The following is a 143,323-nucleotide window of genomic DNA, read 5'->3' on the forward strand; positions in this document are numbered from 1 at the left end:
ATTGAGCTTTCTTTTTTATTTTTTTCCAGTTACACATAGAAAGAATTTTTGACAATTGTTTTCTGATATTTTAACACTCAGATTTTCTCCCTCCCTCTCTCCCTCCACCCTCCCTTCCCCAAGGTGGTAAATAATATGATATAGGTTATACCAGTGCTTTCATGCAATACATATTTCCCTATTGGTCATATCAAGATAGAAGACACATATTCCACATAGAATTACAAACTCATGAAGGAAACAGTGGAAGATAACTTGTTTCGATCTATAATCGGACTCCAATAATTCCTTCTTTGGCTTAAAGAGCATTTTTCATTATACTTTGCTCTTCTGGTTCTGCTTACTTCACTTTATATCAGTTCCTGTAAATCTTTCCAGGTTTTTCTGAACTCATCCTTTTTTCCTTATGGTACAATATGGTACAAACATCTGTTATTCCTTATGGTACAATACTTTTCCATTACAACTACATACCACAACATGTTTCTAATTCTTTGCCACTACAAAAAGAGTTGCTAAAAGTATTTTTGTATCCTAGGGTCTTTTTCCTTATCTCTGATCTCTTTCGGATACAGACTCAGTAGTGGTATTGCTGGGTTAAAGGATATGCATTGTTTTGGTTTTGTGGCCTCCTGAGCCTTGTTCCATATTGCTCTCCAGAATAGTTGTATCAGTTAACAATTCTACTAGCAGTGCATTAATGTCCCAACTTTCCCACATCCCATCCAACATTTAAAATTTTCCTTTTTGGTCATGTTAGCCAAACTGATAGGTATGAATGGGTACCTCAGAGTTGTTTTAATTTGCATTTCTCTAATCAGTAGGGATTTGGAGCATTTAATTTCTTCCTCTGAGAATGATTTGTTCATATCTTTTGACCATTTTTCAATTGGGGAAGGCTTTATGTCTGAGAATGTCAGAATACTTACTAAATTTTTTTTCTCCAAATTTGTTGTTTCTCTTCTAAACTTGGTTGCATTGTGTGAATCTTGAAATTTCTCAGACTTGTGAATGTTAAAAGATTCTCAGACTCTACCTTAGAACATTTGGTTAAGACCATTCCCCATTTTAAAGAGTGAAGCTACTTAGATCTAAAATGTGAGAACTCTACTTAGATCAGAAATGGGAAGACCTCTACTCCACCATACTTAAGACTGCTTTAGGGGAGAAAACTCCTTGCTGAACAATGAGAAATGCTTACACCCATACTTAAGCCATGCCTATTTTTAGAATTAATATAAAGGGGTGCTAAGTACCTATTAAAGGTCAGGCAACTTGTAAACTTTCCAGGACAAAGAGGTGAGAAACTTACTCAAAGATTCTAGCCTACTCAGATATGGATTACTAAAAGGATTAACCTACTCAGGTGTGAATTCAGAATGGGCAGTCCTTTGGAAAACGTCTACTGTGATTGGTAGATGTAAGGACTTAGGGGAGGTGACATAGGAGAAATTGCCCTTTGAATAGGAGCTCAGATAGGAGCTCAAGGGACTCATTCTGAAACAGTCAGCTGGGAAAGGCTGCCTTGAAGGGTCTCGAGTCTCGGGGACATTTCAGATTCAGGATTGAGCTGGTGAAGTCAGCTGAGATGGAGCTGGCCTGGTGTCACTAGAATCCTTGCTTGGACAGATCTTGTGGTGAGTGATTAAGGACTGACTGATCTTTTCTCTTAGGGCTTAGGCCTGGGTTGAGGCTCCTACTCTTTTAAATGTAACAATTGATTTTGTTTTGTTTTTATTACTGAATGAGTGAGAGTGGACTTACCTCACTCTATTGGCCCCTACAATAAATCCAACTTCAAATCCTATCTAGCCATCTTCCTTGCCACTGCTATGTGATATGATATTCTTTCTTCCTCTCTTTCCATTTCCAGCTCTGGACACAGTAATCAAATCAAAGGGATGTTAGGCAATTTATATGCTGTCTTTGACCTGTAGGTGAGTTAGAGGGGTGGCTGTCTGCCCCAGACATATAAAGACTTACTCATGAGGAATGGAAAAATGAGAACAATTTGTTCCAATGGCCATGAAGGTGGCAGAACCAGGTTCCATGGAGTGCCAAGAGCTTGATTAGATATTAAAGAAGTCAAGGTTATCCACTGTATCCCCAGCCATCACCAGACATCCTGATTTTTGTCTTGCCATTGGACTTGGATGACTCTGGAAGAGAGAAACCAAAGGACTTGTGCAACTCTGCCTAATTTAAATCTAATTCACTCAAGGGTCAAGACATCACCTTAAGATGTCACTGGCACTTCTTGAAAACAAAGGCAAATGACATGTTATATATCTGCCTTATGGATCAAGTCCCTACACTTGCCTTCTGTCCCTCTACACTCTAATAAAATGAAAACATGGATCAGCTAGGTGGTTTAGTGGATAGAGAATCATGGCTGGAGGCAGGAGGTCCTGGGTTCAAATATGACCTCATACACTTCTAGTTGTGTGACTCCAGGCAAATCACTTACTCCCCCATTGCTGAGCCCTTACCACTCTTCTGCTTTGGAATCAATAGATTCTAAGTTAGAATGTAAGGGTTTAGAAAAACATGCTAACAACAACAACAAAAAAAAACCCAAACAGGAGAATGTAAACTCATTGAAGATATCTAGTACCTCCTTCCTTTCCATCTTTCTTTCCTTCTTTCCTTCTTTCCTTCCTTCCTTCCTTCCTTCCTTCCTTCCTTCCTTCCTTCCTTCCTTCCTTCCTCCTTTCCTGTCGGAGATAAGGGATCAGAGGAGGGCAATTTTCAATCTCCCACTGACAAAGACAGGTGTGCTGTATAGAGGGCTAAATGAAGAGTAAGGAAAACATGGATCCAAATACAACCTTAGACACTTTCTAGCTTTGTGATTCTGGGAAGTTCACTTAACTTTTCTGGGCTTTAGTTTCCTCATCTGTAAAATAGGGATAATTATAGGTCCTATCTGAGAAAACCTATGTAAACTTTGCAAACTTTAAAGCCCTAAACAAATGTCATTATCCACTCACAGATACAGAAATTTCCTGTGGCACAGATTCACAGAATCTCAGGGTTGGAAGGGCCACTGTTAGAGACCATCTAGTCCAACCTGGACAGGAGTCTCAACTGATACAAACCTGGCAGATAAGCCTACAAGCCTCTACCTTTTTTTTTTTTTTAATCCTTACCTTCTATCTTAGAATCAATACCATGTATTGGTTCCAAGGCAAAAGAGCAGTAAGGGCTGGACAATGGAGGTTAAGTGACTTGTCCAGGGTCACATAGCTAGTAGGTGCCTGAGATCATATTTGAACCCAGAACTTCCCATTTCTAGGCCTGGCTCTTAATCCACTGAGACACCCAGCTGTTCCATTTTTCTTTTTTTCTTAAACCCTTACCTTCCAATTTAGAATCAAGATTGTAAGGCAGAAAAGCAGTAAGAACTCAGCAGTTGGGGTTAAATGAATTTTTTCCCAGGGTCACACAGATAGGAAGTGTCCTGAGGTTAGATTTGAACTCAGGACCTCTCACTCCTCAGTCTGGCTCTCAATCCACTGAGCCACCTAGCTGCCCCCCAGGGCCCTACTCTTTATGGTTTAAAAAGTTTTCCTTGAAGCAGCTTTATAAGATTAGCACTGGACTCTCAGGCCACTAGTGGTGGTATAGTAGATGAAACACTGGATCTTGATTCAGGAAGACCTGAGTTCAAATTGCACTTCAGACATTTAAATTGTGCGACCCTGAGCAAATCACTTGATCACTGCCTCAGTTTCCCCCATTGTAAAATGGAGATGATAATAACACCTACCTCCCAGGATGGTTGTGAGGATCAAGAGATGATGTAGTAGTTGCTACATAAATGCTTATTTTCTTCTTTGCCACCATGCTTACCTTGGAAGACCCTTTTGGTGAGTTCTTCCCACAAATCTCCATTTGAGGAATCACCCATGCCAATCAAGTACAGGCTCCCTTCAAACTCCTCCTAGCCCAAGCATGGCTCCTGGCTGGGGAGTGAAGAGGGATCTTCCTTCCTCTCCTTCCCCCCACTCCCTCTTTCAGTTCCCTTTGTCTTTCCCCATTTACAATGGAATTTCCTTAAGGACAAGAACTATGTTTCTGCTTGTATTTATATTCTTAGCACTTTGCCCAGGGCCTGGCACAGAGCAGTGCTTATGGACTCCAGGTATGTGGTACAAGTATTATCATCCTCATTTTATGAAAGGGAAGACGTAAAAGGAAAAATAACCTAGTAGGAGGGTAGATTTCGAGCTGGAAGGGACTGCAGAGACCATTTAGTCCAACTCCTTCATTTTTTAGGGGAGGAAACTGAGGCTAAGAAGGATTAACTGTCTTGCCCAGGGCGACATAGCTGAAGTGTCTAAGGAAGGGTGAACATTCTGGTCCACAGAACCTCCTAGCCATCTCTGGGTCACCTAGGAAACTGAAATGGAGTGAGGCTCTAGGATTGATTCGTGTAGATTCAAGCCAGAATTTGAACCCAGGTCTTGGAATCTCAAGTCCAGTGTTTGTTTCTTCTGCTAGATCATGGCAGGGATAGACTTCTTCTCTTTGCCCCTATGTGGAATGGGCACATAGGTGTTTTCACCTGGTTAACTCAGGTGAGGCCTCCTGACCTTCCTTTCTGTTGTTATAACCTTCTCCTGGCGGTTCAGCATCTCCCGGGCTGGCATTTCCTGGTCTCGGTGCCTCAGGGCTGGGAGGGCTGCCACAAAGGCTTGGGGTTTGCTTCCTTCCTTGGTTTGCTTCCTTCCCTGGCCAGTACCCAAAGAATGGAAGAGAGCGGGGTTAAAACAGGGAAGACCCTTAGGAGATCGGCCAAGAAGAACTTGAGCCTAAGAAAAAACCCTGACCTAGCTCTAAGAAAATTCTTCTTGGGACCCTGTGTTCTGCTATTTTTTATTATCTATTGATTTTTATTAAAAAAAAACAAAATTCTTCCCTTTTATCTTAGAATCAATACTAAGTATCAGTTCCAAGGCAAAAGAGCAATAAGGGCTAGGCAGTTGGGGTTAAGTGATTTGCCCAGGGTCACACAGTTAGGAAGTGACTGAGGTCAGATTTGCACCCAGGACCGGCACTCTTGTTTTGGGTCCTGAACCCATTGGGTCTCCCCATCCTCTCCTGCCACCTCCTACTAGTGGATGATTCATAGATTTGACAGACATAAGTACAGTGGATTTGGAGTCAGAAAACCTGAGTTGGAATCTTAGCTTTGACATTTATTCTGTAGGAAACTATATGAACGCAGTGAAGAGGTCAACCCTGATGGTCTCTAGTTAGATCAAGGGACTCTCTATTTCCTGCCAGCTGCAATCTTTGGACTTGATTCTACCAGGAGGAAACCCAGTAATCCTCAGTGCCAGGAAGCTCCTCATCCTGCCTTGGAGCTTTGGTACTCATGCCCACCTCTTCAGCATTCAGTGCCCCTTGGGCTGGAGGTCTGGAGGGTGACTGTCCCCCCATTCCTGGAGTGTTCAATCCCCTCACCTCTGCCTCTCACTTTCCCTGCAGTCCTTTAAGACTAGGCTCAAATTCTGCCTTCCATCTTAGACCCTGACATTATGTAATAAATATATATAAATACATACAAAATACATAGTATATACTAATCACTTTCATGTTTGTTTCTTCCATTGGAATTCAGGTCCCAGGGGGATAGCTACGTGGCTCAGTGGATTGAGAGCCAGGCCTAGAGATGGAAGGTCCTAGGTTCAAATCTGGCTTCAAACACTTCCTAGCTATGTGACCCTGGGCAAGTCATTTAACCCCCATTGCCTAACCTTTACCACTCTTCTACCTTGGAATTTGTATACAGCATTGATTCTAAAGTAGAAGGTAAGGGCTTAAAAAAAAAAAGAATCAATACAAGTATCCCTTTCAAAGATGAAGAGTGGTAAGGGCTAGGCAAAGGGGATTAAGTGACTTGCCTAGGGTCATACAGCTAGGAAGTGTCTCAGGCCAGATTTGAATCCTCTAGCCACTGAGCTACTTAGCTGCCTTTTTAGATCATTTTCTATTAGAAAAATGCAAATTAAAGTAACTCTGAGATATGGCATTATACTTATTAGATTGGTTAACATGATAGAAAAGAAAAATGATAAATGCTTGAGGGGATGGAAAAATTGGGACACTAATGCACTGTTGGAATTGTGGACTGATCTAGCCATTCAGGAGAGCAATTTGGAACTAAAGATGCTATAAATCTATACTGACTCAGCAATACCACTACAAGATTGGTGTCCCAAAGATATTTTTTCCTTTTTTTTTTTAAGTGGTAAATCATATATTTTCATCTGCATTTCTACTTCAACAGTACTTTCTGTAGAGGTGGATAACATTCTTTTTCATAAATCCCTCAGAATTGTCCTAGATCTTTGTATTGCTGTTAGTAGCAAAGTCTATTTGATCATCCCACAATATTGCTGTTACTTTGTATAATGTTCTCCTGGTTCTGCTTATTTCACTCTGCATCAGTTCACCTAAGTCTTTTCAAGTTTTTCTGAAATCATTCTGTTCATCATCCCTTATAGCACATTCGTATTCCATCACCATCATATACCACAATTTGTTCAGCCCTTCCCCAAGATATTTTTTTCCTATGCACAAAAATATTTATAGCAGCTCTTTTTACTGTGTCAAAGAGATATAAATGATTATGATGAAATACTATTGTGGTATAAGAAATGATGAGGGGGATGGTTTCAGGAAAAACCTGGGAAGACTTCTATGAACTGATACAAAGTGAAATGAGCAGAATCAGGAAAACATATTACATAGCATCAGTAATATAATGTTGACCAACTATGATCAAATCTATGAAATAGTTATATATAACAGATCAAATCTTTGAAAAACTTAGTTACTATGATCAAAACAATGATCCAAGACCATTCTGAAGAACTCATGATGAAAGATTCTCTCCATCTTGAGAGAGAGAATTGATGAACTCTGAATGAAGAATGAAGTATATTTTTTTCACTTTATTTTTCTTGCTTTTTTTCAAATATGGCTAATTTGGTAATATCTTTTGTATGATTTCACATGCATAATTGATATCTCATTGCTTGCCTTCTCAATGAATATGAGAAGGAATTTAGGAAGAATTTGGAATTAAAAAAAATTTTTAAACAAATATAAAAAATAATACATTTATTTCAAGAAATAAATATTGGGATACATGTAAAACCCAGTTGAATTGCCCACTGGCTAGGGGAGGGGAGAAGTAGGAGAGGGAAAGAATGTGAATCATGAAACCATGGAAAAATATTCTAAGTTAAATAAATAAATAAAAAGGGTTTAAAAAGAAATAAACATTGGAGGGAATATTAAATTTTAGTTAGAGGCTTATGAAAATCAAAATGTAATTTTTTTTCTGTCCAAGTTTTCAGACTCCTTGAAATTTATCCATGGATTCTAGGTTAAAGTAGAAAGGGTTCTGGAACTGGAATCAAAACACTGGCCTGAATTTGGAGCATGACATTACTGTGTGATTTGGGGCAAGTCAGTTAACTTTCTCTTTGCCTGAGTTTCCCCATCTGAAAAATAAGAGGGCTGAATTAGAGCATCTCTGAGCTCCTTTGCAATTCTAGATCTATGAACGAAAAACTGCTCCTCTGATTACACACTCAGCCTTCTTTCCTCCAAACCCCTGTCTTAGACCTCACTTCCCTGCCCTTAACTCCTCAAGGGATCTCCTTACGCCTTCCATCCAATTTACAGGGCGTTTCTTTGAAGAAACTGAGTTATAGAGCAGTAGTGATGGACTCCAGGGCTAGCGTGTCCTGGCCCTAACGTCCCGAGTCTACACTTGCAGGGGAATGATCAGGGGCAAGCAAGAGCAACCGACCCCACGGGAGCCAGTTGTTGTCAGCCTCCACACACTTCCCCAACTTGCCGCTAAGAGGCGCTGTAGCATGGAGGGTACCATTGGTGTTTCTCTAGCCCGCCACGCCGGCAGCTCTGTGTTACGTATAAAAGGCGACGCCGGGTGGCGGGTGGGCTTAGTTCTCTTCTGCGGGAGCCGGATTTAAAGCTGTAGGGGACCAGCAGGAGCCGCAGGGCCGGGGGAAAGCCGAGCTGGGGCCCAGGAGCCGGTTGCCGCGGACTTTCTCAGCCCTCTGGAGGCACCCCCTGCGGCCAAGGCCCTTTAACCGCCTCGGGCCGCCTCCGCACCCCACACCCCGCCCTTTACCGGGGAACCTCACCCCGGCTAGACTGGTCCCCGGCTTCTTCCCCTTCCCTGCCAGGAGTCCCAGCCTCCTTTTCGCATCCTCAGCTGCGGGGTCCCTTCCTCCCCTGCTCTCTCCATCTGCGGGGTCCCGGCCTCCTCTTCCCCTCCCCAGCTGCAGGGTCTCGGCCCCCCTCTCCGCAGTTACTAGGTCCCAGCCTCTCCTCCCTTCCTTTCCCAGCTGCGGAGGCTCCGCCTTTGCCCCTTTCCCCAAACTGCGGCTTCACTTCTCTGCCTCCTTCCCAAGCTGTGGGTCCCATCCTCCCTTTGTCCTCCCCAATTTCTCTTCTTTCACCGGGCTATCTCCTTCCTAGCTGGCCTCCTCACTTCCCCTCCCTCCTTCCCTCCCAGCTTCTCTATCCTCTTCCCGCCAGTCCCCTCTCCGGTGGAGGGAAGACTTAGCTCTCTTTTCTTGTCCACTGCTGGGAATCCCAGCCCTCCCACTTCTCCCCTCGCCTCTCCCCAGCCCTGGGATTTCCAGCGTCTCCTCATCTTTCTTTTCCTTTCCTCTCTCATATGGAAATCCTGGTGGTCTCTCTCCTTCGCCTCCCCCCTAGTTGGTGGTCTGTGGGCATCCCTTCCCACCTGGCCCTGTAGCTCTCTTCCCTCTAACAAGAGCACTTCTGTAATCTTTTAAAGCATGAGCTTTTCTTAGGGATTGCTGTTTAATTTTGTCCCCCCTCCCCCCACCTCCAGTTCATTTCCATTCTTTGAGCTGTTGCTTGGCGTGCCTCTCCCTAGACTGTGCAGCCTATGCCCCAGACCCTGCTTTTCCCCTGTTGAGGTTGGAGGGATCCTTCCCGCCAGAGAGAAGCAGAAGAAGATGCCGGGGCCTGGCTTCTGTGGCCTGTCCCCACTCCGGGTGTTCCCCTCCGTGTTTGTGGTGGCTGCCCTGCTGGGGTTGCTTCCAGTTCTCAGGAGCCATGGGCTACAGAATACAGTGACATCGAAGGTGTCCACCATGGGGTTGTACATAGGTCCTGGGGAAGGGGATGTCACCTCCGCGCCACCAGAAGTCAGCCATGAAGTCCACTCGGTGACCAACCACTCGGACTCCAACCATGAGAAGACTCGCAAGGTTTTCCCTGTCCTGGGCCTTGACTATCATCATGTGCAGACCCCCTTCGAGATCTCCCTCTGGATCCTGCTAGCCTGTCTTATGAAGCTGGGTATGTTGTGGGACTTCTGTCTGGGCCAGGGAGGGGAGGGGGTGTGCTGTGTTGCAGAATCACCGTAGTGGCTTGCAGGGAACTCCTACTCCCCTTTGCCTGGGGTTTTTGAGCCCAGCTGTCCGAGCCCAAATTCTTTCAGCGGGGCTGTGGAAGGTCAGAGTTTCCAGGTGAAAATTCTTGGAATCCAAAGTATCTGTCAGTTTTAGGGAAACGCTGCCCTTACTCTGCATGAGCAGGCCCACGAGACGGATTTGGTTGTGCCTTCTGTGTGTGCATTAAGGCTAGTTGAGAGAGAAAGAGAGAGGGGCTTTCCCTGGGGTCCATATTGATGGTGAGGAATGTGATGTTGTGGTGGTGGTGGTGGACACCTTCCATTCGTCCAATGGCAGAGATCTTTGGGATTGAAGCCTGGGGTGGGTTGTATATCCTCTCTGGCTTGCTTGAGACCCAGGTGGACTCCATGCTTAGGCTGGGAAGAGACTGTCGGTAGTTTTTCCTCTCTCCGTAATCCTCTACCTACTTTGGGAACCCTAAGACGTCTCAGCCCCTGCGGCTTGAGGAATTCAGAGGTTCCCTCAGGAATGCAGATATTTCTGTGTCCATGATCTGCTTCCCAAGATTTAGCAGGCAGCTTTGTTTCCTGGCCAGGTCAGGAATAGCCTGGAGTCGATTTGTGTGTCTGTAAGGCTCTCCTGTCTTGTGGGGCTCATGGGGCTGAGTAGACCTTGGACATCTCTGGGCTAGATCTGTGCTTTGGGAGGGAGGAGTCTGGTTTTGGCTGCACACCAGATCATTCTCAGGTTTGTACTGAGCTGTCTCTTAAAACTAAGGCCATGATGCTGGCCTGGGAGCTGCTGGAGCCATGGCTGAAGGTCCTTAGGGCTATGAATGAAGCATCCTGATTTGAGAGGTGAAGGTGTTGACTTGGGGAGGGTGCTGAGGGTGCCAGGAACCATCAGTACCTGACAAGTGGCTCCTCCCTGGAGAAGCCCAGGTGGACTGAACCATTGTCACATGGGTAATTGATGGACCACTCTGTCTGGACCCTGTGATGGCCTGCAGTCCCGCTTGCCTGACTGGTTTTGCATCAGGGAAGCCTTCGGAGCCGGTTTGGCTCCTGGCCAGCCATGGGAATTTTGGTGACCCGGTATTAGAGGGACTTGGTGATGGAGAACCTTACAACCTTCCCAAGGACAAGCAGGAGTGATGTCAGACTGTTGTGATGCAGAAAAGTAGTACTGCCCTCTCTGATTCACTGTTTAGTTTATTTGGTAAAGGGATAAAACCTGGCCATTTGGCATGAGACCCCGGTGCTAGCTTATGCTGCTGGTGCCCCTGCTGCAGCTAAACTTCCTGCAAGCAGCAGGACCCACTTACGAGGCATTAGTCTGGGGGCAGACACCCTCATCTTCTGATTCTAATTTGGTCCTGTAACCTTTTTGTTCTTTTTCAGCCATGACTGACTCTCCATGACTCCATTTGGGGTTTTCTTGGCAGAGACACAAGTGGCTTACCATGCCTTTGCCTTGCTCATTTTACAGATGAGGAAACTGAGGCAAATAGGGTGAAGTGCCTTGCCCAAAGTCACCCAGATAGTAAGTTTCTGAGGCTGGATTTGAACTCAGGTGTTCCTCACTGCTGACCCAGCATTCCATCCCTCAGGAGGAGATAGGGTGCATGAGCCGATGCTTTTAGGAACCTAGGGATCCCAGGAGGCCTACATTAGGAGGGGAGTGCCACACAGATTTGTAATGCCTTACTGGCCACATTGACATGGAAGCACCTCTGGGCCTAGCATCATAGAAATGTATGATTTGGGGCTGGAAAGGGACTCGATTCCCCAACTGTGATTTTTATAGAGGAGGCCACTGGGCCCCAGGGAGAGTGAGGTGCCTAGGGGCCCACAGAGTTGAGACTGAAACAGAACTTCTCACCCTTGAGCTTGTATTTTTTCCATCATATTGTGGGGGAGTAGGTTAGCCAAAAGATCCAGGGGACCCTACTGAGACAGTAGGACATGAGACAGCTCTCCATTTCTATCTTCGCTTGCTTCCTATCTTATAAATAGGTAGTCCTAAAGACCCCAGGGTCTTCGGGTTTTAAATCTCTCACCCTGGAGAATCTTGTCGAGCTGGTTTGGGGGTGTGGCCCATGGACTTTGTCCCTTTCTGTGGATTCCAGAGCGGAGGTCCAGGGACATAATAGAGAGGGGTGAGTGGATACCCCTTGGACTGCTAAGGCTGGGCTTCCCTGATTACAAGCAGATACCCAAGAGATCTAGTGGGTTATTTTGGGACCTTACTTATTCTCTTGCAACCCTAATGTAGGCAGGAACTGTGCCCTGAGCCCTGATTCTGTCATCTAAGGCAGCTGTTTCCCTGGCAAGGCCCCCTTCCTTTAAGAATAGAAAGTGCTGCATGTGATTCTCCTTTTTATCCCAAAGCTTCAGATCAGCAAACCACACCTTGGGTGGTTATTGTCAGAGGAGGTGCTTAGAATCATAAAATGTGAACCGAAAAGGACCTGAGAACCTGAGATGTCAGAGCTGGAGGAGGCCTTTGAACAGAGAATATCAGCTTTGGGAGGGACCTCACATAGGTGTTAATGCACATCCAGAAGGGACCTTAGAAATCATCTAATTCTAAGCCCCCTTTTTATATAGCTTCCCTGATGGAGAATAAAGGTTCCTGAGTTCTCTTCCAAATGTACTACTGACTCACTGTATGGCACTGGGAAAGCTATTTCCCTTCTCTTGGCCTTATTTTTCTGGGAAGAAAAAGGAGGAAATAGACATTTATTAAGTCCCTGCTTTTCAAATATTATTTCATTTGATCCTCTGGACAACTCTGGGGGAAAGGTGCTATTATCATCTCCACTTTACAGTTGAGGAAATGGAGGCAAATGGACTCGCCCAGGGTCATGTAGCTAGTAAAGTATCTTGAACTCATGTCTTCCTGTCTCCATCCACTATGCCCCCTAGTGGCCTCTAGAGACAGGAATATCTGCCATGTCCTTTGGTGTAGGTACCAGGTTAATATATATATATATATATATATATATATATATATATATATATATATATATATATATATATATATATATATATATATATATGAAAATTACAAATAGTCCCAAGACTTCAAACGCATGGGTAGAGCAGGTCCCCTCTGGTCTTAGTTTCCACTTGTTTAAAAGGGTAGAATTGGACTAATTGGCCTCTCAGGTCCCTTCCAATTGACATTCAGAGAGTCTGTGGACCTGAGAGAAACTAGGTGCTCAGGGTAGGTAGTTATGAGGCCTCCAACATAGTTTGCAGTATTAGAAACGAACTTTCGGCCCTTGCAATTCTCCTTGTGCCTGCAGTGGCACCGCGTACACAGCGTTTCCTTGGGGATCTGCCGGCTGGTGGCAAATGTGTTCCTGGAAGTCCTGGATTGATCTATTAGCCAGTACTGTGAACAGTAGGGGACTTGGAGGTATTTGGATCCAGTGAAGGCAGCTGGCTGTGTGAATGAACTGAGACTCCACTCCATGTAATCATAGACGTGTCCGAGCCCGAGGGAGCCCTAGGAGAGAGGATGTCAGTAGGAAGCGTTCTTAGACAAGCTCAGAGACCTTAGAGCGGGAAATGGCCCAGAGCGAAGGGGCCCTGGCACAGGGCATGTTGGAGGAAGGGATTTTAGAACACAGACTCTCTGCGCTGGAAGGAACTTTAGAACAGGGAATGCCGGATTTGGGGATTCTTACAAGGTGTCTGTCAGCATCATTTGTTAGTACGAAGGATAGTGGAGTTAGGAGAGACCTTAGAACTCTGTAGAATGTTGGTTCTGAAAGAACCCATAAAAGTGGTCTAGGTTAATCCCATGGTCATGCCAGGATCATATGGCGAATTAGTGGCAAAGCCAACACAGAAGCCAAGTCTCTCAACTCGTACACCATTTTCCCTCTTAGCTCTGCATGATAACAGCCTGGTTTTATCCTCCAGGATCTATGGGAACATGTGGGACACTGTCCATTTGAAGCCTAGTAGGTAATAAAGGTACTCACCTTATCCTCTGACTAGTGCTAAAGAACTTCCTGTATACCCTGTCTTCTCTCTTCCTTCTCCTACCTTTTTTTCAGGTGCATTTGCACATGGCCTCATTGTATTTGTATAACAAGCCCTTGAGGCAGGGCTGGTCCAGTATTGTTCCACAGGTAAAGACACTGAGGCCCAGATGCAGTCCCTCCAGGACCTGACCCAAGTCATGCACGCAATGTGTAAGGCTGGTTTCTCACTCTAATGGCCTGAAACAGCCTCCTCGCCTCTACCTTGGAGGAAGAACACTGAGAGCTTGTATTATACATGATTTACTATGTGGCCTCCGGCAAGTTCCTCCTGAGCCTCAATTTTCTTATCTATAAAATGGAGGTAATGGCTGCCTCAACTCCCTCACAAAGATCTAATCATAAATTGAGAAGTTCTTTGGAACTTGTAAAAGGTTTATAAGTGGAAGAGGGTGGTATCATTTTTCTCTCCGGAAATCCATGCAGAGGGGCCTTTGTGCAAGACTCTGCATGGAGGTGGTCATTAAGCACAAGCTTGATTGGTAGTGGCCTGTTGACTCCCCACAGCAGTTGTGGGGAATTATAGGTGGATAGGATGACAGGTCATTTCTAGTTCTTAGAGAAAAGAATGCTAAAATTGTAGAAATGTTCGACCTGGGTGGGACCTGAAAATACACAATTCTAGAGCTGGAAGAGACTTTGAGACAGAAAATATTAGAATATAGACTGTCTGGGCCAGAAAGGACCAGAGAGATGGTTCTTTTCAAACCCACCTTCCTCCACTCCCCAATTGAAGCAGCTTGCCCAAGGTCACATGACCAATAAATAGAAGAACTTGGACTCTGGTCTTTTGGCTCCAAATTTAGCCCTCTTTCCACTCAACTAGAAGATGGACTGGCTGGGCTTGGGGAGTTCCAGAGTGAGCTGGCCTTAGAAAGCCTGAGGACAATTTCAGGTTTGTCTGCTTTGTGCCTATTTAGGCATGGCCCAATCCCAATGGACAGGATGGCAGAATTCTACTGCTGGTCCCTATTCGGAAATGGCAACTCCTTCTGCCCCACCTATCTCCCTTGCAAGGCTCTTTCAAAGAACTCTGAGTCAGAGTATGAACCCCAGAGGAAGGAGGGATAAAAACAATTGAATACAAAAGACACAAATGGAAAAAACACATAACATATTTTCATGTAGTTTCAAGAAACTACAGACAAAGAGCCAGTATCAATGTTAAACATATATGCACCAAATAGTGTAGCTTCTAAATTCATAAAGGAAAATTTAACTAACTTGCAAAAGAACATAATAGGAGGCTTCAGTGCCCCTCTCTCAGAGCTAAATCTATTTAACAAACAAAATTTAAGACAAGATTCATGGCATCGTATGAATGAGGGCCCTAAGGAATATATACACATTTCTCAAAGCACCATGTGGCACCTTTACAAAAATAGAATACATATTAGAGCCCAGAGAAATTGCAAATACAGGTATTAAACACATCCTTTCCAGACCACAAAACAATACCAATAGCAATCAATTCAGAGAGTACTAGCAAACGATGCAGACTCAAAAGGAGACTTGATAATGAAATCTAACTCAACAAAAAGGTCAACAAAGTAAAAAAACCCATATAATCATGTGAAAGACAATAATGACAATGAGATAACATTCCAGAATTTCTGGGACACTGTGAAAGTAATCCTCAAAGGAAAAATTATGCCCTTAGAAACATACATTATTAGCAAAATAGAAAAAAAGAGAGAATTTATGCAGTTTTAAGCCATCTGGCAACCCAAAAATAAATATAAAAGGGGAAATAGTGAGAATTAGAGGAGAAATTGATAAATTGGAAATCAAGAAGGCTATAGAACTGAGATAAAAATCCTAGGGAATTAATTACAATTTTTTTCTTTCCTTATTACCTGGGCCCTCCTCCAAGGATAACCCCTTTGGCTTAGGAATAATCAGGGATTCAGGAGTTGAAAAGCTGCTGCTGGCAGGAGAGTACGTTTATACAGTGAGCCATGTTGTTGGCCTTTTGGAGAGGGAAGAGGGTTTGGGTTACCTTCTTTTATCCCTGGTCTAGGAAATCATTGGGATTCCTTGAGATTAGGAGCAGCTGGCACAGGTGAATTACTTGGAGCAGAAAAACAATCTCCCTTCCCCTGATGGCAATGAAGAAATATATACTTGAGGCTCTCTTGGGGGTGCCCTTGCTTTTAGAAGGTAGGAGCTATATGCTTAGAGAATATGGCTACTATTAGCATTCCAGAGTGAGAAGTTGTTGTTTGGATAGATACTACCACAATTTGTGATGTGACCTACAGGAAGTCTTAGAAGTTGGTACTGCTTGGTCTGAGTTGAGTTTTGGTGGAAATGCCAGTTTTAACTTCCTTTGTAGTGGAAAGGAGGAGGAGGAAGGGGGCAATGTGTCTTTTCCAATAGACAGTTCTGGCAGATACTGAATAGTTGTGGAAGAAGTCTGTAGGGGAAAATCTGAAGAGGAACAATACTAAAACCAACCTTTCCATGTAAATAGCATGGCTAAATTGGCTTCATCATTTCATTCTCTCCCCCTCCTTCCTCTTCATGATACAGTCCATGAAAATAACCTATAATAAAGGGGGAGACAGGGGAATGGTGGCTAGAGCCCTGTTGAGCCTGGGCCTTCCTATGTTACCTCTCTCAAGGCAAGTCTAAAGAATGAAAACAATTACTACAAGGAGCTCTTGTGTTGACAGAGCTGGCTCTGTTCCACAACCTTGTTATATGACCTTAGACAAGTCATCCTTAGTTTCTGGATCTGTAAAATGAAAGAGTTGAACTCGATTTTCTCAAAGGCCAATTTAGACCTGGACATTCTACATATGAACATCTTTGCCAGCTCTGGCACTGTCTTCAGTGGTTTCTATTTTAGCTCCGACACTGTTGTAACATCTATGTTAGAAAGTCCCTTCCAGCTGTAATATTTAACAATTGTATGTTTGAGGGAACCGAGAAGTTTTCTCTTTCTTTCCTACTCTTTTTCTTTTTCTCCTTCCTTCCTACTTCCCTCCCTCTTGTATTTAAAGCTTCTTTGGCTATTGGCAGAAATTAAGATTCATTTGCTCTGTCCCAGAGTTGCCCTTCAGAAACTTAAGGCTCAAAGCTGCCACCCCAGAGGTGGCTTAGCTTCAGCAGGATACCACAAAAAGAGAAGACCTAAAAATATGGTGGGTCCCTTGATCCCCCTAGGAATGGAGATGGCAACTCACTCTGGGATGGCTTCCCCTCTTTGAACCTCCCACCCTATCTGGTCTGAAGCTGGGCCCAGTGGAGTGGCTGCGGCTCTGGAGTCCTGGAGCCCGGGTTATTACTGAGTCATTTCCCATTTGTGATTCCCCTTGCAGCACTCCTCTCTGCAACCATCTGAGTCAGGCCTGTCTAATGAAGGTTGTCTGCATAGGCTATGCTGGGCCAAACCATCCCTTTAGTTGCTGATAAACATCAAGTAATACTTTAAGATAGTCCAAGATTATATTTAGGTATCTTTAATCTTATAGATCTAATTTTAACTGAATTAAACCACCTGACTGGGCCTGGAGCTGTGGGCTCCCCTCATCCCTTAACCCAGTACCAAGCTGTTTGCTCTTATCCTCTAGACCTTGCCCAGCAGGTTGCAGGCTGGGTTTTTCAGGCAGAGTCAGTTTCTAGGGTCCATCAGGCCAGCCTGGGGCTGGAGTTATTTTAATACTTCTTTGCTTGCTGGAATTGAGCACAGGCTTGTTCCCCAAATTATAGTAACAATCCATTTCCCAAGAAATTGCTTCTTTCAGCAGGGTCAAGGGGAGAAGCTATAATCATCTGCTACTGCCCATGATTTTGGAGAAAAACAGCATCTTTCACCCCTTTTCCCCTTCAGTGCTGCCCTAGCTATTCCCTGACTGTTTCTTGGGGGAATGCACCATTGTAAAGGTGAAAAAAATGAAGTCAGCCTGACCCTCTGCGAAGTGACATCCTCGGTGAAAATGGATGGAGACCACAGGCTGGCCCTGGCCTTGTTAGGATTGATTGTGTGTGGTTGTCAGGGGGTCACCTGGGGTGTGCAGGCTTAGGAAGATGGGCTGATCAGTATCTCTTCAAACCAGGGTCAAGAAGACATGCCCAGTGGAAATCATCCAGTGTTTATTGAGCACCTACTACGTGCTATTCTCTGTGCCAGACACTAGGGATGCAAAGGAATGGAAGACTTGACTCTTCGCCCTATAGGAGACTGTACATGGACCTGACCTTTAAAGTCCTTTCTAGTTCCTCTGAGCTGAGTCATTTGAAGATAGGAGAACATAAACATAGTTTGTTAAGGGCTGCAAAAATGAAATGTCTCTGGAATTTCAGAGGAAGGACAGGATGCATTCGAGGGCTTCCTTGAAGAGATGGGCCTAGGAATGAGCATTAGAGACTTCACTTTTAAAATTAAATGTTGTATTAAAAAACTGTTTAAATAACTGTACTTAATAACTTACTTTTTCAATTAATTCTGGAACATAAAATGTTACAACCTGTGTTCATTTTCTCTCTCTAAGGCCCTGCCAGGATCCTTGGCCCATTCATTCTTATTCACAGGTTTTCTCTGACATGATTATACGATTGCAGTCAGTGTGCACTCCATTCTTCTGCTTTCCATCCTGCTTCTTCCTCTTTACTGCTTTATAGCGTTCTCCATTACATAAATGTATCACAGTCTGTTTAGCCATTCCCATTGCTCTCTTGAACATGTTGGTTGTTTTTGTTTGTTTTTCCAGTTATATGTCATGTTGTGAAAAAAATCTTTGGGCAGATCAGCCTTTTAAACTTGAGCTAAACAGAGCTGGAGGAGAGAGTGCCACTGGCCTCCTTACCGTCACTTGAGATTTTATTTTTTTCATTTTGTAAAAACCCCTATCTTCTGTCTTAGAATAGATACTAAATATTGCTTCTAAGTCAGAAGATCTACAAGGGCTAGACAATGGGGGATAAGTGACTTGCCCAGGATCCCACAGCTAAGAAGTGTCCAAGGTCAGATTTGAACACAGGACCTCCAATCTCGAGGCCTGAATCTCTATCCACTGAACCATCTAACTTCCCCTTTATGGTCTCTTAAACAAGGCACTCCCATCTTTGAAAAATTTCCCTGGCTTCCTTCAAGTCCCAGCTCTAATCCCACCTTCTGCAGAAAGCTTTTCCTAGCCCCTCTTAATTCCAGGGCCTTCCCTCTGTTGATTATTTTCCTATTTACCCTGTGTCTAGCTTGTTTGTAGCGTTGTTTGCATGTTGCCTTCTGCATTCGTTTGTGAGCTTCTCAAAGGCAGGGACTGTCTTCTGCTTCTCTTTGTACCTTCAGCACTTAGCTCAGTGCCTGGCACATGGTCTGTAGTGGACTGACTGAATGAGGGTATTCCAAGTACTCTGAAGCTGGCTTGAATGTGTGTTTTTGGAGGAACTCTTCCTGCAAGGATTGTCCCCATCTGCAGAATGGGGCTAGGTGATCTACCTCATGGAGACAGGGGGAAGAAAGTGGCTCTGGGAGATCTGTGTTTCCTGTCACCATCTGACTGGAGCAGGAAGTTGATACAAAGACATAGTGAGGAGTGTGTGGTGCCAGGTAGCAGAAGGCCTTGAATGCCAGGTAGAGGCATTTTATTTTGCTCCTACAAGCAGGATAGAACCACTGAAAGTTTCTTCACTCAGGAGACAACTGATCTGCAGGAAGTCATGCTCTCTGAGCCCCGAGGCAGGAACTGGAGAATTTCTCTGAAAGGTCCCTTCCCTGGCCCAAGGGAGAAACAAAGGCTTTTTACAAACTTCTCTCTTCCTCAGTAAAAATGTTCTGAGGCATAATGATGGCTGACATTTACCTGGTGCTTTCAAACCATAAACAGCCCTGGGAGGTGGGAGCCTTAGGTGGTGCCATGTGACACAACAGCAAAGCCTGGCTACCGGGAGGCTGTGGTTTGACCAAGGACACAAAAGCCAATAAGTTTTCAGAGAAGAGATTTGAACCAGGTTCATCCTGACTCAGTGTACCACCTGCTGGGCCCTGTTGCTTCCCTACAAGCCCCACAGTCAGGATTTGAACCCACACCCCTGGCTTCAGAGCTAGTGGTTTTTCCATTCTAGCATGTGGCAGCATCAAGGAGCAGCAAGAGACTTGGACAAAGTCAAGAGCCCTTGGTGCTGGTCTTGTCTGAAGTCTCAGGCAGTCATTTGTCCTCTTGCATTGTCACTTGCCCCCAAGGGGCTGCCTCAGGGCTAGCCCTGAGAGTGGCTTGGTCAGAGGGGGCTGATGCAGAGCGGGCCAAGAATGCACATCCTTGTCTGCTCTGCCCTCTGCCACTGCCAGTCAAAACAAGGAACCAGAGCTTCCCCCAGAGAGCTGCCGGAAGGAGCCCTCATGGCATTCGGCCCTTCCTTTTTTTCTTTTTACATGTTTTACTGATGCTCTTTTCTGTTCTTACATCATGGTTTCTTCCCAGGAACTCCCTCCCTTGGAACAGCAAGTGCAGTCGTGCCAGCCAGATCAGCCTTGGCCCGTGGCCCCCTCCTCACCTGGCGTCACCCACATGCCGGGAGGCAGGAGGCGGCTTCACCGCAGGCCTTGGAAGGCACAGCAGGACGCTGTGTTGATCCGTGCTGGTCTTTCGCGGTTTCCCTTTCATCCTTATGGCTGTCCTCCTGCTCCTGGTTTTCCAGGTTTGGATCTGTTCGGATTAGATCCTAGCCGTCTTCACAAGTTTCCCAGAGCCCCTCTTCCGGGTCATTCTCACCGTCTGGTGATGTTCGTCACCTCCTGGACCCAGCCGTCAGGCCCCACGTCTTTGCTATGAGGGAGGCGCTACTCCAAATACTCCAAGTGTGTGTCGGCGACCTTTTCCTCTGTCTGTGACTGGGGACCAGGGCCCGGCAGAGATGCTGCCTGCTGGACTCAGGCCATTCCCAGAGGCTCAGCGCAGCAGGTAGCTATGAACTAAGACCAATGGGCAACAAACCATTTAACCCCAAGACTTGATACTTCACTCTCTGTACAGATTTATATGTACCTAAGGAGGGTGGAGAGGAGGTGAAATTCCAGCATGGAAGCACCTTGCTATTGAAGGAGACGATTTGAATGTTAAACAATTCCCAGCGTGTGTAATGGGAATGGCACTTGACTTGGAGCTTAGCCCACTCAGCCAGGAAACCTCTCTGTGCGCACCTAGAACAGAACAAGCAGTTTGTAGTGCCTACTGTGTGCCAGGCACTATGCTTTACAGGTACCTCATTTGAACCTCACTACACCGTGGGAGGTTGGTGCTATTATTATCCCTATTTTACAGCGGAGGAAACGGAGACAAATGAAGTTATGTCATTTGTCCAGAATCACACAACTAGTAAGTGTCTGAGGCTAGATTTGATCCCAGGTCTTTCTGACCCCAGGCCTAGATCTCTTAAAAAAAAAATCAATAAATATTTCCCAATTACATGTAAAATTGTTTCTGTCATTTAAAAAATGTTCAGTTCCAAATTCTTTCCCTTCTACCCCTCCTCCCTCCTTGAGAAGGCAAACAATGGAATGTTGATTATATATGAGGTTATAAAAATATATTTCCATATTAGTCAAGTTGAAAAAGAAAATACTAACAAAGGAAAGCAAAAAAAAGTATGCTTCAGTCTTTCAGAATTCTCTAGAGGTGGATAACATTTTTCATCACAAGTTCTTCTGAACTGTCTTGCTTTCATTGTATTAATCAGAGTAGCAAAGTCTTTAACAGTTGGTGATCCTTACAATATTATTGATACTGTGTACAATGTTCTCCTGGTTCTGCTTATTTCATTCTGTATCAGTTCATGTAGTTTTTTTTCCAGCCCTTTTTGAACTCATCCTGTTCTTCATTTCTGATAGATTAGTATTCTATCACTATCATATATCACGTTTTGTTTAGCCATTCCCAAATTGATGGGCAACTCCTCAATTTCCATTTTTTTTTGCCACCACAAAAAGAGCTGCTGTAAATATTTTTGCACAAATAAGTCCTTTTCCCTTTTCTTTGATCTCTTTGGGGTACAGACCTAGTAGTGGTACTATTAATGGGTTAAAGGGTATGCACAGTTTTATAGCCCTCTAGGCATAGGTCCAAATTGTTCTCCAGAATTTGGCATTCACAACTCCAATAACAATAATTAGTGTCTATTTTTCCACATCCCCCAACAACATTGGTCATTTTTCTTTTCTGTCATATTAGCTAATCTGATGGTAGTGAAGTAGTAACTCAGAGTTGTTTTAATTTGCATCTTCCACATGACTTGATTTCTTCTGAAAACTGATTTCATGTCCTTTGACCATTATCAACTGAAGAATGGCTCCTATTTTTATAAATTTGGCTCAATTCCCTATGTATTTGAGAAATATGGCATTTACCAACGAAACTTGCTTTAAAGCATTTTTTTCCTAGTTTCCGGTTTTCCTTCTAATTTTAGCTAGGTTAACTTTGTTCAAAAGCTTTTTAATTTCATGTAATCAAAATTATCCATTTTACTTCTCATAATCCTTTCTATCTCGTTAGATCATATAATACTCTTCCCTTATCCATAGATGTCAGGTACGTTTTTCCATGCTCCCTTAATTTACCCTTGATATTACCCTTTATTGTCTAAATCATTTATCCATTTTGACTTTAACTTGATATATGGTGTGAGATGTTCGTCTGTGCCTAGTTCTTGCCAGACAACTTTTCAGTTTTCCCAGTAATTTTTTTTCAGATGTTGCAATTCCAAAAGCTTGGATCTTTGGGTTTATAAAAACTAGATTGGGGGCAGCTAGCTAGCATAGTGGATTGAGCACCAGGCCTGAATTGATATTAAGTCAGAAGGTAAGGGTTTTTAAAAAAAAAGTCTAGATTACTGTGGTCAAATTTGATGTCTGGAACTGCTAGGCCTCCTTCCTTAATATTTTTTTCATTGATTCCCTTGATATTCTTGACCTTTTGCTCTTCCAGATGAATTTTATTACTATTTTATTCTAGCTCTATAGAACAATTCTTGGTAGTTTGATTGGCATGGCACTAAATAAGTAAATTAACTCAGATAGAATTTTCATCTTATTGTATTGGGTTGGCTCTAGTTGTTTAGATCTCTTTTTGTGTGTGTGTGTAAAGTATTTTGTTCATATAATTGTGTTCATCTAATCATCTTGGCAGGTAGACTCTCAAGTATTTTATATTGTCTGCAGTGATTTCAAATGGAATTTCTTTCTTCCTCTTTCTGATGGGTTTTGTTGGTAGTATATGGAATGATGATGATTTATGTTGGCTTATTTTACATCCTGTAACTTTGCTGAAGTTGTTGATTGTTTCAGCTAGTTTTAGTTGATTCTCTAGAATTCTCTAAGTATACTATCATTATCTTCAGAGTAATAGTTTTGTTTCTTTATTGCCTATTTTTATTCTTTCAATTCCTTTTTCTTGTCTTATTACTATAGCAAGCTTTTCTAGTGAGAAGATTAAAATTGGTATAATATTGAATAATTTTAATTATTGGTGTTAATGGGCATCCTTGCTTCAATTCTCATCTTACTGGGAAAGCTTCCAGTTTATTCCATGACAGATAATGCTTGAGTTTGGTTTTAGATAAGTACTGCTTATCATTTTAAGAAAGACTCTATTGATTCCTGTTTTCTAGTGTTATTTTTAATAGGAATGGGTATTGTATTTTGTCAGGCATTTTCTGTATCTATTGACACAATCATATGAATATTGTTATTGATGGGGTCAGTTATACTGATAGTTTTCCTAATATTGAAACAATCCTGCCTTCCTGGTATAAATCACATATAGTCATTTATGGTTTTTGTGATATATTGCTGTAATTGCTAACATTTTAAGCTTTTGCACCAGTATTCATTAAGGAAATTGTCTGTAGTTTTCTTTCTGTTTTTGCTCTCCCTGGTTTAGTTATCAAAACTATTAGTCTTAAAAGGGATTTGGTGTAGGACTCCTTCTTTACTTATTTTTTCCAAATAATTTATGTAGTAGTGGGATTAATTGTTCTTTAAATGTTTGGTAGAATTAACTCATAAATCCATTTTGATTCTGGAAATTTTTTCTTAGGAAGCTCATTAATGGCTTGTTTGATTTTTTTTTTAGATAGATTTATTTAAATTTTCTCTTTCCTCTTCTGTTGATCTAGGCAGTTTATATTTTTGTAAATATTCATCCATTTAATTTAGATTGTCAGTTTTACTGGCATTTATAATTAGACAAAGTAACTTAATAATTGCTTTAATTTCATCTTCATTGGTGGTGCTTTTATCCTTTTTCCTTTTAATACTAGTAATTTGTTTTTTTAATCTAATTAACTAATGATTTACTTCATTTATTTTTCATAAAATCAACTCATATCTATTAGTTCCAATATTGGCACTATGCAAGTAGCTTTGTGTTTCTTTGGCAATGTGCAATGGCCCTCTTTGTATTCCCTTCTCCTCGAATCAGACAGAATCATTAAGCAAAGTCTAATAAATTTATTTTTAAACATTTAATCAATGGCATGATTTTTATAGTCTAAAGCTTTTTTGGGTATGCATTGACATCAGGGCAAATGTATTTTAAACTTATATTACTGCAAAATCAAAAAAGTTAAAGAAAAATCTCAATACTGTTGACATGTGCTTCAAATACAAAAAGAAGAGAAAAAATAAAACTGAAATAGTATATTGCACATGCAAGCAAAACAATAATAAAAAAGTTTTAAAAATAAAAAATATATAGCTTATAGTCATTGACACATTGTGTCAGCTAGGGAAAGGTAGAATACAAAAGTTTCTCACCCAAAAATGAGATCCATTTCCTTTTTAAACCTGGCCATGATCCATTGTTTACAGTGTAACAGTTTTTATAAAGAACAGTAATACAACAGGTAATGCACATTCAAAAAGTATCAATCTCCCCAAAGTAATAATAGCCTATTTAATGAAAATAGCAAACAAACCCATTATAATTAAGATTCACATGAGTCTGCAGTATGACATTTAAAACTAATGGGTACTTGTCATAAGTTTTTCAGGTGTAACAACCTTGACTTGAGATTTTTTTAAAAAATCTATTACTGCCATCATTACAAAAATGTGGCAGAGAAGTCTAGGGGGAAAAAAACAAACCAAACCTCTGTACTGTTTATGTTGGGTCTAAAAATGTCATCAAGAATCTAAATCATTCTAGTGGAAGGGTAGAGTGAGCCAAAGAAATACAAATGAGAGATGTTCCCTCTTGGGAGCCATCCAGGGGTATCATGCCCTGGGATCAACCTCCCAGCTCCTTTGGTATGAGACTGTTATGTCCCATCCATTCACATTTTTACAAATGCAGGAGGTGGGGATTATAATTGTACTTTACTTCAGCTACTAAAATGGACCCTTTACCTCTTGTTACAAATAATTCAGAGGTAGGCAAAACGATCAGTCAGAGTTGTTGAAAAAAAAAATCTAAAAATCATGTCTAAAGACCCATTAAAATCAATTTGAGATATTTAGCTCATTAACTTTTCCAGAGGTTGTTAAACAATTGTAACCAGTTTTGATGAAATCCATCCATCATCTATGTGACAATTTACAGAGCCAAAATGGAAGAAAAGGCTGTTTTTTTTAATGGGCTTATTCAATAATATTTGTTCAGTGTAGTTATAGGGGAAAGGTAACGGAATATAACAGTAGTTAAAATACAGTAGATTAAACTGATTCAGTGTAACAAAATTGTATTGAATACATTAATATATGAACTTAAAACAACAAAATTAAATCTTAAAGCAGACAATCAGCAAAATAGAATAAAATACAGAGACTTCCATAAAACAATGTAGTCTGAAAAGGCTTAAAAATTTCACCTCCAGTCTCTGTAAAGTTCCTTCTCTGGGATCTCCCATAGTGAGGGAGAACATGGGTTTGAAGAATCTCAAACTAGATGAATCTTAGAGACTGGGCAGGCCCAAATGGCAAAGGGTTTTGGGAAACGAATTTCTCCCCTGAGTCTCAGGCAAGATAATTGAAAGGACTGGAATCCTCATGAATGGTAGAAGCTGTTTGAAATATGCACGGTATTGCTCTTTCATAGAGTACACCATGCTTGTAATTTACTTCCTGTTTGGAATAGTAACTTCCTTCTTCCCTTCCCTCCTGAGGTAAAATGCTAGTTTCCCCAGCTACATGGAGAGGAAGTTAGGAGGCTAATTATTGCCTAAGGAAAATACACCCCAGTTTTTAACAGTTGCCCTGAGAGGTATGCTCCAAGTTTGTGAGTTCCAAAGATACAGTGGCAGCTACAAGCAGGAATGAAGTTGGGGCTGGAGCCAAAGCCAAAGCAGGAGCAGGAGCAGGACTAAGAGCATGCAGGATAGGCAGCAGCAACCAAAGGCAGCAGCGAGGGATGAGGAACATGAACACGGGCTCAAGCAGATGGGCAAGAGTCCTCAAACTGAAAACAGCCAGGCCCATAGGGAGGGCAACCAGGCAAAAAATAGGGACTAAAGAAGTAAGGCAGCAGCTTCAGAATTCTCTTGAAGTTTGCAAGGGTAGGTAGGTGGGTGGGGTGGGTAAAAAGCCTTGGCAGGAGAAACGTGGCTTAAAAATTTATCTTTAAAAAAATGGAGAGTTTTTCTCATCCCTTCTGGTTGCCAAAAACTTTAAAAATGAAAATTAGTTTCAATAATAAAAGTATTATTTTTAGGAGATTTATTAATGATCTTTAGAAATAAAGGAATAAAGAGTATACAAAATAAAGACCATGTGCTCATGGCTAATCAACCCATTTAAAATCCCCGTGCTCGATGTCATCATGCCAAAGAGAGTGGGGCAGGACGGCCCACTTAATATTTATCCCCTGTCTATAGGAAGTATGTAATGACAGGAAGTCAGTGGGCTCCCGGGAAATGTAGTTCTTTTTTAGGATAACAGATTTTCAATTATACACCTTGCAGGCTTCGTTTTATGTAAGATGATTTCTCTCATTTTCCTCTTCCTTCTTCCAGTGTACCCCTCTTCTTACCTATCCATTTTTTTCCCCATTATTCCAAAATAATGTACTCACTCCTTCATCCTATTTCCATGTGGAATCCTAAATGCCTAAATAATAATAAAATTCTTAGAAGATACATACCATATCATCTTCCCATACAGAAAGGTAAACAGTTTAATGTTATTGAATCCCTTGTGATTTCTCTTCCATGTTTTCCTTTTTATGACTCTCTTGAGCCTTGTATTTGAACATAAAGATTTTCTATTCAGCTCTGGTCATTTTACCAGGAATACATGAAAATCCTCAATTTCACTAAATATTAATTTTTTTCCCTTGAAGGAAAAAAATATATATATTTCCATTGTGCTGGGTAGCTTATTCTTGGTCATAATCTTAGTTCCTTTGTCTTCTAGAATTTTCTATTCTAAGTCCTCTATTCTTTTAATGTGATGGCTGCTAAATCTTATGTGATCTTTAGAATCTTATGGAATCTTAAGGAAGAACCTTAGCCCTAGGGAAGTGATTGGTCTTCAGTCAAAAAAGCTAGCTAGCAACAGAATTAGAATTAGACCCTCCATCTTTTGACTTCACATTTCTAGTGCTCTTTGTGCAATTGGCCTATTTTTTCAACCAATTTAAGGCTTTTCTTGTCTTGGGAACCTAGTTGCAAAGTTGAAGTCTTTTTAGCTTACATTTATATGACACTTACTTTCTTTTCAATAATGCTGTAATAAAGATAATATAACTAGTGACCTATTTCACAGACTTAGAAACTAAAGTTCTTGCCCAGGGTTACCTGTGTGACTTTTTTTAGTTTAAAAGTTTAAATAAAGATATTTTATTTTCACAGTTACATGTAATAATAATTTTCCACATAAGTTTTCTGGAGTTAGAAGATACAAATTTCCCTTCCTCCCTTCCCTTCTCCCCTCCTGGAAAAGGCAAGCAATCTGATCTGAGCTCTACATGTCTATGTAACTCTTTGATGCAGAGTATAGAAATGGAAATGATTAAAACTGTACCTAGAACTTGAGCCTCCAAGATGAGTCAGTGTTTTTTCCTCTTCCTCGCTTGACTGAAAATTCCTTGTTGTATAGGAAATGGTTTTTGCACTTTTTAAAAAAGAATCTCTAGTCCTTAGCAGAGTGCTTAGAACATAGTAGGCTTCTTGACTGAGTATACTACACAGCCCCTTGCCCCTTGTTTGTAATAATTTATTTTGTGTCAGGACTACTGATTCTTCTAGTGGACTTTCATACCTGAGGTTAAAGCACCTGCCTGCTGGAACTTTTACAGACTTCCTGTTGACCTACTGGGATACCTGTGTGCCCCTCAGAAGGAAGTCCAAAAAATTTCTAGAATGTACCTTCCAGGGGGAGGGGTTATCATATTGACCACCCTCTGCCCCCCAGTCAGATGAGAGCAGAACCGAGTAAAAGACAAGGATTTTTCAGACTTCAGCCTCTAAATTCCTGAAACTTTTTAAGCCTTTTTTGAGAACAAATGTTGAATCAGGTCCTGAGTTTTTATAGCATCTTCTAACATCAATTTGTCTCTCTCTCTCTCCCTCCCTCCTTCCCTTCCCCTCTCTCTCTCTCTCTCTCTCTCTCTCTCTCTCTCTCTCTCTCTCTCTCTCTCTCTCTCTCTCTCTCTCTCTCTCTCTCTCTCTCTCTCTCTCTCTCTCTCTCTCTCTCTCTCTCTCTCTCTCCCTCCCTCTCTCTCTCCCTCTCTCTCGTGTTTGTGTACACTGGGGACCAGGCCTGAAGGAATTTGGGTACCCCATTGAGATAGGCTTTCTGCCCATCTGAAGAAGTGCCATCCACCCCTGACTGAGCCCAGCTATAACTGGGTGGACCCTTTACTCAAGTTACATTCAGGTTTTTGGCTTTTTAGTAGATGGGTACCTCACAGTGCCTTCTATCCTAGGTATCTTAAGGCCATCTTCTTTATTATGTTGGAGGGAACATGTTACCCTGATGCCAGAACCCATGAGGGGCAGGGTGTGCCAGCTTGGCACCTCACCTCTGGACATGGAAGAGCCTTCTACCAGGCAGTTCTGAGCCAGTATAGTGCCCTCCTTGGTGGTTTGTGTATCTATCTGGGGACACCCCATGATTTCTGTTCCATCTGTGATCCCATACCCCATCTGCATTATGCTGGGGGTGCAGAGTTGTTCACTTTATATCCGCCCTTTCCTGTTTGTAGGACATCCATATAAGATGTTAAATAGCAAACTTGAGTTTCTTTTTAGATAATTTCATTATGTACTTACCTTCTTATCCTCATTGTAAAGAGGCGGAAACTGAGGCCCAGAGATGTGAATTGACTTGCTTACCCAAGATCACATAGCTAGTGAGTAATGGAGTGAGAATGAGAGCCTCAATCTCAGCCATTTCCAAGTTTGTTTGGTTCTCTTTCCACAGAACCTTGCATGATTGTTCCTAGTTTCCAGATTATCCATTGATACCTCTCTGCTTTGCCCCAATGTGAAGGTAACCTAAGGACCCTCTCAAGGTTGTGACCACATAACACAAGCTCTGGCGGGACCTCCCAATAGACCATTTATCATTTAAGGGACCAACCAACAAACGTGCTGGGAGACTCTGAGTCAAGGGCCTGGTCCCCAAAGAAATTGGGGCAGGGGCTGAGAGAAAATACACAGCAGCTCATGAACATCAACTCCCACATCTGTAAACCTTAAAATTCCTTAGACTTATAAATGTTGGAAATTTCACCATTGGGAAATTTCATACTTGAAAAATTTCCTGTTGATAGTGGGTCTTGTCTATTGGAATGTGAACCCCATTGGCATGGGAGGTTCCTCCTCCTCCCTTCTTAAGATTACTTTAGGACAGAAACCTTTTGCTGAACAATGGAAAGGACTTTGACCTATGCTTAAGCATAGAACAGGAATTTCTTTGAGTCATGATTGATTTTAGAATTGATACAATGGAGATACTTGGAATCAATCTCCACCCTACTCAGTCCTAACAGGATTGAGGAAGGGCTGCAGCATAGATCAAAATTTAATTATTCCAATCTCTACCCTACTCAGGTTAACAGGATTTAGGAAGGGCTGTAGCAAAGGATCAAAGATTTAATTATTTGAAAATATGACCTTCAACAGACATGTGCAAAGCCAGAGACCTCTGGGTGGTCCTGGGTTAAGCTAGAGCCTCCATTGGCACAGGGAAATTGATGGACAGTGATTGGTAGATATGAGAACTGAGGGGAGGGAACTTGGATGGTTTCCTTAAAGAGAGAGGGGTCTGAAGACTCAGGGGTGGTGGTTGAGGAGTTTGTCTGAGTGGTTGGAGTGTGCTCTGAGAAGCTTGCTCTGAAGGAAGCTGAAGGTGGGGGCCTCTGAGACTGTTTCTCCATTTTGGTCACGTGAGTAATAGGGACTGATCTCTTTTCTTTGCCCCAGCTATCTAAGGGCTTGGGCCTTTTGGCCCAGCCTAAACAGAAGGGGTATTTAAGCCCTATTCCCTTCTCTCCCTTTTCTCTCTCTCTATCTCTAATTCCTTTCTTCCTCCTGTTGTAATTAAACTCCATAAAAGGTTGACTGCTGACTTGAGTTTTCATTTAGGAATTACATAGCTGAATTCCTTGGCGACCTTAAATTAATATATATCAGTCTTTTAAAGTGATTTCCTTGTCACACATCTTAGTAATCTCCACCAGTGGGGCTTCAGGCCAAACTGAAGTGTCAGAGTTATCTGGGCATTCCATCCTTCTGTGCCCCTTCCTCCTATGGGTACAAAGAATGGAGAGGGAACAAGAGAACTCTCTCAGGAGAGTCAGTGTCTAACACTATTACCTCTTTGCCTCTTGCCATAATGCTTGGCTCTGTGCACAGGTCACCTGTGGTTCTAGAGAAACAATGAGGGGTGTCCTAGCAATTCTTAGAGCTTTTAGTTCTTCCAACTACAGAAATGTGCCCATCCATTCATTATAAGACCTGGGGTTAGCTCCAGGATGCATTATCCTGGGCTCGTCCAGCTATATACAGTGCTCTGACGTAATAAGTGCTCCATAAATGTTCCAATCGAATTGAATCTTAGAGCTAAAAGGAACATGAGTGAACATTGGGTTAGCAAACTCTCTGTCACACTCAGAATATTGGGTTCAGTTCTGGGCTCCACCTTTTAGGACCAACATTGATAAGGTAGAGAGTGGCCAGAGGAGGACAGCTGGGGTGATGAAAGGTCATATGAGGATTGGTGAAGGAAATGGAGATTTTTAGTTCAAAAAAAGCCCAGCTTTTCTACCTTGTTAGAGTTCCCGGACTATAGTGCATTCTTTCCTTTTTTGCTGGAGCTTTGTAGCTATCTGTTACGAGGAGGCCACTGGATTCGGGACACTGACCTGGGTACTTTCTGGGGTACCTAACTAAATTAGTCATCCTGGAACATTCTCATAGAGAGATAGATCTAGCCTCCCACTCCCAGATTAATTATAGGCAAAGGTCCTGGATCCGTAGGCAGAAGCCCTGGGTTCAGGTCTCAGCACTGCTACTTACTATTTTGCTGACTGGATAAGCCAATTATCAATTATCTGATAACATAAAATCACAGTTGTAGAAGTTGAGAGTTAGAAGGGGCTTCAGCTCCAACTGAGAGGTCTTCTCTGTAAGGTATGCAACCAGTAGTTAATCACCATCCACTTGAAGTTATCCAGGGAGGGAGAGAGTGCAGGTCCCAGCAAGGTTTTTTTCCTTAAACCCTTACCTTCTGTTCTAGAATCGATAGTGAGAAAGGCAAGGCAGTTGGGGTTAAGTAACTTGCCCAGGGTCACACTGCAAATGTTTGAGGTCAGATTTGAACCTAGGACCTCCTTCCTCCAGGCCTGGCTCTCTATCCATTGTGCTTCCCAGCTGCCCCATCAAAGAGGTTCTGTGAGATCATAAATCATAAGAAAGGAATCTTAGAGACCATCTATCCCAGCCACCTTTTTTTACACATGAGGAGGCTGTGGTCTATATTGCCCAACAGCATATAGATGATTAAGCGTCAGAGTTTGGATTTGAACCAAGTTATCTGACTCCAAAGACAGTGGAAACTTTTTATTCATATCTAAACATCTCAGAACCACAGAATTTGAGATGTGGAAGTGGCCTTAGGAGGTTTCTAGTCCAACTGATTCTGTATCCCCATTCTAATATACCCAAGTAGTGATTTAACTTCAGTGTAGCCTGCCAAGGATAGGGAACTCATGCCTTTCTGGGAAGCCCATTCCTTTTTGGGGCAGCTCTCTTGGATAGGAAATTTTTCTTGACATCCATCCTAAATTAACCTCTTATATAACTTTCCCCATTTTTCCTGGTTCTGCTTTCTGGCTCCAGTTAGAGGAAGTCTAATCCCTCCTTCATTTGAACACAGCTATCCTTTCTTCCCCTGTCTTTTTTTTCCAGTTGTAGGCATAACTTCTTCAACTCATGTGTCATGAACTTAAGTCTCTTCTCCATCCCCCATGCCTTCTTCTAGACATTCTTCAGTTCATCACTGTCCTCCTTAAACCATGACTCCCAGAACTTCCAATGAGATCTGTCCAGAGCAGAGGACAGTAGGACCATCTATCACTATTGCTTTCCTATTCCAAAGCCATGTCTCTGTATTAAGTAGGCCAAGATTCCATTAGCTGACTTATTGAGCTCCAAACTCCTTTTCAGAACTTTTCTCTATCCATGCTTCCCTCACTTATACTTGTAAAGTTGGTTTTTTGTTTCCAAAAGGAAATTTCCTTTTATCTCCATTTAATTTACTCTTATTAGCCCAGTGCTCTGTCTAGCCTGTTATAAGATCCTTTTGTATCCTGACCCTGTCAACCACCGCATCAGCTATCTGTGCCTCTCAGCTTTGTGTCTGTAAATTAACCTCCAATTAGATGAATGCCTTTATCCAAATCATTGATAAAAAAATGTTCAGTGTTCACTACCCCAGTGCAGAAGATACCTGGGATACTCCACTGGAGACCCTTCTGTGCTACTGACGTGGGACTGTTGGCAACTCACAACCTTTTGGGCCTGGCCCTTATACCATTCTGATCATCTTGGTTTCTAATTTCTATTTTATCTTGTTTATAGGAATAACAGAAGACAGTCATTCAATTACCCAGCTTGACAGTTTATCCCTTTTAGTTCCCAATCTATGACTCCATGGCTGTTCAAAATATCTTGAAGGCAATTAACAGTCAAATTCAGTGGACACTTTTGTATATATAGTTTGGATTAAGTGGCCATCAAGATCCTTCCCAACTCTGAAATTCTGTGATTAAATGCCTGTTGATTCAGAATTTCAGTAATAATAAAAGCTGGCATTAATACAATGCTTTTAAGTTTGAAAAACACTTTACAAATATCTCGTGATCCTCACAACAGTCCTGGGAGGGAGGTGACTGTTTTAATCCCCATTTTACAGATGAGGAAACTGAGGCTAAGAGAGTTGAGGGGACTTGCATGAAGTCACAGAGCTGTTAAGTGTCTGAAGAAGGTTTTGAACTCAAGTCTTCCTGACTCCAGGTCTAAACACAAACTTCCCTTCACTTAGTTTAGTGTGGTTTGCTAAGAGGAACACAAAGATGAAATGAGACACTAATTCCTGACTTCCTCATGGAACTGATAGTAAGAGACAATGCTACAAAGGGATATAAAGACAAAAGTATGAAATGGTCCCTAATATAATACTTTTTTTTTAAACCACTTGGCAGACGACCCTCCAATTTTTCTGTGGCCAAAAACCTCATCATTTTGTAGCCAACCTGGTGAGGAGCCTCTCTAAACACTGCTGAGTGGGTCCTTGGCAACAGACATGACCCATCACTAGGCCACCTAAAGCCCTTCTGGCCTATGAAGACATTGAGGATTCTGCTCCACTGGGGTCACCTCTGAGAACCCACAATCAGTGGATTCCCCCATTAGGACATCAACAAATATTTATTGAGCACCTCATGTGTGCTAGACATATGTGTGGCTCTAAAGATAACCTCAGCCCTCTGGGACCTTACTTAGGGGATTGGAAGAGATACAACTGTGTATGCCATGATGAGATATGGGTGGAGAGCATCCAGATACCTAGAATACCACATGATGACACCTCCACCTCACCAAGTTGGCTGAAAGATGAAGATGTCTTTCCTCCCTAGATCTAGACCATCAGCTAAATCTTACAATTGCCTCTAGTTTAAAGAGTGTTCCTAGTGAGGAAATTATAGATATTTCAAGTACTGGTATACAATGTCCTGGTAAAAACCCTTGAGAAGGGCATATAAGTGATTTAAAGTCAAAGTGAAGAAAGTTATTACTGATTTGGGATGAAGGCAGTCTGAGAAGGCTTCCTGGAAGAGGCAGATTGAGTAATTCACACTGATGAGTAGAGGCAGGAATAATCCCCAAACCACTGCCCTTTGGCTTTGGAATATGGTCACAGGTAGAAGATAAAAAGGCTTGTTCAGGCATTTTCTCTTCCCTTATCCGTTACCTTGGTTCAACTGCTTGACCAGGCAGGTTAGGTTGGAGATAGCTGGAAGTCCTTGGGCATTTTTGAACAAAGGAATGATACTTGGAAAGCCTTTCCAAATAGTAATGGCACATCCCATGTGTAGCCCTGAGATGTGTATCAGAGAGACGCCTCAGCAAGGGCACAGCCCCTATTCTTGCTCTCTAGAGGAGGCACTATGGAAGAATCCCTTTTTCCTTATTCAGCCAGAATTAAGGATATATCCTATGGGCCCAGTCTTGCTTTATGGACTATGTGGGGCTTTTCAGGAGATTCAGAAGAAATCTTTCCCATCCATCATATAGGGAGAAAGACAGACATGAAGCACCCAGAGAATATGGAGCCCTGCAGAATTATGAGACCTCGGGTCTGGGGAGGGCAGAAGGTCACTGAAGGAACCGGTCATTGAGTGCAGCCTCCTCACCTTCCAGGGAAGGGCTCTGATGCCCACAAAAGTACTGGTGCTGACCTGCTCAGGGTTCCAGGGAGGAGTGTAAGGAAACAGAAAAGCTCGGCCTAGGCCTGAGTCTAGGGCCTCCCATTCCTCAAGCAGCCTGGGCTCTTTGGGTTTCCCTCTGCCTCTCTGTGGTCATGGCCAGGTGGGAGACAGCATCTTGAAGTGGGGGAAGATCCCCAGCTAGAGAATGAGGGGGCTTATGCTTTAGGCAGGTCCACACCATGGCCTTGACAGTTTGGATGGGCACATGTGGTAGGAACTCAGCATAATTATAGAAAGAGTACTTTGTTTTCCTCAAGCTTGTCATCTGGCCCTAATGAGTTTTTCACCTTGAAAGACCTGGCAGCTACCTGTCATCTTTGACAGAGCCAGGGAGACCGGGGGGTGCCACAGGATTGGAGATGGGCAAATGGAATGAAGTTAGAAATGAGAAGATTGGGCCACCTGCACATTATAGACCAGTGAGCTTGACTTTGGTTTGTATTTGAATTCTGGAAGGAATGGTTAGTGAATGTTTAGAAAAGGTAACAGTGATGCTAAAAGAGCCGGCATATTTCTTTCATCAAGGACAGGTCATTTGGGTACAGTTGAGAATGGAGGATTTTGAGTCAGAGGTCCTGGATTCAAATTCCAAGTCTGCTCCTTTATCCCTTTGGCAAGTCATTAACTTCTGTGCACACCCTTTTTCAGCTTTAAATGAGAAGACTGAACCATCGACCTCTGAAGTCCCTCTAGCTAAATTTCTCATCCGGTGGCTAACATCATTTTTCCTCTTTGACACGGTCACTACTAGCAGGCCAGTCAAACAGCAGGTATTTAGGAAGTGCTTCCCCATGTGTCTTGTGCCATATTAAAGCACATAAGATACAAGAACAAAGAATAAAACAATCCTTGCTCCCAAAGAGCTTACATCCCAGTGGGAGATATATACAGCAGAAATACAGATGCGGTTATTTTCAGGATTGTTTGGGATGGAGGGCACTAGCATTGGGGTGAATTAGATGGCCCTTGAACTGCTTCTTTAAGGAGGAGAGGGACTATGTAAGGTGGAGGTAGGAAGGGAGGGCATTGAGGGCATGGTGATGGGAAATGGAATATCCTAAGTGAGGAACAGAGAGGAGGTCAGTTTGACTGAACAGCAGAGAGCAGGAGGAGGGTCATGCTACATCCAGTGAGGCTGGCAGGATAGGTCGGGGCCAGGTGTGGGAATTTCTATTTGGTCCTAGAAGCAGTTGGGAGCCCCTGGAGTTGATGAGTAGGGGAGTCACGTGGTCAAATCTGTACTTTAGGGGGAAAATGCAGCAGGTATAGAGTGGACTGGAGTCGAGAGAGGCTTGAAGCAGCGAGAGCCATGAGGAGCTTGCTGTAAAAATGTAGGTAAGTGAAAACAAAGGGCTGGACCGAGGTGGTAGCTATGTGAGTGGAGGAGAAAAGGGGTTGGATGGTTGAAATGTTGTGATGGTAGAATTATAAGATTTGATTGGATGTGTAGGGTAAGGGAGAATGAAGCAGCCAGGAGAGTGCAGAGCTTTCAAAACTTGGAGCCTGGAAGGATGGAGGCAACTTTGGACAAGAATAGGGACCTTTAGAGGCAGGGATTTGGTAGATTAAATTTACCTACATTTCAGGGGAGCTTTGAAATGAAATCTCACATGCTCTCATGACAAGACACAGGGAGCTGGTTTAGTGACAGGAGTGACTAGATCCAGAGTAGTTACTCTTAGCTTCCCCCCTAAAACCCTTACCTTCTTGGTATCAATTCTAAGACAGAAGAACACTAAGGGCTAAGCAATTGGAGTAATGGCTTGTCTGGGGTCACACAGCTAAGTGTTTGAAGCCATATTTGAATTCAGGTCTTTCCCAATAGCAGGCATGGCACTGTGCTCCCTAGCTGCCCCTGTTTAACATTTTAAATATATTATGTTTATCAGATTTATAGACATCACAAATTGGAGAGGAATTACAGGGTCCTGGAAGATCCAGACAGGCTAAATGTTGGACCAAATCTAATAAGAAATTTAATAGAGATAAATAGAAAATCCTAAACTTGGCATCCAAAAACAACTTTCCATTGCCTACCCCATCATGTCAGGAATGTGATCTAGAGGACCGAGACTTCAGATGGGTGTTTAAAAGGAAGAGGGACTAGAGATGGGAGTTCCTAGGTTCAAATCTGGCCTCAGCCACTTCCCAGCTGTGTGACCCTGGGCAAGTCACTTGACCCCCATTGCCTAGCCCTTACCACTCTTCTGCCTTGGAGCCAATACACAGTATTGATTCCAAGATGGAAGGTAAGGGTTTGAAAAAAATAAAATAAAAGGAAGAGGGAGAGAGGTGCCAGCACGGTCCCCTGCCCCTGGTTAAATCATGTCTGAGGTATTGTGTTCCAGGCTGGGTATCCCTTAGTAGGGACATTGACAGGCTGGAGGGGACCTTCTGACCCTGGTTCTCGATGAAGGAACCAGGGATGTTTAGCTTAGAGATGAAGAAATTTGCATGGGGTGGGGGAGGATCCATGGACATTTTCTACTTGGCACAGAGAACAAAGCCAGGAGTCCTGGGTAGAAGCAGCAAAGGGACAGATTTAGACCCATTGTAAAGAAAAACATTTTTAACTGTCATAGCTATCCAAAAAAAGGAATGGGCACTGCTGCACCCTCGTAGGGGCTTCTTGATCATTCAAGGCCTTCTAGAGGACTGCTCTGGAGGGGATTCATAGGTTCCACAAGAAGTGTTGAATGTCAGCCTCGGGTGTCCCTGTCTCTATGTGCCAGACCATATAGGAGTCGACTCCTAGTTGACCTCTGGTTATCTGGAATGGAGACTGGTGGTTTCTTTAGGGAGCCTTAGCGATCCAGGGAACCTCCCAGTGGTAGCATTGGGAGTATTGTGGGGTAGGAGAGAGGAGCCTTGGGCCAGGAATCTGGTGTCCTGGGGGGCACATCTTAGTTCTGCTGTTAAACTTGCCAAGTGACCTTGAGCAAGTCCTTCCCAGTGTGCTATAGTGAAGATCGAGCTCTGAATTCTGAGTCAGAAGGTCCAGCCTCAAATCCTGACCTGGCTACTTCCCTGGGTGGCTTTGAGTAAGTCATTTCCTTACTTCTCTGGGCCATAGTTTTCTCCTCTGAAATGTGTCTGTGGTTCCTGTGGGGCCTCAAGTACACGGTTGAGGATACTTCAGCCTTGTTAGGAATCCTTACCTCCCTGTTAAGTGTTCTGTTTCGCTCCTTCTCTCTCCCCTCTGAGGAGACTTAGCTTGGTCTCACCTGGAGAGGGATGTATGAAATGATGACTGGCCTCTCCCAGCAGAGAGCCTACCTAAAGACTTCTCCAGGCTGCTCTGAATTGTCTGGCCTGGGCAGGAGAGCCTAGGAAGCAACGAGGAGGCAGGAACGAAGTAGTCAGTCATGCCCTGTGTCTGGAGAACCAAAGGGCAAGATGGGGTCCAAGCAAACACATTTGTAGGCTGGATGCCAGGCTCCTGAACAGTGGCATCCAGCCAGGAACCTTGGTTCTGCCAGTACCTAAGACTGAGACCCAAGACCACCAGGAAGTAGGGGCTACTGTAGCAGAAGAAGCAGAAGAGAAAGTGCGAGATTGAGCCAGTTCCATGTCTTGGGAGATGGATCCTGGGGGCGGGGGTGGGGTGGGGATGTTACTTCCCACTGCTAGTGCAGAGCTTCCCAAATGAGGCAGCAGTCACCAGATGTGTCATGTGGAAGGTGTGGTGGGGCGGTCTGGACATTGCATTGCCTGACATGAACTCTCATTTTGGTAGCCTGAGGAATTTCTCAGGAAAGGGAAGAGTCAGACCAAGAATCCTCAGGAAGGATTCTTCCCAATCTAGGCCAGCTCCTTTTCTTTATAAGCAGAAAAACTGAGGCTTAGAGAGATGAGATAATTTTCCCTGAGGCTACACAGCCAGTTGTTCGTAATTCAGATTTATTCAGCTCTATAACATTCCTCAAACTTGCTTTATTGCTTTGAAAGGCAAAGGTGGGTATATCAGCATCTTTGGTTTTTTTTCATTTTCAAAAATAAATGTAATTGTATAAAATAATGTATTGATATTTCTGTCACCTGCATTTCCTAATGTCTTCCTTTTCTTCCCAGAGAAGTTTTTTTTATAAGAGAATACAAAAGGGGGCAAAGAAGCCACTTCAGCAAATCCCAAAGGCCTGGCATTATCAATATTCCATACCCATATTCACCCATGTCCACAGAGAAGGGGGCAGCTGGGAGATAAGAAATATTAGTAGGTGGAATGGGCCACCTGGGGAAGTGGTGGGCTCCTCCTCCTTTTCCAGGGATGAGTAGGGCCATGTGGTCAATGAGGTTCCTCCTCACCCCGTAGTTCTTTGCCTTGGGCCAGAGCCCCAACTTTACCTCTTCATATCAGAGGGCCTTTGGTCAATCACTTTCCCTCCCAGGACCTTAGTAACTTCATCTGTAAAATGAAGTGCCAGCACGAAATGGTCTCTGAGGTCCCTTTTAGCTCTAAATCCTGCAGTCACCTGAAAGTGCTTGATGAGCTGTGGTATACAGTAGAAATGTGAGCTGCTCTTCTGCCGATGCCTGTCCCCTCCCTCTCCCTTGGGCCTCAGAGAGGACCACAGGCCTTCTGTCATCCCAGAGCACCCCCACTGGCTTTGCAGTCAGCTGCCCTGCTCTTCCCAGGACAACTGGAAAATGCCAGGCTTAGGCAAGGGCCTTTGGCCTCTGGCCTAAGGAAGCAGGAGCACTGGCTGGTACTGAGCTGAATTGATGTCTAGCCTGGGGAAGCCTTGCTTCCCCCATCCAGCAAGAATTAGGTTTTGAGGGTTAAGGTGGTGGCTATGATCTAGGGCCCAACTTCCAGAGCCTGCTGATCTAACTTCCTTGCCCCTTTAAACAGACATTTTGTTTTTTGTTGTTAAATGCCACTTTGCTTTATTTTCAGTTCTGCATTCTCACTCTCTCCCTCCCCAAGCCTTTCTCCTGGGGAGAAAACAAAAAACCTAAACCTGTTTTAAACATGTATAGTAATGTAAAACAAATTCCTACACTGGCCTCATCTCACAAATGCCTCAGTCTGCACTGAGTTTATGCATGTTTCATCATGGGTCTTCTGAAATTGTGATTTGAAGGGTTTCAGTAAATGACGAATCGTGAAGATATTAAAGATGGATTCAAAAACTGACTCTAATGAGCAAAGTGTGCATGGAACAGACCTATGGATATATTTCTAATATTTCATGTGGTTGATATATACTGGATCCTTAAATTGGACTGGGGTTATACAAATCTGTGGAACTTTAAAATTAGGCTTCAGCTGAAGTCTGCAGCTGGCAGACAGGCTGAAAGAATTTTTGAATCTCCAAGGATTACATTCAACATCTGAATAAGTTTGGACCAGGATTCCGGGAAGAAGATTCGACTTTAGTCTGAAAGGACAGTCAAATGAGCTTTTTTCCTGGCCACCTGGCTGAACTCGGGCTGCCGCCCGTTTCTTTATCTTTGTAATTGGACACTAATATTATGTAAAATAATTTGTTTGAAGGATGCCCTACAATCCCCAGTGTTGAAAAAGTTATAATAAACTGGGCAGTCTGAGAGGCAAATATACTCACTCTCAGTCCTCACTGACACCACTCTGTAACCTTCTCTGTCTCTTGTCTGTTATTTGCTATATGTATCTCCTTCCTTCATCCTAAAACCCCTAGCCCATTGTTTTCCTGGTCTTTGGCTTCCCGCCATAGGTGACTAGGACACATGCATGTATTTTTGGAGAGGCTGGACCTCTTCAGTGATTCATCGTTTTATTGATCAGAAGAGTTCTGAAGTCTTTCAAAGTCTAAACAGACCTTTTTTACTTGGCCCTCTCAGGATTTGCAGAGTATTAGGCTGTTGGCTTCACTTAGTAAAGTGGTCTGACCACAACAGCCCATGATTAGGCCACTTAGGAGTTCGTGGCTTCCCATCTCTGGGCCTTGGAGCCCAGCCTGCCACTCAGGATTGGTTCCCATTTGTTTTACAGGGAATTATTCTCCTGCAAGTGCCCTCGAGACTTCATATAGCTAGGTTTGGTCCAGGCTCTCTCTGTCATCATCACTGTGTCCTCAGTCTCAGGTACCCGACCCTTCTAGGAAGCATAGCACAGTAGCAAGAATATCAGCCTTGGAGGTTGCAGGAGACATGAGTTCAGAGCCCAGCTTTGCTATTAATTAACTGGATGATTTTGTCCAAGGCCCCTCTTTGGACCTGTTTCCTTCCGTATATGATGGAGTTGGAGGATTAGATGCTTGAGATCCCTTCTAGTTCTTAAAATTCCATGAAACTTGTTACTTCCTACCATGGTTAGACAATTGGCTGTTAAAAATCAGAAAAGTGAATTTTTATCTTTGTTCCATCCCTTGTAAACCTCTCTGGTTACTTTGCCAAGGAGAAAGTGCTTTTGGGATTCAGTCTTCAATAGGGACTCTGTTCGGTCCTGGATGCCTCCCAGGCCTTTCCCCAACCTTCACCTTGTAAAAGTCACTGGGGATCTCTCAAACACCAGGAAGTCACTGGTTGGTGTTGGTCTCAAGAACTGTTAGAAGTGGAAGGGGCCTTAGAAAAAATCAGTCTCTAGTCCAGTCTCCTCATTTCACTGACAATGGAGACTGAGGCCCAGAAGAAATTCCTGGCATTGGTCAGAGGGTCCCGTCTCCTGTGACACTCTGCCATGAAGAGTGACTTAATGAATGATGGTTATGCCTAGTTCTAGACCTCCTGACAGGAAATGTAGAGAAAGACTTGATCTCCCAACAAAACTTGGGTTCAAATGGGGGAGCTGATACACACTACTTGTGTGACTCTGGGCACGACACTTCTCTCTGGGTCTCCGTTTTCCTGTCTATAAAATGAAAGGGATTGATCCCTAAGGTTTTTTTCCCTCTAAATCTTTGGGGTCTTGGGTCTTTTGGTTTTGGCTCAGGATGGGGCAAAGACTAATCTTGTTCTTTTTCATGATGGATTCCTTTGCTTTAAAATCTGTGCTGTTGTTAACAGTTGCCTAGGCACACCCAACCCCCTTCTCCAGGGATATTGCCTGTGGGTTGTTTAGTCACCCAAGCAGTACCAGGTAGAATGGAGAAATTCTCTGAAGCACCTGAATCTTGTTCAGAATTGCCCCCACTTAAAAAAAAAACCCTGATACTGATAATGGAGAGAATTGGGGAGAGTCAGGGGAGTGCCATGTTGGCCTAGGGCGGTGGGGCAAGGCCTGGCTCTAGCTGTGAGCTGAGAGATAGGAGTGATTGCAGTTACTAGGGGCATAGTTCAGGGGCAGGGCTGGGCATAGTTGATAGAGGCCGGCTGGTGCACTGCACTGAGAAGGTTTAGACCCTCCCTGCTACCTTTTAGGAGCTTGAGACCCACTTCTGTTGAGGGGGCTAGTTCACTTCTGCTTCTTAACCTGAAAGATGAGCCCCTGGCCATCTCCCTCACAGGCTGGGGCAGAAATGGGCTAGTTTGAGCCCTCAAACACAAACCCTGACTCCTATGCAGGGAGAAATCTCTTAGCCATGAGGGCCTCAGCTTCCTCATCTGTAAAATGAAGATAATGCTGGCACTGCCCTCCTGAGGAGAAAAAGGTTCCAACTGTGATTGCCATGCCAGCAGCTCTAAGTATGAAGTAGGGAGGCTCTGCCCCTCCATGTCCCTCCTCCCCCAGCAGCACATCCCTTCATGGCTGGCCCCCAAAGGGGAGCATGTGCGCTCCACCAGTTGTGCCTCTTCTGAGTTCACCCCTTCTGCAGGAGCCACACAAAGAGCTTGCAAGGCCAAGGCGGAAGTTCTGACTTGACAAAGGCCCTCTTATCTCCTTCCTGAATACTGGGGCTGGCCAGCTCCATGGAAGCTGTGGCAGAGGCCCTAGGCTCACAGGGTTGGCAGTGAACTCGGGCCATCTCCTCATATATTTTGCTGGACTGGGGACAGAGAATGGCCGAGCTGGTAGCACAGTGTCTGATTAATACATGTTTGTTGAATTAAAGCTAGACCAGGGCCCTCATTAGGCGGGTGAGGATGCTGAGGCTCAGGGAGGGAGGGAGAGAGGTGACCTTTGCCAAACTATACGATTAGTTCATGACAATTTGGGGACTAGAACCCAGGTCCTTGGATTCTTTATCCACTAGCCTTCTCATGAGAGTAGGGGGACTCCACTTTTGATCATTAGCAGCTTAGTTCAAATTCCAGAAGCACAAGTGCCCAAGATTTTCTTTCTAGACAACTGATTTAATGCTGAACTTGGCACCCCCCTCCTCTCTTTCTCCAAGAACCCTAAGGTACTCTGCTGCCATATCAGTGTGCCCTGTGTGCCCCATCCCTCCAAGTTCAGTAACTGGATGGGAACCTAGGAGCAGCTTCTGACAGTGGATCTGATTCAGTAATGTTGGTGGCCTCTGTATCTCCTCGGTGCTCTAGCCTGGCTGGCAGTCATTGTCCCTGTCACTGGCCCTTTGCGGTATTGTTGATGGAAGGTGCGGGGTGTCCTGCATTTGTCCCTACAGAAAGGAACAGGGTCCAGTTCTTGGTGCAATCGTGCCTCTGCCCTCTCCTGCTCCCCCCACTCCCCACCTGTTCCTTTCTCCCCTTCTCTACTCCTTCCCATCCATTCCCAAAGCTGAAGATTGCAGCTGGCTGGCTCCCTGGGGCTTCCCTCTGCAGTGTCCTTCTAAAGGGCGGCCCTGCTGAGCATGCTCAGCTTTCCCGTGTGCTAATCATAATCAGGCTTCCAGCTCTCTATGCCTTCTAGTCTGCAAGGCAGGGATATGTTTGTCTAGGATGGAAGAAGGAGGAAGCCTGGGGTCTCTGAAGTCCCGTACCCCTTTGGCCTGCCTTGACTGCCTGGCCACAGATTTAGCAAGAGGGTCAGACTCAGTTTACTGTCTTTTATTAGAACTTCCTTCCCCCAAGAGCCTGCTTAGTAAACGAGTTTATCAGCAAACATCTACTAAGTGCCTGCTATGTGCCAGGGACTGTGCTAATCAGTGGAGATAAAAGCCCAAAAGCCAAGCCCTCAAGAAGTTTATGTTCTAATGAGGTTTACACACGCCCCTCCAGAAACACACATAAAACATGTGAAGTGAAGCAAGGGAGTGTGGGAAGGGAGAACACTGGCCGCTCAAGTGACTTGGAAGCCCAGCTCATAGACCGGAGCAAGAAGCCAGTTGGGAAGAGCTCAAAATGCCCAATGAAGGGTTTATATGTTTGTACATGATCCTGGAGATAATAGGGAATTGGAAAGAAGGCCCAGACATGGTCAGACCTGCATTTTAAGAAAATCCCTTTGGGTAGCGGTTTGAGCTGAGGCAGGGAGACCAATTAGGTGATTATTGAAATGATTTGGGCAAGAGGTGATGTGGGCCCTAACTAGGGCGGGAGCTGTGTGAGAGGAGAGAGTTTGGAAAGACAGATCACGAGACCATCAACTAATTGGATATATTAGATGTGGGGTGACTGAGAGAGAGGAATGGAGAATGACCCTCAAGAGAGGATAGTGATGCCCTGAACAGTAACAGGGATGATCAGAAGACCTTTGGGTTTAGGAGGAGAGATAATGAGGCCTATTTTGGATGTGGTGAATTGCAAGTGCCCTCAGCACATTCAGTTCAGGATGCTGAGGAGACCTAAGATGCTGTGGGATCGGGGCTCAGGAGAGACTGAGGAATGGAAAGAGCTCTGACACCAGCCAGCTCCTCATTCCTTCTCCCATAACCCTGATTATCTTGCAGCAGTGGGTAGGGACTTGGGCTAACAGAACAAGTCTGACCACTTTCTCTGAGTATTTGATAGGAGAAAAAGTGCTGAGTTTGGAATCAGACCCAGGTTAGAAAATTTTGGCTCCCCACTTAGGCAGTTCCCTTAACCTCTCTGAGGCTCACTTTCATCTGTCAAATGAGCTGGTTGGGCTTTGCTGACCTGGAAGGCCATTCCTAGCTTTTAATTTGTGACCATGTACTCCCTGAGCCCCATATCTCTCAGCCTGCTTTGGGCAAAAGTAGGTACTAAATTGGAATGGGATCCCAAAGACCCAGGTTCTAGTCCTGACTTTTTGTTCTTTTGAGGAATGATTTCCCATTCATTAAAACCCAACTCATGCTTCTTGCCCTGTGATGTCCTCTGACCCTTTCCTTAGGTCTCTCTTCCCTAGAATTCATTCTCTCCTAGATAGCTTAGCAAGGGAGGGCAGCATGAGAAGGCTCACCACTTCTCTCAGACACAGTTTCTTCCTCGGTAAAGTAAGAGGCTTGGTGATCTCTCAGGCACTCTCAGCTCAAATTCCATGAGCCTCATCCCTTCTGCCACTTCAGCCCAGCTGTACTCACCATCATCTGAACATGCCCTTGAATTGCCTTTGTTGTGCTGCTCAAGCCATGAATGTCCCCATCACACTCCTGACTCCTGTTGAATTTCTGCCCATCCTTTAATATCTACTTCAAATGCCACTTCCTCTAGGAAGCCTTCATTTGCTCGGTGCCCTCAGTTATCTCCTTGCCTTTCAGACACATCTCACGTGGCACCTCTCAGTGCAGGGATATGTGTCTGAACCCTTCCTGGATCCTAAACTAGAGGTACTTGTCTTTAACCAGGCCTGTGGTTGTAGCCCTAGCACACTGCTCTGCCCACGGCAGGGCTCGCTGAAGGTTTGTGGAATGAGGTGTTCTATTGCAACTTCCTGCCACATCCCTCCCCTTCCTGGTGGGTGCCAACCTTACCCCACTTCCTACCATCTTCTCCAGCACCAGGGGCCCCCTGGCAGTCATCTGCCCACCCAGCTCTACTTCTTTATGCCCAGAGCCTGGAAAAGCAATGGGAGACCTCTGAGTCAGGAGGCCAGGGGAGAACTACAGGGCGTAATGCAGTGGAAAGAGGAATCAGTTCAGCTGGTATTAAGTGCACACACTGTACCAGGCACCATATTGACCCTGCCCACCAGAAGCTCACATTGAAGTGGGACCTGGGTTCAAATCCCAGCTCTGCCCCTTGCCTTGGGCAAGTCAGGATCCTCAAATCTCACTCCCCATTGGAGCGGGGAAGCAGGGGTTTGGGAACAAGCAATGCTGGGCATTGTAAGTCCATTCAATCCATGAAGTTCAAGGCTGAGGGTTAAGTACTCCTCCTTCATGGCTGGAGAAGGACTGGAGCCATCCCAGGCCCAACTTGGAGGCCAAAGAGCAGCTTTACTACATGGGGCTTTCCTATACTTCCAGGTTTCCTTCCAAAGAGCCTTCAGTTTTATAGGGCAGGGGTTCTTAACTGATTTTATCACAGGTCCCTCTAGCTAGCTAGTCTGGTAATCTGCCTCCTCAGAACTGGTTTTTTTTTCTTTTTATAAATTCGTTATTAAAGGGAATGCTAAATTTTATTTAGAGGTTAGTGAATATAAGCAGGTGGTGTCCCCCCCCCCATTATGTTCATGAAGCACTTGTTATTTATCCCAGGTTAAGAGATCCTGCTTTAGGTAAGGCTACCAGCTCCTGTCAGCTCCTCTTATTTTGGGGCCCCCTGATTGTCCCGAATATAATGTTACATATATTGGTTTTGTTCAGAATTTCTAAAAAAATAAACATTTTCATTTAATAAATGCCAAATAAAATTAATATTTCCCTCTAGAAAACAGAACAAAACAAATTGTAATGAAACTATGAGCCTTTACCGCATTCTGCTTGTTTGTAATTTTACATCTACAATTCACATAATGCATAACTTTCAAAACTACCCATTTCGTGTTTCTGGCCTGTGTATCTTGAAAAAACGAGTTTTATGGACCTGCTTTTAATTTTTATTTTCTCTTTCCTTTTTTATTCTTTTCATCTCTTTCACTAGGCCTCTTTTCTCTCTCTCTCACTGCTTCATTTCCCATTAACAAATATTCCACCCCGCCCCAACCCCAGCTGTGATGAGAAGAAACAAAACCCTGGTAACCAATATACATACATGATCTTGAAAAGCAACTCCTACTGGCAATGACCAAAAACATGTCTCATTCTATACCTTGAGTCGGAAGGTAGCCAGCGGATAGAATTGTTATCATCATGCTCCTGAAATCATAGTGGGCTGCTGTGATGGACGGTTCTAGCAAGTTGTTCTGCTGGTTCTTCTCACTTCTTTCTGTATCAGTTGGTACATGTGTCCTCAGGTTTCTCTGAAACTTTCCATTTTGTCATTTCCAGTTTGATCATATTCCATAATTCAGCCATTTTCTAATCATTAGGCACCCTCCCCCCCCCATTTTCCATTTCTTTGCTACAACAGAAAGATCTACTACAATTAATGTACATAAAATCCTTTTCCTTCCTTTGAGCTCTTTGGGACATAGGCCTAACAGTGCTATTATGGCTAGATCAGTTTTGGCCCATTTCATTAACTTTTGTTCTTAATTGCTTTCTAGAATGGCTTGGACCAATACATAGCTCCACCAACAATGTAAGTGTGTCTGTTTTCTGGCAGCACCTCCAACAATTGCTGTTTTCCTTTTTGGTCCTCTTTGCTAATCTGGTAGTTTTAAGGCAGAACCTCAATTGTTTGAATGTGCATTTCCCTAGTTAATGAGTGCTTTGGACCATTTACTTTTATAAGATCATTGATAGCTTGGATTTCTTCACTTGAGAAATACCTGACCATATCCTGTTTGTCTGTTCTTATATATTTGAATCAGTTCCTTATGTATCTTTGATATGAAACCTTTATCATCTTGCCAGGGAGAGTCAGTACCAGTTCTCTATTGCCCTTGGCTTCTGTAGTGATAACCTTGTCTCTCCTCTGCCCAAAGCAGAGTGACTCCTCCTTCTGGCAAAAACTAGGGCCAATGGGTCATATTTGTAGGGAGCTAGATCTCAACTCACCTAAGAAAATCACTGACTCTTAGGGCTATCCAGCTATCTTTCCTCCAGAATGACTTTCCTCCAGTAGAGGCTAGCTGACCACTTCTTGGTTGTCAGGGAGGCCCTTGTTCAAGTGGTGGTTACATGAAGTCACTTCAGAGGCCCCTCCCAGCTTTTGAAAACCTGTGGGTTCCATGTAGAGGCCAAAATAAGGGATGGAAATTCATGCCTTGGTTCTTTCATTGAACCCCATGGCCTTAGGGAGTTTGTCTCTTCTCTGTACCTCAGTTTCTATATCTGCAAATTGAGGGGGAGCCAGTGTGGGAGTTGAGCTTTTGAATGAGATGATCTCCAATCTAGATGATCTTTTAACCCTGATATTTTGTGATTTATTCTAGTATTCAGAGGTCCTATCTTAGCCAGTTTTTTCTTCTCATTCTTTCCAACTCAATAGGTAATTAAAAGAATGTCTGTCTTGTCTTAAATTCAGATGTAGTCCATGCTTTTGCACTTAAATTAACTATAAACATGGGGATGCTACTAATACTTGTGCTGCCTTCCATAGTTTTCAGAGAGCTATGAAAGCCTTTGTGGTGAAGAGAGGGGTGTGAATGTAAGCAACTATGATAGTGAGAGTCCTGGAGGCCTTGTCTTCTGAGGATGATTTGAAGAAAGTTGTCTGTTTTTAGCTTGGGCAAGAGAGGATAATCCCTGTCTAAAAGGATTTATTTGAAGGGTAGCTAGGTGGTTCAGTGGATAGAGTGTTACACCTGGAGACTGGAGGTCCAGGGTTCAAATGTAAACTCAAAGACACTCCCTAGCCATGTGGCCCTGGGTAAATCACTTAACCCCACTTGCTTAACTTTTAACGCTCTTATGCCTTGGAACTGATACCTAGTATCTATTCTAGTAAAGGTTTAAAAAAAGATTTATTTGAAGAACTGTTATATGGAAGAGCGAAAATAGCTTGTCCAACTTGGTGCCAGAGGATGTCAAGTCAACAATCGTTTATTAAACATCTGCTGTGTTCCAGGCAGTGCTAAGTGCTGGAAATACAGGTAGGAAGACAGCTTTTTCCCTTAAGGGGCTTAAATTCTAATGGGGAAAGATAATACTGACTGGGAGCTATATAGGTGAGGTGGGGAGGGTAAGACTAGTTAGAGGCAGCCCAGAGTCCCGGAGAGGGGGAGCTGGGAGCAGTGAATGGAATGGGGTGGGGAGGAGGGGGGGTGTCAGTACCAGAGAAAGGCTTCTGTGTCCCCTGAGACCTTCCCTAGGGGCCACTTGATCGCTGCTCAAGGTGTGATGGAGAGTCCTGGTACCAGACTGGGATGGACTAGAATCAAGGGTCCTTAACTCATCTGTGGTCCAGGAACTATTCTTGCTATTTTTATATCTTGGTAATATGAATTTCAGTAGAAGTAATCCTGGGTAACCTACATTAGGCATTTAAAAGCACAGTTCTGAGCAGTGGTCCAGAGACCTCTCACCAAGCTGCACAAAGGTCCCATAACATGGGAGAGGCCACAAGCCTCCCTGTACAGACAGATGGTCCTGGAAGTTGTTTGCAGCTTGGAGATGTCTGCAGTTTTGCCTACATTCAAGCTGTCTCCCCTCTGCTTTGCCTCATTGCAGCCTGAGCCACCCTCTTCTGCTCTGCCCCTTGGCTCACCATACCTGCAAGACTTGTCTCTACCTTTATAAATCCGTGCTCTGTGGTCATCCAACCCCCTTTTCTGAAGCAGGGCACTCTTGAGTCCCCCCTTCCAGAAAGCCTTCTCAGACTACTTAGAGGCCAAACTTGAACCCAAGACCTCAGACTTCAACGTCCTCTCTGTGTGCACTGAACCTCTCCAGTTAGGACATGTCTGTGGAGAATTTTCACAGTATATAAGCTCCCTGAGTGCAGAACTTGTCTTCACCCACCCCACCACTCCCACGTTTAAGAGACTTTTAGACTCCTAGCAGACTAACATTTGAACTTCATGAGCTCTTGGAGACTATCTGATTGGTCTGCTTGGCTCCCCATTCACAGCATTCCATTTCTTTCCTGCCCCTCTGTATTGATGAATTCCCCTGTACCTCTCGTGTTCTCCCACCTCCCCTTTAGCTCTTGGAGTACCTAACTCCATTCAGCACAGCTCGTGCCGCCTTCTACTTGAGGCTCTCCTGCTCTCCTGATTTCCTCCATTTGTTAGTGCTTCCCTGTCCTAAAATTCTATTTTACTGGGGTAGCTAGGTGGCTCAGTGGATTGAGAATGAGGCCTAGAGACGGGAGGTCCTGAGTTCAAATTTGGCTTTAGATACTTCCCAGCAGTGTGACTGACCCTGGGCACATCACTTAATCCGAGTTGCCTAGCCTTTACTCTCTTCTGTCTAGGAACCAATACTTAGTATTGATTCTAAGATGGAAGGTAAGGGTTTTGTTTTTAATTACATTGAATTAATTTTGTTTTTTCTTCTCTCTGTACCTGAGAAAGCAAGCTCCTTATTATCAGGGGCTCGGTGGGTTTTGGACTTCAACCCCCATTCCAGGCCCAGGGCTTTGAAGAAAAAGAACAGGTGCTGAATCTCTGCTAGTTGAATTACATTGAGTCCAGATAGTGGCAGAGACCTGAAAACTGAGGGGATAGATGCCCATCACCAAGGGAAGGGAGAATGAAAGATCATTGGTGGGTGTGTGTGTGTGTGTGTGTGTGAGAGAGAGAGAGAGAGAGAGAGATTGTGAGTGGGACTAGAAATGGTGAAGGGGATGACTTCAGAGAAACTCTGGAAAGACTTGTATGACCTGATGCAGAAGGAAGTGATCAAAGCCAGGAGAACCATTTTGTACTGTATTGTAAAGACAATTTTCAAAGATTTAGGAACTCTGTGGCCCATGGTCCTAGAAGAGAGGACTCCCACCCTCTGAAAGAGAGAGGGGATGGGCTCAGAATGCACATTGAAGCCTATTTTTTTTCCCTTCTTTGTTGCTGATTAAAAAAAAATCAAGTTGATGCAGGAATTTGTTTTGCATGTCTATACTAATTTGTAATGGTTTTGTTTTTATCTTCTCTATCCTGGAAGGAAGGAGGGAAGTATTTGGAATTAAAAATAAAATAACATTGAATTTTAAAACTATATCTCTTGGACCCTCCCCCCAATAAGTGAATTTGAATCCAGACAAGCATTCTCCGCCATTTCATAAAAGGAAACTAAGTTGAGGGGGGAGGGTATGTAGTAAACTGGAGATCTAGGATTGGACCTGGGCTTTCTAACTCCAAATCTAGTGCCCTGGCCATCAGGCCTCTCAGCCCTGATTGCTGGATTTATTAGGATTGGAGAAATCCCATTTATGAAGTACTTTCCAGTTAGATGAGATGAGGCGATGTATTGATGTCACCTGTCTCAGTGGAGCTTCACCACAGTCTCCTGAGAGGTAGTTAGAAATTCATCTCCAGAGTGCTTGTGTGATTGTCTAGGAAGTGGCAGGACCCCTACCCAGGACTACAGATTTAAAGTGTAGTCGGCTGGGCCCTGCTGGGCCTTGCTGGGCCTGACCTTGTTGGGCTGGGTTTTCTCTCCCCATCATCCTTCACTCTGAAACACTCCTCTCCCCCCTCCCCTTCCTTTCTGCAGAGCAGCTTGGAGGAGGCTCTGTGTCCTGGTAATTGCTTCAGGGGTCTCTGTCCCCTCCCCCCAACTGTGTTATCAGTAGCAAAGTGAGTTAGATTGGACACAGCTTTCTGTTACTAACCTCCCCAAATGATCTAAGAGCAGTGAAGTTGCTTACAAACACAAACCCATGGAAACCTCCCATGTCTCTTCCCCCCAAAATTCTGCCCCCTCCCCTAACCAGGTTTAATACCAAGGCTTCACCATTTCTAGAAATGTTGCCTCAGCTTTCCTGCCCCCAGCCCAGTCCCCCTGCATTATGCAAGCTCCCCCTGGTCCGTCCTGGGTTTCAGGGAGCTGGCCAGGCTGGCTCTTCCCAGGCCTTTCAGATTCTTCATTACTACCTTGGCAGCTTCCTCACCCATAACCCACTCTGCCCTACTTGTTCGAAAGTAGAAATGGTTGGTGGTGGCAGCTAGTGGAGTGGCTGGGTTAGATAAGGCAGCAGGGCAGGGCTTCTAAGCTCAGAAACCCTTTCCCCATTTCCCCTGAGCCTTAGCATAGAGGGCATGGGGATTGGGAAACCCACTGGAGACCCAAGAGATCCTTCCAAGAAAGGGCTGGGCAGCTCTCCCTGTTACTTTTGCTAAAGTAGGACTCTAATGAAAATGTTGGCTGTAGGCAGGAACAGGAATGTGGGGACATAAGCAAACCCCTCCCCAAGGGAGCCAGCTAAGAGGCCAGATCCACCATTTCCTCCCACTGGAAGATCTCAAAGCACTTAAAGTACTTGATGACCTTGAGAGAGATCTAGGATTCTGTGGTAAATGCAGTCTTGCTGACTTGTTCTGGGTCCTGGCAGCTGAAGGTCAGGGTAGAAAGGTACTTGACCCAAGGGTCTTCTTTAGTCTTGTTCTGCACTTAATTGGAACAGACCTAGAGCCTCAAGTGACCCCTGCCAATTCCCCTGTTGGCCAACTTCCCTTCCTTCCCCAACCGACCCCAAGCCGATTTCCTAACTCTTGCCCAAAGTGGGAGGAGGGAATTTTCCTCCTTGCTTCTCTGCTTCTAAGGTGGGGTCCCAGCTTTAAAGGCGGATTGCTAGCCAGGAATTCTCCCTTCCCTCATTAACACACATAAGCTGTTTACTTTCCTGCTGAAGCCTGTTCCCAACATGAGTCATGAGTCAGACACAGCATTAACCCTTCAAGAACCACATTGCACAGCTTAGGACTTTTTTCCTCTTGGCAGTTTGGGGTCCTGGGGTGCAGGTGGGGATGATCTGCTACCAGGCATGATTGGGTCATAGGAATTATAACAGAAAGGAACCCTAGGATCTTGTCCAACCCCTTTGTTTTACAGATGAAGAAACAAACCCAGCTAACTCTTGAGGAGCAGAACTGGGGTTCAATCTAGGGGTCCTGATACCTCCCTCTCTGCTCTAGGCCTCTAGGAGAACAGGAGAGGTGTATTCTTGAGACCTGGAAGTGAGGGAATCTGGGAAAGGTGAAGTACAAGGAGACTGTGGTGCTGAGGAAGTGATGCCAAGCCAAAGCCAAAGGCAGGCGTCTTAGAGGCATCTGAAGAAGGGAGAAGAATTATTTAACATGCTGCAGAAGGGTAATAGAAGGAAATGAAATTGTAGCTATTCCCTCTTTCCTACAAGATCTTATTCTGGAATTCAAGGCCCCAAATTGTCTTAGCCTACATATTTAACCCTATCTCCTCCTGACTCCGATATGCCTATTCCCATTTTACAGACTCAGTTAAGTGACTTGCTGAGCAATCAGCTAGTAATCATCAGAGTTATCAGTCTGGACTCAACACAGGCCCTCTGACAGAAGATTCCCCTCACCCTGCATTCCACCCCCTGCCCTCATTTCTGAGTCACATCCTTCCAGGCCCACCTCCAGTTTCTGCTCCCCTGGGCCTCCCTCCATCCTGAATTCCATTTGCAATTACTGGATTAAACAAACACCTGCTACTCCAAAGTGCTAGGAGGGAGGGAAGGGGATAGAGACAGACTGACAGAGAATGTGAATCTGTTTGGGGAATTTAACACTTTCATTCTAATCTGTATTATATTGATTTGTGTATGTGCCTAAAAGAGGTATAAACAGTATGTTGTACTTTTAAATCAGATGTGGAATGACCCTTTTGAGCTGGGGAGATCTGGGAAAGAAGGATTAGATTTCAACAGGTGGGGAAAGATCTGGAAAGTGCATGGAGACAGAAAAGTATAACACTCTTAGAAGGAACCTAGGAAGTCATCTAATTCAATAACCCAATTTACAAATGAAAGGAAATTGAGGCCCAGGAAAGTAAAGCAACTAAGTGGTAGTCCTAGAGCCAGGAAATAGCAGAACCAGGATTCTTACCTAGATGCTTTGACCCTAAAGTCAATGACTTGGCTATATTATCTCCAGCTGACTCCTTTTTGGCTAGTGGCTTTGTCCTGGGCCTTGCCACAAGGGTTGGCTGGTGCTGAGCCCTCCAGGCAGTAGTGGCACCATTTGGTTTCAAGGTCCAGTGGTCCCTCTGAAGGTCTGGGCTTACTCCGTCCAGGTAGTGACAATCCAGTTGAATAATGGAGGTGAGAAGCACTATGTGCTCAGTCCTACATGCGTAGGCATCACATAGCATTCTGCCTTCGCACAGAGGCTCGTTTATTATATAGGTTTGTGATTACATACTTATTTGGCACAGTCAATTTTCTACATACATGGTCTTCTACATTTAATAAGATATGTCACACATTAATAAATCACTTAATCAACAATCTTGTGATGTTACTACAACAAAAGAAACTTTGTGATGGAGATGAATAACATGGATAGGGTAGTTTGGAGGTTAGTACCCCGACCTTCTGGGAGAATCATTGTGCTTTTGATCAGCTTTCACAATCAATCACAATTACTTAGGAGATGAATAACAAAACATTTTGTATCTAAGTACAGGGTTGAAAAGGTAAAATAAAGCAGACTGGATTTGGGGTTTTCCTCAATTTACAAGTTCTGTTTTTCTTGTGTTACTTTAAAGCACCTGGCAATATTGCCTGGTTTCCATCAACAAATTCATTGGAGTATGGTAACTGTAAGGAAAGATTTATTATGGTGCTCAACCATTTTGGCCAGTGTTGCTTGTGGGGCCTTGAAGCATATCTGTGCTTGAGAGAGAAAGGAGGGGTAATGGGTAGTGATCTTTATCTTTTAATTCTGTGAATGCAATCTTTTTAGGGTAATCTAGTTAAATAATCTAATTAAAGTGGGATATATGTGTTTTAACCCTATAAGTATTTGCTCTCATATTATTTCTCCTGTATTAGGGAGGGAACAATAATCATAACAAGTCCATTAGTAAGGGAAGTTGGAGAGAGAGAGAGAAGTCACAGAAGGGGATCAGTGGGAGCTTCATTAGCCCCCATCTCCCAAACTGTGACTTTGTCAACCAGTGAGGATTTGTTGATTTCCTGCAATTTAAGAGATGGAAAGCCTGCATCAGGAGGCTGGGATGCCAGGCCCTAGGCCTACTCTTTTGGATTCTGGTCCTTTTTGTATCTCTATTGCAGCTGTGTCTGGGCTATGGGATTGCTCCAGTCCCCTTCCAAGTCTCTTGGCCTTAGTAGGAGGGTCCTCCTACCAGGTCAAGTTTGGACTTTGGAAAGATCTTTTTAGAACTTATGAGGAAAAGAAGAAAAATACCCAACCTCCTTTACATGCTACAAAATTGTAAAGCCACAAGACACAATCACTTTATCCTAAGAGACCCTTAATGGAGTAGCCATTGGCTCTGGCTAAAATAGCCCCCCTTTCCCATCTTGGCTTGTGCCAGACTTGACTTGTAGCCATCTAGCTTTGATTCATTGAAATTCAAAAAGCAGATCAGGCACCTGCTGTGAGTGTGTAAAGTGTGCCCAGCCCCAGGGGAGATACAGAGCCTAGGGACTGCTCAGTTTAGTACTGAAAGAAGAGGGAGAATAGGATTCCTCAGGTCAGAAGACCATATCCAGATCCGCTACTTGTGACTTGTGTGCTTGGGCCTCAGTTTCTTTGTCTGTAAAATAAAGTTTCTAGTCTATCTTCCTCAGCCACCAAGTAACTTTCCTCACTTAGGACTGATGATATCATCTCACCTGTTCAACAGAATCCAGTAGCTCCACATTGTCTTTGGGATTTAACATAAATGCCTTTGTTTTGCAATTGAAAGTGCATTACAAGGGGCAGCTGGGTGGCTCTGTGGATTGAGAGTCAGGTCTAGAGATGGGAGGTCCTGGGTTCAAATTTGACCTCAAACACTTCCCAGCTGTGTGACCCTGGGCAAGTCATTTAACCCCCATTGCCTAGCCCTTACTGTTCTGCCTTGGAACCAATGCACAGTATTGACTTGGCTCAAATGTCTCCTTCTACATAAAGCTTTTCCTGGTTTTTCCCAAGTTGAAGCCACCCTCCCTCCACTAACCACTGTGCATTCATTTTGTATATATTATGGGTAAATTCTTTTTTTTAAGTATTTTTCCATGATTACCTGATTTATGTTGTGTCTCCCCTCATCTTTCTCCTCTCCTGGAGCTGAAAAGCAATTCCCCTGGGTTATACATAGATTATCACTCAAATCCTATTTCCATATTATTCATTTCTATAATAGAATCGTCTTGTAAAACCAAAACCCCAAATCTTATACTAAGGATAACTTCTATGTGTATGTTGTTTCTCCTGTTGGAGTACTTACCCTAGTGTCTGGAATGTAACGTTCGTTCTGTGTTTGTGGGTATATGTTATTGTTGTTTTTTTAACCCTAACCCTTTTTTAACCCTAACCCTAACAATAAAGGCCTAGCAATTGGGGTTAATTGACTTGCAGGTTCACATAGTTCGGATGTAGTCCAAGACCACATTTGAACCCAGGACCTCCAATCCCTATGCCTGGCTCTCTATCCACTAAGCCACCTAGCTGCCCCTTCCCCCTTCCCCCCAGCAAATGCTTTTAATAAACCAAATGAGTGGTGTTGGACTTGATGACCTCTAGCCCCTTCCATGTCAAAACCTGTGGTTCTGGCAAGGTAGAGAACATAGGAGCTGCAGGTTTCATTCAGTCTTTTCCCCTGGAAGCTGTCTGGAGCCAGTCATTCCATTTCCATAGAGCATGTTCAAAACGGCAAGAAATTCTTTGGTTTAGGGAATTCCTCAGCCAAACTAAGAAACTCCTACCAATGAAGGCCAGCAGCTTGCACCCAGGGTTGCATGTAATTGCCACATGTCAGAGGTAAGACTTGAACTCAGGTCTTCCTGGTTTCTCTCTCCGTAACACATGCTACCTCTCATGATAAATGGTACTCTCCCACTGTATCTGGCAGCCAAGTCAGTTCCTGGTGGTCCCCTTCCCTCTCCATAGCTTCCTGTGGAAAGAATGCTCCATCCCTGGCATGGAGATGGGAGCCCAGAGAAACATGGTTCCTGTCAATTAGAGAATAAGGGGTGCTTTTTCATACCAGCTGAATAGCCAGAGAGGTGGTGACAAGCCTCACTGACCCATGAGAGAGAACCGAAATCTCAGCCTTGTTAACCACAGTAGCTGGTCCAGCCAGGACACCTTACAGAGCCGGTCCACAGCTTTGGGGCAGGGCCCGTTCATTGGTGGGGGAAATGGCAAAGTTACTCATTCAACAAATATTGGAATGCTTACTATTTACAAAGCCCGGAGTGGGTGGGGTGAGATATGGTATGGGGGGAGAAGCAGCATGGTACAATGGAAGGGTGCTAGGTCTGGAGTCAGAGGGCTGGATTCCAATCTTGGTTCTGCCATTTTTAATTATGGGATTAGGCCTCCGTTTCCTCCTCTGTTCAATGGAAGAACTAGACCTATTGAGGCATCCGCCACTTAGACCCTCACTTTCTGTCTTAGAATTGATACTATGTATTGGTCCCAATGCATTAGCGGCAAGGGTTAATGGGGACCAAGTGACTTGCCCAGGGTCACACAGTTAGGAAGTGGCTGAGGCCACATTTGAACCTAGGACCTCCTGGCTCTTGGCCTGGCTCTCAATCCACTGAGCCACCCAGCTGCCCCCTGGATTTGTGATTCTGTGGGAAATACTTTCCTTGGCCCTGAATTTCATGGTTTTTCCAGTGTAGCATACTCTGACTGTGAGATTGTGAGCTTCATGAGGAGAGAGTTCTGTCTTATCTGGACTCTTTATCTCCCCCAGTGCCTGGCTCTGAACTCTGCACACAGTAAGTGCTTAGTCATCATTTGCTGAATCAAGGTAGTCTGGGAGCTCAGTCTTGTCAGCCTACATCTGTATCACAGCAGAATTTGACCCATGCCATGGGAATTCAGAGGAGAGAATTAATGATTACTACTTTTTTTTTTTAACTCTGACCTTCCGTCTTGGAATCAGTACTGTGTATTGGCTCCAAGGCAGAAGAGCAGTAAGGGCTAGGCAATGGGGGTCAAGTGACTTGCCCAGGGTCACACAGCTGGGAAGTGTCTGAGGCCAGATTTTAATCTAGGACCTCCCGTCTCTAGGCCTGGCTCTCCATCCACTGAGCCTCCCAGCTGCCCCCTAGTGATTCCTGAGTGATCTAAGGTGGCTTCCCAGAGGTGGCAGCATCTGAACTGGACCTAGAATCAGTAGGATTTTTATTGTCTAGTAAATAGGCCCAGTATCTGGAGGTAGAATACAGGCTGGCCAAAGGTGGAAGGATTGTTAGTCCAAAGAATTCTCTGACCCTCTAGGTTTAGTTTGGTTCATTTCATGTTTCGTTCAGTCCTTCTCCCCCCCCCCCCCCTCCCCACCTTGAAACTGACTTTTATTACAGTCTTTGGGCCAACATAGCCCTGAATTACCCTGCTGGCTCTCCCCTTACCATCATCCCTCACCCCCCACCACCCAGGCACTTCTCTTCTTCCAGTATACTCACATTCCTCCATTCAGCTGCCTTGTTTCTGGGGTCGTCAAGGAGAGAAAGAAATGAAATTATTGTGTAGTGAAGGAGTCTCTGAGGCCTAGCTGAAACTAAGAGTTCCCAGAGTGAGCCTGAAGCTTGGACCCAGAGCTGAGACTCCAGAACCCCCCCCCCCCCCAGGGCCCACCTCCAGGCAAGCCTGCTGGCTCATACTGGGCCTGGGCCTGGGCCACAGTCCCTCACCCCCTCCCTCCTATGTCAGGGAGGAGGAATGGAAAACAGTCACAGAGCAGTGTCTGGTCCCCCTAGCAACAGAGGCAGTGACGTGAGGGTGGCCCAGGCTGGAGCGTCTTGCTCGTCTCAGCAGATGGAGCCGGGAAGGAGATGTAAATAAACCCTCCTTACTGAGTGGGAGAAGCTGCGGGGGCCAGGTTCCGGGGAGATAGTATTTTGGTGAAGTCTGTTCATCATGGCCAGTTAATGATTTCTTTTCATCACCACATGTTGGTCAGAACAGGAGGGAAAGCATCCTACTTTTCCATAGCCAAGGTCCAAACCTCTGGTAGCCAACCCTGAGGGGGAACTGATCCTGCTGGCCTCTTTAACACCCGTTAAACCACCTGAGCTAAATTTGGCCTTGGCCTTCCCTCTAACTCCACCTCCCCTTCCCAGCCAGCACAGCGTCACTGGTGTCACCTACTGTCCTAAGGGTCTGGCCACACCTCTGGGCAGAGGTTTGGAGGGTCTTGAAAGATGTGGCATGGGATACCCAAGAGCCAGGGTCCTAGCTTGACCCCCTAAGGCCCGGCCAGGCACTAGGCACGGTCCAAGCAATATGTCAGTCAGGCCTGGCCAAGAATTCTAGGCACCCTCTCAGAGGCCCCTCAGGGACAAGGAGTCGTCCAACTGGCAAAATTGCCAGACCTCAGAAGACATCCAGCTAAACTGCCCTCGTTGATAAATGGGACAGCGGAGTCACAGAATAAGTAAATTATTGCTCACTGCCGTGATTGAAACACAGGTCTTCTATGCTAACAACCACTGCTTTTCCTGCTACACTAAGGATGACCTGCCTGCTTTCTCACCCTGCCAAACAGCAGGGCCTTGGACTTGTCCGGTTCTCCTGTGTTGAAGGACAGGTGTAGAGGCTGGGCTTTCAGAACTCCATTTCAAGAAGGCGAGGAGGATCCTGCATGTGCAGTATGACAGAAGGAATCCTGGATAGGAAATGGGAGGAGGGGGTGTTGTAAAAAATAGACTCGAATACAGGACTACAATCCCCATAAGCCTTTGCTTCACTTCCCCAAAATGCTTCGTAATCTCATGGGAATTCTGAGGTGGGCCGAGATAGAGGAAGGATTTAAGCTGGTGGCAAAGGTTTTTGGGTCTTCTTTTGGACTTCCGTTTTGGAGCAGATGCGTCTCTTCCCGTATCTTTCTGCAACAGTTCATTCTCTGGATATAAAAGTTTCAAGCTTCTTTCTTGAAGATCTTTTCTCGAACAAAATCAAAATCTTGAATTTTTATAAAAGTACAATCTTAAACAAAAAATCAAAATTCTTGGATTTTTATAAAAATACAATCTCGAACAAAAAATTCAAAATTCGAAAATTCTTAGATTTTAAATCAAAATACAATCCCCCCTGAAGTAGGTGTTAAAAAACATTCAGTTCAACTCAGAATGCAATGTTGAGTTATGGGTGTGTGTGAGTCAATTATCAAAAGAAGAGAAAAATAATCAAAAATATAAGGAAAAATTCAAAATAGGCCCTTGTATAGGTCCAATATAAAGTAATTTCTATCCCACAAATCTGTAGGACAGAATGCAATAATATGTCATTTAGCCATTTGCAGCCAAGACTACAGGAAGTTGCCATAATATAAGAAGAAAAGAATTAGAATTCTATTTTGATAGGGAAGCATCATTCCCTCGTCTGATTTTTTTTGTCATTCTCAGGGATATAGGGAGCCAGCATGATAGTCAAACTTTGTACTTGTATGAGTACTTCACAGAGAGTGTAAATACAAGGAAGCCCTACGACTTAACGTATGTCAAGCATCGCAACCTCGAGTCTCACATTAGTATTTCATGTGTGCTCTTTTTGGCACCTTTCAGGTTAAGTCTGTGCTCCTTGTTTTTTATCCCATTTTATGGAATCAGATACAAACATTAATCACAGTCCTATATTTTATCAATAAATGGCAGGTTCCCATAGTTTAAAGCTTTTAGATATATATTGATATTATAGCAAGAATATATATTAGCTTCTATTACTGCAGAAAAAAATATTAATATTAATTATGTGTACCTTCAGTACAAAAATGAGAAAAAATCAAATATTCTAATCAAAATAAAGAAAAGAAATAATAAAAATAAGGAAAAAATCAGTAATTCAATGTGTTCTCAAAAAAAAGCAGCATCCACTTGTCTAAGGATTATTATCTCCAATGCATGTGATAGGTTTCAGTCAATCAGTCTCAGCAGAAGATGTTTTCTTCACATGTGAGCAGTGAATCCAAGAGTCCTTTTCTCCAATCTTTATGGATGTTGGAGTAGTTAACAATATTTGGAACGGTCCTTCCCACGAAGGCTGAGTTGCTCCAGTACGCTTGAAATTCTTAATATAAACTTTATCTCCTGGATTCAGGTCATGCAGAGAAAAGTCTAGGTCCAGCTTGTACTGCAGCTCCGGATTCATGAAGTTCACGTAGTTTGTGCTGTAACTCCTATATATAGGAAGCAATAGTAATATCTCCCCCTAATAGTGAGGTATATGCCGGGGAGAAAGGCTTAGCCTGTATAGGCGGATGTCCAAAAAGCATCTCAAATGGTGAAATATGTTAAGTCTCCTCTAGGCCTGCTTCTAAGATAAAATAGGGCCAGAGGGTGAATTTCAGGCCATTTTACAGTGTGGTACCTTTCTGTAGTCCTGGCTATTGACTGGGTAAATGCATCATTGCTTAGATCATTTTGATTGGGCCCTGATTCAAGGACCTGTTATAGATTTATTTTTCTTTTACTTGGAATTTTTACACATAAGACTTTGATAGTCTATATTTTCATCCAGAAATTTTTCTTTTTTTATTTCAATTTTTCTGATGTCTTTTAATATCTCTTGCCAATTGATTCATATACCTCATCCCTCAGCCATGCATCCCTAAGTGATCCTGTATTTGTCAATCACCCTCTTAACGGGGGGAATGTAAAAAATATCATTATTTAAATTGCAACGTTTAAATTCCTTTTGAGAAGAATTTTAGGTAAAGAAGATGCTACCTCTCTGAATCCAGAACTGAACTGTTGGAGAAGCCATCATGAAGAAGCCTCCAGACCACAAGTTGCACAAAATTGAACTTTGGGTATGGTTGATTGAACATTTATCTATATGTAAACTTTTATGCCAAAGGGGACTGCCCCCAACTGGCTTTCTGTCAATGCGTCCAGTAATTATTGGTTTTGTTCTTTTTTTTCTTATCCTCAAATTATTGAAATCTTTAAATTGATCATGTTTTTATGATCCTTTGGGGAAGGACTTCTTCCCAGAGGATCAAACGGGGGTATGTAAAAAATAGACTCGAATACAGGACTACAATCCCCACAAGCCTTTGCTTCACTTCCCCAAAATGCTTTGTAATCTCACAGGAATTCTGAGGTGGGCCGAGATCAAGGAAGGATTTAAGCTGGTGGCAAAGGTTTTTGGGTCTTCTTTTGGACTTCTGTTTTGGAGCAGATGCGTCTCTTCCGTGATGTGAGGTTATCTGGCCTAGGCTTTCTTATTCTGTATTAATCTCTAAAAAAATATAATACTCCTTGCAGAGAGAAACTAATTTCTACCTGCCTCAGTCTCCCTATATTCCTAAATTTTAACTGTTACAGAGTATAGGGGCTAGTTTTTCCAAGGAAGAGCTGTGTGACCCTGAGCAAGTCACTGCTAGCTCTCAGTTTCTTCTTATGAAAAATATGGGTGAACTAGATGGTTTGTAAGCTGTTCTCCAAACAAAATCATTTCAGCCCAGCAAGCCTCAATTAAATTCCCACTATATGTAACAGCTTGAGGCAGGTCCTGGGACAACTCAGACAAAGGCAGTCCTTGCCTTCGAGAAGCTAATATTTTGGATGGGGCAAGAAAGGAGGGAAGGAGTCGGGTGAGGAGACACAGGTACGAGGGGAAGGCAAGAGAAAATGGGACAGGATAGAGACAAAGCGAGGGATCCAGGCTGGTTGGAACAATTGAAGAGGGGAAGGAGTGAGAGAGGTGGTGAACAGTGGATGCAGAATGAGGCACGCAGCCAGTGCTGTGGTTTGCTTGGCTTGTTTGTGCTTCTTGATTACTTTAAGGGAGATTACAGGGACTGGGAGAGTCATGGGAAAATGACAGTTACATTAAAAAGCTTAAATAAGACATTTAAAAAGAAAAAAAATAGACTAGAGCTGTAAGGTTTGTTAGTAGTCATGTAGATAGGTGAGAGGCCCAGAAAAGTGAAGAGACCTGCACAAGGTCACACTTAGAGTGTTTAGTGACAGTCAAAATGTGGCTCCCTATTATCCTCCTTCCATACACCTCACTGCTCCAGTGTCTGGGAGCAATTCTCTTGTATTTGCTCTGTCTCTGTCTCTATCTCATCACTTATGTTGCTGTTGGTCAGTCATATCTAACTCATCCAGAATTTTTGACAGATACTGGAGTAGTTGCCATTTCCTTCTCCAGCTCATTTTACAGATGAGGAAACCGAGGCAAACAGGGTTAAGTGACTTTCCTGGAGTCACCCCATTATTAAATGTCTAAAGTCAGATTCGAATTCAGGCCTTCCTGACTTCAGGCCCAGCCCTCTATCTACTGTACCCCCATCTGTCCTTTTCTATAGATAGCACTTTACAAATATAGGCTCATTTTATCTTCAAAATAGCCTTGAGGTAAGTGTTATCATCATCCCAGTTTACAAATCTGTGACCTCTGTGGATCCCTCTATCTAGAAATCTTGGGTCTTCTGTATTACTTCCCCATAGCCTCCAAGTCTGAGGCCCAGTAATTCTGACTCCCCCGTCCCCTCTCCAGAGCAGCAGGAAATAGAAGTGGTTCAGAGTCTGAGTGGGATTGTCTTCAGTCACTCAAGCAGCAAGGATTTATTACATTAAGTGCCTGCTGTATATCTGGCACTATGCCAAGGGAAATCAGCATCCCCATCAGTCTTCACAAATGAATGGAGGAGTATGTATGTATGTGGGGTGGGGTTTTAGGCAGAGTTGGAGTGTTGAGGCTGCTACAAAAACCTGGATTCCAAACCTAATAGAAACTCTAATTTATGCCCCTGGGCAAAGGGCTTAACTCTCTAGGCCAAGTTCTTCTAGGAAATGGGGATGACTAACAGTGATGCCTGCCTTCACCAACCATTAGGTGCCATACGAATATGACCAGTTAGTGTTCTCGAGCTAAATCTCGCCTGGAGGTGTGCATCAGTGGAAAGATGGCCACATTCAGTCAGAAGGTCTGGATTTGAATCCAGCAGGCCAGGTGACCTGGCACCTCTGATGAGGCCTGTGCTGTGTAAACCTTAAAATTTCTTAGACTTATAAATGTTGGAAATTTCACCATTGGGAAATTTCATACTTGAAAAATTTCCTATTGATAGTGGGAACTCTATTGGAATGTGAACCCCATTGGCATGGGAGGTTCCTCCTCCTCCCTTCTTAAGATTACTTTAGGACATAAACCATTTGCTGAACAATGGAAAGGGCTTTGACCTATGCTTAAGCATAGAACAGGAAGTTCTTTGAGTCATGATTGATTTTAGACAGAACCAGGTCTTGGAAAATACAATTTCCACCCCACTCAGTCCTAACAGGATTTAGGAAGGGCTGCAGCAAAGGATCAAGATTTAATTATTTGAGAATATGACCTTCAACAGACATGTGCAAGGCCACAGACCTCTGGGCGGTCCTGGGTTAAGCTAGAGCCACCATTGGCACAGGGAAGACATGGACAGTGATTGGTAGATGTGAGAACTGAGGGGAGGGAACTTGGATGGTTTCCTTAAAGATAGAGGGGTCTGAGGACTGAGGGGTGGTTGGTTGGAGAGGTTTTTGCTCTGAGAGGTGGTGCTTTGAGAAGTTTGCTCTGAAGGAAGCTGGAGGTGGAGGCCCCTGAGACTGTTTCTCCATTTGGTCACGTGAGTGATAGGGACTGATCTCTTTTCTTTGCCTCAGCTATCTAAGGGCTTGGGCCTTTTGGCCCAGCCTAAACAGAAGGGGTATTTAAGCCCTATTCCCTTCTCTCCCCTTTCTTTCTCTCTCTCTCTCTCTCTCCCTCTCTCTATCTCTAATACCTTTCTTCCTCCTGTTTGTAATTAAAACACCATAAAAAAGGTTGGCAGCTGACTTGAGTTTTCATTTAGGAATTACATAGCTGAATTCCTTGGCGACCTTAAATTAATATATATCAGTCTTTTAAAGTGATTTCCTTGTCACAGCTGTCTCTTCTATCCCTTAGGGCTCTTGTGAGTCTCAGGCCATGGTTTCCCAGAAGCCCACGAGTGGGATGGGCCACTGTGATAAGGTAGAGGCTAGATGGCTACTTCCTGGAGATGTGTTTCCTGGTTGGGAGTCTAGGCTGATTGAGTACCACCTGAAGTTGAAGTCCTTTCCAGCTCTAATTTGGGGAGTAGCTTTCCTCCTCTCTGAACTGTTGCTCTTCCTTGCTTCCTGAGGCTCATTTGGTCTGCCTGGCCCTTTGGGGGTGGCTCCTGTGGCTGCCATGCCTTATCCCAGGACTAGACTAACAGCTCTGTTTTCCCTACAGCCCTGGGTCCTGTATATAGTAACAGGTGCTTAGTAAATGACTGTCTCTTGACTGGAATGAATGAAAGAAGGTATGAGTGAGTGAATGAAAGGAGATAACAAATGGGAAAGTGTTTCATAAAGTCCAAACTGGTACACAAAGTTATGTGAGGTATGCATGATAGAAAGAGGGTAGGGCTAAATAGCAGGAGACCAAATTCTGGCTGGGTTATCTTGGGCAAATCACTTCCCTTCCCAGGACCTCAGCTTACTCATTTGTAAAATGAAGAGAGTTGGACTAATCTTTAAGGTCCATTCCAGCAATAAATTCTAGGATAAAAAAATCAAAATAAAATGCTCTGAAATTAGAATTTTCATGCTTGGCTCCCAGAGAGATATATGAGAAAGCACTTCCTTCCAAATCTTTTTCAGGAGTGTGCCCTTTGCATGGAATATCAGATTTGTTTTGCTGGACTAAGGTTTCTTTCCTTGTTGAAAGGGATGACTTTTTAGGAGGGAAAATGTATTTGGAAATTAAGGTGATAATTTGAAGAGATGGAGACTTCTTTTCTTTAAATCCTCTGTCCCTATGGCATTGTGGACAGGATGTTCACAGCTTTGACAGGGACTCATGTGGTCCAGTGGAAGGCATGTTTGACTTGGTGACAGAGGACATGGGTTCAAATTCTGTTTCTGCTCCTGACTATGTATAGATGCAACCTTGGAGAAATCACAACTCTCCAAGCCCCAATTTCCTCATCCTCATGTTGAGGAGTTGGGACTAGATGACAGGTCTAGGAAGATGTTATATGGTTTCTCCAGCTCTTATTGTACCAGGACCACCACTTGTGATTTCCTCCACTCCCCCAAGAGGAGAGAGGGTGCTGAGAAGCAAGGCAGCTGGAAGGATTCTTTTCTGCAGCAAGAAGAATTTGGTCTAGACATTTAAAAAGACTTCCCGGTATAGAAGTTAGAAAAACACAGACACAATGCCAGAGAAACTTTGGAGACTCATCAGCAAAAGTGATACCTTTGCTTTGGGCTGATTAGGAGGCAAGGGAGTGGGTGCCTTGACCTTGAAGATCCCTTCCTATTTAGAAGCTGATTTGGCTATGGGATTCTATGGGGAGATGGATTAAAAAGGGGTATTCTTCTTCCACTTGAATGAAGAAAGGGTATTGGAGGGATCGAAGGGTTTCAGACAGCTCCCTGTGACCTTTGGCCTTAAGAGATAGGGATATAGCTCTTGGCCTCCTCAATGGAAAATGACTCATCAGCTAAACTGACTGACCCCTACAAATGACAGCATCAGGACACATAGGCTGGCTGCTGGACTGCTTTAGGGGAACATACCAGAAGACCTTGTTCTTTTTCTTCCACCTTCCCTTTTGTTCTCTAGTCCTGAGCAAAGGGACCAGGTTCCCACAAGGCCTTTGGAGCCCTGATCTGAATTTGACTTTCTGGGGATGCTCCCTGTGTAGTGTTTTCTCCCATCCAGGAGTAACTTGGTACTGAATGTACCAGTTCATAATGCTTCAAATGCTGCCTCAGACCTTTATTAGCATTTTCTCCCCATGGATAACCTGTGTCTGACTCAGTTTGCTCATCTGTAAAATGAAGAGGTTGGACTTTATCTCCTTTGAAGACCCTAAATCTAGGATCCTTTGATCTCAGCAATCTCATATCTGTGCTTGACCTGTGACAGTTGCCAAGTCTCTGAGCCTCAGTTTCCTTGAATGTATTTGTGTTGGTGTCCTAGCTCCCTATTTGATTGCAAGCTCTTTTAGGGGAAGGAGTCTCTCGTCCAGGTTGTATTTCTCCAGTGCTTAGTCCAGAGGTCTACCTAACAAGCTTGGAATTCATTTCTGTTCTCTTATATAATGTCTCCAGGGTGTCTTCCATCCAACATCTCTTCGTGTTTAGCTAGGACCATGAGTGAATCAGTCATTTATTTGTCATTTGGGAATAGAATCATCAGATTCGCTTTAGTCCAACCCCTAAACTTTATAGATGAGACCTAAAGAGGAGAAAGGACTTTGCCAAGGTCACATGGGAGTGGATAACAGAGCCATTATTTGAACTTAAGTTCCTTCTGACTCCCAGCTCAGAACGAGAGGAGACGTTCTCTCCACTCCCTTCTGCAGTCTCATTTAGGGCATTCATGCCTGTCGTCCCCTACCTCCCGGGGCCATTGTGAGAAAGGAAACATGAGTTCCTGTTGTTATCCTCCTGCAGGTTTCCATGTGCTACCCACCCTCTCCAACATCGTCCCTGAGAGCTGCCTGCTGATCGTGGTGGGGCTGCTGGTGGGGGGCCTCATCAAAGGAGTTGGGGAGAGCCCACCGTTACTGAAGTCGGAAATCTTTTTCCTTTTCCTTCTGCCCCCCATCATCTTGGATGCTGGCTACTTCCTACCCCTGCGCCCATTCTCAGAGAACCTGGGCACCATCCTGATATTCGCCGTTGTGGGCACACTGTGGAATGCCTTCTTCATTGGTGGGCTCTTGTATGCTGTGTGCAAGGTTGGAGGCTCCGAAATCAATGAGATCGGCCTCCTGGAAAACCTACTGTTTGGCAGCATCATCTCTGCTGTAGACCCTGTGGCAGTGCTGGCCGTGTTTGAGGAGATCCACATCAATGAGCTGCTGCACATCCTTGTGTTTGGGGAGTCCCTGCTCAATGATGCTGTCACTGTCGTAAGTAGGGAGGGGGAGGAGGCTCAAAAGCCAGACCAGATTCAGACATGGACTGCAAGGCTCTGTGTTTGCTTGATGGTGGAGGCACAGAGAGAGAGGAGGCACCAACTCTCGTCTCAAGGACCTGATGGTCTAATGGGAAAGGACAGGCCTAGAAGCAGTTAGCCTCCAAGAGAGATCTGCCTTGGGGGGATGGGGGCCACACTGGGTCTGAAAGGAAATTTAAAAAGATCTGGCCGTGGTCGGGGGGGGGGGGGTGTAAAAGCTATTAAATGGGAGAAGGCAGGAAGACGAGAACCAGTGGAGAAGAATAATTCACTTTGGCCAGAGCATCCCGTGGGGTGTATTGGCGAGATCAGGCTGCCCGGGGTAGTCTTGCTGCCACCATCAGAGTATCATACTTTACAGAGTGGGCAGTGAAGAGTGACAGGATCTGGACAGTGGAGGAAAGGACTTCAAGGCCAGAGGCTGTCTAGGATCCCTTGTAGTAGGCCAGGAGGAAAGACGGCCCAAGCTAAACTGGAAGAGCAGCTGAAGGAGTAGAAAAGAGGGGAGGAGGGATTAAGAGAGGTTTGGGAAGTAACACAGACAGGGTTTGGGCACTGACTGACGGACAGGGACATGCCCCCTCCCACGCCCTGCACAGTGCTGCTGCCAGTATTTCAGTCTTCACAGAGGCCCCCAAGCTTGCAGGGTTAGCTAATGAGTTGGAATATAAGACCCAAATCCCTAAAAGAGCTCAACAGGCTAGGATGCTTGACCAAATCAACTGAGCCAGAAGAATGGGCAGGGGAAGAGAGCAGAGACCCCAGTCTTTTTTGTCTTCAACCCGATTCCGACTATCATTGTCCTGGATGGGTGCTGCTCTCCAGGGAAGATACTCAAAAGAGCTAGGGTGATACTGCAACGGAAGCTGGCTAGGGGAAGAATTTGGGGGAATTTGACCCCCCCAAAAGGAGAATATTTCATGCAATTGCCCTTCAAGTCTCTGAGCAGTTCTGGATCATTAAAATCTAAGGTTCAACCAAGACATGACTTGACTGGCCCATGATTAGAGCTCCTGTAGGAGAAAGAGAGCCACAATTGGAGGGAAAGCTTCCCCCTGGGAACACAGGATTTTGCCCAGAAGAAATGAGAGAGTGGTGTAGAAAGAGAGAAAAGTGGGGAGGACTTAGCCGAGGAGCTCGGTGCCCTTTAGGAAGGGGCAGCAGGAATTCTGAGAGCTCATTCCTCTCTTCTCTCCCCCGGAAGCCACTGGGCCAGTGACCAGAAGGGGCATAAAGAGACAAGAATGTATTTGGCCGAGAGACTTCCAGGCAAAGCTCTGCCTAGTTTAGGGGGAAAAAACCCCACCTTGCTGATTTCTCCGTATTGGATTGGAATTGGCAGATCTTAGCAGATCATTTCTGCTAAGCCCCTGGTTTGTTCTGGGACTTCCCTAAGCTACCTGGTCCTCATCTGTTAAATGGGTGTCATCATCAGTGTTCCAATAGAGAGAAGGCCCGCCTCCCCCACCCTTCCCTTGCCCCCAATAGTCAGGGTCCTTGTGTTACATCTTAGTTGTGTGTCCTGAGAGTCATTTCCTCTGGACCTCAGTGTCCTCATCTGTAAAATGAACTTGGACTCGAGGCCTGAAATGCTGGCGGGACTCTGGCCCCGTGTACTAGGAATCTGGCCTCTGTGCCTCAGAGATGGGGCTGGGTTCATCCCACCCTGCCCCAGCAGAGCCTGAGCTTTTCAGAGCCGTAGAGACACGCTGGGCCTACACAGGCAGGTGAATCAGAAGCACCTTCCAGAGGCCCCGGGTTCAGACCCTGAAATGTGCTCACACAAGTCACGACTAGACTCCTATTTGAAAAAAGACTGAGCCCATGAAACTGGGGAAATAAATCACTGTCCATGTCCGGCCACTCCCAAGCCCCAGAATTTCAGTCTCCTCAGTATGTCTTAGCAGCTACTAGGAGGATTTGGATCTCTATTTTGAGCAACTGATCCTAACCAAGAGACAAGAAATACTCTTAACAGGGGAAAGACACATTTTTAGGTTGTGCTCTGTTCACAGGAACTGCAGAGCAAGCAGCCTAGGTGGTTCCCTCTTAATTTATTTTAAAAAAATCCTTACCTTCTAGCTTAGAATCAACACTTAGTACTGGTTCCAAGGCAAAAGAGCAGTAAAGGTTAGGCAATACCGGTTAAGTGATTTGCCCAGAGTCACACCACTGGGACGTGTCTAAGTTCAGATTTGAACCCAGTGCCCTTTTAAAATATTGCCAAAGGAGGACAGACACAATTTGTTAGACTTTTCACTAATTTCCTTTAATTTTTTTTTAAGGTGCAAACCAGCCAGAAATAAATGTATGATTAAAACATTGGGGAAACTGGGGTTAGCAAGATGATCTCTAAAGGGCTTTCCAGAGCTTATAGCGTGCTCAGCCTACTCCTGCCTGTGGAGTACACGGGATTATCTTAGTAGGACTGTGTACCTACAGTAAGGCAGGTGTGAAATCCTTCTGGATCCCTGTAGGTCCTGAGAATCACAGGACTTTTCGGGAAGAAATCTAGAGACCATCCAGTATAGCTGACCCCTTCCTTTGGTCATTTTAGAGATGAGGAACCTTAAACCTCAAAGAATGGCAATTCCATGTCTAAGGTCACTAGTGGGGCCTCTGTTTCAGCTCTGGTCCTCAAATTCTAAATTTATCTCCTTTTAACCTGTACCACTCTGCCTCAGAATTAGAAAGTGCTGAATGGTTGATGTGTGGAGGAATGGGCTCTATTACTGCTGTTGATTGTTTTTTCAGCTAGTGGCACAGTGGATAGAGCATTGGGTCTGGAGTCAGGATGACCTGGGTTCAAATGTGACCTCAGACCTTGGGGGAGTCACTTAACCACTATTTTTGCCTCAGTTTCCTCAACTGTAAAATTGGGTTAATAATAGTTTCTTCCTCCCAGGGTTGTTACAAGGATCAAATGAAATAATGTTTGTAAAGTGCTTAACACTATGCCTAGAACGTAGGAGGTGCTCTATTAATATTTATTCCCTTCCCCCTTCCCTTACTAGGACCAGGAACCTATGCCAGAGGCCACCTAGAAAGAGAATGTCTGACTATCAGAGCTGGAACATAGAATGTTTAAGTAAACGAAGTGTTCAGTCTGGTTGACCTCAGAGGGGCCATTCCAGCTCTAAATCTAGAGAATTTGAGAGCTGTAAGAGACCTTAGAAAATAGAGTTGTTAGCCCCGAGAGGGCCCAGAACCCAGTGTGTCAGAGCGGGCAGGGCCCTTAGGACACAGGAAGTCAGAACTAGGAAGATCTTAGAAGAGCGAATGGCAGAGCTGGGAGGGGGGTTGGAACGCGGGGTTATCAGAGCCAGAAGTAAACCAGCGGAGCTGCCCAAAACCCAGGAGAAAGCGATTTAACCGGTTAGTGGCAGAGGCCGGACTAGTGCCCAGCTCGTGGCCGTGACTCCCCCCTCCCCCCGCCAGAGCAGGCACACTTGCTCACCTGGCTGAGCTGTCACCCTGGCCTCCCCAGGTGCTGTACCATCTCTTTGAGGAGTTTTCCGGCTTCTCCCAAGTGACCGTGCGGGACATTGTCCTGGGCTTCCTGAGCTTCTTCGTGGTCTCGCTGGGGGGGCTGTTTGTGGGGGTGATCTATGGCATCATCGCGGCCTTCACCTCCCGCTTCACATCTCACATCCGGGTCATCGAGCCGCTCTTCGTCTTCCTCTACAGCTATATGGCTTACCTGTCATCCGAAATCTTTCACCTGTCTGGCATCATGGCGTAAGTCCCTGGGCCTGGGGCTCCCTCTCACCTGCTTTGGGGGGGCTGCCCACTTCCCAAGTGCTTAGCACCACCAGTAGGAGCCTTGTGACCACAGCCTCTAGTGGCCGCGGGTCAACACGCGAGCATCACGCAGTGGTCCGTGTTCCCCAAGGCCAGGGGGACGGGTCCCCAGCTCCTCCAGGGGCTGCTTCCCTTGACCCTCATGGGCCCAGTGTGAGCAAATGCCACAGGCCTCGGAGTTGGTTCCGCCCCTCAGAGTCTTCAGTACAGCCCCTCGAGACTGTCTGGACGGAGAAGCACGCTGGCCCTAAGTAGCAGAGCCCGAAGCCAAGCTCGCTGACTTCACATCTACACTAAAGGACCAGGATGTATTTAGGGAGACGTGGATGTTTGGACATAGGAATAATAATAACTAGCATTTAGATGTGTTTTAAGATTTGCCAAGCACTTTGTATCTATCTCATTTGCTCCTCCCAACCCTAGAAGGCATTTTATAGATAAGGAAACTGCCTAGCTGCTCTGCAGCAGGATTTGAATTCAGATCTTTCTGACATGGAATCCCATATTCTCCCCACTCTAAATACAATGTGATTCCAGAGGGGTGAGGGGAGGGGCTCCTGCCCTGAAGCCCCCTGGGCTTCTATGAGGCATCGGTGCAGAAGAAGAGCCAATCCAGGGACAGGGAAGCACTTGGGCAAAGGTATAGCGGTTGATGGTGGGATGTGCACAGGAAACAGAGCTGTGATCCAAGTGGCCTGCAATGGAGGGAGAGTGTATGTGAAGGGGAGACCTACAAATGGGGCTGTAGTGATAGGTGGGAGCCAGATTCTGGTGCACGTTTGGTGCCAGGGGGAGAACTTTGGAGGTTTTTCAGGTGGGGGCATGTGACATGACCCCATCTCTGAGAGATGAGGAGAGCCTAAACCTAAAAAAAGACTTGCTGGCTCTGGAATCAAAGGATCTGGGTTCAGGTTCTGGCTCTGTGACTTACTCATCTATGTGACCTTGGGCAAGTCACTTTCTTTTCTCTGCACCTTAGTTTTCTCATCTGTAAAATATAGTGCTTGGCTTTGCTAGATCACTAAAGATCTGTCCGGCTTTCATCCTGGGATTCCAGGGCAGTGGCTGTGTGTGAGTAGAGAGAGCATTGAGCCTTGGTAACTGAGGGCTAGAGGGATAGATTGTGGGAGAAGCATCAGAGCCGGTGCCAAGCTTGCAAACCTGAGGGTGCTCTTGGGATGAGACAATAGAGCGTTTTGGGCAGCATTTGAGGCAGAGCCTTCCGCTGATCACTATAGAAAGCCAGTGTCAGAGAACTTAAGGTCTGAGGGAGGAGACTCAGCCTTCTCCTGAGAGGGGCAGCAGACCCCCACATGGGAGTCCCTAGTCCCAGGAAAGAGATCAGAATGAACAGAACCAGTAGGGGTCATCTGAGAAGGCTCCTCTGGGCTCCCTCGTAGACTAGGATCTCATTTCATCCTCCATCAGTCCTTGGAGGTAGCTGCTGTTAGCCTCATCTTACCGAGCGGAAGCGTCTCAATGGCAGCAACGACTCCTCGTGCGCCATAGGCTGGTACATGGCACATTAATAAATGCTTGTTGAATTAGACCAGATTTGAGCAGGATTGGGAAGCGAGGGCAGAGGACAAGGCCAGTGCTGATTGTGTAGTGGCTGGGAGCCTGGAGTGGGAGATGGGGCCCCCTTCTTCACTCTCTTCTTCTTCCAGACTCATCTCCTGTGGGGTGATAATGCGCCCCTACATGGAGGCCAACATCTCCCACAAATCTCACACCACCATCAAGTACTTCCTGAAAATGTGGAGCAGCGTCAGCGAGACTCTCATCTTCATCTTCTTGGGGGTCTCCACCGTGGCGGGCTCCCACCACTGGAACTGGACCTTCGTCATCAGCACGCTGATCTTCTGCCTCATCGCCCGAGTCCTGGGTGAGCTCCCTGACAGGCCATGGGGGTTGGGAGGTGGTGGAAGAATCACGAGGGGCCCTCAGAACTCAGTCTCACACTCGACACAACATTGAAGCCAATAGAGTACAAACCAAATGAGGTGTTACAACACAAGAAGGGCCTGACCTGGCCGTCAGGAGAGCCGAGTTCTGATGCCCTGCACCTACCTCCTTGGGTCTTCAGTCTCGGTTTCTTCATCTATGAAAGGAAGAGCTTAGAGCAGATGTTACCCCGAAGACCCCTCAACTCTGACACTGTGTCCTCGGGCCCTCCTGGGTCAGACAGTCTGGCTTCTAAGGCCCTCCCAGCTATGACATCCTGTGACTCTCAGTACTTTGCATGACAGACCCTGGGGGGACCGGCAAATGAGTGATTTGGGTAGAAAGATTAGTCATGGAAGGCTCCATAGGGAGGAGAGGTACAAGGTCAGCACTTGAGCAGGAAAGGGGAAGAAGCATCAATTGCCATGTAAGGAAGAAACGTGGCGTGGCCTATACTGATTTTACTGTTTATCTTCTCCTTCTCTTCTTCTCCAGGAGTGCTGGTCCTCACATGGTTCATTAATAAGTTTCGCATCGTGAAGCTGACCCCCAAGGACCAATTCATCATCGCCTATGGTGGCCTTCGTGGGGCCATTGCCTTCTCCCTGGGCTACCTCCTGAACATAAAACACTTCCCGATGAGGGACCTGTTCCTCACAGCCATCATCACTGTCATCTTCTTCACTGTCTTTGTGCAGGTTCCTGGAGCCAGGGCTGGTGGAGGAAGGGTGGGAAGTGGGAAGGACGAGCCCCTGGTATCTCCCCTCTTAAACAGGTCCTCATTTAGACCTTCCTGCTTTCTAAGGCATCAAGAGGCAAATCATGTCTCTCCATACCTGTGAAATGGGGAGAATAATCTCAGCCCCTTCTCTTCTCACAGGTTCTTAAGTCTTCATGAGTCACCAAAAGCTTTGAGATCTCAGGAAAGATTCCCCAGCCCTGAGCATCAGCAGCCTTAGGCTCCAGTCTGGCTCTCAAACTCATTAGCTGTGTGTGTTGAGCAAGTCCCTTCACTTCCCTGAGCCTCATATTTTTCTTCTGTATAATAATATAATACTACTTAGAGACCACCTCCTAGGGTGGTAGTGAGGCATTTCAAATTATTATTTTACATATTCATAAAAAAAAAAAACTTTTAGCAAAAATGATATCAATACAGAGAAACCAAACCAGAAATTCATTTTATTTAACCAAGAAATGCTCAGGTCATCAGTAGAGGCTCCACAACCCAATGCATGGGACTCATTGAATGTGAATAAATTATCCTTCGCTCAGTGGCTGATGCTCCCTGTAAAGAACGCTGGAACCGGCCAGCTCCTGGGAGATATGCACACTGTTAGTAAGAGTACTCTGGGTGAAGGAAGTGGCTTTGCGGTCAGCCCTTCCTCCTTCCCTCCCTTTGGAAAGGGTTGTCTTCTCTCGGTCTCATCCCATTGAACTCTTGCCCAGGCCCCATGTATTAGGGGTTAACCCTCCTTTTGCAGGTAAGGAACAGACCCAGAGAGGGAAAGCCAGGGTCTCTTGACTCTCCACACCTGAGCTAGTGTCATCCTTATGTAAATCATTTGAATTTGTTTATTCCTCTGTCCTTCCCGAGGCCCATCTGGGGCCAGAGAAAGAAGAATGAGTTGTGTGTCTTTATGTGCTAAGGAGAACTCGAAATCTCCCTCCATTATGTAGGGTTAGGGGTCCCTCCTCCCCAGGAAAATGTAGCCTTTGAAGTACCCGCAGCAGGGCCCTGTGTGCAGGCTACGGCCATAATGGGTTTCTGCAGAGAGAATCCAACTCCTGGGCGCCTCCCTTTGAGTGGGTTTAGCTCTGGGCTGCTGGGAGGCCTAACCCCCAGAGCTGACTCTCCCTCTTTCTGGCCTCCAGGGCATGACTATCCGGCCTTTGGTGGACCTGCTGGCTGTGAAGAAGAAGCAGGAGAGCAAGCGATCCATCAGTGAGGAGATCCACACCCAGGTGGGGACAAGCCGGGCCTTGGAATGGAGGGGGATAGATAGACAGGCTGAGTGCAGGGCCAGGATGACAAAGCTCTGCAGTCAGGGCTGGCCCAGAGTAGGAAGGCTAGCCCTTCTTCTCTGGGATGGCCGGTGTCGGGGCCTGGAGGTGGAGGCCAGTCTGCCAGCCACTCTGGATTAGAGAGACCTCCGAGGCCCCTGCCAGGTCTTAGATTAGGTCACGAGATGGACCCTGGAAGGCCAGGGAGAGCCTTCCCTGGCTTTGGTAGTAAAGTGCCTTGGCCAGCCTGAGAAGATGGTAGCCAGGACTTGTGGATTTACTACCAATCCATAGCATCTCCTTCCATGCTGGCCCCATTGCCTAGCTCCTAGCTGCACACTGCTCTGCTGAGACGACTCCCCTTCAGGACCACCTAGCGGCTCATTTTCCCGTGAATAAGTATGGGGGAGAGAGGGATGTTCCCTGAGCTCAGGGACCAAATTTGGAAGCACAGACGGGATTTGGAGAGAGGGGGCTCATGGGATGCATGTCCCTGCCTCCAGGAAAGTTGGTTGTGCTCTCCTTTTAGGCTCTCCCCCGGAGGGCCCAGGATGTGTGCTCCAAATGGAGTTTGGAAGATGGAGGAGTGAGAATCCCCTAGTCTCAGGCTTTGGAGCTAGGCTGGGCTGGGCGAGGCGAGGCAAGGCAAGGCTCTGCTGCCATCTTGTGTCCATTCGTGGAACTCTTGTGCAAGTCCATAGAAGATGAGTTGGTGCCTGGACTCCTTGAGCCCAGAGCAGGAGATGGATATCCATGGTTCTGGGAGGGGCTGGGAGGCTTGAGCCCTTGGGGTCTTGCTTCAATTTCAGTTCCTGGATCACCTTCTGACGGGCATTGAGGACATCTGTGGCCACTATGGCCACCACCACTGGAAGGACAAGTAAGCAGGGTTTGGGGTGCAGCCCGCCACCCATGGGCCTGGAGGGCTGGACATCCAGGGAGATGGAATCTGCACACCAGATGCCTGCATACGGTCTGCTTTCCCCCCTCAGAATTAATCGGTTCAACAAGAAGTATATAAAGAAGTGTCTGATTGCTGGAGAACGCTCCAATGAACCCCAGCTTGTTGCCTTCTACCACAAGATGGAGAGGAAGCAGGCCATTGAGCTGGTAGAGACAGGGGCCATGGCCAAGATGCCTTCCCCTGTCTCCATACAGTGAGTGCAGATGCTCCCTCCTGGCTGTACCCTGGGTGGATGGGCAGGCAGGCCCCTTGACCCTGAATGCTGTAGGGGCCGGAGAGAAAGCTGGAATTTTTATTGGAATGCCTGACCCCGAGGCTTGACATTCCTGGGGTCTTGAGGAAGACTTCCAGGGTTTATGGCCTCAGTGGTTAGAGAACCAGGAAGGCTTCAGAGACTGAAGGGGGAGGGGGAAGAAGTCATGCCTCCTGGTCCAGATGCCATTTCCTCCGGGCTCCCCCTAAGTCACAGAAGAGAGATCCAGGCTTTGTCCCCCTCCATCTCCGAACCAGCCCAGACTCCCACAGTTTTGACAAAAATTAGTTTTACTAACCTGGACATCTGATTGTCCCCAGAAACATTCATCCCAAGACCACAGATCGAATTATGCCAAAACTGTCTAAGGATAAAGAGGAAGAGATTAGAAATATTCTCCGCAACAACCTACAGAAGACGAGACAACGAGTAAGAGTCCGGCCCTGTCACACTTACCCCATATTCCTCTCTGCACCCCGAACGGGAATTTCATTCTTGCCCCACATTCCTGGAACCTCCCTCTGCCCAACTCATCCAAAACTGCCCTCAGTCCTCACCTTTTTGTTCAGGAGTCTCCCCTTGTTTGTGTGCCCCCCAGCCCCCACCCACCATGGTAGAATTTTCCTCATGTCCTCTAATGGACCCCCGCCTTCTCTCCCTTGCCACTTTCTGGGTGCCCCCTCCCCCCATATTGGGGTCTTCCTCTATCGACACTTCCTCTTGGCTTGTCTGGCACCTCCCTGTGTGCCCACCCACTGATCTCCCCTGGTCCCTTGGCAGTTGAAATCCTACAACCGACACACATTGGTGGCTGATCCTTACGAGGAAGCCTGGAACCAGATGCTGCTGAGGAGACAGAGGGCTCTGCAAATGGAACAAAAGGTACACAAGGAGGGTCTGAGGAGCCATTCTGGCCAGGGCCCTGACAGCTCCCACCCCACTCCATTCTAGGCCTGCCTGCCCTGAACCTACCTTTTGTCTATTGCTGGGGTCCAACCTCTGTGCTCTCCCCTCTGTTTGGGGCTGGGGGATTTGGGGGGGGAGCTTCAGCCTTTACCCCCTCCCCCAGCCTGTCAGAGGAAAAGGCTCTTTGAGACCATACAGCTCATTGGAATGATGATTGCTGGGTCCTAACCAGAGTGGGTGACGGAGGATTAGAAGGGGGTTGCCCAGTTCTCTTTCTGTGGCACCATACTGCTCTCTGCTCACCCCCTGCATGTTTCTTCTGGTTCTTTTCCTTCCTCAGATCAATACCTTCCTGACGGTGCCACCCCAAACACCAGGATCTCCTACCCTGAACAGGGCTCGAATTAGCTCAGGTATAGCATCCAGGGGCCTGCTCTAGCATAGGGGCTCCCAGCCCAGCGAGGAGTTTGTCCTTAGGATCTTGGGGAAAAAAGTAGGGGGCAAGAGGGATCTGGGCTCCCACCCTCACCCACGGGACTGGCACACACCAATGATGTGTGCCAATGACCAAGATTCAATGGAGAAGTCAGTAAAATTTACTTTCACCCAAAAGAAAGATCTCACATTGAGGAAACAGTCAGAGATGGACAAAAAGGAGTATAAGAAATAAAAGAGCATTTTTTTGAGAGACTTGAGTTGGGAGGGTCCATCCCATCCTTCCACTCTCTTGGCCCACAGGATGAGGAGAGGGGCTCAGAAGCAGCTACCTGGAAGAGGTGAGGGTGGGAATTATGCCATCAGGCCACTGAATCCTGTCCTGTTGCTGCAGCGTTAGGCCCAGAGATCCATCCCATTGCCCAGGGTGAAGGAGGAGACGTAGGCCATGCTTTTACAAGGCTGCACTCTTTGAGGAGGCAACTGTCTGGCCCTAATGGGCAGGTGTCCCGAGAAGAGGCCATGTGTGCATGGCGGACGGGGCATCAGGCTGAGTAGAATAAGGCTTTGCTTGGAAGGGACAGATTGGCTGGTGCTTAGAAGGGCCTCAGCCCTTCTTCCCTTCCCCCCACCCCCTGACTTTCCCTGTTGACCCACAGATCCTCTACCCTATGAGCCAAAGTCTGCTTCTGGGAACCTGCCCACCATCACTGTTGATCCTGCATCGCCCCAGTCCCCAGAGTCTGTGGACCTGGTGAATGAAGAACTGAAGGGCAAAATCTTGCCAGATGATAAGGATGCAGGCCTTGTGATGCAATCCCAGAGGCCCTCCTCCCCGGGCACAGACGACGTCTTCACCCCGGAGCCGAGTGATAGCCCAGGCTCCCAGCGATTACTCCGATGCCTCAGTGACCCAGGGCCCCACCCGGAGCCAGGAGAGGGGGAGCCCTTCATCCCCAAGGGCCAATAGCACATGGGCCACACTGCCCCTGCCCTCCCTTTGCTTGGTGTGCCCCCTCTTCCCCAGCAGGGGCCAGGAGCCACTCCCCTTCCTTACAGCATGGCAGCTGGGCTCCAGCACGGCTTCTCACCCCCACCGGGCAGTGCCCACCCCTCAGAAGGAGGCACCGTGGATGCCACTGAAAAGCTTTATTCCTCTCCCACCCTGTGCCCTTTCCCTCCTGAGGACAGTATGCACATCTCTCCTTGGGGACAAGCAATTGGCATCAAGAGCATCTCCCTCTCTGAATTTTCCATCACCTTCAAAAGCTGGATCTTCAGCATCTTGGCCAAGACTCGGGGCTCTCCCTACTGGCTCTTAATTGTTGGACCAGCCTCTCATTACCCAGCGGACAAGACCTTCCTCCCCTGCCTACTTCCAATAGGCTTTTGTTCTCCTTAAGACCTATTGGTGACTCTAACCAAAGAACCATCCCTCTCCCAGGCAGGCGCTACCTGCCCAGCTGGCCTCTGATCCTGCTCTGGCTGGGGGTGTGGAATCTCAAAGCAATGCAGCTGTTTGCCCCTGCCTGCCCCCAGCCCCTCTTTCAAGTCAAACAACCAATATCTAGTGAGGACCCACCGGATTGCAACAGCAAACCAACGGGAGAAGGGAGTCCATCCCTGCCTGCCTTCAGCACGAGTGGAGAAGCCAGAGTGGCCCAAGGGATGCCAGGAGAGTGGAGATCCTGGAAGGCTCCTTCAGAACAGTGGCGCAGGGGCTGAGCATGGCGGGAGTCCTGCCAACCCTAGAGCACATTCACTGAGCCCTTGGAAACCAGTCTAGGTGGAGTGGAGCTTCATTCAGCTGCCCCAGAATCCAGAGTTCTCAGTCGTGGCCCTCTTGCTCAAAGGTGGGCCCTATCCCCACTGCCCCCAGGGACTCTGCTTATAGAAATGCTGATCCCTGGTGGTATCCTGGTCTCCCCACATTTTCCATTGCCTGAGGATCTCTGGGACTAAGCCAATGACACCCAAGCAATTTCCCTAGGGGAGCCCCTTCCCACAAACCTTTCTGTTCTGTGCCTCCTTGTCAGTCCCAAAATTTTAATCAAGGACTTCCTTCCCCCCAGTATATGATAGCATATCCCTAGGGTTCCTGGTTGGGAGTATATGGCCTCAAGGCAACCTCCCCTCACCAGGGTCCATAGAAGCAACCCCCATTGGGCCCCCAACCGTCCCCTACACACACAACCCTACCTTCACTTTCTGTCTCAGTGTCTGTGATCCCAGAGGAGCCCAGGAGGTCAGGGACTGTTTAGGAACCCCAAGGAGAGGGTCTGAGGCTCCTGCCATCCCCCCACTGTGATTGTGCAATAATATTGTGTCCCCTCTACACACATACACCCCGGCCTGGCTGCCCCTCACCACCATCCTCCCTCGCCCAGGTGAGCTTGCTGCCCCTGACAGAAATCTCTTAGCCATGAGGAGGCTCCTAAGGCATTGGGCAGTGCTCACCCTCGCCCCCTCTCCTTCCCTTTCCTCCCTGTGTATAAAATGAAACAAATCTTTTTCATATTCTAATAAATTAATGTAAATTTTTAATGTTGAGGGTTATTCCTGGGAAATGGAGCCGAGCTGGGAGGGATGCCTGAGGGGTACCGGCAAGGGACCCCAGGATAGGCAGGGTGCAGGGTGGTGTGATGTCCCCAGGGGGCAGAGCAGGCCTTGATAGCACTCCTGGAGCTACTCTGGTGACTGGGAGGGAAGGGAAGGAGAGGGGGAGCTGTTCCCAGGCCTCCCTGTGTAAGGGGTAAAAATTATGGTTGGACTGAATATTTTCAGGTTGGTCACCAGGGATTTAAGTTACTAAATCCCAATGAATTATTCAAGTCAGATTGGCTTTTATGGTAGTTTATTTACAATAGAGGGAAGAAATTAAGGAAATGAGAGAGAAAGAAAAAGAGAGAGAGCCGCTCTAGTCTGGTCTGAACCAGGCAGGAATTCAGAGGCCCCAGCAAAAAAAGGGAGGGGAGGGGCAGAGAATTAAATTTAACACCGCTTCCAGCCATGAGGCCTCCTCCAAGATGAGGGGTCTCTCCAGAGGCTGGTGCCTCCAGAAAAAGTCAAGGAAAGGGAGTCAGCCTTTTCACTATCCACATAGAAGTCCAGGGGGAAGCAGTCTGAGATCTCAAGCCCAATTTCCTCCATGGTTCAGTTCCAAGGCGATGACCTCACAGGAAGTGAAATTTATTATTTATTTATTTAGGTTTATTTAGTCAATTTAGAACATTATTCCTTGGTTACAAGAATCATATTCTTTCCCTCCCTCCACTCCCCCCACCCCTTCCCATAGCTCATGCACAATTCCATTGGGTTTTACATGTGTCCTTGATCAGAACCTATTTCCATGTTGTTGATGTTTGCATTAGGATGATCAATTAGAATCTATATCCCCAGTCATATCCCCTTGACCCATGTAATCAAGCAATTCTTTTTCTTTGGTGTTTCTACTCCCACAGTTTTCCCTCTGAATGTGGATAGTGTTCTTGTAAATCAGTCTGAGTTGTTCTGGATCACTGCATTGCCACTAATGGAGAAGTCCATTACATTCAGTTGTGCCACAGTATATCAGTCTCGTGTATAATGTACTCCTGGTTCTTCTCCTTTCACTCTGCATCAGCTCCTGGAGGTCCTCCAAGTAATTATTCCTTTGAACACAATAGTATTCCATCACCAACATATACCACAATTTGTTCAGCCATGCCCCAATCAGAGGGCATCCTCTCATTTTCCAATTTTTTTGCCACCACAAAGAACATAGCTATGAATATTCTTATACATGTCTTTTTCCCTATGATCTCTTTGGGGTATAAACCCAGCAGTGCTATGGCTGGATCAAAGGGCAGACAGTCTTTTATTGCCCTTTGGGCATAGTTCCAAATTGTCCTCCAGAATGGTTGGATCAATTCACAACTCCACCAGCAATGCATTAATGTCCCAACTTTGCCACCTCCCCTCCAGCATTCATTACTTCCCTTTGCTGCTGTTAGGCAATCTGCTAGGTGTGAGGTTGTACCTCAGAGTTCTTTTGATTTGCATCTCACTGAACTTTTTCATGTGCTTATTAATAGTTTTGATTTATTTATCTGAAAATTGCCTATTCATGTCCCTTGCCCATTTATCAATTGGAGAATGGCATGACTAGAATTTTAAGGCAGTTCTTTGCATCACTTCCTGTGTCTTACATGTACCAATGGTGGCTTAAACTTGGCTTTGGACCGCCCAGGAGGGCAGTCAGTTGTTTCTGATTTGTTGCTTGCTAGCACATGTAGGTCATAGACCTTCCTTCCCCACACTTAATCCTTAAGTGGGGGTGTACACATTCCTGGTGGCTAAAATTCTAAAGAATAAGTAGGGTGGGGGACAGCTGGGTAGCTCAGTAGATTGAGAGCCAGGCCTAGAGACAGGAGGTCCTAGGTTCAAATCTGGCCTCAAACACTTCCCAGCTGTGTGACCCTGGGCAAGTCATTTAACCCCCATTGCCTAGCCCTTACCACTCTTCTGCCTTGGAACCAATACATAGTATTGATTCCAAGAAGGAAGGTAAGGGTTTAAAAGAAATTAAAATTTAAAAAAGAATAAGTAGGGTGGAATAAATCTCAATTTCACAATCCCCCTGATGGTGATTGGGAGACTAATCTCCCCAATTGATTACTTAGCATAATCATCTTGTACCACTAAATCTTCTAACTACAGGTGCATACAAAATTTTACCTTCTAAAAGGAAACTATAATAGAGATAAGGAACTAGAAGAGAGAGAAAGCAAAACCAATATTTTGCTGGGCACATTGACAAAAACCAATTAAGGGGCAGGCCCCTTTTGGCATAAGAGTGTACATTCAAAATAAATGTTCAATCAACCTTCAGTTCAATCAACTACACTCCAAAGTTCATTCTGGATCTTCTTGATGCAGTGTAGGTTTTGCAGTCATCTTTCTGCAAACAGTGATCATTCTCTGGATTTTAGGAGTTAGCAAGCTTCTTTCCTTGAATATTTTTTCTCGAACAAAATTTTAAATCTTGGATTTTTATGAAAATACATTCCCCCTTAAAGAGGGTGTTGAGAAACACCCAGTTCAGCTTAGGATGCATGGTTGAGTTATGGGGTGTATGAATCAATTATCAAAAGAAAACCAAAAACATAAAAAAAATCAAATGGAAGAAAAGATAAACTTTTGGGAGAAAGAAAAATTCAAAATCAGAATCAAATTATGAAAAATCTATGTACATAAAATTTTGAGTAAACAAGAATAAATTCATAATAGGACCTTGTATTAGGGTCCAATTAAAGTAATTTCTATCCCACAAGTCTATAGGACAAAATGCAGTAATATTTTACTTACCCATTTGCAGCCAAGACTATAGGAAGTTGCCATACTATAAGAGAAAAAAGGACTGATTTTTATGTGATAGGGAAGTGTCATTCCCTGCTCTGATTTTACCTTCACTCTCAGGGATAGGGGGAGTGAAGATGATAGCCAAACATCAGTACTTGTCTGTGAGTATTTCACAAAGATTGTGGTATAAGGTGTCTTACGTCTTAACATATGTCAAGCGTTGCAACCTCAAGTCTCACACTAGGTTCAAGTCCTTTTGTACTGGCTTATAAGTTCATCAGTCCTACCTGGATTGGTTTGGTCCTTTTTTCACCTTGTGCTCCTTGGCACTGTGTAATGGCTCTTTTGTCCCCTTCTCCTGGAATCAGACACAATCATTAATCACAGTCCTGTAACATTTATCAACAAATGACAGGTTTCCATAATCTAAAGCTTTTTGGTATGTATTAATATTATAGCAAATATGTATTTTGACTTATTTTATTATGGAATAAAAAAATTAATATTGATTGTATGCACTTTAAGTTCAAGAAATGAGAAAAGAAAAATGAGAAAAATCAAATATTCTAATCAAAATAAAGAAAAGCAATAATAAAATAAAAATTCAGGAATTCAATGTGTTCCCAAAAATAGTATCTACTTGTCTATGGACTCTTGTCTCCAATGCATGTGGTTAGGATACAGTCAATCAGTTTCAATAGAAGATGCTCTCTTTACATGGGAGCAATGAATCCAAGAGTCCTTCTCTCCAATTTTTATAGATGTTGGAGTGGTTAGCAATATTTAGAATGGCCCTTCCCAGGAAGGCTGGGTTGCTCCAGTGTGCTGGAAGTTCTTTATATATACCTTGCCTCCCTGGTTCCAGTCATGAAGTGAAAAGTCTAGTGGTCCTGCAAGTAGTGTAGCTCTGGATATCTGGAGTTCACGCAGTTTGTGCTGTAATTCCTGTATATAGGAAGCAATAGAAGTATCTCCCCCTAATAATGATGTATATGCAGTGGGAAAAGGCTTAGCCTGTATAGGTGGATGTCCAAAAAGCATCTCAAATGGTAAGATGTGTAGGTCTCCCCTGAGCCTGCTTCTAAGGTAAAATAGGGCCAGAGGGAGAATTTCAGGCCATTTAAATGTGTCTCAGTGCATAATTTGCAATAGTTTAAAATTCTCTGTTCATTCTTTCAACTTGGCCTGAGCTCTGAGGATAATATGGTACATGAAATTTGGGAGTTATCCCCAAACAAGAATATATCTGAGATAAAACAGAATCGGTAAAATGACTTTCCCTGTCTGAATCAACACATGCTGGCAGACCAAAGTGAGGAATAATCTCTTTTAAAAGCACCTTGGCAACAAAAGCCACTGTGGCTCAGGCTGTAGGAAATGCTTCCGGCCATCTGGTCAGTTGATCTACTATGACTAGACAAAATTTATATTGTCCAGCCTTTGGCATTGTTATGAAATCTATCTGCAGGTGCTCAAAAGGTGTGTAAGCCAGACGACACCCACCAAAAGCCTTGCCACAAAAGGCATGTTGGTTATATTCTTGGCAGGTAGAGCAGGCTATCCAGACTCTAGATACTATAGTAGTTATACCAGGATCTATCCATACTCTTTTAACAGAGTCCACAATGCCCTGGGTACCAAAGTGACCATTTTTTCAGTTTTTCTTTTAATATTTCAATTTCTTTAAGTTCTCCACTGATTTATTGTTTTTCCTCACACCTTTTTGCATGGCCCTTATAAATGCAGACTGCTACTCTCCTCAATTCCTCCAGGTCCATAGAGTCCCAATTTGGGCAGCTAGTTTTAAAGTAGTCTTTTACCACTGAACAACAATTCTTAATGAATTGTCTATGTATTTTTCTAATATCCCTTTCTCTGGACAAATCAAAGTCCATGTATGTCCATTTCCCACATTAATAAGTCTGTCTATAAACTGAGAGGGAGTTTCATCGATTTCTTGTTGGGTGCTTTCGAATTTTGACCATGAATCAGGCTTGTTGGAGCAAGCTCTCATGGCTATCAATAATATTTCTCTGGCCTGGTTTAGTTTTGTGCAATCTGGTTCAACATTGGGGTTCCAGTGTGGATTTTCAGTTGGTGAATAATTTGCTCCCTTACCTCGCTTCTGATTAGCAAGAGAGATGATTGTATTTTTCTGTCAGAAATTTTTCTAATAAATTTTCAACATCTATCCAAGTGGGGTCAAAGTTTTGAATATGTTCTCCAATTTTTTTCTGATTAATATCAGTTTGTCCTCAAACAAGGGAATATCTTCTTTGAATTTATTTAAAATCTTTGAGATTGAAAGGTATATGGTGTCTTATAGACCCTAGGTCCCCACTTTTATTAAAGATGTGTACTTCTCTTAAAGGGAATAAGATTTTATCTGAATTATCTTGTGTTCCTGTCTCTAGGCTCCTTGCTCTGTTTTCAATGGGGTAGGTAAAAGGAGGAGAAGGAGTGGGTAAACTGAGGGGGAGGGGTTGTGGGCCCGGAGTGTCAGAAGGATGAGAGGTAAGAGCAGTATGAGAAATGAATTGGGCAGGGTAGGAAGGGACTGTGGCAAAGGAAGAAGGGGCAGGGGCTGGGAGGGGGATCAGGCAGCATGGTTGAGGGGAAGGGTGTGTTGAGTAGAAGGGGGAGGGGATAAGAGGGGGTGGGGCAAGAGGCATGGGCAGGGGGAGGGGTTACAGGCAGCATGGGTGGCGGAAGGACTAGGGCAGAGGGAGCAGAGCAGGAGGCCTGGGCAGAGGGAGGAGTGGGTTGGGTAAAGGAGGAGATAGTTTGAGAACTAGAAGCGGAATTGTGTAGGGCAGAGTGGGACAGATTCTGATAATGAAGTATGGAGAGATAAATCTCTCCTACCCTAGGGTGTTTTTAAGTTCTTTCAATAGTTTTTATAAAAGCCATGATCTCCCCTAAACTCTCCTCCATATTTTCCAGTTGACTTGAGTTATACTCAAGCTGAGTTTTTAGTTCCACATTTTGTTGAGTAGTAGAAGGAACAATTGGTCGATTTGAGCTGGAAATGTGTTGTACAGGAGGAGACTGACATAAGTCTCTTATTTGATTCTCTAGCACACTTAGTTTATTTGACAGGTCTCTCCTAGAGAGAAAGAGATACAACACTCCACATCCAACAATTACAATCACACCTGAGAACAGTGCTGAGTATAACCATTGCAATATGTTCTCTGGAATGAGCCAATTCCAATAGAATAAGAACAATGCTTCTCCAAATTTGGTTATGATATTGAAAGGCCAGTTGCAAAGTAGGCTGTGTACTGGCCCTAACCAATATTTTCTTAAATCCAATTATTAAGTTGTCTGTAATTTTGCTTTTTTTTTTGTCAGTAGATGGCACTATTTCCCAGAATTTTCGTTTGTTTTAATTTTTCTTTTGGCTAGGGTTGGGGTGTGGTCCTTTTTCCCTCAAAACCTTAATCCAATTAACTCTTCTGGGTGAAGGGCAGACAGAAAAACAAAGCCTTTTGCCTGAGGCTGAGTTTTTTTAGAGAGGCTAAATTTAGGAGAGGCTACAAGAGGCAGCCCAAGCTTATACATCTAGTAGTTCAATAACAAGGTTTTTCAGAAAGTTTTTTTGTTTTCTCCTTCCCCTTCAGGCCAAAACCACCAGAACCAAGTGCTTCCCTCTTTGGGCAAAGCCCCCATTTTTCCTAGCTGGCCTCACCAGGTTTGTTTGTTTGGTTTTTTTTACTTCTCACTTAAATTTTAAAAACTTAGAGACATGTGGGGCTTGGGAAGTAGGAAAGTAGACTTCCAGGAGCAGAACAAGGCTAAAACTTTAATACAATCATTCTCTCTGAGGAACTCGATGAGCTGACTCACTACCTTTACTCCAGTGGTCTAGATTGTTTTTGTTGGGAAAGATTTTGTGTTTTTTTTTTTGGCTGTGGGATGGAATTCTGTCAGGGCAGAGCAGGGCTCCTTTCCCCAGGTTTTCCTCACAGCTAGTTAAGAACAAACCAGCCAGCTAGTACTGTCAGCCAAGTAGCTGAAAGATAGAATTCCCCCCAGGTGAAAACCTGAGGGTTGGCTAATTGGGTTGTTTGTTCCCCAAAGCAAGGGAGATTTGGAAACATCTTCCCCAGCTAAGACCTTAGGGCCCTGCCCTAGTGACTCCAGAAAGCCAAGGGAAAAGGAGTCCCAAGACGATGGATCTCTCTAGAGGCTGGTGCCTTCAGAAAAAGCCAAGGAAAGGGAGTCGGCCTTTTCACTCACCATGTGACAGTCCAGGGGAAAGCAGTCTGAGATCTCAAGCCCAATCTCCTCCACAGTTCAGTTCCAAGGCAAAGACCTCCTCACAAGAAGTGACTTCTAAATTTAAAGACAGTTCTTTGCATCACTTCCTGTCTTATGTGTACCAATGGTGTCTTAAACTTGGCTTTGGACTGCCCAGGAGGGCAGTCAGTTGTTTCTGATTTGTTACTTGCTAGCACACGTGGGTCATAGACCTTCCTCCCTCACACTTAATCCTTAAGTGGGGGTGTATACATTCCTGGTGGCTAAAATTCTAAAGAATAAGTAGGGTGGAATAAATCTCAATTTTATACCTGGTCTGACCCACTTAGCCCCAGTGCCTTGGGGCAAGGCCCAAGCCTTCCTATGGCTTCTCTGTCTAACTGCATTTCAATAGAGCTCCAAGGCTGGTTAAGGCCTTACACTTACTCTGATCCCCACCACAACACTGGGAGTTGTGCCATCATCCCCATTTCACAGATGAAGGAATGGATTCATAGGTTTAGTGACTTGCTCAGAGTCAGAGCTAGTAATCGTCTGAGACTGGATTTGAACTGAGTATTACTAGCTCCTGGTCCAATACTCTATTTACTACACAGTGTTGTGTCTTGGGGTCAAGGAGCTATCATGAGCCCTGGGGGGAGGGCTGGGGTGCCTCATCTCCCTTTCCCAGATCCCCAGAGTTTGAAAATCAGAGATATCCAGCCAGAGATAAGGAAAGACAAGTAGGTTGCTGGATGTATGGAGAGCCATTTCTGGAGATAAGAGGTCCTGGGTGGGGGCAGCTGGGTAGCTCAGTGGATTGAGAGCCAGGCCTAGAGATGGGAGGTCCTAGGTTCAAATCTGACCTCAGCCACTTCTTGGCTGTGTGACCCTGGGCAAGTCATTTGACCCCCATTGCCTAGCCCTTACCACTCTTCTGCCTTGGAGCCAATACACAGTATTGACTTCAAGACGGAAGGTAAGGGTTTAAAAAAAAAAAAGAGGTCCTGGGATTAAATCTAGCCTCTTCCTAGCTGTGTGATCCTGGCCAAGTCACTTAACTCCTGTTGCCTAGTCTTGGTACCCATTCTAAGAGAGAAGGTACAGGTTTAAAAATTTAAAAAAGAAAAAAGGCACTGGCCATTAAGGTCCAGAATATTGCTAAGGAGGACCCCAGGTCTGGGCCAGAAAGTCCCTCAGACCCTCCTGCACCCTGCTGGCCAAAGAGTGGGCTGTGGGCACAACTGGAGAGGCCCTGGCACCATCTGTACAGGGGATCACAGATCTTCCTTGCAACCCTAACTTCGGTTCTGATTTCCAATTTTCTATCACCAGCTGCCTCTTATACAGCTAAGTCCAAGAATCATAGGAGCCGCAGGTTCAATGTGTCCCAAACTGAATTTGTGACTTTCCCCTCAAAGCTTCCCCTCTTCCAAACTATTATGGAACCAAGCACCCCCCTCCTCCTATTCACCCAGGCTCCCAGTCTAGCTATCATCCTCTGTGTCCTCCCTTCTCTCCTCTGAATCTCCCACCTCTGGGGCAGGCCAAGCCATCATCTTATGTCCTGACCACTCCATGACCAGCCTCCTGGCTGGTCTTCCTGCCAACCCACACACACACACATCTAGCCTCCACTCAGCTACCAAAGTGATCTTCCTAAACCAGAGGTCCCCAAACTTTTTACATAGGGAGCCAGTTAACTGTCCCTCAGACTGTCGGAGGGCTGGCTATTAAAAAAAAAAAAACTATGAACAAATCTCTATGCCATAATTTTTTTAAGTAAAAAAACAAAATTGGAACAAATAAAATATTTAAAATAAATAACAAGTAAATTTAAATCAATAAACTGGCCAGTATTTCAAAGGGAACTATGGGCCTGCTTTTGACTAATGAGATGGTCAGTGTTCAGTTCTGTATTTGTCACTGCTAGTCATAACAAGTGATGCAAGTGTGCATCAGTTAGTCTAGATCTGGTTGGAGATTTCAGATGTTTCATTCTGGACAAAGTCTGTTCACAGACATAAGTGCTGCCAACAATGGTTGCCATTTTGAATGCATGGTTCCTGAGATTAGGATATGTCTCCGAGGGGAGAGATGCATAGAAATTAGGCAAGCTGCTTGACTTGAATGTGTCTTTCAGAGAGTCACAATTCTGCAGTTCAGTCAATTCCATTTGGTAAATTGTATCCACATTTTCATTGTCAATAGAAAATGGATTAAGGAAAAGCTGTATGTCGTGTTCATGGAGATGAAGCTCTTTAAATCTGAATTGGAACTCCTTTTGCAACTTTTCCAGTGAATCCATCCATGGTTTTTTTTTTTTTTGAGAATGCAATCAAGGGTTTTTCCACTAACAGATTTTGAGTTAAGGGAGATGGCAGAAATTTTCCTCCTTCACTTGTTTGATAAGGAGGCCTAATTTTACTTCAAATGCTTTCACATGTGATTGCATATCACAGATGAGCTTCCCTTTTCCTTGAAGTTGCACATTGAAACTGTTGAGTAGCTCTGTTACCTCTGTCAGAAAGGCAAGGTGCCATTTCCATTCTGTGTCATTGAGCTCTGGTACTTCTTTGTTTTTTGAAAGCATAAAAGCTGTAATCTGTGGAAGAAAGTCATAGAAATGTCTCAAAACTCTCCCTCGACTCAGCCAATGGACTTCTGTGTGGTACAGAACATCTTCATAGGCAGCATTTAGCTCAGACAGAAATTTCTGAAATTATCTGTGGTTTAGTACATTAGCTCTAATGAGGTTAACACAAGATACAACAATTTTCATAACAGAGTCCCATTTCAGTGATTTACTACATAGCAGCGCTTGTTGGATGAGGCAGTGTATGGCTATTGGATGAGAATGGTTACGTTTGTCCATCTCTTAGTTAATGTAAGCACACAGTGTGGAATTCCCTTCCCCAGATCGCTGCTCACCATACTGACCTCTTCCATTGTGCAGCCACATTTGTGCGGTGCCTCATTCTCATTCAGCTACTCAGAACAAGGCGCCACACAAAGGATTATGTCACTGGAAGTAGTACTGTACGTGAGAGACGTCGTGTATGTGGTGCCACCACATACAGTGCTCCTCTCACTGATCACAAGTTAAAGAGGTGCCCCTTCCAGAAGTATGGTGGGGGCCAGATAAATGTCCTCAGGGGACTGCATGTGGTCCACGGACCATAGTTTGGGGACCTCTGTCCTAAAGCCTAGATCACTCAGTGAATTTCCCAGGTTCCCTAGACCTCCAGGAGCAGATAAAATCCTTTGGCTTTTAAAGCCCTTCCCAACAGGCACCTTCTGGCTCCCATGTCCTCTAGAGTCCTGCTAGCCTGGCCTGGCCTTCTTGCTTTCTTACCTTTGTTAACTCTCCATTTTCCAGCAGCAACCTCTCCCATCACTGTTCCTGAAGAATGGACCACTCTCCCTTCTCCCCTACAGCTCCTGGCTTCCCTCCAAGCTCAGCTCACATCCCATTTTCTCCAGGAGGCCTTCCTTGTCCCATTGCCCCCTTCTTCTCATCGGTGTCTTTCTCTGATGACCTCCCATTTACCCTGTAAATGTCTCATCTCATTTAAAGGTGAGCCTCTTGAGAGCAGAGACTGGTCATTTCCCCCCTTGCTTTGGATACCCAGGGCTCAGCACAATGCCGACACACTGTCAATGGCCCATGCATTCTTTTTCCTCGGTTACCTTCTCTCTTAGACTCCTTAGTGTGGGTTCCAAGGCAGAAGAGCTTAAAGTTAGGATGAAGTGATGGGAGTTAAGTGACTTGCCCAGGAACCCACAGTTAAGAAGTATTTTGAGACCAGATCTGAATCTGGGACCTCCAGTCTTCAGGCTTGGCTCCCTATCCACCGAGTCACCTAGGTGTCCTGGTTCGACCATTCTTGTTGACTTAGTAACAAAGCTACAGCTCTTGGGGAATCATGCTGCTGGGAGTTTGATGGCTGGGCTCTGCCATTCAAATGCCCTGGAAATGCCAAGGTTCTTCCTCTTCCCCTGAGCGCATGGGCTTGTGGATCATGAGAAGGGGTCAGAGGCCCGGAGAGTAATTGTAGGCTTGCCCGATGGAGGAGCTTCCCCGTGCTAGCTGGGATACACGATCCAGGGGGGATGAGGAGGAAGGAAAAGAGAGTCTGATGCGCTCAGACATCCAAAGGGTAACATGACAGATAGCCAAGGGAATTGTCCAGACTGGCCACATAGCTAGGCCTGAGTCGAGGTTGGTTCCCAGGGGGACTGAAACTCTGCTAAATGTTTTTAAATCATCAGAGGAAGAGAGCAAAGAAAAGTTAGTTCTTCTCTGCCTGGCAGCCACCCCTTCTTGGCACTGCCTGAAGGAAGCAGACTGCTATACATAGTCTCTCTCCTGACTCAGAAGTCAAGCTCATTGTCATCAGCCAGTCAGTCAATAAGCATTAAGTTTGTGCTAGAGGCAGCTAGGTGGCACTAAAGTGCATGGAACTCTAGACTAGAGTCAGGAAAACTCATCTGAGTTCAAATGTGGCTGTGTGAACCTGGGCAAGCTGCTTCTCCCTGTTTGCCTCGGTTTCCTCATTTGTGAAATGAGCTGGAGAAGGAAATGGCCAACCCCTTCAGAGTCTCAGCCAAGAAAACTCCAAATGGGGTCATGGAGAGTCAGACATCTTCTTGCTCTTTTTGAAGCACTGTGTTAAGTGCTAGAATCGTAGAGTTGGTGCTGGAAGAGACCACAGAGGTCATTGAGTCCAATCTCTTCATTTTGCACTTAAGAAACCCAAACTCCTAAGAGACCCAAGAGTCCAAGACCACCCAAGTAGCCAGTATCTGAACCCAGAGCCCAGCCACTTCAGTTTCTAGTTCAGGACCTCATCATCTCACCTGACTTCTAAATTGGTCATACACATCCCACACTCAACAATCTTCAGTAGCTCCCTATTGCCTTCTGGAAAAAAATACCAATTTCTCCATCTGACCATTACATCCTTCTACAATCTGTCTCCAATCCTTTTTCTTTTTTTTAACCCTTACCTTCTGTCTTAGAATAGGATTAGAATATGATTTTAAGATGGAAAAGTGGCAAGGACTAGGCAGTTGAGGTTAATTGACTTGCCCACAGTCACATAGCTAGGAAGTATCTACTTGAAGACAGATTTAAACCCAGACCCTCCTGACTCCAGGTCTGGTGCTCTATCTACTGTACTACCTAGCTACCCCTCATTTACTTTCTATTCTAGCCTAGCCCAGTCATTGTTCCCAGCAGACAACATTCCACCTCATCTTCATGTCTGCACAAGTGCACCATCGTGCCTGCAAGGAACTTCTCAATTTTTGGTCCAATTCCTGGCTTCCTCCAAAGTACCACCTAATAAAGTGTCTTCTTCCCTCAGAACAGGCTTCATGGTAGGTGCAGGTGGTTGCAGAGGGCACCTGCTTTCCTGAGTTCTTCTTGGGAATCAATAGATAACGAGGATAGCAGGTGAGTGAGGTACTATTGAGGGGAGCCAAGGCCTGGTTCTTCCAGAGATTCCCTGTGGTGTTAGGGAGTCCCATGGGTTGCCCAGGTTGGCATGGCAGGCCCGGGGTGGGCTCATGGACACAATGGGCTTGGTTGGGGATGGGGAGGACCACTAAGCTGCCTCTGTGGAGCAGAGCTAGACCAAACAATCCCAGAAATTCAATTCAGTTTTACAAATATTAAACTGCTGGCAAGGGACCTGCATCCAGTTGGGCTTGGGAGGGCCATTGCTGCCTAACTCCTGGCCCAAATCTGTCTGCCTGACTCAGTAGTGCTAACTAGCATTCACTTGCCCAAACCCTCCCAGGGAAGGTCCCAAGGAACAACTTCCCCAACCCTGTCCATCAAGAGAACAATAATGATTGACATGCATACAGTGCTTTAAGGCTGGCAAAATATAAATGAAGTGGGGGGGGGGCAGCTGGTTGACTCAGTGGATGGAGAGGATGGAGACAGGAGTTTCTGGGCTCAAATCTGGCCTCAGACACTTCCTAGCTGTGTGACCCTGGGCAAGTCACTTAACCCCCATGGCCTAGCTCTTACCACTCTTGTGTCTTGGAACCAATACAGAGTATTGCTTCTAAGAGGGGAGGTAAAGGTATAGAGATAGAGAGATGGATAGATAGATGGATAGATAGATAGATAGATAGATAGATAGATAGATAGATAGATAGATAGATAGATAGATAGATGGATGGATGGATGGAGTGGATGAGGGCTCAGTGGGAAGGGCAAAGAGAAGGTAGAAGCTCAGTGTGGAGAATAATGACTCATTGAGGAATCTAGGAGCTGAGAGGGTGGGGACTCAGTGGGCAGGATAAGGGCTCAGCAAGGAATGTGGGTCCTCAGTGCAGACATAAGGGATCCCTACAGGGATGAAGGCCCAGGGAAGGGGAGGAGAGTTCTGGGAGGGAGATGGGGACTTGGTAGGATTGAGGGTTTCAGTGGAAGGAGATGGAAATTCAGAGTTTCAGTGGGCTCTATGAAAGAACTGGGGTCTCAGTGAGGGCGTAAGTATAGCAGATGAGGTCTCTGTGAGTCAAAAGGAGAGAGGCTTAGTGAGGGGGCAGAGGCTGAGGAAAGGCCACGGGAGTCCAGCTTGGGTGTTGGGGGAATCCATAGAGAGATGGGAACCTATTTTGGGGATAAGATTTCATCTAAGCAAGAGACCAACAAGATTCAGAGGGGTTGGGAAGTAGAATAGGGGCTGGGTGAGGAGAGGGGCTCAAAAACAAGACTGGGACTCAGTCAGACTGAGAGGGATGCGTTCAAAGATGGCATGGGGCTCCATCAGAGGGGGCCAGAGGTACCATTAGGAAATTGGGGCTCAAGGAGGACTTAGAAGCCCTTTGAGATCATGGAGATTGGATGAGGCTTAGCTAGGGTTTCAGTGAGAGTGATTGGTACTGTCCCCCGCCTCTGAGGTTCTTTTTCCTCTATCTGAATAACCAAGTTCTGTGAGGGGGGATGAAAACCCAGTAAAGGTATTAGATCGTTGAGCCCCATCCATCCAATGAGCTCCATCTCTATGGATTCTGCAGATACCCAAACTGGGTTCCTGTAGCCCTCCATCTGCCCCCATATTCTCATTTGACCCCATAGCTTTACTCAGGCCCCACCTCCTCACTGAGTCCCCCATTCTACTTCTAGAGGAATGGGGCTTCTGGGAGTGTGGTCATGGGGAGTTAGTGAGGGTGCAGAGGCCCAGTGAGAAGGACAGAGACCTAGTTATTAGAATGAGATCTAGAGAAGGAATAAGGATGGGCTCATTGGCAGAGGTGATAAGGGGTATTAGATGAGGGGGAAATGAGACTCCTATTGGTAAAAGCTCAATGCCACCATAGGGGATAAATAAGCAAATGGAAGCTCAGTAAAATGATGGGGTTAAGGAGGTGGGTATTCCGTGACAAGAAAGTTGGTGGTGAGCCAGGATGGGGACAGAAGCCCGGGGTAGGTGGGCCCATCTAGAGACTCTGTGGAAGGAATATAAAGTGACCCAGCAAAGGCAAGAAGGACTCTGTGAGAGTCTAAAAATCTCAGGAAATAGAGGACTTGGGAAAATGGGGGATCAGTGTTGGGGAGGCAGGGTTTGAGTCAGAATCAGAGCTTACTGAGGAAATAGGACCTAGTACGGAGGTGGAGAGAGAATGTAAAGAAAACCTAGATTCAGTCTGAGCTCTGCTACTTCCTGTCCAAGTGATCTTGGTCAAGTCATTCTCCCCTCTCAGTACTTCAATTTCACCATCTGTAAAATAATCTCTAATGTCCCTTCTAGATCTCAGTCCTAAGATTCTGGGCCTGTGGTCCCACAATGAGGGCCCATGAGGAGGATGGAGGCCAAAGGCAGAACATGAGTGTTTTGTACATGGAGGAGGACACAAGGAATGATCAGAACCCCCTGCAAGTATGAGGCTAATTGAGGGGAATGGGAATCCAGAGAGAGGGAGGGAGATTCAATGAAGGGGACATGATAGATACCAGGGAGGGGACACAGGACCAGTAAGTGGGGTGGGGAACAGAGACTCCATTAAGGTCTGAGAGCTTGGGAGGTCCCTCCCCTCCAACTCTGGGATTCCATGCTATATGTGACAACAGTGTTGTCTTTCCTGGTAGAATGTAAGTTCCTTGAGACAAGGGATTGTTTCGTTTTTTTTTTTTAATTTCATTTTGTTTTTTAATTAACAACCAGTTAACAGCCATTCTCTCTCTCCTATCCTCTTCCCATTCAAACAAAACAAAACAAAACCACTCATAACAGAACTTGTTCAGCGTTGCCTTTTGTATTAGCCATGTCTAGAATACAGTAGGCACTTAATACATTTTTTGAAACCCTCACCTTCTTAGAATTGATACTAAGTATTGGCAGCCAGGAAAAAAAAAATCAGTTCAGATATTTTGGAAGGACAATTGGGATCACACAGGATCTAGCAGCTTCTACATGAACGTATCAGAAAGCATGGAAATTCTATTCCTCAAGGCAAAGGATCTAGGCAGGTTTACAATTCCAAATCAACTGCCCAGGGAAACTGAGCAAAATACTGGGGGGGGGGGGGGAATGAAGTAGATGAATTCCAGGCATTCCCAACTAAACAGCCTAAGGTGCTAAGTATTGGTTCCAAGGCACAAGAGCAGTTAGGGTTAGGCAGTTGGGGTTAAGTGACTTGTCCAGGGTCACAAAAATAGGAAGTCTCTTAGGCCACACTTGAACTCAGAACCTCCTATCTCCAAGCCAGTGTGCTATCTTGTGAGCTACTTCACTGCCCCCACTTGATAAATTCTTTTTTTTATTATTAAACCCTTACCTTCTGTCTTAGAATCAATACTGTGTATTTGAACCCAGGACCTTGGCCTGGCTCTCAAATCCATTGAGCCACTCAGTGTCCCCATACTTGATAAATTCTTGCTAATTAATTTTGATATGTGCAATCATTGACCTTCTCAGGGCCTTAGTTTCCTCCTTTGGGGGAAAAAAAAAGACAGCAGGATCAGAATTGATTCTCTTTCCCACTCCAAATCCTATTAGCCTATAATTCTAAGTGGATGGGACTCAATGGAGGATTAGGATTCAAGAGCAATGAAGGCTTATTTATTATTAAAAAGATTGCTCAGGGTAGGGATAAGGGGTCCTCGAGGACCTCGTGGCTCCACGAGAGGGTGAGGGTTCTGTAAAGGGGTGGGAGCTGAAGTGGTGAGTTGGATGCAAGTGAAGAAAATGAGGGTTCAATGAGGACACTGGGGCTCTGAGAGCAGTTGGGGTGAAAAAAAAAGATAGGAGCTCAATTGGAGCTTGAGAAATGGCTGAGTGAGAAGACAGGAGAGGAGTTCGAGGGATTGGTGCTGGTTTAATTCAGAGAAGAGATGTCCAGTGAGGTAGTGGGGGCTTATTGTGGAAATGGGGGCTGAAGCAGGGTTGAGGGAGAGGATTAAGGCCTAATAAAGGAATTAAGGCAGGTGAGAAGATGGGCTCTCAGAAAGAAGGTAAGGGCTCACTAAAGGGTTGGAATGAAATTTGTGAGATCAGTATGGAAGGAAAGTAAAGGAGTCAGGGAAACTGATATCTGCTGGATGGGGGGGGGGGGTTCTCTTCCAGTTTTTCCTGGCACACAGTAGGGCTAAAATCAATTTGATGTCCTCATAGTCTGGCACTATTATGGTAGGCCTCTGGTACTGGAAGGTGGCTACCTGGCTGCCCAAAGGAAAGATGAACCAGGAAAAACAGAGGCTAAAAGTTCTTACCAGTCAGTATTAAGCTCAGTCTGTATGGCTGCTGCTCCTTTGCAGGGACTGGGAGAAAGTTAGGAGGGAGATAAGAGCTCAGTGAGAGTAGGTGGTCTCCATTCAACTCAATAAGCCTTTATTGGGTTACTGCTGGGTATTAGCATTTGGGAGGGCCAGGGTTTGGCCCAGCTATGTGGCAGAGTGGATAGAGGTTGAGACCTGGAGTCTTCCTGAGTTCAAATCTGGCCTCAGACACTTACTAGCTGTGTGACCCTGGGCAAATCACTTCACCCTGCTTGCCTCAGTTTCTTCATTTGGAAAATGAGCTAGAGAAGGAAATGGCCAACCACTCCATTTATTTCTGCCAAGAAAATTCCAAAGGGGTCATGAACACAACTGAAAGGACTGAACGACACAAGGGTTTGGTCCAGACCTGTGATTTCTTGGATGGTAGGGAGCTGGGTGCATAGAAGGAAACTCCCTTAATTAATCATTATGCCATTGCTCTACAAATTACAATATTAGAGAGGTGCCGGGTCACTAAGGAAGTCATTCATTTGCCCAGGCTCTGTCTCACATACCAGGATGCCTCCAGCTGGGGATACAAAGACTCAAACAACACTGTCCTGACCTCAAGGCGTTTGGAGAAAAATGGGGCTTAGTGGGGAAAACAGGTTCAATAAGTAGGATAGGCAGCCTAATATAGTGAGTTGAAAGGTGGCCTTAGAGTCACAAAGACCTGAGTTCAAGTCTAACAAATACTGACTGTGGGATCTTGGGTGAGCCAATGAATCTCTCTTTCAGGTCCCAGGCAACTCTCTAAGATGATGCAGTAAGTGAGGCAGTGAGGTGGCTCAGTGGACAGAAAGCCAGACCTAGATCTAGGTCCTGAGTTCAAATCTGGCCTCAGATATGTCCTAGCTGTAGGACCCTGGAGTAAATCACTTAACCCCAGTTGCCTAGTGCTTGCCATTTTTCTGACTCAGAGCAGAAACTTTTTTTTTTGCTTTCTTAATTTCTTTTTTTTTCTTTTTTTTTTAAATATATTTTATTTGATCATTTCCAAGCATTATTTGTTAAAGACATAGATCATTTTCTTTTCCTCCCCCCCACCCCCCATAGCCGACGCGTAAGTCCACTGGGCATTAGATGTTTTCTTGATTTGAACCCATTGCTTTGTTGATAGTATTTGCATTAGAGTGTTCATTTAGAGTCTATCCTCTGTCATGTCCCCTCAACCTCTGTATTCAGGCGGTTGCTTTTTCTCGGTGTTTCCACTCCCATAGTTTATCCTTTGCTTATGAATGGTGTTTTTTTCTCCTGGATCCCTGCAAGTTCAGAGCAGAAACTTAATATTAATTCTAAGACAGAGGGTGAGGGTTTAAAAAAAAAAGTTACAGAGTACACACCAATCTGAAATGGCGGAAGGAGTCCTTCAGGGGGAAGACCCATTACCAGTAAAATTCTATTGACCACTTGGAAGAAATGGGGATTACCAGAGAGCTGGAGGTTCAGTAAGAGGATGAAGGTTTCGCATTTGCTCTGCTCCAGTGCCCTCTGGACCCCTGGCACTACCATCTGATCTGCACTCTGATCTGTCCTGAGGCCCTTGCCATCGACTTGGCTGCTGCAGACTGCTCAGTACTTTGAGGCCTTTCTTCCAGTCAGAGTATGAGCTCTTGAGAGCAGGGACTGTCTTGATTTTTCTGTTTGTATCCCCAGCCCTTAACGCAGTGCTTGGCACAGGATAAGTACTTAAATGTCATCTCATTTGCTCATCCAGGAAGGCTCAGTGGAGGGGATGGGTGCTTCTTTAGACGATGAAGGGTCAGTAGGGGCCTGGGAGTCCAGGAAGCAGAGAGAGACTCAGTGGAGCATTCACGAGGGGCTTTGGTCCCAGCAGAGGCTACTGGAGGAAGATGGAGACCCCGTGAAAAGGCCGCAGAGGATATTATACATCACACTATTTTTGAAGCGAAGGGTTTGGGCATGAATCGTAACTGCTACTTTCTTCTAAAGTTCCTTCTTCCTTCAAATCCTATGATTTTGTGAGTAGAATCCTCTGACGAGGACCCTGTAAGGGACACTGGGCCTCAGTGATGGCCTGGGAACTCGGGAAGTATTGGGGGATTTGTGTGGGAATGGAAACTCAGTTGAGGGATTAATAAATGAGGAAATGGTTGACTAATGAGAGGATGGAGAATCTGAGGGAAGGGAGTGGATCAGGGTGCTCAGGAAGGGATCTCCTAACTGAGGCTCTGAGGCCCTCATTCCTCTCACTGAATATCCACCCCTATGCCAAGGAACAATCAATCTGCAGCCAATCTTCCCATGCGTCTGCTTTTACAAGAATCTCCATCTCCTCACTAGCATGGAAAAGAGGATCTCGTGTGCAGTATCAAGGCTCAGTGAAGAGATGAGAAGAAATTGGGGGCAGGAGAGGTAAAGATTCAGTGGATGTGATGAGGGCTAGTTAGAGGGATAAATCTGAGTGAAGTGGTGGGGAACTTTGGAGTCAGAAGAGTTGGATTCAAATCCTGTCTCCGAGTGACTGCCTAGGAAGTTGAACAAGTCACTTAACATCCAGAAAATATGGGTTTACACATTGTGCAAACCCCTTATCCTCACTAGGCCTGCATTTCTTTATCTGTAAAATAACAATAGCATTTACAAGTGCCTTAAGGTTTACAGGGTACTTTACAGATTTTTTTTTTAAACCCTTACCTTCTGCCTTGGAACCAACTGGTTCCAAGGGGGTCAAATGACTTGCCCAGGGTCATGTTACAAGGGAATCACTTTAAAAGACTGATATATATATTAATTTAAGGTCGCCAAGGAATCAGCTATGTAATTCCTAAATGAAAACTCAAGTCAGCCGTCAGCCTTTTTTGGAGTTTAATTACAATAGGAGTAAGAAAGGAATTAGAGATATATATATAGAGAGAAGGGAATAGGGCTTAAATACCCCTTCTGTTTAGGCTGGGCCAAAAGGCCCAAGCCCTTAGATAGCTGGGGCAAAGAAAAGAGATCAGTCCCTATTACTCACGTGACCAAAATGGAGAAACAGTCTCAGAGGCCCCCACCTTCAGCTTCCTTCAGAGCAAGCTTCCTCAGAGCCCAGGAACCACACCGACCAAAAACTCAAAACCCCCCTCAGTCTCCAGACCCTCCTATCTTTAAGGAAACCATCCAAGTTGCCTCCCCTCAGTCCTCACATCTACCAATCACTCTTCATCAATTTCCCTGTCAATGGAGGCTCTCGCTTAACCCAGGACCGCCCAGAGGTTTCTGGCTTTTGCACATGTCTGTTGAAGGTTATATTTTCAAATGATTAAATCTTTACTCCTTTGCTACAGCCCTTTCTAAATCCTGTTAACTTGAGTATGGTAGAGATTGGAATAATTAAATTTTGATCTAGGCTGCAGCCCTTACTCAATCCTATTAGGACTGAATAGGGTGGAGATTGATTCCAAGTATCTCCATTGTATCAATTCTAAAATCAATCAAGACTCAAAGAAATTCCTGTTCTATGCTCAAGCATAGGTCAAAGTCCTTTCCATTGTTCAGCAAAGGGTTTCTGTCCTAAAGTAATCTTAAGAAGGGAAGAGAAGGAACCTCCCATGCCAATGGAGTTCCCATTCCAATAGACTATCAGTAAGAAATTTTCCAAGTATGAAATATCCCAATGGTGAAATTACCAACATTTATAAGTCTAAGGAAATTTGAGGTTTACAGTCACACAGCTAGGAAGTATCTGAGGCCAAATTTGAACCTAGGACCTCCTATCTCTAGGCCTGGCTCTCAATCTAGCTACCCAGCTGCCCCTGATTTACAAATTTTGTCTTCACAGTGTCTCTGGTAGGCAAGTACTATTATTATCCCCATTTTATAGTTAAGGAAACTGAGGCAGAAAGAAGTAAAGTGACTTACCCAGGGTCCTATAGTTAGTGTCCAGGATCAGATTTGAACTCAGATCTTACTGACTCCAGGCCCAATAAGTGCCCTATCCATTGAGTCACCAAGCTGCCTCTGTAAGATGACATTTGACTGGTTGGCTTCAGAGGTCCCTTCCAGCTTTAAATTTATGATCTTAAGTATTTATGGGAATGAGATATAAAGATATAAAGCAAAAGGAATGGAAATGAAGTCTATTAAATGGGGCTTTGGCAAGTGGAATAAGGGATTCATTGAGGAGGACTAAGGGAGTCAGGCACATGGATGGGGCTGACTGAGCCTTCTCATTTGGGCCCCCTATACTTCCCACTGCCTACCCCTGTTCCATAGCTCCAGAACTAGCTCTCTCCCTGGGCTTCCTCCCTTCCCATCTCCCCTGGGCTCATTTCCAAGAGATCCTAGTCTGCCGATAAGACTCATCCCTGGAGACTGCTGTTAGCAAATATACCATAGCCAACAGGAAGTACATTCTGGATGGAAGGGACCTATGGGAGCCAGCCACCATGCCAGGTGAAAAGGGGCAGTAGGACTAGACAGAAAAAAATGTCCAAATGGAGCCCTGTGAAACAGAGGCCTCCCTAAACTTTATTTATAACCATTTTCTAAACTGAAAGAATCACCATCCACTAAGAAGGCAAAGCCTCACAGAGGCAGAGAGATGGATGAAATGAGTCTCTTGTTTCTCCTAGTACTCAGGGGAGGAGTGAAAAAGGTCCTGCCTCTGCCACCGACTCTGTGAATGTAATCTGGGACACCTTAAGTCATCAGCACCTAGGCACTTATGAATAAATGCATTGTAAGAGGGAAAAGGGGGTTATTTATTTTTAAAGTTGGACTGGATTTTATTTAAAATAGGGTTGCCAGGAATTTAATTTATTCCAAAGAGATTTATTTACAAAATATAGAAAGAGTGAAGTTAGAAAATCAGAGAGAGGATAGGGTAAGATATCTAGCCTAAGCTCTAAGTAATTTACTCCCAACTCCTGGCTCAACCCGGTCAGGGAGAGTTAGTCCTTAGCTGGTCTCGGCAAAGCGAAGGACCTGGGGAAAACTCTCTCAAGAGGTATGTCTCTTCTGAGGCTAGTTTCTTCAGAAAACATCCAGGAGAGGAGTCAGCCTTTTCACTCACCACGTGTCAGTCCAAAGAAAGAGATTTAAGAATAGGCTCACCAGGAACAGGGTCTCAGGTGCAGTCAGCAGATTCTTCATCAACATCAACTCCAAGTAAAAACTGCAAACAGGAAGTTGTAACTCCCTTTTAAAGACACATTCTTTTGCATCACTTCCTATGCCTTCCCCTAATTTTATGTCTACCAATCACAGTTGAAGCTTTGCCTTAGGACTACCCAGGGGAAGTCAGTTTAATTCTGATTTGTCACCCACTATTGCACACATGGGTCACAGACCTCCCCCACTCAACTTTTAAGTAGGGTTTTTACACTTTGGGTGATTAAATCTAAAAATGGTCAGGGGTTCCAATTTAATCTTCACAATCAGGGGAGAGTTAATTAATTCCATTTTCACAATCAGGGGAGAGTTAATTAATTTCATTTTCACAATCAGGAGAGAGTTAAATTTAATCTTCACAGCATGAATGAATGAATGAATGAATGAATGAATGAATGAATAAATGAATGAATGAATTATTAAGGGCTTTCTCAACTCCCAGCTGAAAGATTCTGATTCCCAACTGTGAGTCTCTTCTCAGCTCATGAGGTAAATTAGTGTTGATGAACTCAAAGGAATGTTCCCTCTAAGGTCATAGCTGGGGGAAAGGGGGTAGGATGAAGGGTGAATAGCTTAAGTGTGAGGTAGCAGCTAGAGGACTTGGAGTCAGAAAGACCTAGGATTGAATCTCACCTCTGAAGCTAACAGGCAATATGGCTGTAATCATTTCTCAAAGCCTTAGTTTTCTCTTCTCTTCAATGGAGATAATCACATCTATGGTAGACCTACCTCCCAGGGTCCTTTTGAGATTCAAATGTGGCTATATCTAAAAGGTGCTTTGCAATCTTTAAAGGTGTGGATAAATATTAGTAATTTGATGAGAGTCAGTGTGGCACAGTGGATAGAGGGCCAGCCTCTGAGACTGGAAGAACTTGGTTTTGTGTTTTCCCTCTGGCTCAGGACTGTGTGACCCTGGACAAGTCACAATCTTTCATTGCTCTAAGCAACTAAGACTGTAAGTTTTGGAGCAGATGCCAATCTGGCTTGGTGAAGGGGATTCTCTGAGAGTTCTCTGAACCAATGAAATTGTAGGTTTGGTGCCTAAAATGATGCTTTAAAATGCCAGGAATCATTATAGAACCTAGACTGGGAGTTAGAGAGAGCTGGATAGCGATCTAGTTGAGACCCCTCATTTTACAGATGGAAAAACTGAGACTCGGAACCACTCACAGATCTAAAAGGGCCTCAGAGGCCAACTTGTTAAGGGCTTATTTTATGGATAAGGAAACTGAGATTCTATCTTGCTCAAGATCATAAGGAAGAAAATGTCAGAGTTGAAAGTATAACTCAAGTCTTCTGATTCCAATCCCCCGTTTCCACTGAGATGCCCTACCTCCTCAGGTGGTGGAAATGGTTAATGTGATCATTTGAAATCATGACTGTGCCATTTTATTACTTTTATGACTATAGTCTTAAGCTTTTCTTTGAGGCTCAGCTCCGGTCCTACTTCTTCCAAGACCAGAAGGTCTTTCTTAAGCCCTTCAACCTATCCCAAATTCTCCCTCCTCTAAATCCCCCTTGTCTTTATTGTTTGGGCCCCTCGTTTGATCCATAACCAAAGCATTTATCTAGTCCTAGAGATCACGTTTTAGGAAGGACAGTGACAAGGGGAGAGCCTCCATCTGGAGGGCAGTGAAGAGCCTGGGGACCAGACCATAATAACAAGAGCTAACATTAATATAATGCTTAAAAGTTTGCAAAATGCTTTCCACATACTAAACCATTTAATCTTTCCAATATCCTTATGAGCTAGTGCTGTTATGCACAAATGAAAAAACTCATGCTGAAAAAGGTTAAGTGATTTGTCCAAGGTCACACATCTTGTAAGTGTCTCAAAAGGTATTTGAACTTGTCTATCTGAACTCCAAAAGAAGTTCTCTCTCTATCTAGAGGACACCACTTAGCTCCCTTATAGAATATTGTTTAAGAGAAGTAGAGGAGGGGACAGGCAGGTGGCTCAGTAGATAGATAGCTAGAGAAGGGGGTGGGGGTGGAAGAATGTCCTAGGTTCAAATCTGACTTCAGACATTTTCTAGCTGTGTGATCCTGGGAAAGCCACTTAACCCCACCCCCCTCCATTGCCTATTTGACCCCTATTGCCATTAACATTTGTTAGATTTATTTTATTTGTTTCAGGGAGGCAGACATAACAGAAAAGACAATTTCTCTTATCTTTCTATATTCAGGACTATTAAAAGGTAGAATAGACTACTTGGTGACATAATGAGTTTCCTGTTACTATAAAGATGCTAAAATCAAGGATACTTTGAGCCCTCAGCTAGACAAATACTTTGTAATTGGCACTGTATTACTTAACAACCAAAAAACATTTCTTAAACTCTTACTTTGTGTCAGGAGCTATGCTAAGAGAAAGGTATTAAATCATTTCATGTTTTTAGATGGAAACAATGTTTTTAGATGGTGAGGAGTAAGAGTTGGACTTGGAGTCAAAACAGTTCACAGGCTCTCCAGGCAAGCAGAACAGTTTGAAAGTTACATGCTGAAAATGATACACTTAAAAAGAGAAACAAACTCCACGGAGCAGAGATTCAAAGTCTCATATACAACCCCTTCCTTCACTTGTACCAGGCATTTAAAAAAAAATAATAATAATAGCAGCTGGGTGGCATAGTGGACAGAGCTCTTGGTGGCACAGTGGATAAAGAGTTGGGCCTGGAGTCAGGAAAACTCATTTTCCTGAGTTCAAATCTGGCCTCAGACACTTGTTAGCTATGACTCTGGATAAGTCACTTCACACTGTGTGGCTCAGTTTTCTCATCTGTAAAGTGAGCTGGAAGGTAGAGGGGATCTTATAACATAGAATGTTAAAGCTAAAAGGGCTTTTACCACATAAAATAATAACCAGGTGGGTTGGCAAGGGCAGTGTCAGCATTAAGTGTGGCAATAATATGTTGGCCCCTGGGACTACCAGGCTGCCCAAGAAGGGGGGAAACTAGACCTAGGTCAGAAATAGAACAGGTTAAAGTAGCAGTACTGGACCAATGAATATACACATTATTCCCTAGTAGCCCCCCACTTTGTCTTCAGCACCTGAGGACTATCATTGGTTTGTTTAATTACTCAGACTGGTTTTCTTTTCACAAGTGATCTTTTTATTTCTGTGGTTGTCATCATTGTATCCACTATCCTCTTGGTTCTGTTCATTTTGCTGTGGGATGCAGTCCATACAGATCTCCCCAGGGTTCTCTGAATTCTTCATGTCTGTCATTTCCAGCTGTGCGAGTATGTTCCATTCCATTCATATGCCATAGTTTTATTGCTTATCCCCCCCCCCAACACTAGATAGCCACTTTGTTTGGATTAAATAGGGATGATCACATCTGCTGCATCTATTTCCTAGAATTCATTCTGTTCCACATTGATTGGTTGGCTACTGTATGCAATATGCTGCTAAAAAAAAAAATAGACTAAACAACATGTGGCTATTTGCAACTACAAATAATGCCCTTATGACCAGTTTGATGGGGAGGGGGAAGATCAATTTCTACCTTTGTACTCTGAGGAATATGCCCAGTAGGGAGACCACTGGTTCAAAGTGCATGGTTGGACATAGCAACTTAGTGTTTGATAAACCCAAAGATCCAGGCTGGGAGTGGGGTGGGGGTGGAACCTCACTATTTGACAAAAGCTACTGGGAAAACAAGAAAACAGTATGGCAGAAAGTAGGTATAGATCAACATCTCACACCATATGCCAGAATAAAGTCATAAGGGATACTTGAACTAGAAATAAAAGGTGACATCATAAACAAATTAGAGGAACATGGAAAATTTCACCATTCAGACTTATCGATAAGGGAGGAATTTGTGACCAAACAAGACATAGAGGATAATGGGGGAAATGAAATGGATAATTTTGATACATTCAATTAAAAAGTTTATGTACAAACAAAACCAATGCAACTAAGATTAGAAGAGAAACAACAAATTTGGAGAAAAATGTATACTATCTCTGACAAAGGTTTCATTTCTCACATATATAGGGAACTAAGTCAAATTTATAAGATGTCGAAGCATTCCACAACTGATAAATGGATATGAACAGGGGGGTTATCAGAGGAAGAAAGTAAAACTACCTAGTCATATGAAAAAATGCTCTAAATCCCTATTGATTAGAGAAATGCAAATTGACACATTTGAGATACCTTTGAGATACCACCTCACATCTATCAGATTGGCTAACATGATCAAAAAGTCAAATGGTAAGTGCTGGAGGGGATGTGGGGAAATTGGAACACTAATGCACTATTGATAGAACTGGAAACTGAGACAACCATTGGAGAGCAATATGAAGCCAGGCTTAAAGGACCACAAAGCTACATATACCCTTTGACCTACCACTACTGGATCTGTCTCCCAAAGAGATGAGAGAAAAATGAAAAGACCCTGTTGGCACAAAAATATTCTAGCAGCTCTTTTTGTAGTGATAAAGAATTGGAAACTGAGGAGTTCCATCACTTGACGAATGGATGAACAACTTATGGTATACAGTTGTAATGGAATACTATAATAAAACTGTAAGAAATGATGAACAAGATGAGTTAGAAAAACCTGGAAAGCCTCATATGAACTAATGCAGAGTGAAGTGAGCAGAACCAGGACAATATATTATAAAATGATCAATTGTGAAGGGCTAAGCCATTAGCAGCAAACCAATCTCCAAGATAACCACAGGGGACTCATTATGAAAAATGCTATTCACAGCCAAGAAGGAATTGCTAGAATCTGATTGCAGATCAAAGCAGGCCAACCTTCATTTTATTTCCTTCATGAATTTTTTATTCTATGTATAATAAGTGTCTTCTGTCACGGCATGAACAATATGGAAATATGTATTGCATAAAAGCACTTGTATAACCCATATTAGATTATTTACCATCTTGGAGAGGAGGGTAAGGGAAGGAAGAAGAAAATCTGAATCCTAAAATGTCAAAAAACAATTGTCAAAAACTGTTTCCACATGTAACTGAAAAAATAATGAAGAAAAGAAAAGCAGCACACAGACAGCTTGTCTTTAAAAAAAAAAAAACAAAAACACATGTCTCTTTTTTAAAAAAACCTTTACCATCTGTCTTAGAATCAATACTAAGTATTAGTTTCAAGACAAAAGAGCAGTGAGGGCTGGGCAGTTGGGATTAAGTGACTTGCCCACCATCATACAATTAGGATGTGTCTGAGGTCAAATTTGAACCCAAGATCTCCAGTCTTCAGATCTGGCTCTCTCTATCCACTACACCCTTCTAGCTGCCCCGTCTTAAATACTTTTCTTGCAAAATTCCAAACTTCTTTCTAAAAGAGGACCTTGAACCTGGATTCAAGCCTGTATGATCCGCCTCTTGTCAGCCAGGTGGGACCAAGGTGTTTATTAGTTGTAGCATCATAATTACCATCACATTGGCATCAGCTGGTGTAATGATGGTGCTGAGCTGGCGATGCCCCTCCCTCCCCTGTAAAGACCAACTTTGAGATATGTGTAGACACTAAGTATTTCAACATGCACTTGGAGAGAGCCATAAAGTCAGGCCAGGCAGGTCAGCACCTAGACTAGCCCTGCTGGCTACTGGAATTGCCTTAATAAAAGCCGGTGGCCTTTTGTTACCTGGCTAATCATCCCAGGCCCTAACACTAGGAAAATAGGCCAAGAGAGCTGCCCTGGGTGATGCTGCCCCACCTGCCTCTAGGGGAGTTCAAATGGACACGGGCAGTGGGAATTCCTGGCAGCAGATAGGAATGCTCCATATATGGAGCAATGGAACGGGCAAAAGCAATTCATCTCCCAACTGAGGCATGAGGCAACACGCACAGTGGCCACTGGGTAGATGCTGGCTGCCCAGTTTTCCCTCCCAACCGAGGTAACTTACAGGGCTCAGAGGCTGGGCTAGTGCTGAGGACTTAGGGGTAAGGCTAAAGTTAGGGTGTGATGGAAGGTGTAATTAGATCCCTGGTGTGCCTTCTCCCAGACTGAGCCTTTACCCACAGATTTAGATATGACTTTGGACCCACACTGAGTCCTTATTAATAGTGCATGAGAAAGCTAGGTAGCTCATGGACAGAGAGCCAGGCCTGGAGAAGAGGGGGAGTGGGATCCTGGATTCAAATCCGACCTCAGACCCTTCCCAGCTATGTGACTTTGAGCAAATCACTTCACTCCCATTGCCTAGCTCTTGCCACTCTTCTGCCTTGGAACCAATCACAGTATTAATTCTAAGATGGAAGGTAAGGGTTATTATTTTTTTTAACTAGTATAGCACCAAGAGTATATAGTTGTTCAGTCGTGTCCCAATTCTTCATGACCCATTTGGGGTTTTCTTGGCCAAGACACTGGTATGGTTTGCCATTTCCTTCTCCAGCTCATTCATTTTACAGATGAAGAAACTAAGGCAAACTGGGTTAACTGATTTGTCCAGGGTCACATAGATGGTAAGTGTCTGGGACCAAATTTGAATTCAGGTCTTCCCGACTCTTGGCCTGGCACTCTATCCACTGTGCTACCCAGCTGTCCCAATAGTATATAGACTAAGTTTTAAATTAATCCTGGCCACTGGCCGAGTTATCACCTTGGTCACAGAGCCTCAATCCAGAGTACAGATTGAGCCCTCTCCCCAGACACAGAATAAACCCTAATCCTAGACTTGGCCATGCCTTAAACTGCCACCACTGTGGCCATGAACCAAGGTCTACTCTAGAGACTGAGCCTACCCCTAATCCTGGCCAGCACACCAAGCTGTAACCATGACACCCTAAAGGAGCGCGCTAGCCCTAGTCAGGAAAGGCCAGTACCTCTGGTTGGAGGGCTAACAGAGCCTTATTCAGAGCTGCTCATCCACCTTTGGTATCCACTTGCCACCCAGCTTTCACCTGTGGCTCCAAGAAGCTGCAACACACACAGTGGCCACTGGGTAAACTGGGTAGGTTGAGGGAAACCTGAAAGCCATCAGTGAATTGGGGGAGGGGGGGGGTCCTACCCCAGCCATGTGAAGACTTACACTGCAGAATGGGCAAACAATAATTTGTTCCAATAGCCATGAAGGTAGCTGGAGCAGGCAGTGTGGAGTGCTTAGAACTTGGTCAGACATGGAAGAGAGCAAGGCCATCCATTGCATCCTGGACCATTGCCAGTCGGCCTGACTTCTGTCTTGCCACAGGTTTTGGATGACCAGAAGAAAGATTGAGGCCTGGGACTTTGTATAATTCTGCCTCACTTAGATCCAATTTATGCATGAGTCAAAAGACATCACCAGTGATGTCATTTTGGGCTTCTTCCAGGACGAAGGACAACAAGGAACAATCAACCAGCCAGTGATACCATAGCAATGAGTAGCCATCATGATGGTCATGACTCAAAAGAAACATGGTGGACTTCCCCAAAAGGGGGCAGGTAGTGAGTTCCTCATCACTCTAGTTCAGAGGGGCTTCATAATTTGGGTACCTCATTAGGCCAGAGGCCATCTGAAGACCCTTCTGATTCACATAGGCCTGTCCTTGATCTTTAGGGTTATCAGGTGAAGGAACAGGCAGACCCTTACACATATTCTTTCCCTTGTCCCAAGCACAAATGAGCCAAAGTATCTCATGTCTTCTAGCCCACTTCCCTACCACAGAAACAAAATAGTTATGACAAAGGTTATCCTTATATTGATAGTTTTCTTTTGTTTTGAACTTGAGAAATAAGCTAAGCAGCACAGAGGATTGAGAGTCAGGCCTGGAGTCAGGAGGACCTGAGTTTAAATCTGGCCTCAGATATTCCCTAGTTGTATGACCCTGGGCAAGTCACTTAACCCCATTTGCTAAACTCTTACCCTTTGGTCTTTTTTTTTAACCCTTACCTTTCATCTTGGAATCTATACAGTGTGTTTCTTGTAAGGCAGAAGAGTAATAAGGGCTATGTTAAGTGATTTGCCCAGAGTCACATAGCTAGGAAATGTCTGCAAATTGAACCCAGGACCTCCTGTTATCCGACCCTGTGCTCTATCCACTGAACCACCTACCTACCCCCTGCCCTTCTGTCTTAAGAGTTGTTACTAAGACAGAAAGTAAGGGTTTTTAAATAATATAGATTTTCCAGTCTAACCTCTCCCCCATCCCCTAATCTTTGGAGATGATCTCTCTCTCACTCTTTCCCTCTCTCTCTCCCTCTCTCTCTCTCTCTCTCTCTCTCTCTCTCTCTCTCTCTCTCTCTCTCTCTCTCTCTCTCTCTCTCTCTCTCTCTCTCTCTCTCTCCCTTTCTCCTTGCCTCCCTCCTCTCACTCTCTCTTTTTGTCTCTGTCTCTGTCCTTGCCTCTGTCTCTGTCCCTACCTCTGTCTCTCTCCATTTTCAATTTGAGTTGGAACCCCAGGACTTCCTGAGTTCCAGAGGCATAAAACAAAGAACTGAAAATAGCTTACTTTTCTTTTTCTAGCTAAATATTTCTTTTTTTTTTTTTTAGCCCTTACCTTCTGTCTTGGAGTCAATACTGTGTATCGGTTCCAAGGCAGAAGAGTGGTAAGCGTTAGGCAATGGGGGCCAAGTGATTTGCCCAGGGTCACACAGCTAGGAAGTGTCTGAGGCCAAATTTGAACCCAGGACCTCCCGTCTCTAGGCCTGATTCTCAATCCACTGAGCCACCCAGCTGCCCTCTCTATCTAAATATTTCAAAACAATTCAATGTAGTTTCTCATTTCAACCTTCCAACACCTCTTGGAGAGAGGCACTATTATTATTATACCTATTTTACAAGTGAAGAAAATGAGGGTCAGAGAGGGTGAGTGACTTGCCCAGAGTAACACAGCTTATAAGGTTCAGTGGTAGGTTTTGAACTTGGATCTTCCTGATTCTACTTTGTGCCCCCTGTCTGATCTGCTATGCTGCTTCCCTACTACCCAACGTGGCCAGGCAAGAAATATTTATTGAGCACATACAATATGGCAGGCTCTGTGCTAGGCCCAGGAAATACAAAGAAAGACAGAGCCAGTCCCTGCCCTTAGGGAGCTTGCAAGCTAACACAGGAGCCAATATGTGAACCACCCTGCCCCAACAAGGTATAGACAATGCAATGTCAATGGAAGGGACTCTCAGGAAAGGTGTTGGCAATGGGGGCGCCATCTTGGAGAAGACTACAGCAACAGAGAAATGGTTACATATGGACATACTGGGCAAGCCTCAGGTCCAAGCTAAAGGCTGAGGAATTAAAGGGAGGAGGAGTACCCCAGGGATGCCCTGAGCTCCTCCCACCCCTTTCTTCCTCTAAGGATGAGGGCTTACTGACATTTCTACAACAGAATGACAGGATGGTGAACCAAAAGATCCAGGACCTGCCACAAGCTAACTGTGTGACTTTAAGCAAGGAACTTTAAGTCTCTGGCTTGGTTTGGGATCTGTAGAATGAGAAGGTTTGACTAAAGGATCTCTTAAGGGTCCTCTCAGTTCTGACATTCTTTATTGAGGCAATAGGTGATGCAGTGGATGCTGCATTTAGTAAATCTGGAGTCAGGAAGACCTGAGTTCAAATGCTGCCTCCTAACTTGTGTGACCCTGGACAAGTCACCTAATACCCATTGCCTAACTCTTATTGCTCTTCTGCCTTAGAACCAAAATAGAATGCTGCTTCTATGATGGAAGGTAAGGGTGAAAAAACTCCATTCTTCTATTCTGTGATTGATCATTCTTCTCCTTCACTAAACTCAAAGGTTTTTCAGGGAAAGGGGTTTGTCTAACCTTCTCTGCCTCCACCACAGTCTAGAACGCAGGATTGGGCAAATAGAACGTGTATGATCAATACCTGAGGAAGAAAGGATCAGGAATGGGTACATTGTTCAAGGCCAGTGAGGACAGAGTCTATCTTGGCAGGTCCATCCTTGCCGAAAGGAATAGAGCAGGTGGAGTCCTCATACCCGAGGCTGGCTTCCCCCCTCAGAAAGTCATAGATCAGGAGAGTTTCTGTGTGTCCCTGTGTCTGTCTACTTTTCCTCCCTGCCCTAGGGCCCATTCTTAAAGAAGCTGGCTCAACCCGTGGGAACTGCTGTGGTGGCCCAATGTGGGCAGGGCTTTCTGAGAGCATCTGTCTGGGGAGGTGCCAGGAACAAAGCTGGGCCAGGAGGGCGGGCTCCCGGGCTGGGGCCTCAGACAACCACTTCAGCCATTCATCCATGGCCCTGCAGGGGCAGAGATACCAGGGCTTGACCAAGTTAGAGGCCTGCAAGACAGAAAAGCAGGCTAACTTAGAAGCAGGGGCATGGATCCCATGATCCTCCAGCCTGAAGAAACGAAAGTTTCATATATTTAGTCTTGTAGAGGGAAATGCAGGCTTGAAGTGTTGGCATCTGTCCGCCTTTGGATCTCTTCCTCTCCCCACAAATAGGGTCAGTGGGATTAGTTTCTCAAAGCTATCCCCTTCCTGCCCTGGTTCAAACCCCATCATCTTTCACCAGGATTATTACAAAAGCCTCCTAACTGGTCTCTTGGACTCACATCTCTCTCCAGTCCATTCTTACACAGGCTCCATTGGCATCTATCCATTCTATAGCTCTGATTATGGCACTCCTCTGCTCAAAAACTTCAGTGGCTCCCTACTAGCCACAGGATACAGTTTTGACCCCTCCAGTCTGCTTTTCAAAGTCCTCTCCAATCTGGCCCCATATAACCTTTACTGTCTATTTCCTTCAGCTAAATGGGATTCATTTGTCAATGCTTTAGCTCACGCTTTCCCCTCCGCCTGGAATTCTCTCTCCTGCTGGCTCTTCTTGTTGACCTCCTCCCCACACTTCAAGGCCCCCCACTTCAGTGTCCCACGACTTCCAGGAAGCCTTTCCTGATCTCTGGGGCTATAAGTGATCTCTGAATCCCCAGTCTCTTTATTGGAGCTTGCCTTATTATATCCCTGTCTGATCTCCCTCCTCCTAACTCCTTCAGGGTAGGAGCTAGACTTTCATTTCTGTCTCCTGACCAGGGAAGCCCAGGGCCTTGAACCCAGGAGGTGCGCTGAACCAAAGAATTGCGAATGAATGGAACTGTACTTCTCACTGGAGTGAAACAGTAATTGCTGCTACTGCTCAAACATGCCTGACTCTTGGTGACCCCATTTGCAGTTTTCTTGGCCAAGATTCTGGAATGGTTCGCCATTTTCTTCTCCAGCTCATTTTATGGATGAGGAAACTAATGCAAAAAGGGTCAAGTGACTTGCCCAGGACCACACAGCTAGTAAGGGTCTCAGGGAGATTTGAACTCAGATCTTCCCAACTCCAGGCCTGGTACTCTATTCACCGTACTACCTAGCTACCCAAAAAAGGAGGGTCCTTAGAATACAGACTGTTACGGGAGAGACCTTTTTACAAGACCCACAATCCTGGCTCATTCTGAGAGTTTTTGTACTCCATGTTATAGCAATCTATGTGAGGTTTCTTCAGCATGGGAGGTTTGAAAAGAAAGGCTTCCAGAAGTCTCCATAGAAGAAGAAGGTGAGATATAGGTGTTTTCCTAGGCTAGAAAGTGTCAGAAGAAGAAACAACAGCTTGTTGAGACTTTGTTGAAGCTGATGAGTTAAATGTGGGGCAGCTGGATGGCAGGAATTGCTTGAAGACTGGGTAGGAGAACAAATTATGTTTGTATGGGAAGGAGAGAGGATGCTATTGTGCTAAGGCAGGGCAGCCAGGTGGCTCAGTGGATAGAGAGCCAGTCTTAGAGACAAAAGGTCCTGGGTTCAAATCTGTTCTCAGATACTTCCTAGCTGTGTAACCCTGGGCAAGTCACCTAGCCCCAACTGCCTGGCCCTTACTATTCTTCTGCCTTGGAAACAATACCCAGTATTAATTCTTTGAGAGATGGTAAAGGTTAAAAAAATTTTAAGGAGGCAACTGGGTGGCTCAGTGGTTTGAGAATCAGGCCTAGAGACGGGAGGTCCTTGGTTCAAATCTGGCCTCAGATACTTCCTAGCTGTGTGACCCTGGGCAAGTCACTTAACCCCCATTGCCCAGCCCTTACCACTCTTCTGCCTTGGAACCAATACACAGTATTGATTCTAAGACAGTTTAAAAAGAATTTTTTTTTAAGATAAAAGAGATGATTTCAGAGAAACCTGAGAAGTCTTGTATGAACTGATGCAAAGTAAAGTGAGCAGAACCAGGGGAACAGTTTATACCATGACAATAATGTTACAAAGACAAATAACTTCAGAATATTTAAGAACTGACCACCAGGCTATGACCAACCAGAGTTCCTGGGGTCTCATGATGAAACATACTAGCTACCTCCCAAGAAAGGAGTGATGGATTCAAGGTATAGATTCAAACATATATTGTGTAGATGTCGCTAATATGGGGATTTGTTTTGCTTGACTATATAGATTTGTTACCAAAGTTTTCCTTCTTTTTCAAAAGGAAGTAGGGAAGGCTGTGAATTTTGATTCACTGAAAAAGAATCCAATTTAATTGTGAAAAAGACCAGATAAGAGATCATGTAGGTAAGACAACTGTCAAACTGACGAACTCTATCATCCTGCCTAGACTCCAAAGGCCTCTGGATCCTCAGAGATGGTGAGCACCCAGGATGAATGGTATTCTCTTCCCTTCTGAGCCAAAAAAGAAAATGGAGCTGATGAGACAGTACCACTCCCCATACCAGCAGTATATGATTAAACTAGCTGTGTTCTTCCTGCCGGTATACACACAGAGATACAGAGGGAATAGTATGGGGCATTGACTCACACTCTCCCTCAGAGGCATGGGAGGTGGCCAACCAGGCAGCACTGCCAAAAAACATTTGCTGTTTCATCTAATTCCTTGTTATTATTCCTTGCTGTAACCCATCTTTCAGAGATGTGTCATGGAAAGGCAGGAAGACAGAAAGTGGGAGGGCATGAGCCATTCTGAAAGCCTCAAGTCCTGTTGACTTTAAAGTCCTTCTGACTTTAAATCAATACTGTATATTGGTTCCAAGGAAGAAGATCGGGAAGAGCTAGGCAGTGGGGGTTAAGTGACTTGCCCAGGGTCACACAGCTAGGAAATGTCTGAGGCCAGATTTGCTCCTATTAGCTTTTAGAGGAAGAGGCTGCCTCTCCAAACCAGCTTCCATAGGCATGAGGAGCTAGACGCCATCTTGCCCAACCATTCAGGGAGCATATTGATAGCAGGTCTTCATTCCTTGAGTGTAAGACATTAGCGTTGAGAAGGGTGGGCAGGAATCATTGCAAGGGCCAGAGATAACTGGCCAAAGACTACCAACAGTCATGCTCCAGGCATATTGTCTGTTTGGTACCCCTGGTTAGAAGCCCTCTTCCCTTACCCTGTTCCATACAGGGAGCTGAGACCATGGAAACCATTACATTGACTCTGCTTACTTTTCTGACCGATTATCCCTCTGAGATTGGGAGGAGGTTAACAATACAGCATCTCCCTGTCTACTGGCAAAGAGAACAAAAGACACTCCAGGAAGGATCCCTTCCCCATCCCAGAGTGCAGCCTACATGTTTTTTGGGGGTTTTAACCATTCTGAAACCATGCCTACTTATCATGATCTGTGTTCAAGTTCTGCCATATGAGGCTTGAGGGCAAAAAAGAGGGATTCAACCCTAAAAGAAACATTTTTCCTTAGCTTAGGCTTACAGTGGGGGGAGGAGAGAACCTAATTTTTCAGAGTGTATATGTATACATTCTTGTCTAGTATGACAATAGCTAGTAAGGACATCATATCAGGAGGAAGAGAACAAGCATTTTTCCTTTTAAACCCTTATCTTCTGTCTTAGAATCAATATTGTGTGTCAGCTTCAAGGCAGAAGAGTAGTAAGGGGTAGGCAATTGGAGTTAAGTGATTTGTCCAGGGTCACACAGATAGGAGGTATCTAAGGCCACATTTGAACCCCAAACCTCCCATCTCCAGATCTGGCTCTCTATCCAGAGTCACCTAGTTGCCCCAGAAAAAGCATTTATTAAGTTCCTACTATGTGCCAGGCACTGTGCTATGAGCTTTAAAAATATCTCATTTGATCCTTATAATCCTGGGAAGTTGATGCTACTATTATCCCCATTATTCCCTAGTAATAAACTGAGGCAGATTGGGGTTCAGTGACTTGATCAAAGTCACATAGCTAGGAAATGTTTGAGGCTGAATTTGAACTCAGGTCCTCCTGATTCTATCCCCTGTATTGCTTCAAGGTAGAGGAGTGGTTGGTACAAATTTTGCCTGAAGGCAGACTTGTTGGCACTCCATGAGGAAGCAGCTGTTGCTTCTTAGCTTTGCCTCTGGAGTTAGAAAGGTTTGAGCTAAGCAAAGCCCCAGCAAGGACTCCCACACCTTTATGAATGAACCCCTAATACTACCCTCTGTTACACATAGTGATTCTGAGCTCCAGGTGCATAATCCCCTTCTAGGGGCCCAGCAGTTTCTCTTGGCAAATGGTATCACTGTAAGAAGCACCTCCCACTGGGCACCTGGCACAGACTCAGGAATCTCGCAACCTCTCAAACTCATGAGGTTGCTGCTAGAGCTGGAAGCTTCCATTTCTCAGGACAGCTGTTCACAACTTGAGTTCAGAGAAGGAAACACAAAGCAAAAGAAGTAGTCGGGGGCTTGATGTCCAGTGTCAGCTTCCCCGCCATGAGCAGGAGCGCATGCTTCCGTGTCCAGGTGCTTATAGAAATCATAGCTTTGGGACAGTATGGAAGGGTGGGCAGACAAGTCCTCTCCTCCCCCTCCTGGGAGTCCAAGGAAGAAAAGGATCCCACACCAGGCAGGAGCCCAAAGAGAAAGACACATTCCTTTTATTGTAATGTGTTTTTATCCATATGTTCTGTTTCTTCCATCACCAGTTATCCCAAAATATCCCTCTTCCTTCCCCTCCCATGTGGCAAAGGGTGTTATTTTTGCCTTAAAAATTTTATTTTCCCAATTACATATAATAACAACTCTTAACATGTTTTCCAAAATTATAAGATCCAAATTGTCTCCCTCCCCCTCCAGGAGATGGTAAGCAATTTGATCTGGGTTACGTATGTATTATCATGCAAAGCATCATTCCATATTGGTCATGTCCAAATAGTCTTTTTTTAAGAGAGGAAAAAAATCAGCACAACTGATCAATACATTGAAAAAGTCTGAAAACATGTACAATATTGAACAACATGGACACCTGCGGACCTCCTTGAAGGAGTGAGTTGGCAGTGTCTTCTCACATGTCTTCATTCGAGTCATGCTGGCTCTTTACCTTTTTTAAATTTTAATTAATTAATTTAGAATATTTTTCTATGGCTACATGATTCATGTTCTTTCCCTCCCCTCCCCCAACCAACTCCTATAGCTGACAGGCAATTCCTCTGGGTTTTACATGTGTCATTGATCAAGACCCACATCCATATTATTGATATTTGCACTGGGGTGATCATTTAGAATCTACATCCCCAATCATATCCCCATCGACCCATGTAATCAAGCAGTTGTTTTTCTTCTGTGTTTCTGCTCCCACAGTTCTTCCTTTGGATGTGGAGAGCATCTTTCTCAGAAGTCCCTCAGAATTGTCCTGAATCATTGCATTGCTGCTGGTAGAGAAGTCCATTACATTTGATTGTGCCACAGTGTGTCAGTCTCTGTGTACAATGTTCTCCTGGTTCTGCTCCTCTCACTCTGCATCAATTCCTGGAGATCATTCCAGTTCACATGGAATTCCTCCAGTTCATTATTCCTTTGAGCACAATAGTATTCCATCACCAACATATACCACAATTTGTTCAGCCATTCCCCAAGTGAAGGGCATCCCCTCATTTTCCAAATTTTTGCCACCACAAAGAACACAGCTATGAATATTCTTGTACATGTCTTTTTCCTTTTGATCTCTTTAGGGTATAAATCTAGCAGTGTTATAGCTGGATCAAAGGGTAAGCAGTCTTTTTGACTCTTTACCATTTTGTTAATCTACTTTGGGTTTTTGGTGTGTGGTTGTTCTTTCTCCTTAGATTGTTGTGCTTACTGTGTATATTGTTTTCTTGGCTCTAGTTACTTCACTGGAGGCAAAACTTTTCTCTGGTTCTTATAGCCAACTGCAGGGAGCAGCTTTTCTTGACTCAGTTTGCCACTCATCTTAAACACAATCCTTTACTCCCTTGCTCCACCCCAGATAAGAAAGGTTCAACCAGGAGCCCTGGATCACCCAAGGACTTTAGCAAGAGGCCAGAAGATCATGTGGCTCACTGGAAGAGACTAAAATACATGCTCAGTTCTATAGGAAGTGCCCCAGTCTAGCAGTTCAGGGGAAGTGATTCTCCTAGATTACCATAGCCATTGTCATTCTGTTTCATCCAGTACTTTCACTCTGAAATCAGGTAGGTGTAATCTGGTCTAATTCAATCAAGTGGACTATGGTATGAGGGCTCATAGGGTATAGCTTTGAATAGGTATTGACTCCAAAACCAAATTTATAAGAAATAAAATCATTCCCTAATGGAAAAGTGGTCAAGGGATATGAACAAGCAGTTTTCAGATAAAGAAATAAAAACTATCAATAATCATATGAAAAAATGTTCTAAAAAAATGTTCCAAATCTAGCCTGATTAGAGAAATGCAAATCTAAACAGCTCTGAGGTACCACCTTACACGTAGCAGAGTGGTCAATATGACAGTAAAGGAAAATAACAAATGTTGGAGGGGATGTGGCAAAGTTTTGCTGGTGGAGTTGCTAATTGATCCAACCATTCTGGGAGGCAATTTGGAATTATGCCCAAAGGCCTTTAAAAGACTGCCTGCCCTTTGATCCAGCCATACCACTACCAGATCTGTATCCAAAAAAGCTTTTTTTTTTAATGTACAAAAAATATTTATAGCTGTGCTTTTTGTGATGGCAAAAAAATGGAAAATGAGAGGATGCCCTTCAATTGGGGAATGGCTGAACAAATTGTGGTATATGATGGTGGTGCTGTAAGGAATGATGAAGTGATTGATTTCTATAAGAACTGGAAAGACCTCCATGAACTAATGTGGAATGAAATGAGAAGAACCAGGAGAACATTGTACACAGAGACCGATACAGTGTGGCACAATCAAATGTAATGGACTTCTCTATTAGCAGCAATGCAATGACCCAGGACAGTTCTAAGGGACTTATGAGAAAGAATGCTATCTACATCCAGAGGAAGAACTGTGGGAGCAGAAATGCAGAAGAAAAGCATACTTGTTTAAAAGGGTATATGATTTAGGGTTTTGGTTTTAAAAGATTGCTTTATTAAAAATGAATAATGTGGAAATAGGTTTTGAGTGATAATACATTTATAACCCAGTGGAATTGCTTGTCAGCTCCTGCAGGAAAGAGGGAAGAGGGGAGGGAGAGAACATGAATCAGGTAATCATGGGAAAAAAATTAAATAAAGTTTAAAACAACAAATAAATAAATAAATAGAATTCCTAATATAGCTGAATTTAATTAGACCTAGAGCTGGAAGGCACCATAGAGAAGCTCTAGTTCAACTTTATCTTATAAATTTGGAAACAGAGACTTTTCAAACTCAATTTCTCATAGGCATTTCAAGACTCAACATGGACATGAACTCATTATCTTTTCCCCCTCTTCCTAACTTTCTGATTATGGAATAGGGTACCACCATCCTTTCAGGCACTCCTCCCACTCACCCCTTAGGGTATAATCCTCAACCCCTCCCCAGTTGCTCAAATCCTATTGTTTCTATCTCCGTAACATTTCTCCTACCCTGCCCCTTCTCTTCTTTGACACTGCCACCCAGCTGGTGCTGACCCTCATCTCCCAACGTCTGGATTATTGCATTGGCTGCTGGCAGGTCTCCCTGCATCCTCTCTTCCTACTCCATACAGCTTCCACTCAGCTGTCAAACTGAGCTTTCTAAAAAGCATCTTTGACCATGTCACCCTCCTCTTCAATAACTCCAGTGGCTCTCTATTCCCTCCAAAATCAGATATAAAATCCTCTGGCTTTGAAAGCTTTTCATAACATGACTCCTTCCTACCTTTCCAGTCTTATTCCTTATAAATTAACTCCTCCCCTCACTGGCTCCTCATATTCTGTAGTCCAGTGAATGTTCCTTGCCATTTTTCCCACTACATATTCCCATCTCTTGACTCTAGGCATTTTCATTTGCTGTTTCCCATGCCTAGAACTCTATCCTTCATCTCTGCCTCATTCCTTGACTTTCTTCAAGTCCCTACTAAACTCTCACCTTCAGCCTGAACACCCTTTCCTCATCCCCTTAATGCCATTGCCTTCTCTCTATTGATAAGCTCCAATTTATGCTATTTCCATCTTATTTCTACATTGTTGTTTGGATCTTGTGTCCTTCATTAGACTGTGAGTTCCTTGAGAGTGGGGACTATCACTTACAATAATTTGTAGCCCTTGGACTTAACACAGTGCCTAGCACATAGTAGGTGCTTAATAAATGTCTTTTGACTGAGCTGAAATGACTTACTGAAAGTTACACAGCTAGCTTGTAAGTAGCTCACCTAGCATGCAAACACTCTTTCCACGCCAGATTTGTCACTCTTTCCACCACATCCTCTTTTCTTCAGTGAGCTAATATAAAAACTCATTCAGATCAATTAGAATCAGAAACAGGAGGAGAAATGATCAAATACTGCATTCCCAAAGGCCAACAAAAGGTTTTGATTATCCAGAATTTTGAATTCTCCACTCCACTATTCCCTTGATGTCATTAGATTAGGAAAGCAAAATACTCTTACAGTTAATGACCATTAATAATTCCACTCTTCAGTGAAAGGAGCAGAACCAGGAGAACATTGTACACAGAGGTGGATACACTATGGTACAATCAAATGTAATGAACTTCTCTACTAGTAGCAATGATCCAGGACAATTCAGAGGGACTTATGAGAAAGAATGTTATCCACATCCAGAGAAAGAACTGTGGGAGCAGAAACACAAAAGAAAAACAACTGCTTGATCACATGGGTCGATGGGGACATGATTGGGGCTGTAGACTCTAAATGATCACCCTAGTGCAAATATCAATAATATGGAAATGGGTCTTGATCAATGACACATGTAAAACTCAGTGGAATTGCTCATTGGCTACGGGAGGGGGGTGGGAGGAGGGGAAGGAAAGAACATGAATCATGGAACCATGGAAAAATATTCTTAATTAATTAAATAAACTTAATTTAAAAAATAATAATTCCATTCTTTACTCATGCTGTCTTTTCAGTCTCCTCTCATCATTGCCACCCCCCCTCCTTTTCCATAGAGCTGCTGACACCTGAGATTCAGACAAACGATGAAACAATCAGCTTTGGAAACAGGAGTGTAAATTCAAGCATGATTCATGGACTCAGGAGTTTACTAATTGCTCTTCCCTGCCCAGGTGGAAAGGAAGGAAAGAGAAAAAGGAAAGATGAATTTTTTTGGTTTTCATCTACCTCTGAGACTGTTTTATGACTGATAGTCAGCAAACCCTCCCTGAACACATAGTAGGGCCAGGATCTGCCTTGTGGCAGAGATAAGTAATACAGAGCTCCAGACCCCAGCCTAGCAATGACAATACCACAGTCAACATTTCAAAGTCACATTGTTGCTCATTCCATCTCTTTATCACTGCTACCTCATTTGAAATAGGTAGAACAAACATCATTATCCCCAGTTTATTATCCCTCTGAGGCTCCAGAGACAATGTGATGTAACAGCACTGGGGCATAATGTCAAGTCAGGAAGACCAGAGTTCAGATTCTACTGTGGATTAGTTGTCATTCTAGACAAATCACTAAAGCATCATGTCACTCTCAAAGGATCAAGTTATCAGATCATAGCATGAGAGCTTGGAGCAGGAAGGGACCTCAGGAACCATCTAGTCCAACCCTTGTCCCATTTTACAGTTGAGGAGCCTGAGGCTTGGTGGTGGTGGTGTTAAGTGATTTATTCAGGGTCTTACAGGCAAAATCAGAATGCCTCAGGCAATTCCTAGAACCTACTGACTAGGTCTAAAACAAATCCTAATCTGCCTCAATCTGCTGACCTGCCTGGGTAAATTGAGTTCCCAAACCTGAAATTCCTCTGCATGGATAGAAGTTATTTTACAGCTATAATTACAGATTATTCCTATGCTAACATACGAATGAGAAACGTGGCACTCTGAGCCATCAGATGACTTGCCTAATGTCCCCCAAAAGGAAGCAGATCTGGAACTTAAACTAAGGCATCCTGATCCAGTCTAGGGCTCTTTCCACATAGAGGACAATCCAAACTAGCCCATGACAAATTCACAGGAGAAGAAAAAGCCTGGTCCAGTGGACTGTAACTAAAGAGCCCTGTGTCACAGAGTTCCCTGCTACCACTCCAGTCTACAAACTAGACACCCACTCCCCACTTTGCTCCCCTACCCCAGACCAGGCCTGGGCTTTGCACCTGCTGGACATCCAACCATTTTCTGCTCAGCTACCTTGCAGGCTTTAACCAGCCATCTTTCTGCTTTTGAGAATTGTAATCCAATTAGCACTGGAAATGGCATACCAAAATGGCAGACCAATTGACTGGTTTGTCATTTTCCTCATTATCTTTGTTACTCTGGTTCAACTTCCTTCTCTTACTACCATTGGCCTATAGGTGTAGTATGAGGGCAGTCTGCCCCCTCAGACTGGAAACCACTTGAAGGCAGTGACTGTCTCCTCTTTACATTTGTATTCCACATAGTAAATTCCTTCTTTCTTTCCCTCCCTTTCTCCTTCCTTCCTCCCTCCTTTCCTTTTTCTTTCTTTCCTTCCTCTCTCCTATCCTCTCTTCCTTCTTTCCTCCCTTCTTTCCTTTCTCCCTCCTGCCTTTCCTTCCTCCCTCCCCTCCTCCCTCTCTTCCCCCTCCTTTCCTTCTTTCTTCCTTTCCAGCCTCCCTTCCTTCTCTCCTTCTCCTTCTTTCTTCCATCCTTGTCCCCTCGTTTCCTTTCCTCTCCTCCTCCTTCCTGTCCTTCCTTCCTTCTCCTCTTTCCCTCCTTCTTTAACTTACATTACACAAGGGAGCCAATATGGTACATTGTAGTACACTGAAAACAGCAGTGGCTTTGAAATCAGAAGCTAGGTTCACATTCCTCTTTGGTCCTCAGTTTCCTTGTCTATAAAATGAGGGTATTGTGGTGAAATAACCCCGAGGTCCCTTTTAGCTCTGGATCTATGATGCTGAGATCCTTTATCCCTTGCTCTCAGTCTCTTTATCTTTGCAATAAGAGGGCCAGTCTGGATAATCTCTAACATCCTTCTAAACTCTAAATCTGAGAAGCTTGTCAAGGGGATATAGGGGACATTTGGCAAATAATTATGTTATCCTGTTGTAATATTCCTAAAGTTGTAATGTTAATGAAAATATTTTTGGATTTTAATGTCGAAAGACAGGGGGCAACTGAGTGGCTCAGTGAATTGAGAGCCAGGCCTACAGATGGGAAGTCCTGGGTTTAAATCTGGCCTCAGACACTTCCTAGCTGTGTGACCCTGGGCAAGTCACTTAACCCCCATTGTCTAGCCCTAACCACTTTTCTGCCTTGGAACCAATACTTAGTATTGATTCTAAGACAGAAGGTAAGGTTTAAAAAATTTTAGAGTAACAAGAGACAGTCAGAGACATACAGAATCAGAGAAACAGACAGAGGGAGAGAGAGAAACAGGTAGATAGAGGGAGACTTTTTTTTAAAATTAATTTATTTAGTCAACTTAGAACATTATTTCTTGGTTATAAGAATCATATTATTTCCCTTCCTCCCCTCCCCCCGCTCTTCCTGTAGCCAATGCGCAATTTCACTGGGTTTTACATGTGTCCTTGATCAGAACCTATTTCCATGTTGTCGGTGTTTGCACTAGGGTATTCATTTAGTCTATATCCCCAACTATATCCCCTTGACCCATGTAGTCAAGCAGTTGTTTTTCTGTGTTTCTGCTCCCATCCTCTGAATGTGGATAGTGTTCTTTCTATTCTTTTTTTTTAAACATTATTTTATTTGGTAATTTTCCTACATTATTCATTGGAAACAAAGATCCTTTTCTTTTCCTCCCCCCCCTCCCACCACCCCTCCCATAGCCAATGGACAATTCCACTGGGGATCACATGTGTCCTTGTTCTGAACCCATTTCCATGTTGTTGGTATTTTCATTAGTGTGTTCATTTAGAGTCTCTCCTCAGTCATATCCCCTCCACCCCTGTAGTCAAGCAGTTGCCTTTCCTCTGTGTTTTTACTCCCACAGTTTGTCCTCTGTTTGAGGATAGTTTTGGATAGCATTCTTTCTCATAGATCCCTCCAGGTTGTTCGGGATCACTGCATTGACATTAACAGAGAAGTCCATTACGTTTGATTGTACCACAGTGTATCTGTCTCTGTGTACAATGTTTTCCTGGTTCTGCTCCTCTCACTCTGCATCACTTCCTGGAGGTTGTTCCAGTCTCCATGGAATTTGGGAGAGAGACTTTTTGAAAAGTGTGAAAAAGACAAATGAAATAATTTCTACTGACCAAAACCAAATGAATGAAGCCTGGCTATGAGATCCTTTTCATAAAGGAATAGAATAAAATCAGCAACCACACAAATATGCCTTAATCCATCTTTATAAGAATGAGAAACTCCAAACTGATTTATGTTGAATGCAGCTACAGTGTTTGGTGTATTTTTGGTGAAGCACATCCCATTCTTACCATGAGGCTTTGCTTCCATTTATAGCAAGTTCTCTGTGAATCAGCATTCTCAGTCTGTTGTGGAAAAACATACCCAAGTTTGTAGCAGGGTTTTGCCCCCAAACTTTGTTCATTCCAGAAGTCTGAAAGAATGTTATTGAAAGAAGAGGTTTTTAAGGTAGTATGATGCCTAGGCTGGTGAAATGGCCTCAGAGCTGGTGGGGTAGCCTTGGGGCTTTATGGAATGCCCCCTCCAAGGAGTAGCCCAGTAACCCTGGGATGATGGAGGAGTCCAAAGGGTGGTTCAAGCTTTGTATATTTATTGAGGGTCTGGGAATTTGTCACCTCACATTCCAGGGAAATCTCCACCTTTTCCTAGAATAGCCCACTCCTGGACATCATGGGGTGTTACAGGCAGAAAGCCTGGAAAATGAGCATAGAGAAGGAGGGTCCAAATCCAGGTAGAGGTGTGGTTTGGGGTATGACCCGTCATAGGTGATTTTGAGGACACCGAAAAAAGGAATAAGGAGCATGTGCGGGACTGCCAGAGCCCTTAGCACACATGTCCCATGTTTCCCCCCCCACTGTACCACTTGCCATCATTTGTCAGTGTAGGAGAGGTTTCGCTACCCTTCTGGAATGTCTTCAGGAACATGGGGAGAATATAGAATGGTAGACGGCCACTATAATGCCGAACAGTTCAGAACTAAGGTAGATACAGAACAACAGAAGCGACTAATAATAATACACAGCAGCACAAAAGCTGGTGGACAGAACAGAACAGTACAGAACCAGTACAAGTGAATAACAATACAGAATAGTTCACTGTTTAAGAAGACAGATTTTGCAGTTTAGGCTTAACTAGTGCTAACTAGTGAGAAATACAAGATTTCAGAACATGAGCATCTTGCTTCTATCACTGCCCATTGCCCACCTCCATCAAGTCCTTTTCGCAATCAAATCCAAAGCAAGAAACAGTTGGGAGGCTGACCTAGACAGAGGGTAAAACTATATTGACATGAAACAGAGTTCCACAAATTTATTTGACTGAGTTCTAATAAGTATTGTATTTGTTGTTCTTCCTGTGTTGTTTTCTTGGCAAAGATACTGGGATGGTTTCTCATTTCCTTTTCCAGGTCCCTATTTTACAGTTGAGGAAACTGAGGCAAACAGAAGTTAAGTGACTTACCCAGAGTCATATAGCCAGGAAGTATCTGAGGCTGGAATTGAACTCAGGTTCTCCTGACTCCAATTCTAGCACCATCCAACTGGCTCTAAAATATATAACATAACAACTTTATGACACCAAAAATATTTTTATGTACTCAATAAAGTTTTAAAATCAAAAATGAAACTCTTTATTGCATTTCTTCGGTGCATATGAGAGTAAATGTTAGAACTTGGCAAGCATTAATTAAGTGCCTACTATGTGCTAGGCACTGTGCTAAGCACCACAAGTACAAAAAGACAGTCCAGTGGGGAAGGCAGCATGTCAACAATGACGCACAAATAAGATATAGATGTGGGAAGTGGAAGGTCATCTCATAGGGAAGGCACTAAGATTAAAGAAGATGGGGAAGGTTTCTAGCAAAAGGTAGGATTTCAGCTGAAACTTGAAGGAAGCTGAGGGAGACAGAAGATGCAGAGGAAGAGGAAGAAGATTACAGGCAGAGGAGATACAGGGGAAAATGCACGAAGAGGTTGTGTCCAGTTTGAGGGGTCACCAGAAGCCTAGTGTCACGAGATCATAAAGAGTATGTAGAGAACAGAAGGGGCCAGGCTACAAAGGGCTTTGAAAGCTAAATAGAGGATTTTATATTTGGCCCTGGGGGTGACAGGGAGCCAATGGCGTTTTTTGAATTGAAGAGTGACATCATCAGACTTGCATTTTATTTCCTTTCAGATTGAATAGGGGTTGAATAAAAGTTTTACTGAGAGCCAGGGTGTAAGCAAACTGACTCCTATAATCTAGCTGAAACAATGCTTCATGATTTTCAGAACAAATTCGAAGGATCTAATTGAAGATTTAGTAACTATAATCAATTTAGTCATTGTAATCCAAGCTTTAAATTTAGAATAAGCATTCATAGCACCTACTTTGTTTTTTTTTTCTCCAGTGTCCTTTTTTTTTTTATTTTAAACATTATTTTATTTGGTCATCTTCAAACATTATTCATTGGAAACAAAGATCATTTTCTTTTCCTCCCCCCCCCCCTCCACCACCTTTCCCTCTCCCATAGCCCAAGCACGATTCCACTGGGTATCACATGTGTCTTTGATTTGAACCCATTTCCCTGTTGTTAGTATTTGCATTAGAGTGTTCATTTAGAGTCTCTCCTCAGTCATATCCCCTCAACCCCTATAGTCAAGCAGTTGCTTTTCATCGGTGTTTTTACTCCCACAGTTTATCCTCTGCTTGTGGATAGTATTTTTTAGATCCCTGCAGATTGTTCAGGGACATTGCATTGACACCAATGGAGAAGTCCATCACCTTCAATTGTACCACAATGTATCAGTCTCTGTGTACAATGTTTTCCTGGTTCTGCTCCTTTCGCTCTGCATCACTTCCTGGAGGTTGTTCCAGTCTCCATGGAATTCCTCTACTTTATTATTCCTTTTAGCACAATAGTATTCCATCACCAACATATACCACAATTTGTTCAGCCATTCCCCAATTGATGGGCATCCCCTCGTTTTCCAATTTTTGGCCACCACAAAGAGTGCAGTATGGCACCTACTTTGTAACAGGAATTGTGCTAAGTAAATACTTTACAAATATTATCATAATAACCTGGAGAAGTAGGTATTATTATTATCCCCATTTTATAGGTCAGGAAATTGAGGCAAACAGAGGTTAAGTGACTTGCCCAGGGTCTCAGAGCTAGTAGGTATCTGACTTTATATTTGAACTCAGGTCTTCCTAACTCTAGGTCTCAGAGCTCTGTTCACCAAACTTCTTAGAGGTCTCTTCTGCTAGAAGTCATTTTACATATGAGGAAAATGAGAATCAGAGAAAACTTTATGCTCACAGTCACATGACTAAAACTTGGAGGTACTACTGTATTCTGACTGGATCAGTGGTTCTCCAAAGGAGGTGTGTGGATCCCCAGGGGTTCTGGAGACCCTTTCAGGGAGTCTGAGAAGCCAAAAGTCTTGTCATAATAATATTAAAACATTTGCCTATTCAAATATTTCTCTCTTTCCAACTAGTTATCTGTGAGAATCTGGATTTTCTTCATATACTTCAACCAAAACAACATATGTGGCAACAAATCAAATGCAGCAGTAAATATGAGAAGCCAAATGTCTTCTAATAAAAATGTGTAAAATAATGTCACTCTTTTCCCTAAATTTTCTGTTTCAGCAGTCATTTTTTTTCACAAAAATGAGATTTGTGTTAACAGGTAATGGGCTTATTTTAAATAAATTAATAATATTTTTAAAAAATTAATCAGTTTTTGTTTGATCTCCATGAAGTGATGAGGAGTGAAATGAGCAGAAGCAGGAGAAAATTGTACATAAAGACTGAAACATTGTGGGGTGATCAAATGTAATCAGTTTTGCTACCAGTAGCGATGCAATGATCCAAGACATCCCTGAGGGACTTATGGGAAAGAACGATATCCACATCCTGAAGAACTGTGGGAGCAGAAATGCAGAAGAAAATCATATGATTTATCACTTGTTTATATGGGTATATGATTTAGGGTTTGGGTTGTAAAAGATCACTCAATTACAAAAAAGAATACTATGGAAATTGGTATCAAGTAATAACACATGTATCACACAGTACAATTGCTTGTCTGCTCCAGTGGTGGGGAGAGAAGAAAGGAGGGAGGAAAAAATGAATCATGTAACCATGGAAAAGCATTCTAAATAAATAAATAATAAAATTGATCAGTTTTAAGTTTTATTTTGTTAAATAAGGATAGATATAACCCACATAAACAAAAGTTCTTTGGGATCCTCAAGAATTTTTAAGAGTGGAAAGGAATCCTGCCACTGAAAAGTTTGAGAACTGTTGGTCTGAAAGAATCATGGCAAACTTCATGGAGAAAGCAGAATTGGGGCTAGGGTTTGATGAATTTCAGGTGTGGGTTCTGGGAGCAGTAAGAAGGCTCCTCTCAGCACAGAATGAATGAGTTCTAGGTCAAAAACTGATCAATCCGACTCACTGCAGTGGTTAGTTTCCCCAGCAGAATCTTCAAAAGGGAGTGGGAACAGAGATAGCCTCTGCCAAGCCTCTTATCAGCTCCACCCACTTGCCCTCCCCCCTCCAGTTTTAGATCAGTCCTATGGCCCAACCTATCTAAGGCCTCTAAGATAAAATACTAACTGCTCTGTTTGGTCTCGAAAATTCCGCCACCCTCCCCCCACCTCCCCCCATTTCTGGCTGAAGCCTACCATTCTAAGCTGATTTCACATTTCTCCCCTCATGCACAGGTTATGTTCCAGCTTATCCTCTAGCTTGCTATTTCTTAGACACAACACTTTATTTCTCTCCTCCATATCTTTGCCCAGGCTGTTCCCCCAAAGGAGTCTCTCTTTTTTACGTCCTTCTCATGGAATCCCTAGCTTTCTTCAAGTACTTAGCACAGGGCACTTGCCTCCTCCCAGAGGCCTTCTCTGATTTCCCCACTTGTCATTACTTTCCCTTATGAATTTTTTTTGTATTTATTTTTGTGTGTATATATTGTCTCCAGCCAGTAGAATGGAACCTCAATGATGGTAACTTCCATTTTGCAGCTTTGTATCCCTTAATTAAAAAAAAAAATTTCCTCAGACCCACACCAGTGGTCCAGACTTCCAGGCCCACCTTTAACAGGAAGCAAGGCTCTACCTACTTCCAACATCCTGCAGGTAATAACGTTGAATTTAATCAAAGATACAATAAAAAGGAGCAGTATTTAGAGAACCTTTTTTAGAGAAAAGACCAAGCTAGCCCTTGCTTCCCACTTTCTGAGGAGGAAGGTTGAAGGAGGCAAACGTGGTTGCGATAAGACAGGTCAGAGGGACAAAGCAGGGAAAAGGACAAAGGTTGTCAGGCTTCTGAAGAACAGGTCTTTTAGCAAAGATGGTGAAGGGAGTGAGTGGGCAGTCCCTGGGGAGAAGGTGTCCTGGGTGGAGAAATCACTGCACGTGGGGGAATCAAGGGCTGTCCGAGGTCCTCCAACCCCATGGAAAAAAGAGAAGGATCTGAGACTTGTGTCCTCATTCGAGGGGATCGCCTTAAAAGCTGGAAGGAGGAAGGGCAGACTGAAATGAGTATGGGGTGGGAGAATAGACCTAGATTGTTCTTGCTCCGAAAACAGCTAACTCTATTATCACCAGATAGAGGGGTCGCAGGAAACTTGAATTACACGTACAGATGATCCCAAAGTGGGCTTCTCCAACTCCGCTCTGAGCAAGCTAGAACCTCCTTCCCTCTCCCACGTTGGGGCCAAGGTACACGGAGGGAAAGGGGAAAAAAGCAGGAGAGAGGAATGGAGAAGGAAAAGAGGGGAGGAGAGGAACCGGGAGGGAGAAGGGGAGAAGCCAAAACACCGTATAGTCACCAAACAGCCCAACGAAGTTTCCAGAAAGGGGGGAGGGGCACCAGGTCACCCTCATCTCAGATCTCTGCCGCTATTGAAGACTCCTGACAGCTCAGTTATCGCTTCGGGAAGACCGCGGTGACCCGGCCTGATTGGTTTCCTCACTTGTCACCCATTAGCTGACATTGGTTCTCCCAACAGGTTGTATGGACCTGGAACAATTCTCTTCTCTAGATCTCCTAAGGAAGGACTTTAGATCTTCCACACACCCCACCCTACCCCAGGCGAGGCCCATGGAGATGAACGGATTAGCTCAAGGTCACCCAGAGAGATAGCAGCATCAGAACGCCCTCTGACCCAGAGCCAGACCTCTCTCTAAGACTGCTGGGCTGTCAGGATGGTTACCTTATCTGTAAGATGAGGGGGTTGGCCCAGGTAGGATCTCTAGCCCTCCAGGTCCTGACATTTTCTCTTCCATTTCTACCATTCTCTGTTCTAAGGGCCCTTCCAGCTTTAACATTGTTTGAAGGTCTCTTTCAGCTCTGACAGTCTAGGATTCCCTTGTTTACACCCCGCTGGTCCTTTCCATCATTCTCTTTCATTTCTCTCCCGTCGGCGGGCTAAGCGTGTCCCTTTAATTCCCAGAGCTGCCCAGCCCTGACCTACCCGAGAGTGAAATCCCTCGGCCGGCCCAAAGGAGAGTTCGGAATCAGGTGGGACAGGGGTACGCTCCACAGCCAATCTCAGGCCGCCTGGGGCGAGCCGTGACGCACATGCAAAGCCCGTGGAATCCTCTCCGCCCAATGACAGTCTGAAGGGCGGGGGCGGGAGAGGCGGTGGGGGGCGGATGAAAGACAGCTGTGCGGACCAATGGGCAGGCAGTGGGCAGCCTATATGAGCCGGCCCCAGCGCACCTTTAAGCGGCTTTCTGTCCTGTCCACCCCGTCCTTAGTGTGGGTACGTCGGGGCCGGAGCCCGCAGAGCCGCCGCCCCCCTTCCAGCTCCCGCCTGCTTCCCTCCCCCCCTGCTCTCCTCTCCATTCCCGGTTCTTGCCGTCAGGGCTCCGGGGTCTGGCCAGAGATGCCGTCGGAGAGCGGGGCTGCGAGCCCGGACGCAGCAGCGGTGGCGGCGGCTGCAGCGGCGCCCCCGGCCCTGGTCCCTCCGGCTGAAGCCCCTACCCAGAAGCGAAGCGGTCCCAGCCCGGAGCATTCCTCCGCAGCCCCGCGACGGCGCTTCAGCCGGTTGAGCTGGGCTCAGGTGCAGAGACTGGACGCTTTACTGGCGGAAGAGGTCCCCATCCACGGACGCGGCAACTTTCCCACGCTGACCGTACAGCCGCGCCAAATCGTGCAGGTGAGTGAGGGCGGTCTTCTGTAGCCCTCTCCTCAGTCGTCCCCCATTTCCCCGCGTTGGTTGCAGCCGGGAAGGGGTGGCGGGCACGCCCCCCTCTAAGGGCTCTTTGGGTGGAGGAACACTGAATAGAGACAAGAGTAGAACTGAAAGGAAACCTGAGTGCTAGCAGTGGCCCGGCTGGGAGGGACCTCAGAACCCGGAGTGTCAGATTGGGAAGGTTGTCAGAACTTCGGAATGTTGGTGCCGGGAGAGATCATGCAGAAAGCCAGCTGGGAGGGACCTTAGAACTTGGAATGTTAGAGCTAAGAACCACGGAATGCTAGCCTTGGAAGGAACCTTAGAAATCTTGTAGTTCAAATATTTGTTTTGCAGCTGAGAAAACTGAGCTCCCGCTCGGCACCCTGCCCCTTGTCTCCCAACTTGGGCCTCTGGGAAGAAATGGGATGTGGGCTCTGACTCGGTTCTGGCCCTTCGAAGTCAGGCTGAACTGTCCCCGAAAGGGACTCCCCTTGAGGTTGCTAGATCAGCCCTGCAGGTGGGGAGGGGCAGTGATGGGCCTGGCGGGGAGGGTGTTCCTGGAACAAAAGTAAGCTCCCTTCCCCCCACCCGGTTCCCCTCTCAGTGGGGTGAGCACTCACCCAGACCAGAAATTCAGAGCTGACTCCCTCCCACCCCCACCCTGAACTGGAGGCCCTTTCTCTGCCCTTTGCTCAGTCTGGCTGGAAGGCAGGGGGCTGGAATTCACGAACAGCAGAGAGAGATATGTGCTGAGACGGTGAAACCCGGGGCTGGCGCTGGGCCAGGAGCTGCACACGCCCAGCAGACAGCATGCTGGTGGGGGAGGAGGGAATGAGGGAGCCTGGCTGCCTCCCTGTGGTTGCCCTAAGGCCCTAAAAGGGCCTTAGTCAATTCCATTCTCTTTTCCTTCTCTTCCACCTCTGCCCAATCCTCTGCTCCACCCCCAGCACACACACACACACACACACCCTCCGGATTGGCCTCAGGGTCGTTCTGGGCGATAAGGTCATAATCTTTCTGAGGTGGGGAAGCTGCATTGTGGTACCCCTTGCCGCTGTAACTGCCCTTGGAACACAGCACTGGTTCCCCTCCCACCCGAGCAGCCAGGCCTGCGCTTCTGGGACTAAGGGGAAAGTCCCTGACTTAAAGAAACAAGAAAATCCAGCCTGGATTCCCACTGTCTTCTCAGAGCAGTGGCTGCCCAGGCAACAGCCTTCTGGCCAGGTGAGGCAGGCCACTCCCTGGCTTCAGCTGCCACCTCAGCTGGCCAGGGTGTGCCCCTTGCCCCCTCCCAAAACCATGCAGGTACCAGCTGCAACTTCAGGGATTGGTGCTAGGCTGATGGGATCTCTACCCTCACTGCCCCATTCCCTGAATAGGATTCAGTCCACTCCTTCTGCCTCTTAATACCTAGAATTCTGGAAATTCCATGTCAGGGAGTTAGACCCAGCTCAGGACAGCATAAATACCTGCCGAGAGGCAAAAAATAAGGCTTGGGCTACAAGTGAGGAGTCCTGGGTTTGAGGCTGCAGCAACAACTGGATGGGTGACTTTGGGAGAGCTCCCTCCCCTCTCTGAGCTTCTCAGTTTTATTTCTATAGAAAGGGAGAAATAGTTTCCTCATTTGTAAAACTAGAAAGGGAGCAAATTAGAAGACCTAGCAATACAGACCCCTTTCAAGAGCTGTCATCATATAATCAACCTGCTTTCTCCCAACGTATGACAAATTGATTTCTGGAGAATATATTTTAGGATGAGTGCATTTGAGAAATATTACTGAAACAAAGTAAAATGAAGGGGTTGAACTATTAGATGGTCTCAGAATCAGGGATTTTATAGACATAGTCCAACCTCCTAACTGCACAGAAAGACTTCAAAGGAAATGACTTGCTCAAGGTCAGAGCTGAAAAATGTTGGGGCCAGTTCTTCTGATTCTAAATTCAAGATTTTCTTTCCTTTCCCGTCCTCTTTACTTTTTAGATGTTTTATTGCTATTCTAAATAGTTTTTACATCTCCTGTCCTGCACCCCACCTCAGAACAAATATGCTAAGTCAAGAAAAACTGATTAACACATTGGTACTATCTGGAAATGCATCCCTCCTTCTGTCCCTGCAGTCTACCACCTCTCTTCACTGTCAGTCTTCTGATTGGTCATAGAATCAATCAGAATTCTGAAATGTTCTTTTCATTTAGCTTCCCAAGGGTCCCTGCAGCTCTATGAATTTAGAGAGGAGCCAGTACCTGGGGGATGAAGGAGAGAGAGGGAAAACTGTTGCTTTAGAAACTACATATCACAAGGGCTCTGGGCACCTTGTTTTCTCATCTTTCCCCCCAGACTCTTGTGGGGGCAAGGACCCCAAGATTTTTGATGCCTGTAGGCAACAGAAACTAAGCACTCCTTCCTGCCTCTAAGTATACTTGCCTACCCCCAGACCTTGGCACTGTACTATTGTACTGTAGGCTGCTAGCCCTGCCTGCTTGCCAATTCTCAGAATCTTAGGGTTCAGCTGGTCACATCTGGCAGGGGCCCAAGTTCAGGTAAGCTCTGATGGCAACATCCAAGGCTCTCTGGGTCAGATGAATATTCTCAAGCAACTGGGGCCATACAGGCTGTAGCCAAGTATGGCAACTAGGATGACGAAGGGACTGGAAACCATACCATATAAGGATGGCCTGAAGAAACTGAGAATGTTTAGTTTAGAGAAGAGAAGGCTTAGAAGCAGGAATGGCATAGTTCCCTTCTAATAGGCAGGGGCCTGACCCTCATGTAGAATAAGGTTAAAGTTGTGGTAAGGCAAAGCTGGACTCATAGACAAGCATTCCTAACATCAGGCAGTCAACAAACCTTGATTCAGCACCTTCTATGTGCTAGGAATTTCCCTCAATCAAAAGTGATATGATCACTCGAGAATGTTTAGGACATCCATGGTCAAATCGAGTTTGGCAGTGTTCTGGGATCCTGAGCTCTCATGGTTCTTGGGCCTCCTTTGAGGCTTTTAGGATAAAAAGAAATGTGTCGGTGACACCTTACAGATGTGGTAACAGCTTGTGGTGCCCATTGGGGAGAGCTTCTCTCTTTGCTTACAACTCCCCCCACAACTGAGCTCACTCCATGCCCTGAAAAGGAAAGAGGGGCCTTCTCTGGCACCAAGTGAGCAGGGCTGCCCCCTTAGTGGCTCCAACTGGGACAGAGCCAAACTCCTCAGAGGCACCCTTGGGCGTGTCGGTATCTGAGGTGTCACAACTGGGAGACAGCAGCTCTAGGCTGGCTGACACAGCGGGCCCCAAAGCCCTGACGCTGGAGGATTTAACGAGAGTACAGCCACCTCCTCACTCAGCCAGATGCCTCAACCCTGGGGTGGGTGGAGAGGTTGGGGGGCGGGGCGGGGTGGGGAGGGGGGGAGAGGAGAACAGATTGGCATCAGTGTTTGGGACAAGTCAGCTTGGATGCTGCCTACAGGTGGTTTTGATTGTCCATCAGTGAAACACAGAAAGCTGGTGTATGAATTGCCTTCCATACCCTCCCTCTCCTCCCTCCAGGACCCAGAGGCAATCTTAAGGAAGGTAGCCCTGTTTACAGCTGGCACTGTAGTGTCACTGGAAAGAGCCCTCAGCTCTCTAAGCCTTTGTAGCCATCTTTCTCCTTCACCCTCTGAAGCCTATGCATTTCTATCCATAGTCCTGGTCTGATTTTCCTACCCAGACAGTAGTAGTGATGAGACCAGGGAATTCCTGGAACTCATCTCTGTGGTCTTAGGCTTATAGACTCCTGGATAGGCACTGTCAACATGATGCTAGCAAGGAGCTTCGGGACAGGTGAGGAAGTTTCCACCAAGAGAATTCTTATCCACAGGAGATTAGCCTGCCCTGACTATATACCCAACCCCAGCTTTTTGGAGGGCAGGAAATGTGATTTGGGAGGGGTGCTGTACTGACACCACAATCAGAGCACCAGGGTTCATATCCTGGCTCTGCCATTTACCAGCTGTGTGACTTGGGCAAGTGGCTTAACTTCTCTGGGTTTGTTTCCCCATCTATAAGGTGGCAAGGTCTGGACAGCTTGATGGCACAGTGCATAAAATGCCAGATCTGGAATCAGGAAGACTCATCTTCTTGAGTTCAAATCTGACCTCAGACACTTTCTAGCTGAGTGACCCTGGCACAACTTAACCCAATTTGCCTCAGTTTCCTCATTTGTAAAATGAACTGGAGAAGGCAAGTGGCAAAACCCCTCTAGGATCTTTGCCAGGAACACCCCAAATGGGGTTGCAGAGAGTAGGACATGACTGAGAAAACAGAACTACAACCACAGCAAAATAGTAGCAATGCTTCTTCCTTAAGGGAAGGTCCTTAGTCTTCCCCTCCTCCACTACTATTTGTCCCACCCTTCTTCTAAACCCAGGCGCTCCTTCCAGTAAGTCTTCCTTGACTGACCCCACCCAGCTTGTATTGCTTGATTACTTCTTGTCTCCTAAGCATTTATATACTTTATCTACAATAAGTCAGAATAAGGGAGGGAAGCCATATAGGACCAGCTGACTTAGTGCCAAGGCAGAATGGCAGAAGAATTTGGGGATCTAGGAAACTATTTGAGCATTATTGCCACCGAAGTACCATTCCTAACCAGCCTGGTTCCTTCAGGCAGCCCCAAACCTTCTAAAGACTCCTCATCAGAATCATTTACTAGACCAAACCCCTTTTCACCTGGGCCTTGCCCTAGCCAGAAGCTAAGAAGCAGCTAATGGGAAGCTTTGACTCCATGTAGGGAAGAGGGTCTTCATGGCCCTAGATTCTCTCTGACGTTGAGTGGTGATCATAGTCAGCGTTTTGTAATGAAGAGAGAGCTAAGCTTGCCTTAGAACCAGGAACATGTGGGCTCCCCTCCTGCCTGTGACAAATACTTAACCTCTCCAGTGCCCTAGGCAACTTTCTAGGAGTCTTAAATAGCTGAGGGTGCCCCAACCTGCACTAGTAAAAGGAGTCATTGCATCTACCAATGAACTCTCCAGCCTGATCTCTATCCTAATACTAGAAAATGTCCATTGCAAGCATTGCAAGCCCTTTAAGGTTTGCAAAACCATTTGCAAATATTCTCTACCTTACTTGTTACTACCTCTATCTATTATTCACCACTTGGGGAGGAGAGGGAGAGAATCTGAATCCCCAAATGTCAAAACATTAAATTAAATTGGCAAAAATTATTCCTGTGTGTAATTGAAAAACAGTTAAAGTGGACTTGAAAAACATTCTCTCATCTGATCCTTCTCCTAATAATAGGTGCTATTATTATCCCCATCTTGCAAATAAAGAAACCGAGGCAGACAGCAGTGAAGTGACTTACCCAGTTCCCACAGCTAGTTTGAATCTGACAAAGTATTCCTGAATCTACTACAGTCGGCTGCTTCTTGCTCAGCTGGATATGCATTTATCCATTATGCTCGTACACTTCAGAAGTGTCTAATATTCGCTTAGCCTGGCACATAGTGGGTGTTTTGTTGTGCAGTCGTGTCCGACTCTTCCTGATCCCATTTGGGGTTTTTGTGGTGGGGATACTGGAGTGGTTTGTCATTTCCTTCTCCAGCTCATTTCACGGATGAAGGTTAATCACCTGGCCCAGGGTCCCACAAGTAGTAAGTACCTGAGGCCAGATTGCACGCAGGAAGAGGAGTCTTCCCAAGTCCAGACCAGCTGTCTCAAGTAGGCGCTTAATAAAGGTTTATTGATTGATTAGTGAGGTGATAGATTCCAAAGCACCTTGACATCCCATAATAACTCATTGACACAGAGCTTTGCTGCGTGTATTCTTGGCTGTACTTTGGGGAGGAGGGCACCAGCACAGAACATGGGGGCACTGTGCCACAGGAAGCATGAGCCTGCAGGAGAGGAGGTTCGTGGGGTATCTCAGCTGCTTTCAAGACTCTGAAGGGCTCTCTTGGGGAAGATGGCTAAGACTTCTTGTGCTTGGCCTCAGACAGCAGAACCAGGAGAGGGAGGAGGGAGGGCAAATTTGAAAAGAGGAATGGGGCATCTCGGGGGGCAGAAGGCTCCTTCTCAGTGGAGAGCTTCAAAGCCAAAGCTAGGGGACCGCTTGCCAGATATATTCGAGAAGAGCTTCCATCTTCCATATAGGACTTACTTGATGACCTCTGGCTGGTCCAGCCTTATCGGACTGGGAAAATGCCTTTGTTTTTTCGCTGGGCTGTGTAGGATTTGATCTTGGCAGTGAAAGAGCCCTAGATTTGGAACCAGGAACCTTGATTCCAGCCACTTGATGGCAATGACCCTGGGCACCTATTTACATCTGCAAAATGGGTATATTTGCATTACTTGGGAAGGATTTGGGAAGTCCTTTTATAGTTACAGGTAAGTAGTGCTGATTTGAGGCCTCAAGCTTGGCACACAGGATTTCATTCAATCCTCACAACCTTGTGGGAGAGGTGCTCTTATCCCCATTTTGCAGAAGGGGAAACTGAGCCTCAGGCATTCAGTGCTTTGCCCAAGATCTCCCTAGAGGGCATAGAGCCATGAGGCAAGACTCCCACGTATCCTGACTGAACCCAGCACGATCCAGCCTTGTGGCCACTACAGCGCCACGAAAGGTAGGTTGTGACTGAGTCCCAGAGGACAGACGTGGCGTGCTCCATGGCCCCACGTGAGTCAGCGACGGTTAGGACTGTTTCCAGGGAGTAATTTACATTCGTTCTCTGGCCTTCCCCGGCATCTGCGGTGCCCCATCCCCGGCTGGCTCCGAGCGCCTCCTGCGGCCGTCCCTCCCCTCAAGGGCTCCGTTCACGGTTCCGCTTCCCTCTGTCCTGCGTAGGTGGTCCAGAGCCGCTTGGAGCAGCTCGGGGTCCCCGTCCACAGCGTCCGCCTGAACGGTTCTGCCGCCAGCCACGTGCTTCACCAAGACAACGGCCTGGGCTACAAGGACGTCGACCTCATCTTCCGCGTGGACCTGCAGGACGAGGCGGCCTTCCAGCTGGTGCGAGAGGCCGTCCTGGCCTGCCTCCTGGACCTCCTTCCGGCCGGCGTGAGCCGGGCCAAGATCACGCCCCAGACTCTGACGGAGGCCTACGTGCAGAAGCTGGTCAAAGTGTGCACGGACACGGACCGCTGGAGCCTCATCTCCCTCTCCAACAACAGCGGCAAGAACGTGGAGCTCAAGTTCGTGGACCGCCTGCGGCGCCAGTTCGAGTTCAGCGTGGACTCCTTCCAGATCCTCCTGGACTCCCTGCTCCTGTACGGCCAGTGCTCCTCCACGCCCATGTCTCAGGCCTTCCACCCCACGGTGACGGGCGAGAGCCTGTACGGGGACTTCGACGAGGCCCTGGAGCACCTGCGCCGCCGGCTCATCGCCACCCGCAGCCCCGAGGAGATCCGAGGGGGCGGCCTCCTCAAGTACTGCCACCTCCTGGTGCGCGGCTTCCGGCCGTGCCCCGGCACCGACGCCCAGGCCCTCCAGCGCTACATGTGCTCGCGCTTCTTCATCGACTTCCCAGACCTGGGGGAGCAGAGGCGCAAGCTGGAGCGCTACCTGCAGGCTCACTTCGGCGGGGGCGCCGGCCCAGCCTGCTACGCCTGCCTGGTGACCCTGCACCGGGTGGTGAACGAGAGCACTGTCTGCCTCATGGGCCACGAGCGGCGCCAGACGCTGGACCTCATCGCCATGATGGCCTTGCGGGCGTTGGCCGAGCAGGGCCTGGTGGGCGGCACTGCCTTGGCCTGGCACTACCCGCCTGCTTCCTTCCCGGGCAGCGATGGGGTCACTGCCACCCTCAACTACTACGTGACCCCCATCCAGCCGCTGCTGGCCTGTGGCCACACCTCCTACCCCACTTGGCTGCCCTGTAACTGAGCTGAGGGGGGGGACATGGGGTTCCCCCTCCTCGCCCCTGGGATCTGAGCCGGCTAGGGGACACATCGGGCTCTAGCACTGTTAGACTGTTACCTATTTGCTGTTGGGTTGAGAAGGGGGGGACATGGGGGTGGTTTGGGGTGTTTACGGGGTCGGTACTTGATCAAGCCAGCCCAGAGCAGGGAACGGGGGCCACAGCCTTGGGAAGGTGGGGGTGCAGCGTGGGGCCAATCTAGTCCTCAGTTCTTATGACATTCTGGTCAGAGCTCCCCCAAACAGGACCCCATTCTTCCAGCTGCCCCCCAGAGGAATGAACTGCCGGCTCCCCTGCGTCTGCTCAGAGCTGGAGGGGGAACAACTAGAGTCTATTCAGAGCCAAGCCCAAAGAACAAGGGGGTCACCGCAGCAGAGATGGGGCTCAAGAGTGTGTGGCCATCGGGGGTGGGGGTTGAATAATGGCGGGCAGAGGAACTTCTGTATGACCTCCTGTGGCTGAATGGCCTTCAGGACGTGTCAGGCGGGCCAAGACTGGCCCCCGAAAGGAAGGAACTTTAAGACATTTTGGGCCATGGGGAGCCAGCTCACTGGACATGCGCAATGGAGACATTTGCCGTCTTGGCCTTCCAGACCTTGTTTAGGCGCGGGGGCCGGATGCCAGCCCAGCTTTGAGCCTTGAAGACTAATGCCAAGTATTACCTCACGGTCCCTGGATGAGGAGCCTGGGTTTCTTCCTCCCCTAGTGCTCCCCTCAAGGAAGGCATACCCTAGGGGAAACTGGATGGCAAGAGAAGGGCTAGTCAGGGGCTAGGAGACGGCAGCCTCCGCCTCAGTGTGTGTCGTGCCCCGGCCTCCCTTCTCAGGCAGGGCTTGGGGCCTCCTGGCCTCCTGGGCCCTGAGCCTGAACTTTTTTGGGTTCTTTTTACTTTGAAGATGATTTCTCTGTGGCCGGGGGTGGACAAGGAGCCTGCCTTGGCCCACCCAAGCTACTCCCCGAGCCTCAGTGTACTCCAGTGTTTCTTTCCTCCCCAGTCCAGTTAGGGCTTAGATAATAAAGATTTCCCTCTGGGAAGCCAAGCTTTGCCCCTCCTATGTGTGACTGGTTTGTTTGCCTGGTGGGGTAGCGGGATGGCGCTTTCCCAAGGGGCACTTGGAGACCTATAAGGGGTCTTTCTCTTCCTCCCTCCCCAAGTTTTGAATGGCTTTCTCCAAGGAGCCCTGCTCTGAAGTGTAGGGAGTGTGGAGATCCCATGTTGCTCCTTAGAGGACAAGCATTCACCCCACCTGGAAAGGAGGGATTGGGGCCAGGTAAGCAACCTGACTTATGCTCCAGGGTGACTAGACTAAAGGCTAATTACACCCCGGGGTGTGGAACAGGGAAGATGCTGATTACTCTAAGTATACCCTTTCCTTCCCTCGGGAGCCCAGCGCTCCCGCCTCTGGGTGCTAGATCTTTGGGAGGGGGAGGGTCTGAAGTCCAAGCTTGGTGAGAGGGCTCCGGGGCAATGTGCATAGCCCAATCCTGCATGGGACTGACCGAATTGGGGGGGACACCCAGAGGGTTTGGGGCGAAGGAGGAAGAGCCAGCAGGACAACGGAACCCAAGAACCTCTCGTTAAGTGAAATAAAGTTTCTATTTTCTTTATTTGAGTCTGTGCTCTGTTTGGGGGTGACGTGGGGAGGGGAGCAGCGTCTCAGCCTTACATGTATTTTTCCATGGGCTGGGGGTGGGGAGAGGGGGGATGGAGGGCCATTCTTTAACCATGGCAATTGTTCAGAATGAACCAGCTGCTCAAGGTAATTGCAGTTACCTATGGGACGGCTGGAAGGCGGGGAGAGTCTACCCTCAAGAAGCTTGCTAGGGGAGGTCTGGTTCTGGCCTCAGGTGCTGGGCTGGGAGGCCTTGCCCAGCTTCACAGGATCCAAGGCAGAAGAATTTTACTTATTTTCACTTTTTTCTGGGTCATCCATTATAGTTACACAAAACATGTCCATATCCATTTTTGTAAGAGAATACTCAAAACCCAGATCCTAAAATACAAACCCAAATAACGTGAAAAATCACATCCTTTGATCTGCGTTCAACAGTTCTCCCCGACGGCGAGTGTTCTTTGTCGTACAGCCCTCTGAACGGGCTGAAGGAATTTTAAAGGTCAGCTAGTTCAACCCTTACCTACTGGGAAATCCCTCCACAGTAACCCGAACAGGTGGCCTGCTGGGCTTGGAGGGCCTCCAGGGAAGGGAAGATGACCCTCCCAGGCAGTGCCACCTCCTTTAACTTTAGCTTGAGCCATTAGGTTGTCCCCTTACATGAAGCCTAAATCTGCTGGAGTGGCCAGGACCCAAAGCCAGGAAGCCCACGAGGCCTCTGACTCCTAATCCAATATTGCTCTGCTAGAGCCAATTTCACCCCATTCGAGGTCCAGGTTGGCTACGGATTATCACTGGATTCAGGAGGGAACCATCCCTCCAATGGCTCCCATTCCCATTTCCTTGGGCAGGTTTTTGGCTGGGAGTGTTCGGGGGTGTGGTAGGGAGGATAGAGTAAATAGAAGAGATTTGTGCCTCTTGGGAAATACAGCTTCCAAGAAAAAAAAATAGTTTGGACTGCCAGCTCCCTTGGGCATTGGCACCAGACCTGCCTACGTCAGTGCTGACATGGGGCCATGGGTACAGGATAGGGATTAGACAGCTCCTGGCTCTGGGCCATTGAGCAAGGATGGGGAGTCCCTCTGCCCACCAGCAGTCCCCAAGCATCTCTAGACCTAACTTCGACCCCATCCAAGAGTATTTAATGACAGGGGGTGGGTGGCAAGTCTGGCTCCTGAGGGCCCTGTTGAGGAGAGGTCATCACCCTGAGGCACCCTGGTCCTGTCATCATGACGCTGTTTACCCAGCCCCTTTCATCCGGAGATCTCAAAGCCCTTAACTTATTCATCCTCATTAGGGGCCTCTGAAGTGGTGAGTTTGATGGTTCCATCACAGGTGGAAAAAGCAAGGCAGTGAGAGGCCCTGGGGTGAGCAGGGTGAGTCAGGACACAAGAGTCTTGGCAGCCATCCTGCCCCAGGTCTAATCTAAAAGATACCTTAAACTCACTAAGTCTACCTTTATTCCCTCCTGCTTGCTTTAGGTGGCTTAGGATACCAGCTAGACCAAAGCTCATCAATAGGGCTTTTCTTTTTTTTGTTTTAACCTTACCTTCCTCTTGGAATCAAAACTGAATAACTGTTCCAAGGCAGAAGATCAGCAAAGGCTAGGCAATGAGGTTAAGTAACTTGCCCAGGGTCACATAGCTAGGAAATGTCTGAAACTAGATTTGAACCCAGGACTTCTCATAATGGGACTTCTTATTGTCAGTGTCAGTGTCAGTGATGGGGTAAAGGGAAGACCATAAGGCAGCTCAGTATCTCCTTTCCAGAAGTTTCCTTGTCTCATTTCCTTCCCCTTCCTAGCCATCCTACATAGGTAGCCCCGTGAAGTTTTCTCTCTTTCCTCTTCCTCCTTTTCTTTTCTTTCCTTCCTTCCTTCCTTCCTTCCTTCCTTCCTTCCTTCCTTCCTTCCTTCCTTCCTTCCTTTCTTTCTTTCTTTCTTTCTTTCTTTCTTTCTTTCTTTCTTTCTTTCTTTCTTTCTTTCTTTCTTTCTTTCTTTCTTTCTTTCTTTCTTTCTTTCTTTCTTTCTTTCTTTCTTTCTTTCTCTCCTTACCTTCTGTCTTAGAATCAATATTAGGTATTGGTTCCAAAGCAAAAGAGCAGTAAGAACTAGGCAATTGGAGTTAAGCGACTTGCCCAGGGTCACACAGCTAGGAAGTGATTGAGGTCACACTTGAACCCATCACCTCTCCTCTCTAAGCCTGGTTTTCTATCCACTGAGCCATTTGGCTACCCCTCACTTCATAAATTTGTATTCCCCTTCTTTCTCCCTTCCGTTTTAGAATACAAATTGT

General features: G+C 45.3%; 2 protein-coding genes and 1 long non-coding RNA gene across 3 annotated transcripts; 2 read left to right on the forward strand and 1 right to left on the reverse strand.

Annotated features, from left to right (window-relative positions):
* The first annotated feature begins 7,943 nt into the window (after positions 1–7,943).
* SLC9A1 (solute carrier family 9 member A1) lies at positions 7,944–80,087 on the forward strand. The gene is made up of 12 exons (XM_056795464.1): positions 7,944–9,378; positions 66,729–67,189; positions 70,724–70,974; positions 72,705–72,922; positions 73,477–73,679; positions 74,857–74,946; positions 75,795–75,865; positions 75,978–76,142; positions 76,523–76,631; positions 76,983–77,084; positions 77,449–77,521; positions 78,203–80,087. Exons 1-12 carry the CDS (start codon positions 9,033–9,035, stop codon positions 78,511–78,513), a joined length of 2,400 nt encoding a protein of 799 aa, XP_056651442.1. The 5' UTR covers positions 7,944–9,032; the 3' UTR covers positions 78,514–80,087.
* LOC103104816 (uncharacterized) lies at positions 55,960–57,906 on the reverse strand. The gene is made up of 2 exons (XR_008911513.1): positions 57,735–57,906; positions 55,960–56,231 (listed from the first exon to the last, which is right to left on the reverse strand). It is a non-coding gene; the product is annotated as an uncharacterized LOC103104816 (long non-coding RNA).
* A 50,923-nt stretch (positions 80,088–131,010) lies between the features above and the next one.
* TENT5B (terminal nucleotidyltransferase 5B) lies at positions 131,011–141,024 on the forward strand. Its single transcript, XM_001370699.4, has 2 exons — positions 131,011–131,508; positions 138,348–141,024. The coding sequence occupies exons 1-2, from the start codon at positions 131,026–131,028 to the stop codon at positions 139,380–139,382; spliced, it is 1,518 nt and encodes a 505-aa protein (XP_001370736.3). The 5' UTR covers positions 131,011–131,025; the 3' UTR covers positions 139,383–141,024.
* Positions 141,025–143,323: the final 2,299 nt, after the last annotated feature.

This window comes from Monodelphis domestica, chromosome 4 (assembly GCF_027887165.1).
Source record: "Monodelphis domestica isolate mMonDom1 chromosome 4, mMonDom1.pri, whole genome shotgun sequence".
In the NCBI taxonomy this organism is placed as follows: domain Eukaryota; kingdom Metazoa; phylum Chordata; class Mammalia; order Didelphimorphia; family Didelphidae; genus Monodelphis; species Monodelphis domestica.

Coding starts and splice junctions, on each gene's coding strand:
- TENT5B (XM_001370699.4), top strand. CDS start 131,026: ATGGGCAGGCAGTGGGCAGCCTATATGAGCCGGCCCCAGCGCACCTTT. Junction 131,509..138,347: donor AGCCGCGCCAAATCGTGCAG/GTGAGTGAGGGC, acceptor TGTCCTGCGTAG/GTGGTCCAGAGCCGCTTGGA.
- SLC9A1 (XM_056795464.1), top strand. CDS start 9,033: ATGCCGGGGCCTGGCTTCTGTGGCCTGTCCCCACTCCGGGTGTTCCCC. Junction 72,923..73,476: donor CCTCATCGCCCGAGTCCTGG/GTGAGCTCCCTG, acceptor CTTCTTCTCCAG/GAGTGCTGGTCCTCACATGG. Junction 77,085..77,448: donor CTCTGCAAATGGAACAAAAG/GTACACAAGGAG, acceptor TTCCTTCCTCAG/ATCAATACCTTCCTGACGGT.